The 144,179-nt window shown below is 35.3% G+C and overlaps 1 long non-coding RNA gene across 1 annotated transcript; it reads right to left on the bottom strand.

Annotated features, from left to right (window-relative positions):
* Positions 1-42,910: 42,910 nt before the first annotated feature.
* On the bottom strand, positions 42,911-64,465 carry LOC122228456. The gene is made up of 3 exons (XR_006206603.1): positions 64,054-64,465; positions 56,779-56,863; positions 42,911-43,230 (listed from the first exon to the last, which is right to left on the bottom strand). It is a non-coding gene; the product is annotated as an uncharacterized LOC122228456 (long non-coding RNA).
* Between the last annotated feature and the right edge of the window lie 79,714 nt (positions 64,466-144,179).

Below are 144,179 nucleotides of genomic sequence, written 5' to 3'. Positions count from 1 at the left end.
CACCTTTGCATAATACAGTTCCTCAACCATAGGCAATGACTTTTTTCTGAATAAATAATAGAGACATTGATTTTGTACTTTTTGGTCAACTTAGGGAAAACTATTAGAACAGGATCTGATAAAATGCAAAGGAATCCAACTGGCACCCATGAAATGTAAAGGATGTCAGTGCATGCCTATACTGTTGGGCAGAACTATAGCTAACACTCAAGACTACAAGTACAAAAGGTACAGGTGCCATATTCAAGAGAATATGACAGGAGAAACATTGCAAAGCACTGGCAAGTAGATTAGTAATGTCTGTATTACAGTCATTGTTTTATCCAATGACTTCATTTCATCTGCCAATATACACACATAAATGTTTGAGGCTGCAATTTTCATGTTTTAGGAAAATTTTTGATTTTGTGATTTTTTTTGTAGAAAAAAGAAGATAGTGAGTGATAATGAATAACTACATAATAGAATCTTTTGATTACAACAAATGCTATAGTAATTCAAATAATAACTTACAGTCTTCCACATTTAGCCTATGCATTTATTAAGCAGGATCATTCTTGCAGGAGTAGAGAATAAATCCAGGATTTGAATCCCCCAGAATCTTTTCAAAGTCCTTGAGTTCAGCACTCTTCAGTCATCTCAATCATTTATATCCATATCTATAATCTGTCATCTTTATCTGTATCTATGTCTATAAGGTTGGGTGAAGGAAATAGCATATGGGAAATGTGGTAAAATATGAGATCAGGTATAGCAAAGAATGGTTCAAAATAAGTAGCAAAAAAAGAGAAATTTTTATTTGCAAAAGATACTTAGACATCTAAAACATTGGTCTCCTGGGCACACTTAGACACTCTCAGAGCTCCCCAGGGATACAACACACAGTTAAAACAATACTGATATGATTAACATGTGGTCTTTAAGGTGAATAGCAGCAACAGAGGCAGCAGTCACTGTAAGCATTTATTGTTGCTCCTACGCACTACATATTGTGTTAGGCTCTAAGGAGATACAGATAAATATGAAATATGGTCAATGATATCCCAATGTGGACATACATTGCACAATTGTTCAGGATACTTGTAACAATGGAGATCCATCATTTATAGTGTTATGGTAAGTATGTATAGATTAGGTGATGCTATAGAAAAGTATATAAAGCTTTTTCTTTTACAAAGAGAGCTGGACTCAACTAAAGAACAGTAAGTTGCTTTCCTCATTTGGAAAACACATATAATTAGTGACAATAATAATAAATTTTGGTTTCTACTATGTATTAGGTACTATAATATACTTCTATTAAATCAGTGTGGCAGCTGACTAAGATGGATGTGTGACCTTAGCTGAGACAAGAGGATCTGCTTAGCATAACCTACAGAATCATGACATGTTGGAGAGGTTTGCTGTACAATAAAAGCTTGGCTGAAACACAAAGTAGAGCTCAGAAGACATTTAAGAATATTCCATATTCAGATGATGGAGTCAAGAGTGTCACTGAGATATTAGAGAGGGAAAAGAAAGTGAAGATACAAGAACAAACACTCGAGATTGACCCATACCTAAAAAAGTAGAAAGAAGGAAAGGTGGCAAAATAGGAAAAGGAGTCAGCAGCATCTTTCAAATTCATTCTGGCTTTCTTCAGCATGTTCTATGGAAAGTTCCAAACCCATTTCGTCTTCTGGTAAATCTACCACAATATTTACCTGAGGAATCACCCTTCCCTTAGTATAATTTCATTTGACCTAGGTTCCCAATATTTCAGGCATGGCTAGCCAGTTGAAGACCACATTCCTGTGGACACTGGTTGATTAAGGAATGATCGACAGGCCCACTCATGGCCAGTGGGTCATACACAAAAAGGAACTCTGTTTCTCTTTTCTATTGTACTTGAATCTGACAATGAGTAACTGATCTCTTGTTTGTGGAACTTGAAAATGAAAATAACATGGGGATGAGTATAGCGAAGAAAGAAAGGAAGACCAGCACGGGGCGATATTATTTAAGCCTCTGTCACAGGTCATGACTGAAGCCAGTATTTCCTTTGAACTTTTTAGTCTGTTGAGGGAATAAGTCCTCTTTTTCTTAGGCTCTTTGGGGTTTTGCTGTCCTTTGCTACCAAAAGAATCCTCATATTTTATGAAATTTTTAAAAGTATTTGTTTTACTTTTCCTCTACATTTTATACAAATAAGGAAAAAAAAAACATAATTAAAGGTCAATTGGACCATATGTTTTCTCTATCTCTGATAAACACAGAAATAAATTTTAATCAGTTTTTTTGAATATTTTCTACAATCATTATCAATGGTGACAGTAATAACTAACAACCACTCCCATGCATTAGGCATTCTGACATGCACTTTATGTATATAGACATATAAAAATTTCATGTAATCTTTAAAACCAGCCTGGAAGTTAGCTGTTATTATATTAATTTTGAAGATAAGGAAAATGAAATACAGACAGCTAAGCCAAATTGTCTATTAATAAATCAAATCAAAAACTATATTTCTGTATATAGTACAACTAATCAAGAGAAAAAAATGTCAGGATTTAGTAAATCATATTTTAAACAGAGGTCATCCTTATTATTCAATTATTAAAATATGGAAAACATATTTGAGTATCTTGGTAGCATTTCAAATGTGTTAAAGGCTTTTGAATTATCAGGACTAAGAAATGAAATATATGATATATTCAAAATCAGCCCGATTAAACAAGGTTATGGCTTCTCATGTGTGAAGTATGGACATTATTAGTGATCTTTAAGATGATGTAAAGTATGAATGAGATTCACACACTCTAGTTAACAAAACATGTTATTTTTCTGAATCAGATAATCGTCTAAAAGTAAGCTGTTTCATTTTATTCCTGTTAAAATTGGGTAAGATGCCTGGATAACTGGAAAACCTAAAATGGTGATTACCCATTTCTGACCATAAAATTGCTAGATCTTTATTAACTAGCTGTGGTTTACCACAGAACATTCATCCAACATATCTTTCTGGAGTATATTTATACGGTAAGCATTTTTTGACTGATAGACCATTTAGAAATAGATTGGAGTATTCAATACTTAGTAGAATTTCTACAGAATATTATAAATATTATATTAAATCAGCTATAAAATAAATACATGTATGGTTACAGACTCAATTACTAAGACAATGATTAATTTGTTTTAACCCTTGGATAATTAAATCATGACATAATTACCATTATATAACAGCCAAGGAAATTTCTTATGAATTCCTTTTCCCTAAACCAATATTCTCCTTACCTCACACAAAAGAATTTAAAAACCTGAACCTAAATCATCATTTTAGTTAACTATTATCTTCACAAAACATATTTTGGAAACTTGAAAAGCAATCATAAACAATAGGGGAAGATTGTTTACTAAAACAATACAACACTGTTTAATAAAATTATCAATAACATCCAGGTGACCCAAGGTCAGTAAAATGTGAATCACTCTAAATCTTTTCCCCAGATGCATCTTACACATTCTTAGAATACAAAGATTGTGTTTTGTTTTATTTTATTTTTTGTTCCGTATTTCAGTAATAATGGATCATTTTCTGGCTTTAAGGTTACCATTATTTGTTAAACAATTTCTTTTGGGCATCAATATTTCACAGACTTTTTCGACCTGAAAGTGGGTATTCTGTCATCACAATAAATTACCTACCAGGCACCCTCTCTGGGTGCATGTGCTCATATGAGGCTGGTTTGGTTGGAATAAACAAGCAGAGACCTGTGCCCCTGACAAACTTTGCAATCGAAGTCATTAGCTTACCACTGTTAGGCTCAAGTTAATGCCTTCAGGAAACAAACTTCCATATTTGCAAAATGCAGGGTTCAATATTACTTTACCGAATCTTCACTTTGTCCAATCTATTGGCATTGCTATATATATATGCGTCTTAAAAGAAACCTAGTCACATACTTGTTATCCATAGTGGGAATATTCTTTTGGCCATGAAGAGACAACCCAAAGTGATTTATACTCAAAGGACTGCCCTATAAAAACACTAACAATTTTCAAGACTTTTCTCCTATATATACATATTATTTGCAAGGGTTTGTACCCCCAAAGAATTCGAGTTTCCACTCCACAACCCCATGTTAAGAGATGATTTAAAAATGAAATGTATTAGAGGAATGTAGATCCTTAAACTCTTAGATCTAACAGAATAGTTTTCACAAACTGAATCCTTTAAACAGTGGCTACAAGCTGGATGAAGTTCCCGTTTAAGGCAACCAGGAATATTCAAAAAGGGATAGAAAATAAGTGAGGCAAAATAATACTCTTGTTGCTTTCCAGCTGGCAAGAATTGAAGGGAATAAAGCCATAATATTCTAATGATAGAGAAAGAACAGAAAGAAGCCAAATCATTCAGGAAGAATTGCCATATGGCTAGAGCTGAGAACAAATGTGGGTGTGACTTACACATTAGGCAGTTATGCAGGAGCGGTGCCATCAATAATTGCGGTCCCTACAACTGAGATCTGTAGGTTCCATTCCAAATTCTTCCTCTTTTGAGTTTATCCTTTCAAGAAGTATTTATTATTTTCTTGGAACAGAGTTAATGAGAGTCAAACGAAGTTATTTATATATAAACAATTAAAGTTGGCAACACATACTTTCAGATTGTAATGTGCAGCCAAGTGCACTACATTTTTAACAGCTGTATTTTACCATTTTTTAATCAATCTGTACTCCTAAAATAACAAGTATTCTAGAAGTGCGAAAACTGATTCATTTTGACAAAGTACCCAAACTTAAGCAAATTGAAATACTACCAGTAGCTCTGTAATTAATTAAATTAATTCAGCTTTTAAAATAAATTAACTTTGAAAATAAATCTTTATTAAATCACCTGGGATTTGAAATCCAAATATTGGGTATTGATAAATAAAGATACTTTTATTATAGCTTACCTGATGAAGTTTCTTTTTTTATATATAGCTATATATGTATACATCTAAAGCTGTTTTTCCTTTAAAGTGAAAGAATATTACTACGAGAAAATAAGCTTCTAATTTAATAAAGTTCATAAGCTTCTTGTTTTTCTTTTTAAGGTATTTTTTCAACTTTTTTTTTTAATCCGTTTTTTTTGGGGGGGAAAGGGAGGGAACTTGCACTCATGACCTAGAGATCAAGAATCACATGCCCTACTGACTGAAGCAGCCAGGCACTTTTCTTTTTAAAATAATTGTTGAACTTTTCTCTGTAAAATATTTATTTTTATTTGTTAATGAATGGTGCGGTAAGATATATATACATAGATATATACATATATGAATATTTGTATATGTATATTTATATATTTTATTTATATACATATAAAGTGAGACATAATTCTTGTTGCTTATGAGGGTGATTAAACTTTTTAAATTAAAGATCATGAAGGAAATGTTAGTTTTGGTTTCCTGGGTAAGCTCCCAAACAAAATAAACACTTTCTTCTATGGTTTATTTGTGAAGGCTGGGTGAGGTTAGATAGACAATGCCTTGAGATTCCTGCCATCTCTACTGGTCAGAATACTTTTGCCACATTTTTCCTAAAATAAATGTTGCCCAAGAAGGAAGACTACACATTTTGTAATTCAATAGACCAAAATTCAATGAATGCATAATAATAATGATTATGACAATGGTTGTAGCAGTGGCTAACGTTTATTGAATACTTATTATGTGCCAGGTACTTTTTAAAATGTATTTCATGAAAAAAAATGCATTTAAACCTCGCACAGGTGCTATGACATGGGTACCATTGTTGTGATGATCATATATATGAGGAAACTGAAACAAAGAAAAATTAAGTAACTTTGTCCAGGTAATATGGCTAGTAAGTTTCAATATGTCTAGTAGGCTTCAAAACCTGGAATCTGGTGTCCCTGCTCTTAAGAACTGATAACACTGCTTTCTCCATAGAACTATAATAAATTTGCTAATTAACAAGGCTAGGATAGATATTCTTCCCAATCGGAACATAGTTTGATTTTATAGTAGAATAAACATGTTTAGCGTTTATCGTTATGCATTCAGTCTTAAGATAACTTTTGGTTCAATTCAATATAATTATGACTCAGTTTTAGGAAATAAAAAGACAGATAAAAGGAGCAAATTTGCAGCTCTGAGTACCAGTTTCCAATTTTCGGAAAAAGATCTAGTAGAAAAGAAAACAAAGAAGAAGAAAGCAAGTAGATAAGAATGTTCACATTCCCGTGAAGTACACAGGCTTGGGTTTTTTTAAACTTTCCTGTATTTGGGGGAAACAATGTAAACCAAGAAAAACAAAGCCAAGACTAGTGGGCAAAGAATGTTTTCCTTATGCAGGCTGCACACAGAAGCAAATTTTCACCCCCAAAAATGTGAGTCTTTGGAAGACCCTCCAAGAAGCCATTGAACTTCTGCCAATAAATATCCCTCAACACTCTGGAATAAACAAGAGCATCTGGCACTACTCTGTGTGAGCTGTCACCTTTACTCTGCCTGTTCATAGACTTTCTGGAAAAGAAGGTGATGCTTCCATCTGGTCACAGCAGCAAAGAAAGCAGAAAGCACTGAAGCGCTTCCACTGAGAATCTGAGACTAAATCCTACAAGATTCTGTAATCCGACGGGGGAAAAGAGAGCATTGGATTCTTCTCATAAGGAATAGTCCCCAGTCTAACCCCTAGAAATAAAGTACTTGAGTGGCTACAGAGGGTTATAACAATTTTCTCACTTTCATATAGGATCAGATTATGCAAATTCGTAAATTTTTAAATTTGTGATTTTCTTCTTAGTAGTAATATAAAGACTTTTGAAGTGTTCTGAGGACTGCTAGGTAACCAGTTGTATTGGCTTCTTTCGGACCACTGAAGCTTTAGGATTTTTCTTTTAAAAATTCATTAAAATAAGTTAAAACTAAATAAAATGGATAAATAGATGATGGATACATGAATAAATAAAAAAGAAGGAAAAGGAAGGTTGGCAGAGAATAAAGTAATTTTAACCTTAAAATTAAACTCTACTTTGGCAGTGGGAAGGATATTTAAGAGTAATATTTAAGATTTGAGATCGCTAGCTGTTATTTCTGGGAATGGCATATTGAAAGGGTTTACTTCGTGTGAGGGAATATAATTCCCATCTGGAGTTATGTGTTTGCTGACTCAAAAACCTAACCATGTTTCCTAGAACAATAGCCATATGTTAGGGCTGCTTTTTTTTCCCTTCCATTTCTACCCACTTCCTTTAGACCAAGCATTCTTAAATTTTGGCCTTTGGGCTTTCTGAAATTCTATGCAAAATTTGCATGAGGGTGTGTACACAGTGTGTGTGTGTGTGTGTGTGTGTGTGTGTGTGTGTGTGTGTTCATTTTTCCTCAGGAAGGGTCCAAAACTTTATAAGACACCAAAGATTTTAAAAAAATATTACTTTAGATTCTTTCCAATCACTTGGTTCCTTGACCTGAAATAGAAAATTTCTTTCTTTGCACCACACCTAGAAATACCCTGTACGTGCTTTACTAAAGGCTTAATGAAGAAAAAAGATGTTTATATTAAAGACGGCAATGTTACAGTTATAGACTTAACAAACTCAAGTGTATTTGCTTAAGCTAATTTCAAAGAGCTGTTCCGTGTGTGTGTGTGTGTGTGTGTGTGTGTGTGTGTGTGTGTATGAAGGTACTAGATTTCAGCTGAATTTTTATGATAATAAATTCAACTTTATAAAGGTAATAGGCCTAAGGGAAAACAAGTTGAGATGCCCTGGTAAAACTTTCATGTCATAGTCTCAACATGTCAGTTATATTATCTTCAGCAAAGTATGGAAGTGGGAAAAATAGAAGTAGAGAACTATTCTCTTTCTACTTAATTTTCAAGAGTCATTCCTGTTAGTGCTTTCAAAATCTCAGTGTCAAAAAATTAAGAAAATAATATACCTGACTAGGAGCCAGGGAATCCATTTTATTTTTGCACAAGCGCTGTCACTAACCGGACATATAATCAATCTAGGACATATCACTTAGGTTTCCTAGTTCTCATCTAACATGGAAAAGTGTGAGTGATTTTTGAAAGTTTTTCTAGCTATCTCATTTTATGACTTAATAATAACAGTCATGGTCCCTTAATCATTGTATTTTATAATTTTCAAAAGTCCCTATATTCATTAGCGCATTTGATATTTCTGACCACTTTTTTAAAACAAGGTGGAGAGTTAAAATATTTTTAATGAATAAGTGTGATGCTTAAAGGAGTGAAAAGCAGGACAAAAACCTGAGACTTGAACTTTCTTGCTTCGGGACCTATTCCTTTACATTCTTTTGACTCTCCTTTGACTTTCTAACCCTTTGATTTAAACTATATTATAATAAATAGTAGTTACATACATCCTGCTTGCTTGCATTTATATATGTAAGTCGATAGTTTATTTGCTCTAATGAAAAGGAATAATTTCCTTCTTAAATATCAAATATTTCTTTGGAGTCATTCTTCTTGTTCATGAAATATGTTCTTTGGAATTCACTAAGTGGAAGTCTAGTGTTCATATATTTTGCTTTTGTTTGTCTGAAATTTGTTCATTTCGCCTTTGCTCTTTCTGAAATCTCAATTGTGTATCCAAATACATTTAAAAAATATGTTTTAATAGCTCATATCAAAAACATAGAAACTTTCTACTATTCCAGAAACCTTACTCATGTGTTGTTTGAGTCCTCCAAGGGTAAACTCTATTCTGCTTTTTAAAACTGTAATTGTGATTACTTTTGAAATTTATATATATAGTAGGTACACTTTGTCCTTGATTCCTTTCACTAAACATTATGTCTATGGAATTAATCTATGCATTTCAGTGTAATTGTAATTATCCCCATTCATTGCTATGTAGTAATTTGTTGCATAAATATAAACAATTTTTAGCTTCTGTTGTTGAGGTAATGTAGGTGGTTTCTAGTTTTGGATAATTATAAGTAAATCTACTATGAACATTCATGTACACTTTTTTGTACACTTATTTATATTGGATATATGTTCAGGAGTTGAATTGCTGGGTTATAGTTTACATGTAAGGAATATTTTGGTTGATTCTACCAAAGCATTTCTAAAATATTTCTACCAATTTAAAATTCCACAGGAAATGTAAGCCTTTCAATTGATCTATAGCCTCACCAAAACTTTGAATACTCAGCCTTATTAATTTTAGCTATTCTAGTGGATGAGCAACAGTATTTCATTGTGGATTTAATTTGTTTTTCTCTGATGACTATTTTTCATATGCGTATTGTCTTTTATATTATCTTTTTGAAGTGCCTATCCAATCTTTGTCCATTTAAAAATTGGATTATTGGGGTGCCTGGGTGGCTCAGTCAGTTAAGCCTCTGATTCTTGATTTCAGCTCAGGTCATGATGTCACAGTGGTGAGATCAAGCCTCACACTGGGCATGGAGACTGCTTGCGATTCTGTCTCTTCCTCTCCTTCTGCCAATCTCCCACTCGTGCCTGTCAATCTCATACAAAAAATTGGATTGTTGATATTTTCATTGATTTATAGTAATTCTTTATATACTATGGACATAAGTCCTTTACCATCTGTAAGTATTGCAAATAGTTCTACTTAATATTTGATCTATTACCTTTGTTAAAATATCTTTGGATCATCCTGACATTTATCTTTCAATTTCCTCTTTCTTTCTTTAGTAATTTCCAATAGTTTGTTTAAATTATCAATTGAGAATTCTTGTTATAGTTATATATTTTGTAATTCTAGAGGTTTTTTTCTTCTTTCTTTTTCTTTTTCAAATGTATCTTATGTCTTGGTTTGCTCAGGTTGCCATAACAAAATATCATAGACTAGGTGGCTTAAACAATAGAAATCTATTCCTTTACAGTTCTACAGGCTGGAGAGTCCAAGATGAGCTTCCAGAAGAGTTAATTTTCTGGTAAGAACTCTCTTCCTGGCTGGCAGACGGCCACCTCATTTGTGTCCTCCCATGGCCTTTCCTCTGTGCATTTGATGGAGAACCCTATCTCCAAATACCATTACCATGAGAGTTAGGACTTCAACATATTTCAATTGGGAGGGACACAATTCAATCTGTAGCATCTTGTTAATTTTAAGTTTCTTGTTGTGTGTTCATTTTTGTCAGTTTGTTTTATTTTCTTAAATAATCCATAGATGTTTGTTTTTGTTTTATACATCTGATCATTGCAGTATCTCAAGACCTTTGAATATAAATCTGTCTGTTTCCTACTGACTTTCTATTATAGAGTTGTTTTCTTGTGTGTTTGATGATCTTTGGTTATAAGTTTATATTTCAATAATTTTATGGGAGCACTGGGAGCCTAATTTGAGAATATTTTCCTCTAGTAAGGATCCATGCTTGTTTTCACCATTGAAGAGCTTCCCTTATCTAAGACCATGTCAGCTCACTTTCATTTTTCTAGCTTAATAGAGGAGTGTTAAGGTCAGTACTACAACCTGCAGCTGATATTCGTATGTATCTCCATGAAACTGTGCATTTGAAGTGTGCTTACATTTGTTGTTGCTAATGGAGTAAAAGATTCCAAAATCTCCTTTCTTTTACTTTCTTTGAGCCTAGCAATGCCATAAAGGATCTAGTTTATCTAAAATTAGGTTAATATTTAGTAGAGATGCTTTGGAATATATGTCATCCCATATTATTAGAATGTAAAATTTAGGACTCCCTATATCTTGCAAATTCTAGATGCTGCTCATACTATCTCATAAACCTAAACCCCATGGTTGAAATCAAACCTGAGCAGCTGATAATATTCTGATTCAACTTAGTTCCCTGGGAATCCAAAAATATATATCTGAAACACAACAAATGCATTTGTCCTACTAGCTTTACTTTGAAGGAATATCTTGAAGACAAGGTCAAGACTTGTACTAAAAGAAAAAAGGTTACATCTTCGTAATATTGAAGTTGATCAAAGAAGAGCATTCATACCCAATAGCTATGAGTAAGCAGAGGCAAATGTGCTAATTAAAATCTCTATCTGTTCATTATATATATATTTTTAAAATTGCATAGTTATCCAATCTATGTACAGACATTTTAGAGAAAGTCACAAAAAAAAATCTTTGAGAAACATAGCTTCTTATCTATGGCATATGGCAAACTTTCACACTGTTGGTCATATGGAGATCATCAGTTTTCATGTCAGATTTAGATTCAGGAATGGTTTTAACTTATACAGAATGAAGTACATAGTCTTACAGGGTTGCAAGGATTAAAATCAAATTATTATCTTTCAAAAAACTAAGGCAACAATTTGCTAAGTAGTTATGTAATGACTGGAAGTGGTTAAGTATGTTGAAAAATACTATCTCATATAGTAGTAGGAGGAGGCTTGACCCTATGGTAATTGGCTGAGATTATGGCTACTGTTATGTGGTAGGTTCTTTTTTTAAGGCATGTTTGGTATTTACAATATAATTAATGTTGAATTGTTGCTTCATATTAATTTCTGTATTAAAATTGAAAAGACAATTTAAAGTATAAAGCAAAAATCACACGTATTTTTAAGAAAGTATCTTAACTGAAAATTACAGAATGGGTTTTCCTCTAAAACTTAGAGAAAATCAATATGTTGACTTGGAGAACTTGACTGAAACCAGTCATTTTAGAAAAAAAACAAAATGTGTTAGAATTAAATCTTGTTCAAACTTCCATCTTAAAAATTTTATCTTCTCACTTTGAAATAATTTCTAATTTACAGAAAATTTGTAAGAGTGTTACTGAGAAAGGCTATATACTTTTTATATAGAGTCCCAAGTTTTGAATTTTTGCCTCATTTGCTTTTCATCTTTTCTGTATGCATATATGTTTTTCTAACCATTTCTAACCATTTGAGAGTTTTTCTATACATCAGAACTCTTAACCCCTTAATACTTCAGCATATATTTCCCAAGAAAAGTGTATTCCCTTACATAAGCACAGTACAGTTACCAAATTTGGAAAGTTTTACAGTGATGTAAAACCTTAAATTATCATTATATTCAATTGTCTGTTGACTCACATACACCTATAGTGTACAGAGATTCAGGATTTCTGTTGCTTATCTCTTTAGTTTCCTTTAATATGGAACAGATTATCAGTCTGTCTCTTTTAGGCTTGACATTTTTGAACAATACAGGTTATTTTGTAGACTATTTCTCAGTTTAGGACTGTAGGATTTTTCCTCATGTTTAGATTCAGATTATGCATCCTGAATTATAGTACTTTATAAGTGATAGTGTATTCTTTCCAGGACACCATTCCAAAAAGCAATTAGTATATGTGCCTCATTGGTGATGTTATTGTTTTGTCTTTTTATTTTATTAAGGTATTATTTGCATATAATAACGTTAACGCCTGTGTACATATATTAGGACACATGTACATGTATGATGTGTAATCACATCAGAATCAAGATATAGAACATTTCCATCACCTCAAAAAGTTTCTTTGTGCCTCTTTCTTGCCAGCTTCTCTCCCTTCTCAGGGCCTAACTAGCAACTACTGATTGGCTTTTTATGTCTATAATTAGTATTGGCTATTTGAGGATTGCTAAAAAAATAGAATCATACAGTATATCATGTTCTGTGTCTGGCTTCCTTTACATAACCTGATGGTTTGAGATTCATCCATGATGTTTTATTATCAGTAACACATTGATTTTTAATGCTGAGTAGTATTATACTGTATGAAATAATTTGTTTATCCTTTCAACTATTGATGGATATGTGGCTTGTTTCTATTTCAGGATTTATAAATAAAGCTTGTAGCTTCTATAATCAGCATGTATAAGCCTTTGTATTGGCTTTTATTTTGAATGTCTACCTAGCAGTAGAATGACTGAATCATATGGTTGCTGTATTTTAAATTTTTAAGATATTACCAAGCTGTTTTCCAAAGTGCTCATAAAATCTTATATTCCCATAAATGGATGAAAGTGGCACTCACAACTTATCCTTGCCAATCCTTTGTATTATTAGTATATGTATATTTTTAAAATTTTGTCCATGTTAATTGATGTGTGTTGGTATTTTAATTTGGTTTCAATTTACATTTCCTTGCTGACTAATGATGTTGAGCATCTTTTCATGTGTTTATTGGCCATGCATATATCTAATTCTATGAAGTGTCTGATCAAATACTTTCCTCATTTCATAATTAGGCTATGTGTTTTCTTATTACTGAGTTGTAGGAGTACTTGATATAATCTGGATACAAGGATACAAGTACTTTGTCTAGGTATGTAATTTGCAAATATACTCTCAAGAGTTTTTTTTTTTTCATTTTCATTTTCTTTGAAGTTTATTTTGAAGAGCAGAAGTTTTTAATTTTCAAGAAGCTTAATGAATTATGCTTTTCTTTTTGGGGTTCCATTTGTATCTTAATGAAAAATCTTTGCCCAAAGTCACAAATATTTTCTCCTATTTTTTTCTTACAGATGGTTTTCCTAGAAATATATCAAGTAAATTCCTTTGTTTATTTATTCATTAGTGCCATGTGATTTTAATTATAGAGATTTTATAGTATATTTTAACACCTGGTAGAAATGGGCTTCTCTAATAATTCTTTCTTTGCAGTTTTCCTATTTCTGAATGTTTCTTTTTCCATATGAATTTTATTATAAACTTGTTTAGTTTCATTGATATTTTTATTAGAATTGCATTAAACTTATAATGACTTAGAGAGAACTGACATCTTTATAATGTTGGTATAGTCTAACCAAGAACAGTGGAGGTCTTTCTCCTTTTTCAAGTCAGCTTCTTGTGTCTTCAGGAGTATCTTAGAGCTATCTGTATAAATTTTAAATATTTATTAGGATTATTGTTTATTTTATTTTATTTTATTTTATTTTATTTTATTTTATTTTATTTTATGAGAGCACAAGCAGCAAAGAGGGGTATGAAGGAGAGAGAGAGAGAGAGAGAGAGAGAGAGAGAGAGAGAGAGAATCTTAAGCAGGCTCCACGTTCAGCACAGACCTGACAAAGGGCTTGATCCCACAACACTAGGATCATGACCTGAGATGAAACCAAAAGATGGATGCTCAACTGACTAAGCCATGAAAGTGCCTCTGTTTGTTGTTATTTTAAATGGGATTTCTGTCATCTTTATATATTCTAAGTGGTTATTATTTGAGTATACATATGCTATTGATTTTTGTAGGCTATTTTTTTTGTAAATTCTGCTATTATGCTGAATATTTTACTGTTTGAATTAGTTTTATCATTGGTTCTCTAGTATTTTAGGTATGCCATCATGTCACCTGGAAAGAGTTTCATTTCTTTATTTCCAATTCCTAAGTCTCTTGTTTCTTTTCCTACTTTTAAATCACATTGGTTATTACCTCTATAAAAAATTGATTGGGGCACCTGGGTGGTTCAATCGGTTAAGTGTCCAACTTCAGCTCAGGTCATGATCTGGCAGTTCGTGGGTTTGAGCCCCACATTGGGCTCTGTGCTGACAGCTCAGAGCCTGGAGCCTGCTTCCTATTCTGTGTCTCCCTCTCTCTCTGCCCTTCTCCCACTCACACTGTGTCTTTCTGTCTCTTACAAATGAATAAAATTTTTTAAAATTAAAAAAAAAATTATGAATAGTGGATATAGTACACATCCTTGACTTTTCCTAACCAGAGTGAAAAGATTTCTAGTGTTTCTTATTACATAGAATGGACCATAGACTTTATCACTTAATAAAAAAGTTATGCATTTTTATTTTCTCAAAAGTGTCTAATAACAATGAGTGTTGAATTTTGCTATAAGCATTTTCTATATCTATGAAGATAACCATATAATTTTTCTTTTTACACCTGTTAATACAGTGAATTTATTTTAATAGATTTTCTAATGTTAGGTCATAGTTTCATCAGCGGTAAAGAATCCTAATAAATTATGGCTCTTTTTCTTTCAGTGGTTTTGTAGTCTATTTGCTAACATTTTATTTAGAATGTTTGTACCAATATTCATAAGTTATATTAATTCATAATTTTTGTTCTATTTTTATCAAGATTAGCTGTATGTATTATACTTGCTTCATGAAAAGAATTTGGAATTTTTCCTTCATTTTTAATACTCTGAAATGATTTATATAGTTCTGGGACTATCTACCAAGTCTTAGTTCTGAGTTCAAAAATGTAGTACTTAGAGTCTGACATTCTCTGGGGCTGATTTTTCCCCAGTATTTTCTAAGTATCTCCCTCTCCTCCTTTTTAAAAAATTTTTAATGTTTTATTTTAATTTGAGAGAGAGAAAGAGAGCATGAGCAGAGGAGGAGCAGAAAGAGAGGGAGACACAGAAACTGAAATAGGCTCCAGGTTCTGAGCTGCCAGCACAGAGCCCAATGTAGGGCTCAAACTCATGAACTGTAAGATCATGACCTGAGCTGAAGTTGGACGTTTGACTGACTGAGCCACCCAGGCATCCCTCCCCTCTTCTCTTTTGTGTGGATTATCTAAGTCCCATCTCTTCTGCTACGAACTCAAAGTCTTGTAGTAGCAGCCAGAGTTTTCAGTAGTAACTCTGTTGGAATTTGGGGTTTATCCTCTACTTACAAGTAATTTGAAGTACTTGATATTTCTTGGCCCCTAATAATGATGAATGGTCAGGTGTGGTTTTATTTGCATTTCTTGTTGATCCAAGGTTCTTTATTTTGTCAGATGGGGAATGATTCAAATTCAGTAAACCACCATTATCCTCCAGACATTAAAACAAACAAACAAAAAAGAAAACAAACAACAACAACAAAAACTTAAATAACAGGGATGCCTAGGTGACTCAGTGGGCTGAGTGTTTGACTCTTGATTTCAGCTCTCATGATCCCAGGATTGTGGGATTGAGCCCCACGTCAGGCTCTGTGCTGAGCTGTGAGCCGGCTTAAAATTCTGTCTCTCCATCTGTCCCTGTTCCCTACTCACATGCTGTCTCTCTCTCTCTCAAAATAAAAATAAATTAATTGAATTATTTAAAAATTAATGAATAGATAACTCTATACATACATTCAAAGAAATTTTTTAATTAATTTATTTTTATTTAAATTCAAGTTAGTTAACATACAGTGTAGCCTTGGTTTCAGGAGTGGATCCCAGTGATTCATTTCTTTTTTTTTAATTAATTTTGTTTAATGTTTATTTATTTTTGGCAGAGAGAGAGAGACAGAGCATGAGTGGGGAAAGGGCAGAGAAGAGAGGGAGACACACAATCTGAAGCAGACTCCAGGCTCCGAGCTGTCAGCACAGAGCCCAACGTGGGGCTTGAACTCACAGACTGGGAGATCATAACTTGAGCTGAAGTTGGACACTCAACTGACTTGAGCTACCCGGGCGCCCCACCAGTGATTCATTTCTTACCTGTGACATCCCAGTATTCATTCTTACATATGCTCATCCTAAAAAAAAAAAAAAAAAAAAAAACTCCCCGTTTAATCCTATCACCCATTTAACCCATCCTTCCATTCATCTCCTTTCCAGCAATCCTCAGTTTGTTCTCTGTATTTAAGAGTTGTTATGGTTTGCCTCCCTCTCTGTTTTTATCTTATTTTTCCTTCCCTTTCCTTATATTCATCTGTTGTGTTTCTCAATTTCTATGCATGAGTGAAATCATATAATATCTGTCTTTCTCTGACTGACTTATTTCACTTATCATAATACCCTCTATTTCCATCCACATTGTTGCATATGGCAAGGTTTCATTCTTTTTCATTGTCGAGTAGTATTCCATTGTATATATACCACATCTTCTTTATCCATTCATCAGTCGAAGGACATTTGGGTTTTTTCCATAATTTGGCTATGGTTGATAGGGCTGCTACAAACATTGTAGTGCATGTGCCCCTTCAACTCAGCAATTTTTGTATCCTTTGGATCAATACCTAGTAGTGCAATTGCTGAGTCATAGGGTAGTTGTATTTTTATTTTTTGAGGAAACTCCATACTGTTTTCCAGAGTGGCTGCACCAGTTTGCATTCCCATCAACAATACAAAATGGTTCCCCTTTCTCTGCATCCTTGCCAACATCTATTGTTTTCTGAGTTGTTAATTTTAGTCATTCTCACAGGTATGAGGTAGTATTTCCTGATGATGAGTGATGTTGAGCACCTTTTCAAATGTCTGTTAGATACCTAGATGTCTTCTTTGGAAAAATGTCTGTTCATGTCTTCTGCCCATTTCTTCACTGGGTTATTTGTTTTTTGGGTGTTGAGTTTGGTAATTTTTTATAGATTTTGGGAACTCACCCTTTATCCAATATGTCATTTACAAATATCTTCTCCCATTCTGTTCATTGTCTTTTAGTTTTGTTGCTTGTTTCCCTTGCTGTGCAGAAGTTTTTATCTTGATGAGGTCCCAATAGTTCATTTTTACTTTAATTTCCCCTGCCTCTGGAGACATGTCCAGTAAGAAGCTCCTGTGGCTGAGGTCAAAGATGTTGTTGCCTGTTTGTCCTGTAGGATTTTGATGCTTTACTCTCTCACATTTAGGTCTTTCATCCATTTTGAATTTATTTTTGTGTACGGTGTAAGAAAGTGGTCCAGTTTCATTATTCTGCATGTCACTGCCCAGTTCTCCCAGCACCATTTGCTGAATAAACTGTCTTTGTTCCATTGTATACTCTTTCCTGCTTTGTCGAAGATTAGTTGGCCATATATTTGCAGGTCCATTTCTGGGTTCTCTGTTTTATTCCTTTGATCTATGTGTCGTTTTTTGTGCCAATACCATTCTGTTTTGATTATTACAGCTTTGCAGTATAACTTAAAGTCTGGAATTGTGATACCTCCAGCTTTGGTTTTCTTTTTCAACATTACTTTGGCTATTTAGGGTCTTTTCTGATTCCATACAAATTTTAGGATTGTTTGTTCTAGCTCTGTGAAGAATGTTGGTGTTATTTTTATAAGGATTGTACTGAATGTGTAGATTGCTTTGGGTAGTATCTGGATGTCCACTCTCACCACAGTTGTTCAACATAGTACTGGAAGTCCTAGCCTCAGCAATCAAACAACAAGAAGAAATAGAAGGCATCCAAATGCAAGGAAGAAGTCAAACTTTTACTCTTTGCAGATAACATGATATTGTACATGGAAAACCTGAAAGATTCCACCAAAAAACTACTAGGGTTGATACATGAATTCAGCAAAGTTACAGGATATAAAATCAATGTACGGAAATTAGTTGTATTTCTTTACACCAATAATGAAGTAACAGAAAGAGATATTAAGGAATCAGTCCCATTTATAATTGCACCAAAAATCATAATATACCTAGGAATAAACCTAACCAAAGAGGTAAAAGATCTGTATGCTGAAAACTATAGAAATATTATGAAAGAAAATGAAGAAGGCATAAAGAAATAGGAAAACATTCCATGCTCATGGATGAGAAGAATAAATTTACTGTTTAAAAAGAAGAGTATTTTTAATAATTATAAAATCTGCTTGGAATTTATTAACTCACTAAACTTGTTTAATATGTTGCTTAAAGTTCCCTATACATGATAAATGTAATGGAAAAAAATGGGAAATCTGAGTTTATCAACATGATAATATTATTCTGCTTTTTATTTAAGAACACACTCATGTGTCAGATTTTCAGATTTCATTTTGGCTATCACAGTCATAAATTCTAAAATAAGTTACCCATGTCAATAGTCTTTCATTGCTGTATTTAGATACTTGGCGGGGGCGGGGGGGATCCTGTTGTTTTCAAGTTAAATTTTAATAGAAGATCCTGAATATTTATTCTGATATATATTTAGGAACTGATCAGGCATTCTTCATGCCAATTAAAATATGAATAATTATTGCTTGGGTTTAAGATTTAACTTTCAGGGATAAAATTATAATTTTTATATTATCTTCTTGCTTTTGGAGAAAATATAGTTTTTATAAACATGTTTATTAATATTCAACAAAATGTCTACTATTATGTTACATTTACCATTGCTGATACTAACTGTGATAGAATCAAAATGGTCACAATTTACTGAAATCTACTCTTTTGAGTTGTGGATATATTGGAATATATATTTCAAGGGGGAGCCCTTGAGTTTGGACTGACTTGAACTGAACAATACAATGAGACAAAAGTGGCATTATGTGACTTCTGAGGAATACTTTAAGAAGCCTTGTAGTTTTTACCTTGTCCTTCTAAGATGCTGCTATGCTATATCTTGTAGGACATATGAATGAGTATATCCAGAATCCAACAGCCCTTAATTAGCTTGTCTCTTAACTGCAACTGTATAAGTGATCTAAGAAAGTTCTGCCTAGGAACCACCCCACTAAGCCCAGCCCAAATTGAATACACATGTAAATAAATTGTTGTTTTTGACCACTAAGTTTTGGGGTGATTGAATATGCAGCAATAAAAGACTGATCATTGATATAGTATTGAGAAGAAAATAATAATCATTTTGCTGGTTTTTCCTTAGAAGTGTTTTTTAGTAGCTCTTTAAAAAAATACCTGAAAAAGCCCAATGGAAAATTTCAGCATGTACCAAAGAATGTTGAGGTTAAAGATAAATTTTACATTAGCATAGAATTTTGAAAAGGTCTATAAACTGTATTGGCTAAGTAACTTTAAAAAGGTAAGTTTATTTACTTTCTTATATTAAGGACAACAAATGGTTTATATAGAAAAAAAAATAGCCACACTGGTAACCAAAGATATGTGAATTAATGCATGAAAATATGCTTTTGCTATTACTACAGATTAAACAAAATAATGATAACCTGTATTCACTATAGTACAACTTACAGAGATTCAGTCACTGTCAAAAACTGAGTTTAAAATCAGACAACTTAGTCTTTTACCTAACTAAACAATTAAATTTTATAAATGCATATGCACTCTTTTGATGTATTTAATTGCTCTAAACTTTATGATAGATGAAAGTATGAGTATTTTAACTTGGCGATTGCATCTCACTATTCTTGTACGAATTGAATATAGGCTTGAAAAACACTTCTAGGAATGAATTGACATCAAGAAGTGAAAATCTACATTATTCCAAATAAAAATGGTAAACATCAAAAATGAGAAGGCTATCATAATTCTCTAAGAAAAAGTCTGTTTTGATCCATACTGTTGCTGGACAGATAGTTGCTACACTGTTGGTAGCCCATGTACCAAGTTAAGTGCTTTAATTTCATTAATCTCTCAAAATGGCAAAATGATAACATGGTCAAACCTTAAATATTATAGCACCAAGTAAGAGTGGATAATCCTGTCCATATGCATATTCTTTATTAAAATAAAAAATAAAGAAAAGGAGCATGAGGCCAGATGTACTCATTTTATTTGTTAATGTAATGGTGATAGGAGGATCATTCAATGCTGCTTATCTCCTTCCCAATGTCACATTTCATGTTACCTGAGATTCAGTCGGCCATGACTTTGTTTTCTTATTGAAGAAGATCAAGAACTTCTATTTGATAAAAAGAACTTCAAATGTTCTTCTATGTGGGAAACAATGAGGTTCACTGAAGTTCATTAAAAATATGCTGCAATGCTGAGTGGATGGAATGTTGGTTACTGATGTGGCAGGGATCCAATGACAGGAAGCCTACCTCTGAAGAGCTATGACTCAGTGTTCAAGGACAACTTCAGCAGAGACAAGGGTGATATCTTTCTTTTCTAATTGAACAAGACAGATAATTGATCATCAGAGGTGTTAGAGATGCTGTTATAATCAAAATGAATATCTATATTTGGAAGGAAAGTTTATGCTCAATAGCAGCACTTAAGGGGATAGCATATTATATCCACCCTGATTTTTATATACATCACTATCAAGAAAATGATATTTTTATATTTTCAACCTCATGAGAGCAAACATTTTGGTTGGACTCCTTGAAGTCATGACCATTAGGTTTACATTCAATAGGGTATTATTTTCAAAGCAAACATCCCAGTTGCAGACCATGCAATTTACATGTATACAGAAGCTGTCTCTTAGATCTTCTCTTTCTGTTACTTCCTCCCTGATATAACTCTGATTAAGGAAACAAAGTGCAACATAACTTATTCCTCAACTCTGCTCCCCTGACTTCTAAGATATCTTATCTTTCCTCTCAGGTGATAGGACATATCATCGTAACTTTATATAATGTTTACTTAAAGTATTTGTCTTACTTTTCCTGGACATGTTTCCTACATCAGTTTTAAATGATGCAACTTGAGTATATTGTTACATCCACCACTGAGGAAAGTAGGATTCACAGGTGATGAATAAACAATGGTTAAACACAGAAACTGTCCCCCTAGGCGTATCTTGGTTGCTTCTGTCAACTATCCATTCCCTGAAAAGACCACCAAAACAACGTCTTGATAAAGGAAAATAAAGTAACTAACTTGTAAATAAGATTATTGTGTACCAAACCAAGGAGGATCATTTTGTTGTTAGAGTCTTAATACTGTCTGGAGGTGGGAGGGAACAAAAACAAAATATTTATGAGGTTTTTGGCATTTGATGTAAAGTAGGTCTTTCATCAGGAAGGTCTGTTTGGGATTGGGCAAATTTTGATAATATAGAATTGTGGACACACTGAGCTCAGTGTTTTAAATCAAGTCTTGAGAAGGAAACAGTCATTTGATGAAACCAGTTGAGCTAGCTATTGTTCTAGGTCGTCTTACAAGGTGTGGCTGAGTCCTCCAATGCTCAGATAAATGAACTTTCATAAAGCCCTAGTAAGATTATTTACAATTTCATCTTCCTGGGCAAGAAAATTTTGGAATAGTCAAGTCATGTTATTATTCATAATTAGCTGAGTGACTGCAGATGATTTCTCTTCTCACTTTCAGAGATCAGAAGAAATCAGTTTTTTACAAACTGTAGAGAGAAAAGTTGAAAATCAAGGTACAAGCCTGTCTGAAAGTTATTATGTAAAAATTTATTTCCTCTGGAAGTTTTGGACAAGCCCAGAAAAGGACTTAAATTTAACCTACTACAAAAAAAAATCGCAATCTCAAGGGCAAAGGGAAAGAAACCACTAAGCTGTGAAAACTCTTCAAAGGCCTGTATCATTTGTTCACTAAGCACTCAAGGCTATATAGCATTATTTGTTACTGACTCTGCAGACAAAAAATATATAACAAAACGTTTTCTGAGAAGGAAGCTTGTTCCAAGGTAAGACTGAGTTTAATAACCAACATTGTTCTTGGCCCAAATGTCAAAAGCTTTGTGTTCCTCTTCACTGTAATTGAACTAGCACTGAGACACATGAAAAAGGATAAAACACTTTGGAAACAAATACAGATTTTTGCTTGAATAAAATTTAAAAAAAGAAAACTGTTTTGAAAATCACAACTCATTACAGGGAAACCCCACTATAGATATGACCAACAATAACAGAGACTTCATTTGCACATAGCTTCTCTATCCAAAAAGATTTAATTACTGAGACTATTGCAAATATTTTATAGAAGTAAAGTCTTAATTGTAATATAGTCAGATGAAATAATTAATCCTAAGTATAATATTATAGTACATTTACATGATTCCATTTATACCACTAAGACTCCTCAAGGGGCATATTTAAGAAACAACAGTATCCACATTCTGCTAAACTAATGTTTTGTTGTTGTTTTTGTTAAATGAGGTGTTTTAACTAAGAAGAAATGCTGCAGTGCAATGTAAAGAGAATTTTAGGCTGTCTAGGAAGAAGAAAATAATGAGTTGGATACTCTGGCTGAGAATCGGGGGATGCAGATGGCAGGTACAGAGACTAGAAATGTCAAATAAGTTGTCATAGGCAGCCTGTAAGATGACCGCCAAAGATCTAAGCCTACTAGTATTCACATCCTGTGTAATCACCTCCCTTGATAGTGGGGTCATTTTAGAGCCTGACTTCTAACAGAGAGGCTACAGTAAAGCAAGATATCTCACCAAAGTGAGATATCACTTTAAAGATTAGATTATGGAAGGACTGTGGCTTCCATTTTGAGGGATCCCTCCTCTCTTTCTCCCTAATCCTTTGGTCATAGGGATACCACCTGCCATGTTGTGAAGAGCCCTAAGGAGAGACCAATATGGTTCAGAACTTATACCTCTAAACAGTAGTCAGTGAGAACCTGCCAGCAACTACATGAGTGAGCTCTGAAACAGATCCTTCCCCAGTTCAGCCTTGAGGTGACTGCAACCTTAGCCAATGTCTTGACTACAGCCTTGTGAGAGACCCTGAAACTGAGGCACTCAACTAAGCCATGTCCAGATTCTTGGCCCACAGAAACTATGAAGAAAAAAAATAATTTTCAAGTTAATTAAGGTTTTGGAGTACATTGTTATACTATAAGATGTAACTAATGCATAGGTATTTGATTAAATTTTGCTATATAGCATTTGATGTGAATTCTTTCTTCCACTCTCACAACTCCCAAATTTTACATTAAAAATCCATTCCTCCTTAATTGATTTTGGGGTATGCAATAAACAACTAAGTAATGCCTCCATATTAGTGAGACTTTCAAGAGAGGCTAAGTGCATTTAGAATATACATTTCTAATTGGTTTTTATAAATCCCAAAGAGATCTTTTAGGGACACAAAAAGGACAAAGTAGGTAGCAATGTCATTTTTGAATGAGTTGGCAAGTAAGATATGGTCTTATCTTGTATAAATCTACATCTGACCTTTTACATGCTAAAGTTTAATCAATGCCTTATGAAGGAGCAATTTCACTTACTAAATAAAATGACTCATTGAGGCAGCAGTGATTTTTCTCTTTACATCTTATAAGCAATGGTCCTAGAATGTCACAAACCTAAGGGGAATTATGATCAGCATCCTACATTTTTAAAATACAGTAACTGAGTTGTTATATTAGATAAATAAATTAAAAGCACATATATGGTAACAAATAGAGAATGTTTTGCTCTCTTTCTGAAAATAATTTATAAACAAAAAATAAAATAAAACCTATGGGCTTTTGTTAGAAAAAATTCCACAGTGTAAAACTGTATGGGAGAAAAAGCCAGCCACCCATTCCCAAGAGGTAATGAGTGGAGAGTGAAGATTGTATTTTTTTGGACACGTTCTATGCCGAGAACCATCTATGGCACTCAATAAACATTTGTCAAATGAGTATGGAAGATATTTGCTAGATTTTATTTATTTATTTATTTATTTATTTATTTATTTATTTATTTATTTATTTAAAGTTTATTTATTTCTTTTAGTAATCTCTACACCCAGCACGGGGCTTGAACTCATGACACCAAGATCAAGAGTCACATGCTCTTTCAACTGAGCCAGCCAGGCACCCTTATTTGCTGGATTTTAACTGAGTTTTTATTTGAAAGTGAATGTTGTCTGAAGCTCAAAACCCATAAGAGAAGTAATTTCACATTCTTTTTTTTTTTAATTTATGAAATTTAATTTCACATTCTTAAGAGAGGTTCTGGATGACCTACAGGATGTGAGATAGAGAAATTCTCCATAATTTGTGTCTAGAGGATTTAGGGTACAAAAGAGCAAGAGAACCCCTGCCTTTTGTAGGAAGGCCTGTGTCATTGTCCTCCCATACCCTGGGAAGAGGAGGGGGTTGCTTGTCCCCATCCACCATCTCACCTTCTATACCTCCTCAACACCCAATCTCACCTCCAGCCCAGTAAGGGCTTCAAGAAAACCATGAATAGTGACCAGAGGAGAAACTTATGCTTGCTGAGCCTCCTGGTTGGATGCCTGCTAAGCTTCAGGCTGTGGGACTAGAGCAGGAAAAGTTTACAGAGGTTTTGGTCAAGTTTGAACTGTTTTCCCTGGAGTTTGAGGATCTCTCAAAGAGGACTTCACACAACTCTCACCTGGAAAGCCTAAAGGAAAGAGGTTAAAGGGAGCTGCTTTGATTACAAGAAGGGAAGGTGATGGTCACTGTGGGAAAGAGAGACCCAGGGGCTCAGATCCTGGTAGAGTCAGTGTTCCCACAACATGGAAGAGAACTGAGTTGGAGACATCTTAAAGCACTGTCCTATTGTGATGTCTCTGTGACATTATGTTTACATTCCCTAGTTTAAACTTTAAGTTCATGGCCATCATTTTGTGTTGTTCTGATTTTCTTCAGGATGTCTATGAGGAAGGGCATCTCCAGGTAGCCTGTGCAGAACTAGTCAGTCCAGAGGGACTAGTGTTGCTGGGGCTTGCAGCAGGAGCAGAAGGTCAAGTCTGTGAGGTATTGCGAAGGCAGCTAAGGGAGGCTGTGTAGAGGTCAGAGAGGGGAATGAAGTGCCTTGAGAAATAGACGGAGGTGTGGAAGGTGCAGAAGATGCTCCCCAGCAGAGCACTGAACAAGGTCTTGGTGATGCACCCCACTTCCTACTGCTCCTTCTTACAGGCATCCCACACCAGCCTTCTTTTTAACATACATAGTAGATGGAGTAATCCTGTGGAAACTAAGTCAGAAAATTCCTCTCCTCAAGACCTACCATTGGTTTACCAACTTAATCAAAGTAAAACCTAAAATTTGCAATATAATTCATCCCTCCACTCTTTCTCCTTCTCTGGCCTCATTTTCTACCACACTCAGGCCACAATCTCTGTTCTTTTCACATCTATCCTTCCTTCCCCAATTGCACTATACATTCAATTTCTCGTTAGATAGATGATGATAGGTAGATGATAGATATATAGGTAGGTATGTAGGTAGATAGATAGATAGATAGATAGATAAGAGTTTTTAGCCTCTTAAGACTTATGCCCAAAATGGAACATCTGATTTCACCCACAAACATACTCCTCTTATAGTTGTCCCCTGAACTATGACTGAACATACAAATTTCTACATAAATGTTAACTATTGATTGCTATAATCATTTTTTTCTAGCTTAATGGGAAGGATTTCTGTATTGGTCACTGTTGCATTTCAATGTTTAGTGTAATGTCTGGTATGTTGACTCAAATATTTTTTGAACAAATGAAAATCATTTATTTGATTTTTGTATATGCAAGGTAAAAGGTTAACCTGTGATAAATTAGTAGCTATGCCTTAGGCTAATTTCAATATATTTTGTTTTCTATTTTGAGAATACTTGTATTCATGGTTTTAAATTATGTGCTAGCATATGCATGAGCTACTTTGGGATGAAAAATATTTGTTTTGCTTTGCCATCTTGGGTGTTTGTATTAAAGAGATAGTCATTATAAACAAATTTAAGAAGAAGAAAAAGCAAAACATGACAACTTGGGTGCTGAAACAAAAAGAAAATTAACTTTGGTAAATAAATAGATGGAAGAGAACCTTGAAAAAGATATTTGTAGGATGAAGCCCAGTGGGAAATCTGAAACTGCATTTACAGTAACTTTTTTATCCCAAAGATATAATACACATATTCCAAGTTCATTCCAATTTGCTTCTCAGCAAGGTGATGGTATGATACTATTGTGCATTACCACTGACTGGCTTATATTGTTATGAATTATATTTAGAGTTATCCTGAATAATATTTTTTTTATTTTGGCCCACATATATCCTTGCTATAAATGTCAAGACCTTCTTGACTTTTAGAATGTGATACTACTACAAGAAAATGAAGGTTCATACTACCTCATTAAGGTTGACATTGATGATCTGCCACTCACGCTTGGAAATTCTCAGAGAACAAGGAGATGGTTGAGGTTGGACTGATCCATTCTTTTCCTATCTCTTCATATTTCCCAGAAAGAAGAGTATACATTCTGAGGAATGTTTTTGTGTATCCTAAAGAATAACTAAAAAAAAAACCAACCCACAACAGAGTCTAAATGTTTATTATTCAGTATGGTAGCCCATAGCTACATAAGACTCTTTAAATTTAAATAATTCAAAATTAAACAAAATTTAAAATTCAGTTATTCAGTTATCCTAGCCACATTGCAAGTACTCAGGAACCACATGTAGCAGTGGCTACTGTATTGGACAATGTAGATATAGAATATTTTAATCTCACTGTTCTATTGGACAGTGCTGGTCTAAAACTCTAATCACAATATTCCTAATTTTTGAAGGGTATAGGAGTGTAATGTTGGAAAATACAGACTTTGGATCCAGTGCTTGAATTCTTGAGTTTGAATCCTAAATCCACTACTTTACCAGTTTTGTGACCATTGGGCAAGTAACAATTTTTCTACACCTTAGTCTTCCTGTCTTTTAGATGGTGATGGTAACAATAACCTACCTCATAAGGTAGTTTTTGGAGATTAAATGTGTATTGTATACAAAGTATTTAGCACATAGGAAATGGCTTTTTAAAAATTGAGGTGAAATTCACATAAAATAATCATTTTTAAGTGTACAATTCAATGGCATTTACTATATTCACATTGTTGTGCAACCACGGCCTCTATCTAGTTCAAAACATTTCATTACTCCCAAATAGAACTCTATATCCATTAAGCAGTGACTCCTATTCTCCCTTTCCTCCAGCCTCTGGAAACCACTAATCTGCTTTTTGTCTTTATAGATTTATCTGATGTAGATATTTCATATAAATGGAATCATACGATATGTGACCTTTTCTATCTGATTTATTTCACTTAGTATGGTTTTAAGGTTTATCCACATTGTAGCATGCAGCAGTCTTTATCCTTTTTCGTGCCTAAATAGCATTCCATTGTATGTAAATATCATTTCTTGTTTATCTCTTCATCCCTTAATGGACACTTGGGTCATTTCTACCTTTTGGCTATTGTGAATAGTGCTTCTATGAATGTTCCTGTACAACCATCTGGTTGAGTCTCTGATTTCAATTTTTTTCCATATATATCTAAAAGTAGAATTGCTGGAATGTATGGTAATTCTGTGTTTAACCTTTTGTTTTTTTGTTTTTTTAGTCTTTATCTATTTTTGAGAGAGAGAGACTCAGAGTGCAAAGAGGGGGAGGAACAGAGAGAGAGAGACAGAATCTGGAGCAGGCTCCAGGCTCCAAGCTGTCAGCACAGAGCCAAACGCGGGACTAGAACCCATGAACCATGAGATCACGAACTGAGCTGAAGTCAGCTGCTTAACCACTGAGCCACCCAGGCACTCCTGTGTTTAACTTTCTGAAGAAAAAGTTGTTTTCCAGAAAGCACTTTTAAACTGTTATTATTTTCTCCACAAAAATCTTATTTTTAAATATTTTTTAGGTTCCTTTGTTGAAGCAAATCACAGGAGAATAATCTTCCCTAGATAGGGTCTGTTCCATTATCCTATAGCCTGTTAATTATACCCCTTTCCCTACCATGGGAGGAACCTGGCCATGAGTCCATCTTTATCCATTCACATTAAAGCTTTTCTTTTGCTTTGAGAATCTCCCTCATTTATTTACGTGATCCACCAGTAAGATCCACCAAAGTATGAATGACCAGGACTAAAGCTTGCAGCTTCTTAGATTTCTAAAAACTGTTCAACAATAGCTTACCTTGAATGGAACAAAATTTGCTTTTCACATCTATTACAAAGCCATTTCATCTAGAGCACTGGCTTTATAAGTTCAGAGGGACCTGGGTTTAAATCCCATTTCTACATTTTACAAACAGTTTGACCTTAAACAATCTACTTAACCACATTAAGCATCAATTTTCTCACATATAAAAGGAGACTATCCTTTTGGGGCACCTGGGTGACTCAGTGGTCAGTTAAGTGTCTGGCTCTTGATTTCAGCTCAGGCTGTTATCTCATGGTACTTGGGATCAAGCCCTGCATCAGGCTCTGTGCTGACAGCATGCAGACTACTTAGGATTCTCTCTTTCAATATCTCTTTCTTCCCCTTCCCAACTCGTTCTCTCTCTCACTCTCTTTCTCTCAAAGAAAAGGTAAACATTAAAAATTTTTTTAAAGAGACTATCCTTTAGAAAATTTTTCATTGCAAGCAACACAGATGACTGTCATTTTAAGCAGAAAATTATTATTATTATTTTTTTGGATGAACATTGAGTAGCTTAGGAAATTAAGGGAAAGCCTGGTGACTGAGGCTCAAAAAAAGTAGGAACAATTATTTATCTATTAGGCTAGTAAATATTAGGATCTTGCCCAGGTACTGTGGCTACTGAATCACTCCAAACAAGATTCAAGGCTCTAGGAGAGAAAGTCAAACTGATTTAGCTTGGGTCATGTACCCATGATTTAATTCTGTAAGGATAGAGTCCCTTAATTAACTCCTTCAAGCCTGAACTCACCCAGAGGAAAAGAAATCCTTAAAAGGCAAATGGAGGTACTTCACTTCATAGAAGTAGGAATGGCCCCTGGTTGTTAATAAGAATTAAATGAGATTATACATTTTAAGGCATTTAGAATTGTCAGTACAAAATAATACGCATATATACTTGTCATTACTCCTACTATTACTACTGCTACTATTTACATTTGTTGGATGGTTTATTGATTTGGTAGATGCCCTAGAGTGAGCTCCTTCAATGAGTAAGATTTCAGCCCAGAAATATGATGAAGGATCATAATAATCACATTCTGATGGGTGGGCTCTTAGGATAGATTTTAATGTTTATTTCCTATAAGATACATAAAATTTTAAACACACTTCTTCTATATGCGTGAACTTAGATCTCTTATCTACTGGTTGTCTAGGAAAGGAACTGGGGAAGATACAAGGCAGGGGCTTTCTCTTAAGATCTTTTGCTTCTTTCAAGTGCTGCTTTCTTCTCTAGTAAACATGAACATGATTATTTTAACCCTTACCTTCTCTTGGCAAAATACGTTCTTTCTGCTTGAACATATTTTAACTTTGGCTTGTTCACGATAGAGCCAACCACCTCTGGAGACCTGGATACTGGAACTGGCAACAGGTATATTGGGATCCCACCTAGAGCTCTTGTGTAATGATTGGTTAAGTTGCTGTTGGCCACAGAGATGATTAAAATAACCTCAATTGGAAATGTGTCGCCAAACTTACCTATAAATAGAAACTAGTGGCGGGTTGTAGCAAGTGTAAAAAATCTGAGGAATCCACACTGACATTTTCATCCTGGATGATAGCATCACAGATTAAATCACGATAGTTCAGTTGGTGTTTATTGTTACCTCTAGGACAGATATCTTGGAGATTGTGGAAAGCAGTCACTTCTGCTTATTTTTATTCTTGCATTAACGGCTCTGGAATCCATTAGGACTCATTACTGGATCGGAAGGTTAGTTGCTGAGAAGGGTAAGGCAGCCTAAGGGTTTTAAAAACTCAATTAGATAATTTATACTTGAAGAGAACAACTTAAATTTTCATGTAGTTGCCTCAAGGGAGACATTCCTTGTCAGTTATGGGCTCTATATCATTCATGTCCCAGCCAGGAAAGCAGAAAACATCAGGTATTTGTAAAAGAGATGATTTGATTGATATAAGGATTGGTTATACAAATGTATTTGGAAGTTGTAAAAGTAAAAAGGGTGCAGAGATACTCTAATATTACCTATAGGAAGCAGCTACTACTCCTGGGGTTGTTGGAAGAACAAAAGGGAAGAGATGAAGCTACCAGATTGCTGGAGCCTCAAAGAGCGGCTGCCACAAGGCTGGGGTGTGAACTTCTACAGGACAACATCCAGCTGTAATGTCAAAAGAAACCAGAGGCTACAGCATTCTTCTACTGCTGATGGAAGTGAGAGGACTTGGAAATAGGAAGAGAGCCACCTTGTCCTTTATCCAGCTTTCCAGTTTCCTGTGAAGACCTCTCACTGGCAGAACCTAGGGGAAAGCCAGCCATCAAGAAAGTCTGTTATATACGATTTGGAGAATCTAAATCCTAGCATCTCACAAAAGAGTAGAGACAGACGGACTTGGGGCTAAGAACCAAGTGTTATATAACTAGTACTGATTCTAAGCAATTTGATTTATAGGTATGGTCATACTTGGTTGAACTGAAGGGATAGTTATATATACTTTTTTTAAAGACAAAATTGTTACTATTCCCCAATTATCATGTTCTTGACTTATTACAAATTTAGCTTGTAACATTTACTTTCCCATTGAATTTCATTGGTGCTTTTTATTGTAAATCAAGACAATGTATCTGTGTGGGTCCATTTCTGGAATCTCATCTGTGTCTTTCAAATATTTCTCAATCTTTGTTTAAATATGACAGTTTCCATTACTGCAGCTTTAGGATTGGTCTTGGCATCTCTGTGCCCTTTACATTTTTATATAAATCTTGGAATTGGCTTTTATATTTCTACATTATTAGAGTTGGGGATTACATTTACCCTATTTAGATAGAATTTACATCCAGCAGTTTAAAGACGTTCAGTTCATAAACATGGAATATCTTCCTATTTAAACAGTGTTTTATCTATAGCTTTCAGGAAATTCTTACATATAACTTATTAATATTATTCCTAGATACTTTGTTTTTGATGACATTGTAAAGGTTATTTAATTTTTTTTAATTATCCAATCGTTTGTTACTGGCTTATTGAAATATGATTGACAATGTATCCAGTGAAACTTACTAAATTCGTTGATTAGTTCTTATAGTTTATAGATTCCTTTGTATTTTCTGAATTCACAACCATGATATTTATGTATAATGACAGTTATACTTCTTACTTTTCACTTCAGATTTCTCTGTCTCCCTCTCAGACTCTCTCTGTCTCTGTATTTCTTTTTTTTTCTTTCCTTCTTTTATAATATTCCATGAACTAAGATGTCTAATACAATGTAAAATAAAAATGATGACCACGTTCATTTTTTTCCCTCACTTTAAGGGAAAACTGTTCAATATTTGATTGTTAAGTCTGATGTTACTTGTAGGCTTTTTATAAATATTCTTTATCAAAGCTGAGAATTTAGAAGTTGTTAAATTTTATGAACACTTTCTTTATATCTAAGAAAGTCAATTCTTTTCTTCTTTTATTATGTCACTAAGGTGAATTACATTAATTATTTTTTAATGTTAAACCCAGTTTATAATACTGAAATAAACTCTACTTGGTAATGATGATTTATTTTTTTAATGTACCACTAAATTCTAATTGCCAGTACTTTGATTAATACTTTTGATTAGTACTTTTGTCATCTATGTTCATATGGGACATGGACCTGTAATTTTCTTTTCATGTAATATCCTTGACAGGTCTTGCCATTAGTAATTTACTGGACATATAAAAGGAGGTGGGAAATATTTTCTCTTTCTTTGTGTTCTGGAAGGGTTTGTGGTAGAGTGAAATTAAATTTTTTCTTCTAAAATATTTAGTAGAATTTACCAGTAAATTCATCTGGGTCTGGAGTTTTGTTTGAGAGGGGAATTTTTTCAACTACAGATGAAATATATAAAAACATTTAGCAAACATTGGGCTATTCAGTTTTTTTTTTCATCTTGTGCCAGTTACATTATGTTGCATTTTCCAAGGAATTTGCTCATTTTCAAATTAGTTGTGAAATTTATTGACATAATTTATTTACGATATCATCTTATTATCTTTTTTTGCCTGTAAGTGATGAGATTTTGTCTATCATTTCTGATTTTTCTATTTTTTTTACACTTTTATCTTGATGCCTCTGATAAGGTTTTACCATTTTTTTTAAATCAGTCTACAATAGAACTATTGGCTTTGTTGTCTCTTTCCTATTTCATCTATCTCTGTTCTTATTTTCATTATTTCTGCTGATTTACTTGGATATCTTTGCTTTTATTTTTTCAGTTCTTGTTATTAAAGCTTAAATAATTAATTTTAAAGAGCTTCCTTTCCCTTCTAGTATGTGCATATAAAACTAAAAGAGAATTCCCTTTTCTGCTTTAGCAGCATGCTAAAAACATTATCATGTGTGGACTTTTTGGAGGTTTTTTTTTTCCCCCCACTTAAAATCCTTTCTATTTTCATTGTGATTTCATCTTTGGGAAATGGATTATCCAGACATGTGTTACTTAACTTCCAAACAGATGAGTATTTTCTAATTATCTTTTTTTTTTCATGATTTCCCCTTTAGTTCTTGGTAGTAAGAGAACATACTTCATATAATGTCAATTATTTGAACTTTATTGAGATTTGTTCTGTGACCTGGCATGCTCTTCTGGTGAATGTTTCCAGATAGAGGAGGACTGTTTTTCGGTCAAGGGTATATGAGCCACTGCCCTCCCCAGCCAGAACCTCCAAAAAATAAATAAATAAATAGCTTCTATACTGTAGTTGGTTTACATGGATATCAGTGTGAATTTGTCTAGCCTTGATAGTGGGGCTTTCTAAGTTTTCTATAACTTCCTGAAATTTTAATCTGCTTATTTGTTTAATTTCTAAAGAAAATTTGTTGTAAATTTCCAACTATGATTGTAGACTTATCTATTGCCCTTTTCGGTTCTACTATTATTCTCTATATATTTTGAAACTGTGTTATCAATTATCCACACATTTAAGATTATGTTTTTCTTTTGAATTGACATTTTTATCTCTATATAATGTTGCTCTCTATAACTGGTAAGTAAATTAAATTACCTTGAATTAAGGTAAACTTTGTCTGATATTGATGTGGTCACATCAGCTTTCTTCTGGTTGATTTTTTCATAGTATATCTCTTTCTATATTTTTATTTTTGTCTATCAGTATTCTTGTATTTGTATAAACATCTCTGTTCTAAATAACATGTTGTTATTGTTTTTAACCCAGACTGAACATCTTTATGTTATACTTGAGATATGTATCAATTTTTTATTGCTTCTGTAACAAATTATATCAAAGTTAGAGGCTTAAACAACACAGATTTATAATTCTATAGTTCTGTAGGACTGACAGCCAAAACAGATATCACTGAGCTAAACTCAATATGTCATAAGGTTTGTGTTCCTTTTAGGAAACTCTAGGGGATAAACTATTTTCTTGCCTTTTCCAGATTCTAGAATGTACCTACATCTGTTGTTTCATAGCCTTATTTCTCCATTCTGAGAGTTAACAATATAGCAAATTCTCTTACTTCAATTTCATCATTGCATCTCTTTCTCCGACTCTAGCTGAGAAACGTTCTCCATTTTTAAACGCTCATGTGATTACATTGGTCCAACCCAGATAATCAAAAATAATTTCCACATCTCAAAGTCCATAATCTTAATCATATCTTCAATATCCCCTTGGCAAAGTAAGGTAACATATTCACAGATTCCAGGAACTAGGCATAGACATCTCTGAGGACTATTATTTTGCCTACCACAGAGTATTAATTTACATTTAATGCAATTATTGACATGATGGAGTTTAAGTCAATTATTTTTATAAGTTTCTCTATTCAGTTTATATTTTAGTTGGTTTGAGCCTCTGTACTAAATCTACCATAAATTAAGTGGCTTAAACAACAAACTATTTCTCACAGTTCTGGAGGTAATGAAACCCAAGATCAGAGTGCCAGCACGGTCATGTTCTTCTGAGAACACAGATTCCTGGTGTGCAGATGGCTATCTTTCATTGTATCCTCACATGGCAGAGAACAGAGAAAGATCATCTTTCTGATGTCTCTTCTTATAGAGTCATTAATCCTATTTATGAGGGATTTGTCCTCATGACTTCATTATTGCCCAAAGTCATCACCTCCAAATACCATCACATTGGGGGTTTAGGCTTCAACATGAATTCTGAAAAGACACAAACATTCATTCCACAGAAATTTCCTAATAACTCTTGTGTTCATAATTTCTTATGGTCAGATTGGAAATATTATATTTTTAGAAAATAAATATTTTAATAAATATTTTTATAGTTCTATTTCTTTATAGGTGAGACACATACACTCTTAAATGTCCTCTAATTTTCCTTGAAACTTTTATTTATATTTCAAAATTTGATTAATTTGCTCTTTGTTTGAAGTTTCTCAAAACTTTCTTGCTTTGGATGGACAATGGGTTGTATAACTAACTCTATATGCATTCCAAAGAGGAAGTTATTTAACTGATTTCCTACTTCTACACCAGTTTTTGTTCCTAAGCCATTACATTTAGTGCTGTCTTTATTCCTTCATTCTAAATCTCCTAAAACGTTCTTAAGAATAATCTTGACTCTTCCCAGTGCATGTTTCTACATTTCTCTGAGCAGAACAACAATTTCCTTAAATTTAGCCTTCTGTCTTCAGTTACTCCAATTTCACAATGGCTAGATTAGCCATCTGCTCCACAGTCAACGTAAAATAGCTGCCCAGCAGATAATTGCTAGAGAGTGTGACCTTAGACTCGTTTCTCAGCCATACATTAGGGAAACAGTAGTGTTGGAAGAGTTCTTGAATGTCAGCCACCTACCCATTTCTCTAAATACTGTAAGCTCTCCCCATAGATAAAACAATAGACCTACAGAGAGTTAGACACCTGGGTCACATCATTTTTGACCCTCACAAAACTGCTTTCAGCGAATTCACTTTGTCATGATGCTACTGAGTTACGCTGAAGAATGTTAAAAACAGTCTGTGAACTGTAGTGTTTCCTCCAGAGGTACGCTTGCAGACACTATTTACTGCATTTTGAGCAGTTCTGATGTGAGAAAACAAGAGACAAGAAGTATTTTCCATGAAATTGATAAGAGAAGGTCAAATGTTGCTTCATGTTGTGTCATGAAAATTTAGGAAGATAGGATCTGACAAATTGCATAACTAGAAAATAAGACATAAAGCTTACCAAAGTTTAAGGGGAAAACTTTAACATTTAATGAAAGATAGAAATTGCACCAGCCCTTTGTGAAGACTAAATTATTGATACTTAGAAGAATATAAATGCCCACCTCAAACTTTTCCTGGTTTAATTCTCAAAACTTAATGTATATAATATTTAGATCTTACTCATACTCTAGCTTTGACCTAAACGGGAAGGTGTTTTTCGTTGTTGTTGTTTTTTGGTTTTTGTTTTTTTTGTTTTTCCTTCTCTGTTGTCAATTTGGCCCCTAATATTACCAGCCCCATAAGATGTCTGCTTCACAGAGGGGAAGCTGGGAACTACATTTCCCAGAATCCCCTCTCCATCTGGTTTCTAGTTAAAGGCAGCTAATGAGAGACACTTGAAAGAAATTTGGAAAGTGAAAGTAAGGATAAATCATTAATCTCCAGAGACAGTTGTGGACAGACATGTGGGATGGTGTCAGAAGTAACATTTGAAGTAAACTTCAGGTTAACTCCTTTCTAAGAACTGGTTGCTTAGGTGCTATAAGCTAGGATTGTTGGCAACAGCTTTCCTAGCCTCTGTTCCTTTAGCCCTTACAGTATTTGAGCAATTCTTTACTTTTTCCAATTTTACAACCAAATATAAACCTTTATAATTGGAATACAAAGTAGTTTCTTTTTTCTTGATGGATCCTTGACTGCAAACAACACTTCCCTTTTGTTCAAATGAAGGAGCTTACTGCTGATCTGACTTTTAAAACTCATTTCAGCAGTGGAAAATAACATTAAACAAAAAACAAACAAAATTGCAGTGAAATGCAATTGTGCCCACTTCTGCTCAAATTCTGTTACTGTTGTACTATGTCTGGATGATACCTAAGGATATGCATTTTAGTTATCTTCCCAAGATGCTTCTGATGTGATTGACCTATGATTACCATTTAAGAAAAAAACAATGTAAATCTTTGGGTTCTATTAAAATTCAACTCTTTCCTTAATGTTTTATGCCTTTTCAGTTGTTTATTCCTTCACGTAAATAAGGTGAGTCAAGGATTTTAAACAGGTTGAGAGGAGATTATAAGGAGAGGGCATTCATTATGCCCTGGGAACTTCGTGGGTAGATAAATGAAAAAGCTCAGAATTCCAGAGATTGACTTTTTAACAGTTTTTTTTTTTTTCTCAGATAAACTAAGAGAAAAAGAATTTGGACAACTAGTAGCAAGAAAAATGAAAAAAGTGTAAGAAATAACATATTTCCCTTGGGAACTTTTAGAAGTTTTGAACTAGACTGGAGGAAAGAAGTAAATGCTTCAACCAACTGTCACTTGTCAGTGTCCATTGATTCACTGGAGTTGAGAGAGGACGAAAAGTCAAATTTAGAAAAACCCCTAGGTGAGTTATCTTTTGTCCACAATAATCCTGCATGACAAACAACCACAAAACCTCAGTGACATATGATAATAAACACTTATTTTAGCTCATGCATCAATGGATTGGCTAGGAAATCCTGCTGATTTAGGCTACACTCAACAGATCCTGACTGGCCAGGCTTATTATGCATCTGGATCATCTGGTGGGCTCTCTCAGGGCCAGCTAGTCTAGAATGGTCTCAGCTATCTAGGTTCTATTCTACATGGTTTCTTATCCTCCACCAGACTAGCTGGGGTTTATTGTATTGGTTGAGTTTGGCTGAGGTAGGTGTTTGAGAGATTGGGGGGGGGGAGGGGGGGTTGGAGAGAAAGGGAGGTTGGGAGGGGGAGGCAAGGCATTCTGAAGTCTATGTTCAGAACTAGAACACTTTTACTTCCATCCCCCTCACTTTTTTTTTTTTTTTTTTTTTTTTTTTTTGCCAAATCGTGTTAAAAGGCAAAGAGGCAAAGAAATACTCCTCTTGATAGGAAAGGCTGCAAAGATGTTACAAAGAACATGGATATGAGGAAAAAGAATTAGGACCAGTTTTGTAATCAATATACTGTAGTGCAGATGGGGTTATATTCTAGAAAGGAAGTCCTGTCTAGCCTTTCTCTGCTCTTCATGTTACATTTCCCTGCCAGCAATCTGGAAAAATAATTTTTGCCATGTGTGTCACTATAATTCAATAAAATGATTTTCTTGACCAGTTAATAAAGAGAGGATCCCTCTGAATATTTAGGCAAGAGAAAAAAGCATCACATTTCACACATAGGCTTCAGTGTCAAGTTGACAACAGCTACAAATACCATCTTCCACCAATAATTCACGTTAGCGTCCAACTGCCAGATGATACTTAGACCCCTGAGCTATGTTACATTTTAGAAACAAGCGTAGTAAAGCATTCTTGTCTTCTAAAGAATCAAGAAAGTTTTCAGAAGATCTGGTTTCCTTAATACAGCAAAGGGTTAATAGACCATTGTAGTTTGTAGCTCTCTCAGCTTGAGCTATTTGCTGCTGTTGTTGTTTATAGTATAAATCCAGTCTTTATTCTCTCTAAGGATTTTTCTGTGGTGACATTCCTTCTCCCGAACTTCAGCAGCAAAGGGGTCATGTTAAATTAGCCCACGTTAAATTTTTTAAACATGATACTATTTATTGCTACGTTGTATATATTCAATGTCTATAGCAGCTGAACATTTAAAAACATCACCTTCTACTTCTATCAATGGGAAATCCTCCCACGTAATACAACCTTCTTTTTTGTTCTAGCTTTCATGACATCTTCCCATGTGTGGTATTGCTGACCTGTTCTTTCAATTTGGTATATTAAACGTATTAAGAAAGACATTGATGACCATACAACGAAGCACAGTAATGGCAATTATGTCTCCAGTTCTCCCAGTCTCCAGTTCCCCCACCCTGCCCTATAGCTCTCAATCTGTTTTTCATCCTTCCATTATTGTTTTTCATGACATCAAAAATAATAATAAGAAGAAATAAGCTTCACACAAAGTGACAATGCAATTGATAAATTTTAATAAATGACATCTACGATTGGTGTTTCTGTGCCAGGAGTGCAGAAAAGTCCTAAGATAAAGAAATAGGAAAACTGCTGTCATCCACAGTGACCTCACTAGACTGTTAGGTACCTTCAAATGATGATATTTTATTTAAAAGAAAAATAGAACACATTGATGCTGTCCTTCACTCCACATCCCTAGTCACTTTCATTGAGTATTTGGCATGAGTAACAGAAATACAGAGAGAAGTAGTCACTCATGTGGTCCCACTCCTGCCCTCAGCCAACCTCATCCTCAGAACAGAATAGACAGAGAGGCAACAGTCTGGTTTAGCTTTCATTTAGCTTCATAGTATCTCAAACTAATAAGTACCATAATTCATCAATCCATAGTGGTCCATAAAATAAAGGTGTGCCTTGTAAACAATGGTATGTTAGGTTCATTAAAATACAGTGTTACATCTATCATCTTCTGTTCTGTCTCCAACATTCTCCCAGTGACATTAACTGTGAAGCAATTGTCTCACATCCGATGAAGGAGCTGTTAAGCGAGCTGTGCACTGATTCAGGAAAAATGCATGATGAAAAAAATGATAGAGCAACATTTAAATTACGTATACATAAATAAATTAGCTTCTATTTAAATAGTAGATTGGATTGGACTCTAACATGTGCTTCTTTATAAAGGCTGCATTTGGTGAAGACACAGTTTTGGAACGTTTCTCCGGATTTATATATAAGAGTTTCTGAAACAGCAATTCAGCCTGTCCTGTGCAGTGGTACTGCCTTAGTATTTGAAGGGCTTTAGGGTAAAAGATGAATTATTCTGTGGAGTTCCATAAGCATAACTGAGAAAGATGCACGTTAGCTATGAGTAAACAGATTTTGGATCAATATGAAATGGAACTTTCTAGCTTTCCAGACACGGCAGTATGGAGTGATCTTATGAAATTGTGAGGTCCTTATCTCTGCAGGCATTTGAAGCAGAAGCTGTCTGTGCTTCTGTCAGGGATTATGATGAGCCGATTCCTGCTTGAGTGATAAAAGTAGCACTGGAGGGACTGTCCCGTCCAACCTCAGAATCAAAGATTCTGTGGCATGACAGTAGGGAAAAGGTCATACGTTCCGTATTTAGACAGCAAGTCCTTACTACAAAAGCCATATATTTACTATTATTTGAAGGAAAACAAAAGAACGCCATCAACATTTCTTTTTTGCTATATCTATCACTCTGTTTTATATTCAAATATGGCCCCTTTTCCCCCCTCCTTACACCCAAGGCTAACACTAAAGAGTTAAAAAGTGTTCCACTGAAGATGGGTCTTTAGAAATAGCGTTAGGGTACTCTGTAGAAACCGCTGACTTCACTAAAATAAAAATAAAAGCAAAAACTATAACTCTGGAAATAGGAGCAACTATTGTTCAGAATACTGCCTCAATGTGGTTGGGGAAAAATTTAAAGTGTATATTACTCTGAAAAAAACTAGTAATACCAAAATATAGAAGAGTGTAACTCTAGTGGGTAATAAAATTCTCCCAAATCCTGACATGCGTTTACAGCCTCATTCACAGTTTGCCTATTTCATTTCATTCAATATAACACATGAATTGAGCTCTTATAAATCTTACCTCTCTGGCTTCTGTCCTGTTTGCATTCTTATACTCGCCCTCCGTGCCTCCATGCCCTTAGTGCCTGGTTTCCTATGTTTATCAATTGTTCAACCATGCAAACGTCTAGCATCAGATTCACTCTCTGAAACTTGTCTTATTGAATACCAATTGTTACACATTCAGATTTCAATCTGACATATTCAAGGGGAAATGTGATCCCGCTCAGTGTGGGAGAAAAGCACCTGCCTGAAGACAGCTGACCACACCCACAGATCAAATACCTTTTGTAAGCAGATGCAGAAGAGGGGAGCTAAGTCACAGGGACCAGCCCCAGAGAAGACTGGCATATGCACTCTAATGTGACTGTATTTACAGATTATGCGTAGTTAGTAATCTAAATCCCTGCTAGGGGGTGAAAACTTCTATTCTGTTTTCTGTAGAATGCCCAAAGGGACAAAACACCTATCGTGAAGGGTTTGTTTGTCTTTTTGATAGCATCTATAAAAAATAAAAAACCACGATATACCTATAACAAATTTGTAATATGGATCTCTAGGTCCATTTTTCTTTCTCCTTTTTTTCCTCCTGACTTTTTACTGCTTCTTCAACATCTTGTATTGAATCTGATTGACTAAAAGATTCTTTCTAGGGTATCTAAGCTGCAACTTCCCTGATTTTCCTCAAGGCAACACGGTCCACCATTAAGCAGATGCAAATAACTGAATTCAGCTAAATCCTCTCTATTGTACCCCAGCTACTGGTTCATCCAAAACCTTGCTTCTCTGTCTCAAGAAAGAGTGATCTAGAATCAGAATGGTTTGTTTTTTCAAACTAGGATCACAAATACGTACAGGATAATTTACAAACCTATCCTGAAAATAAAGCATGGGATACCAGGCACTTCTGAGCCTCCGTAGGGAAGTTTTGATGCTTATCTACTGGGTGCCCTCTTTGGGGTCTAGATTAGATGTCCTATCAGGCATTGGTGTGTGTGAGGATGGCGGAGGCCAACCCAGGGGAGGGTAGGCTTCCTGATGGAGGTCCATAAAGGGTAGGCGTGTCTGGCTTATATTAAATTCTGAGTATATGTGCTACAGACCTGGCTCAGGATGGAACTATAGAGGGGGTTTCACTGCACTTACTAGCTCGTGGGGACCTCCCCTGGGAGCAAGCAATGTGGATGTTGACCAAAGGTACAGTCTAGTTGCTTTGGAGCAACAGGTCATTTACCTTTACCTTGAAAGCATTGGGGGGGAGGGGGTGGTGTGTGGCCCAAGTCTGCTGATAGCAGCAGCCAGATCCCAGATTTTTTTTTAAGTTATGCATTTGGGAATCTTTGGAAATGCTGACTAGTTGTCTCATTTCTGTGGGAGTAAGTAATAGTAGCTTGGCAAGTATTAAACACTCTCAGTTAACTTTTTTTTTCTCTCTGTGTCTATATAAAACTTGTTAAAATGTTTTGAATCTTGAAATACTTAAAGTTTTGAGTTTGAGCTTTTAATCTTCTATTGTCCCCCATTGATTTTACCTTAGAAATTGCTACTGGGAAGATCTGAGGTGGACATCTCTGGGGCTTTGACCCATAGCCAGCTGCTTCCTTCTCCAGGGTGTCCAACTGACCTTTCTGGGATTGGGGTTGGCCTCTACTAGGGAAAACGGTGGCCTGATTATTGGGGTGGGCCCTAGACCCCCCACAGCACTTTGGTAATTGGTGCTCTGTGGTGTTGAAAAGCAACTAGTCCATATCTCTGGGCATTCTACATTTGGAGAAGAGCTTGAAAACTTCCTTGGGTGCACATTGGGAAGAGGTTACAGGGGACTGTTAATCACCAGGGCTGTTGGGGAGACATATCAGGAACTTTTTGCTTTTTGCTTCTCATTTTGTGGGCTGCTATCTAGGGCCTGAGGTTGCATAAAGTGCTAGTGTTGGCTTAAGGCCCCACAGGCCTTTTGGCCAGACAAACTGGATTCCCAGGCAGCAATACCATGGAGTAGCTTAGCTAAACTCTGGAAACATGTGTTTCTATAAAGTTTTGGTGTAACACGGTCTTATTCATTTGTTTCCATATTGCCTGTGGATGTTTTTGTGCTACAAAACAGTATCAAGTCGTTGTGAATGGCTTACTAAACCCAAAACATTTACTATGAGGCTCTTTCCAGACAAGGTTTAGCAACTCCTGTTCTAGAAGTAGTGCGTGTGACTCAAACCCCCGAACAGAGTGAGAGACACAAAGCAGCTGCCAGCCAGCAGAGGTGTCTGAGCCAACAGCTGAACAGCCGCTAGCATCCATCCAGCAACAGCGGCCAGTCTGCTTGTCCACATCGTCTACCTATTTGTCTTCCTGTCCATTTTGCACCCTTGATCTGATCTGGTCTGCAGTGCAGCATCGTGTGATGCCCTCTGCAGAGTTCTAAGTTAGCTGGCTTTTAGCTGGATTAAGACAATGAAAAGAACTAGGGAGAGGTTAGACAGAGTAAAGAAGCCTGGATATTACTCTACCTCCTCTCTGCTTCTGGAAGATTTTTGAGCAGTGGCTGTACCTCTTCCATGAATCCAGCTCCTGAAAGACTTTCCTGTGGTTTCAGCTTTCACCTCTTAGCTTCTAGTCATATCACCTCTTCCTTGTGGCTCCAGTTTAGGTGTCTAATAACTTCTTGCTGTTGCTAATCTTAGGGTTGTTCATAATCTCCTGTTGGATTCTCAGCCCTTATATCACCTAAGTAACTATTTCCTTACATTCAATTCTCTTTGTTGTTAATAACTGAAGTGATTTCTACTTACTTGACAAGTGTCAGCAGATGAGGGGAAGCAAAGCAGCTGTGACTAAGCGGCCCCTTTGTGGAGCTCTACAGGATTCAGGCAGCTTCAGGAATCTGGCTCAGCTACCAGGGACAGTGAGTGATAACCAGGCCCAGTGTAAGATACATTTAAGTCACATCTCCAGGGTTCTCAGAAACACTTGTGGAAGAATAACATTCCTGTATGAGCAGGTGGGGAACTTGGTTTCAGTGAGACTCAGGCACACATACTAACGTGGCCTGAGTTATGTTCATGGAGTGGAGAAAACTGGGACGTTGGGGTCACACAAACCCTTCCACTTGAATGTAGTGCTGTTGATTTGTCATTATGCATTAATGCCAGTCAACATCTTCCTTAAAGATCATTAGCAGAGTCACGATTTCTTCTATGAAAAACAAAAGGAGAAACTGAAGGGATTTCAATCTGATGATATTTTCATTGTGTCATTAATGATACACATGAACTTTCAGACTCCAATGTCTATTCCCAGGTCTCTAAGTCTGGAAGAGTCTGGGGAGCCACAGAGGCCATTGTAATTTCAATTCATAGTTTGATACGAACAGTCAGCCCTAGTTAAATGCCATCAATAGCTAATGCAGTTTGGACAGTTTAATTATGTACTTGTCTGAACACTTGTCACACTTCTGGTGACTTCAAGGCAGTGTAGTTGTCTTTGGCATGAAAATTTGCAAAGTGTTTTATAATCATTTTTATTAGTGCTTCCTCACATTAGATCACTAGACAAAAAAAAATGAGATATGAAGAGGTTAAGTAACCTGACCAAGACTAGAATTGACACTGAATTGACAGGAAAAAAATGAGAACTGAAACAATTAGCTAAATGGTTCACATAATATTAAAAGGACATCTTTTATTTTGGGGAGGAAGAGGTGGGAGGAGTTTAAATTACTAACCAAATTATTGGGTAATCACTGAACTCTCAGATCTAAGACTAAAATTCATGGTCTCCAGTCATTGTTAAAACACTTACTGTATTGCTTAGTGCTATGTTTTTTATTAAAATTATGAACACTTTGCATTGTATTTAGATTCAGACGCCTTTATTTTTGAAGTGTAACATATTTCTATCGCCACCTAGTGGACTGATTTGTAATGAACGCAGGCATATGGCTTGGAGAGGAAAAGGTGAGGAACAATCCTCTTCCAGCCATTCATCCCTTATGGACACCTTATCTCTCAGTTGCTTCACCTCTAACGTTGAACCTGAAAATTTTGTCTGAATATAGACTCCCAGAGAAAGAAATTCAGAATCATGTTATTACCAGACATGTCTTGCCTCCTCAAGGAGAGACAGATGAATGAAGTTCCCAGTGGCCAGGAAAACATGAACATATGTTAAAGTCATTAATGGCTGTGTTGCTTCTGTTTAGCAGCAAGGTATAATGACACAACTAATTTGCCTTTTCCTCATTATGAGGTGTTAACAAGGAGAGTAATTATGACAGAGAAGATAGAAATGGTGGTATTCTTTAAATTAGAAGTAAAGGGTAGATCTAATATACAATGCATTGCTTCTGTTGAAAACAATGCAGTTTATAAAAAATCGAGTTGATATTTCCATTATGAGATGATCTACCATGTCCTTAGAGATTAACTGGGATTCTGGTTTTGTGTATTCTTTCCCATTTTTCTGTAACCGCTTTAGGACAGTACTGCTTTTACTTGAATAAGTGGCTTGTATTGGTCTATTTCCATGGGAGACAATTTTTCAGGTCATTTCTGTAGGATATTTTTTAAAATATAATACTCCTCATAAGACAATTTTTCAGGGTCATTTCTGTAGTATATTTTTTGAAATGTAATATTCCTCCTATATCCAAGGTACTGAGAGTTTATGCCTTTGCCTTTAGAGACAATAATGTTCTTGTAACTGACAATCATCTTAAGAAAAAAACAAACTTCTTTCTTCTGAATCAGCCCCTCTAAACCTGTACCATTCTCTTAGGTTGTGACAAGAATGGCTAAAGACATCTTCTGTATCATTTAAACTTTTCTAGCCATTGTGAGAGCCAGTAAAGGATCCAGATCCTCAACATTTACTTTGTGATTGTTAGGTTATTAAAAAATTTTGTCTTAAAAACGAAAGCTATTTTGCTTCATTAAATTACCATTTTACATACATTTTTCTTATACATTTTTCACTCCTTCTCTAATTATTTCTAGTTAATTGGTTAAGCATGTTAAAAAAGTCTAACCTGGAAGTACCTTGTAATTATAAACTATATAAAATATTGGAAAATTAAAATTAGTTTAGACATAAGGCAAAGATTTCATACCCAGCAGTTTTCTTCAGTGTATTAGAATGAAATAAATACCAAAAATATGCATTTGCATTTGGAACTACTGGGTAAGTGAATGACTTTTTAAAAGGATTGAGGTCTGATAATGCATCTACTTACAAAGATATCTACTTAGAGATATATTATTAATTTTAGTTTCACCCACAAAGACATATCTTAGATAATCTCACATTTACTATTCAGAGTGAAAGTAGTTCTTTGGGCAATATACTTTTTAGAAAAAATAACACATGTTTATTACAAAGAATTCCACAGGATGTGAAACATTTAAAAGGATGTTGGAATACCTAAAATGTTATTAACCCCTTTGGGGTTTCCAATAGGCTGTGGAATGTGTATTTGCATGTGTATGCGTGTGAATACACATATTCAATGCTTAAAAAGTTGTAGATATTGCAAATATGTATTTAACTCAATGTTTGATACTATTATTTGACATCTTACTAACTTGCACTCTGGTGATATTATTTTCCCCTTTTTACCTAAAACTTTTCATTTTAGCCTTAATTTTAAACAAAATTCTAGACGTACATAATTTAAAAGGTCAAAAGGTTTTTTGAAAACACTGAAAAAGGTTTCCTTTTCACCAAAAAATAACAATCCCCTCCTGGTTGCTCCTATTTCTCAGTTCCCAGAACACTACCACTTTGATCTCTTATAGACGGTACTTTTGGTATTTATGTCAATGTCTTCAACTACGATGCGGTTGTGGAAGAGGAGGTCTTCAACGAGATGGTCAGGATATGTGGAAAGACCTCCGAGTCTGTGCAAGAGTCTGAGACAGTCCTCGCTGTCTTCACGTCACAGCTGATAAGGCAGTGACACCCTCAGGCAATCAGGAAGCTGATGCCCTACCTTGGATAGGAACCCTAGCAGTTGACCCTTCCGTAGATACAGCAGGTTGGGTGCATAGAAAAGAGTGGCCACCAAATTGTCCAGGTGGCATGACATATTGCCAAGGTTTCTGGATTGCTCCTGAAATACAGTGACTTGGTTAATGCAGTAACAGCATGTCTTGTGTGCTCTAAACAAGGTATGTCCAGGACAACTGCCAAAGGAGTCAGGGGCCATCCGGAGATTCCCAAATGGTGAGGGATTAGTAAGTTGATTATATTGGTCCCCTTCCTGCAAAAGGGGTTTCTAAATATATTCTGGTTTGTGTGGACATTGCATCTGGTTTAACCCAGGCTTCTCCCTATTGCCATACAAACCAAGCTGCCACTATTAAGGGATTAGAGAAGCTGAGTACCAGATACCCTCATTGAAAAGTGAAAGGGGTCACGTTTCAAAGGTCATGATGTGCAAGACTGGGCAAAAGAACATGACGTTGAATAGAGGTTCCATCTCCCCTACAATCCTCAAATAGCATGGGTAGTAAAAAGGAAAAAGGAAATGTTAAAGCAGCAGATTAAATTACTAACAGGTAAAACCACCTTGGCTGGGTAAACTAAAGTATTATCTCAGGCCTTATGACATATGAATAATCAGCCTGGGACTGTTGTCCCATATACTAGGTTGGGGACTCCTTGCTGTGGCACCCAATACTGTAAAGGGATAGAAGTCATAGGAAACAGTCATTGCCCCGACTCACCGTGGATCGACATGCTATGCAGCTGAGAACATACAGCATGCCTGGAAAAGGAGTTATCTACTGGAATTTGCAAGGAGATGCCCCTTGGGGATGGGGGAGCTATTTTGCACCCTTGGATGACAGGAACTACTCAATCTCCTCTGGGACCATTGTCCTACTACATACTGGACCTGTTGAAATATACTACACTTGGAAGGGACTGCACCATTGAAAGAGGGATAGAAGACAGGGGTTCTGGTCTGGCATGTCCCACCCACAGTCCATCTCCTCACACCGGACAGTGTTGCCTGCCTCAGCCAACGTGCACTGTATATAAAACCAGGTCAAGTTCTTAAAGCTGCCAACCTCGCTTTCCTCAAGGCCAGGTGATCATGTTCTGTTTCTCACTGGTGTGATCATTTGGCTGCTATCATTGTTCCCTCCATTGGCCCGGAGGACGTCATAGCACACACAGAAACTCTCACTAAATTCACCCAGCAAGCCTTAAATGGTAACCAACAGACTTGTTTTTACCGAACACTGAAATATCTCTAATGAGTAAAATTGTCCTCCAAAATAGAAAGACCCCTGAAAGAAGGCACCAGTGCCATCATTCAAGCAGAATGCTGTGTTCATGCCTGATAAGTCTGTTAACAACCCGTCTGTATTAAATCTCATAAGGGCACAAGTGAATGCCCTGAGCTTTCTGCCTCCCAGCATAGGGGCTTGGTAAAGCAATGGGTTGGATCATGGCGCTCTTGGTGGAAAAAGTTGTCACTGATTTGGGGAATCACTGTCTTAATCTATGTGTTCTCTTGCCCCTGCCTATACTGTTGCTGTGGCATCGGTCCCCAGTGTAGCCAGATATAACTGCCACAGGAGTGACCTCCATGTTAGTGAAATCCCTTGCTAACTACTCAGGGCACATTTTGGAAGAGGGTGGCATGTAAAATTATGAGAGCTAGTCACAAGGTCTAGAGTGTTGGAGGAGGTCATCAAAAGGATGTGACCACCCGTTGACCTACAAGTTGGACCTGGGTATTTGGAGGCTTCCCATTCCCTTTCCTGTTCTTGAAATGTGTGTTTTGCTTGCCTTTTCTGCTCCCAGAAACTGCCTCAAGGACATAGCCTTGAGATAGTAATGTGGCATTGAGACCATATAGACAGGATATGTTTCTAATGCAGTTAGGGCCTCTATGTAAACTTGTTAAGATTTGGTAGGTCGGTGTAGAGATCTGTCTTGTGGATGCCCAATACAAACAATGCATGTAAATTCCCTTGCTTATTAAACTTGCCACCCACCAGTCTGGAATGGTCTGTCTCTCTCGCCAATGTCTTCCTGCTCTCCATGTACAGGGGGAAGTTTCAGATTACACCTGGGAAACTCCAGAGGTTGTGAACCCACAAACTGATATCCTGCTATGGAAGTGAGAAACCTGTCCTCAACCTAACAGCCTGAACTTTCTTTCCATACTCTATATTCACATTCATAATACCCTAACATTGTCATTTTGTATAGATTATTTTCTAAGCTTACATTATCCTATGTTAATTATAATTACAACTAAGCAATGTGGTAAGAGATGATGACATTTATTTTCCTGAACAATTTTTTTTTTATCTCTCTCCAGGGAAAGATTAGTGATTGTCTTACTTCTTATTAGCTTAGTTTTCTATGATTTTTTTTAATAATCCACCTCAAAGCCTTTAGCAAATTGCCTATATATTCTCCCAAAAGTCCATATGTATCAGGTAGTGTGCTAAGCGCATCTTCCCTAACAATTCTCTCCCAGAACCTTCTGTTCTGCCTCAATCTAGCATCCTGAAATTTCTCTTGACCACCTTCCTGGGTTTGGATCTTGTGCTTTCTCTTACCCTGACTCCTTTGTTGGATTACGCTCCTATTTTTTGTAGTGTGCTCTCAGAAAGAATACAAGGGAGGTAAAATTTTGAGGCTTTGCCTGTCAAAATACTGTTACTGTTCTCTCATGCTTGATTGATAGTTTGGCTGTGTGTATAACTCAAGTTTGGAAATGAATTTTTCTCAGAATATTGAAAGCATTCTTCCACTGCCTTCTAGCTTCCACTGTCCTTAGTGAGAGGTCCAAAGGCATTACAATTCCAGATCTTTTGTATAAACTTATAGGTACTTCTTGTCCTGAATACTATAGATTTATATGACGATAAGCCTTGTTGCATGTCAATTTTATTATATTGGAAGACATTCATGAGCCCTTTCAATCTGAAAAGTTACTTCCTTTGGGGAGAATTTTTTTTAAGTTTATTTATTTACTTTGAGAAAGAGAGAGTGCACACACAAGTGCAGGGGAGGGGCAGAAAGCCCTTTGTGGGGCTCGGTCCTGTGAATTGAACAATGAGACCATGATCTGAGCTGAAATCAGGAGATGGACACTTAACTGACTGAGCCACACAGATGCCCTGCTTCTGGGAGAATTTTCTTAAGTTATTTTATTGCTGTTTCCTTCCCTTATTTTTCTTTCTAAAATTCTTTAATTTTCTTAATGCTTATTTAGTTTCAAGAGAGAGAGAGACAGACAGACAGAGACAGAGCCCAAGTTGGGGAGGGGGGAGAGAGAGAGGGAGACAGAATCCAAAGCAGGCTCCAGGATCTGAGCTGTCTGTCGGTACAGAGCCCAACACAGGGCTTGAACTCATGAACGGCGAGATCATGACCTGAGCCGAAGGACACTTAACTGACTGAATCACCCAGGTGCCCCTTCTTTCTAAAATTCTTATGTTGTGATGTTAAATTTCCTGGGCTGATACTCTAATTTCCTTATATTTCTTCTCTTTTTTCTATCTTTGTCCTTTGGTTCTATTTCAAGATGATTACTTCAGTTTTATCTCCGAAAACCTTTATGTTCTAAGAAGAAATCTTTACTGTATTATTCTGTTCTTATTTTACAGCTGCAAAATATATTCTCATCACGCTGAGAATATTAGTGACAATATTTTTTACCATTTTTTCCTATGCATAGTCTTCATTTTTTTTCCTGTTTTCTATTTTTTCTCTCTATTTTTAACGTTAAATGATTTCCTCAAATATTCAGCAATCAGATGTTGCTTGTTTATGTATAGCACTGGGACTCCAACAATTGATTAGAAGGTCACAAGTAGGGCTTGCAATGTGTGCTTTGCTGTAGGATGACCTGGCTGAGCCTTTTAGCTGAGGAATTTTGATGTCAAGCATAGGCTGGTTGGATTCCCCAGAAAAGAGTCTCCAAATCTCTTGCTGAGAAGATACACTGCACTTTGTGTTTTGGAAATTAAGGGAGAAGGGAGAGCTGGGGAATGCCAGAATCCAGTATATATGCACTTATTTAATCCTCAGTTTCCACCCCCCCCATACCTTTGCTCCCAACTGTGTTGATGTTTTTCAGACAAGGGAAGAGCTGTTTTACTCTTTCCAGAAAATAAAGCTCCAGTCTATTGTCTTAAGGGAGGAGCAATATCCTACTGTGTGGAAAAGTGGACAGGTACCTGGTTCATAAAGTGATCTTTTTTCAATGCAGTCCCTTCATTTCCACTTTTAGAAGTACCTGATATGACAGCCTTCCCACAGAGAGATGAAGCTCATGTCCTCTTTCCTTGAATCTGAGTGGATTTGTGATTTATTTGACCAATAGAGTATGGGAGAACTGAGGCTATGTGATTTCCAAGTCTAGGTCATAAAGGTCCTTCCATTTTGCTGGCCAGAGATACTCACTCTTGTAGTCCTGAACCATCATATAAAAAGCCCACCTGCCTTGAGGCCACTCAAGAGGCCATATGTAGGCATTCCAGTAAAAAACCCAACCTGAATGTGTCTTTGTCTAATCCAGCCCAGTAATTAGGCTGTCACTGAAAAAGCCATCTTAAAAGCAGTTTTCTAGCCCTGGGCTGTTCCAACTTCCAACCATTCAAGCCATCTCAATTTTTGGTCCCAGACATCATGGAACAGAAAACAGCCATCCAAAAGCCTGCTTTCTGAATTCCTCATCCACAGAATGTGTGAGCATGATCAAATGGGTATTGTTTTCTACTACTAAGTTTTGGGGTAGTTTGCTATAGATATAGCAATAGATGCAGTATGGCCAGTATGGCTGATTCATGAGCGATTGAGAATTCTGGTCCAAGCCAGGTTGATTCTTGGATTTCTTCACCACAGACTTAGGATTCTGTTTGCTCAGGTCTGTTAAGTCTTTTGCCACTATGTTTCCGAAGTCTCTTTTCTTGTGCTCCTAGCCTTTGTGGGTACAGGCTTTTAAAAATAAATCTCTTTCCACTCACTTCAGAGGAGTATCTAAAGGATGCATGGTAAATACATACATCTGTGTTTCCATTTCACCCAAAAGTCCACTAGTATTTTTGTTTATAAATATCTAATCTGGCTCCGTTATACTCAGTTTAACTCCTCATATAACACTTACCATGAGGTTTATTATCTGTCCTGTTTGTGGCAGTGAGTGCATTTTAGTGCCAAAGAAACTCCCCACATTACTGGTAGGTGTTGCTGCTGACAATCCTGATACCCTATTTACTACTCTGAATAACCAGGGCTTTCTTTATTTGAACAATGTCTGATACTTAAAGATATATATTATGCCTTATCAAATTAGTTTAATTTTGAAATAACTCACTGGAAATGTATCAGGTAACAATGTTCTCAAGGGGCGTGCCTCCTCATTTGTTCTTTTTCATGAAGAAAACACCACAAGCACTGTATATATTTATCTCATTATAACTTTCTTGCAAAAGAGAATCTTAAAAGCAGTGTATGGATGCCACCATCTCATTTTCTGGAAACTTCCCTGAGACCTTTTACTCTTAAGTAGCACTTCAGCTTGATAACCAAGTTTTCCATCAGTTAAGCCCATTCACAAGATTTAACCTGATATTTCACTTCCTTCTTGCTAGTTAGATTGTGTCTCATATAAGATAGTCTCTTGGTCATGCTTTTGAATCCAGCTCACAATGTATTTCTTATATGGTGGAATAAAAAGAGCTGTGTTTGTCTCAGAAAAGCTGGGTCCATGGACTAGTTCCTTTGAAGGCTTGGCTCATTTCCTCTGCAGAGTGGGATAACTGGTTATCATCTCTGAATTGGGGGATTATCATAGCTCACTTACAAATGAAAACAATAATCCCTTCTTCAATGTGTGTGTGTGTGTGTGTGCGTGTGTGTGTGTGTGTGTGTGTGATTACTGGAAAGTATAAGGTTGTTAAAACAGTTGTACACAGTGTAATGAATTATTTAGTTTTGAACCAAATGTGAGGTGACCAAAAGTAAGTGTCTAGATCAGTATGCTGTGTATAGCAACCTCACATCTGGCTTCATTTCATATTTTCACATTTGTTTTACTTTCTTGCTTCAAAAAATTCATGTAAACATGGTTTATTTTATGTATCCTTGGAAGGATTTTGATTAAAGATGGATGCAAATTTTAAAATATATTAAATTACTTAAACATGTTTAGCCTGCATATTTTGCTTTAAGTTCTGCTAATATTTATGTTTCAAGACCTTAACTAGGCGTATTTAAGAGAATGAATGTATTTTAATGGATATGTATGTATAATGACATGTATTCATCATGGGGTCTCAGAATTATTTCCTAAATGCATCATATGAGCATTATATTCCCAAATTAATTACGACCAATTTAAAGATAGAAAAATTTCATCATATGTTTGCTTTGTCCTTCTTCCAAATCCAACTGGACGATTTCAGGTGGGCGATAAATAACTTCTAAATGCACACAAAATATATTTGGCAAACATTTCCCAGCAAAATACAGGTAGGGAATTGCAAGTAGAGAAAACCATTTATCTTACAGTTCCAACATATGACTTGATGTTACACCAAATCAGTGGTTTTTCCATTTTCCATTATGTGGTTTCTCCAACTTTCTTACCAAAATATATTTTATCTAAATATGTTCCAGAGTTATACACAAATATTTACTCTGGCCTCAAGTGAATCACTTTCTACTGGTCTGCAGTTGCCTGAACATTTGCTTATTCCAAAACAACATTCAACACAACTGCCTGATTCTGTCCATATTTTTTTCCACTGAATCCGAAGCTGCACATTGGCATTGGTCTATAAATTTGACACAAAATGGTAGCTGGCAGAAGTTTGCAAATCAACCGCAAAATGCTATATAAAGGAAGAAGTGATCCTAATATATCAAAATAGTTAACATCTGGCCTTATCAGCCTAATGACGTAAATTGTCTAGATAGCTTTAAAGTGGGCTGCGGTGAATGAGCCATCCATCCAAGTGAGATTTTACAAGCTGGAGATTTTCCTTGGAGCAAATTCACAGAGTCAAGAATTAACAAGAAAGGCTTCCATAATCTTTATTTATGAAGGAGAATAAAACTACAGATCTAAATAATCACAGATGCTTAATATATGATGCACATTAGTTCACCTTCTGGGTGACCAGCCTTAAAAATGTTTTATTCCCCCAAAATGTCTTCTATTTTTCTTGCTCCAGCTTTCAGGATAGAGAGGTTCAATCTCAAAACAAAGGCTGTCTGAGAACACATCTCCAATTACTGTGTATCTTGTGAGTGGCCCAGTCTACCCTTATTCTAGGAATAGAGTTCTAGTATTCACAGACTCTTTTGGCAATAGGTGATACACAGACTCAAAGAAGCATGAACCGCATGGCACAGATCCATTATTAGTACCCTGCTGCAACACTCATCTTCATTGTGCAAGCCTCTAGGCCTAAGTGGATTATAATACAATAATCTAATTCAATTAAAAGTGCATCTGGAGAACAATGTAAATTTACATTTAGTGTTCCTAACTTGTTATGTAGTTTTCGATATTTCGTATCATGTACTATTCATGGCCCTCCTTGTACTCTACCTCTCAATATTTTCCTAACGTTTCTCACGCCAGTCATTGGATTTAAATTTTTAGCCAAAGTGTTTACTGCATGTGAGAAGCATTGAATGTGAAAAAAACAAACCACATATCTACCCTGTTTCACAGATTAGATTTAAGCTTTTTTCCAGAACAATCCTTTTGTGAGATTAATATCTAGTTAGTGAAAGGTATGACTTCTTTCTATCAATATTTAACTGAAAAGAATTTGACTTTACATTCTGTTCCCCAATAATTAACACCCACTTTGATATTGTAGATGAAAGGATTTTGTATTCATTTTGTCGACAGAATGATTTGAGACCAAGGAGGAAATGCTGTTTGACAACCTCTGCATATTCTTCATTCTGGGGAGAAATGCATTCTGCTAGCTGTCCAATCAATTATGTAGACAAAATGAATTTCATCATAATTCTGTCAACAAAATGCTAACTTGGTTAAATTATTCTCTCCACAAAATGAATTAACTTAAAAATCCTTTTGTCCACAAAATAGATTTAAGCATTTAGTGGAGCCTTGTAAATACTATCGTCTGTTAGTTTAGTATGTGTAATGCAAATATGTGGATTGGCTATGTCAGCATTTCTAGTTCTTTAGAGGTTATGGACCTGTGTGTTGTAGCTTCCCTTTTCATTGAAGGTCAAGTGGAGAGCAAAGTCAATTATCCTGAGAATAGCATATGGTAGATAAATGTAGCACTGTCCAAAACTACTATAAGTTAGATCCATTTGAACATCATGCATTTTTAGAAAGTATAATTTAACAAGCTTGCCAGCTAATTAAGTCTTTAATTAGGGCTTCATAGTCAACAAGTCATTTCAGGGATAACTCTTCGTAAAGAAAAGAGACTGCTGGTTCAACTTCTGGACAAGTTACTGCTAAACAAAATAAACTCTTAAACATATTACAATGTATCATGTAAAAAACATTCAGTATCACCTTCTATGATATTGTTGTCCTCTTTGAGCATATAAATATTTTAAAATAAATGCTTTGGTAAATGTATGAGATGTGGAGGGTGCAATGTATTTTTTTAAATAAAAGAAATTATTAGTTGGATTCAGCTTACATTACTTAGTTTTTAAAAGCACTGTTCATCAACGTGATGTCAAGGAACATATGGCACTCATTTAGTTTAAAGCATTAACTTGTTCATGAAAATGTGGAATAGTAGTAAAAGAGTAATATTTTTCCTTTTTATTACTGTATTTAACCAATAATGTAAACTGGCTTGTTGCACCAAACCTAAATCCAATTAGAATACAGAATTTTAAAACTATTAAATATTGTCTTTGATGTCTATATATATTTTATTGGCTTTGGAAATATAGCACTGCCTTGTCTTATTCCAGTAGTTGTCAAATTATTTAATTTGAAAGGTGGTCATCTTTCATATCACATCTTCATAAGATTCTTCTTTTTCTTTAAGTTTATTTATTTTGAGAGATCGCATGCATGTGTGAGTAGGGGAAGGGCAAAGAGAGGGAGAGAGAGGATCCCAAGCAATCTCAGATTAATTAATTATTAATTAATTCAAAACAAACTGATATCTGATACCATAGAGCCAGACACGAGGCTCAATCCCACCAGTGTGAGTTCATGACCTGAACTGAAATCAAGACTCTGACACTTAACCTACTGAGCCACCCAGGCACCCCTGAGATTCTTCTTTTATTTGATTGGAAAAGAATAAGTTAGACAGAAACAAAAAAAGTTTATAGGGAAATTAACAATATAGTTTCTTGCACAAAATATCGTTCATGATTAAGAAGCATAAGGTTTAGGGCCACCTGGGTGGCTCAGTTGGTTAAGTGTCCAACTTCAGCTCAGGTCATGATCATGCTGTTCTTAAGTTCGAGACCCATGTCAGGCTCTGTGCTGACAGCTCAGAGCCTGGAGCCTGCTTCGGATTCTGTGTCTCTCTTTTGTGTGTCTCTCTCTGCCCCTTTCCCACTCATGCTCTTTCTCTCAAAAATAAATAAACATTAAAAAAAAAGAAGCATAAAGTTTAGGAGAGCTGTAATTTGTGACAATATGAAAAAGAAGTGACTTTTGCAAACAATGCTTTCTCAAAATTAGTAAAATCATGCTGTTTTTGAAAGCCAAAAACTGTATGACAATTCTGTGCCACTTGAAAATAACTCCATTGCTATATGCCTAACATGAGAACAGCGACTGGCATTTAGATGATCACAATATTTGTTGAATAATCAAATAAAGTATAAATTTCCCTTCTTTCAAAGCACACACGATTTTATGTAACTTAGTCAAGATATACAATATTTTGCTTTCCCTTTAAAATGTTGATGTCCTGTCATAAATGGCAGCAGTGAATGAAAAAAAAAGTAACACGGAAAAAATGTACTGCTGAACTTGTCTATTTTTGACAGAAGTGGCAAAATTCTCATTGACAGTAATAGAGGCTAGAGTCCTAATGCGATTTGTTCCTGATTGGGTCATATGTGTGTATAGGAATCAAGGCTCTTCAGTTTTCAGCGATATCCTTTTGTGATCTGTTTTGTACAGAAGACACAAACTTTTTTAACTATTGGACTTAAGAGAATGTATTTCAGAGAATACATAATCTAAGTCATACTACGATGGATAACAAAGTTATGGGACATTGACAGAGAAAAATATGTAAGTGGTTTATAGAGTACAGACTACAACAACGGGCCAGTTGAGTCAAATCTTAGGACCAGTACATAAATTCTAGCAAGAAAGAATGAATAGCTAGAAGATCATGGGCAAGGTCTAGATGTACATGGAATAGCATCCCCCTCAAACTTGAATGCTTTGAAACATTGTAACTCAACAATATTGTGATTCTCAAAACCTTTGCTAGAGAGACCTTATCCTCTTTTATTATTTATAGCCACAAGTTAAGAATTAATGAACAGTATAATACAGATCTTCCTCAACTTACGATGGGGTCAAATCCCTACTGAAATCATAGCTTAGCCTAGCCTGCCTTAAAGGTGCACAGAACACTTCCATTAGCCTGCTGTTGGGTAAAATCATCTAACACAAAGCCTCTTTTATAACAAGGTGCTGAATACCTCATGCAATGTATTGAATACTGCACTGAAAGTACAGAATTGTTGGGTGGGTACAGAATGGGTATAAGTGTGTTGGCCATTTACCTTCATGATTGCTGGCTGTCTGGGAGGGGCAGCTTGCTACTTCTGTCCAACATCATGAGAGAGGATCGTACCACATATCGCTAGCCTGGAAAAAGATCAAAATTCAAAATTTGAAATACAGTTCCTAACGAATACATGTGGCTTTTACACCGTAGTAAACTTGAAAAATTGTAAATTGAACCATAGTAAGTCAGGGACTGCCTCTACGTACAAATATAATACTGATTAATTACCTGCAGTGATTAACATATCATTAATATGCAATATATAATCAATGGTACTAATATGACATACATGAATGATATGATATAATGAACGTATAATATATAGCATAATATGTAATATGTTTTAGGTATTATATATAATATATAATATTATATTCTACATATTCTATATATAATTTTATCTATATCCTGAGACAAAGCAGGATATAGGTATGTAATTACGCAAGAACATATGTTTTAGGCATAGATAGACAGATAGATACATAAATAAATAACCAAAAGAAGTCTATGAACCACTAGTGATTAAATACAAATTACATAGTCCATAGGCTGATGCTGATTCAAAACACATAACATAAAAGTGATATTTTATGTTAATTTTATACTATAGATGATCAGCATTGTGAAAATGACTTCCTGAGAAATGACTTCATGACTTTCTGTTTCTTTTTTATTTTATTTTCCTCACTTATATTTTCTGTTTTCTTACAATTGTACATATTGTTTTTTAATTTTAAAAAGCATTTAAAATACCTTTTAATAAACACATCATACTAATATATATATATATTATATACATATATATATATGTAATACATATTTCAATAAGCTACATTAACAATAAATCTTCCAAGCTAAAATCTTATAGTAAATATGAGTTTATGTGAGTATCTTTGTGAATGTGTTGCAGCAAGTACAAACAGGTTGTATGCTTTTGTAGTCCATGGGATACCATGATATCCATTGTATGTAGGAATAATACCAAAATGCTTGTAAATTTTAAGGGCCAAGTATGTTTAATTTGCTGCTATATTATCAGTCCCTAACACAGAGGCTGGATTATAGTGGACAGAATGATAACATCTCAATCTCTATTCCCTCCTACATATATTAGGGACAGTAAAGATCAGCTCCCTTTCACCCTTTTTCAGCCACTTGGTTGCTGCTTCTCCTGGCCTTATGCTTTGTTCCTTTCCCTATCACTCTCAGCTTTACTCTAGCCATCTCTTCATTTCTTTTTGGTCAAGCCTGAAACTCAAGGACTATTGCCCCCCTTTGGTATGACTTGTTACTACTTTGGAAGTGTTCAGCATAAGTGTGATATTGAGAAACTCACACTTTTATCATTTTAGTTTCTTACTTCCTCCCAAATCACCTTCTAGAGCTATTTGGGTAAAGCAAAATTTACCACAAAGCATGGAATTACTGAAGGCAACCACAACATAGGGAAAAACATTCCCAAGTGTAAGCTAAACATGACTGATAGTCCATACAGAATGGAGCAAAGGGCAAAATTAGATTATGCCCCAGCTTTACTCTTCTGTCTTAAGGCCAATAACTTCTTTGTATTTCAAAAGAGAAAAAATAAATGTCTTTGATCCAAAGCTTTTGCCTTTCCTCAGGAATTCTCCTCATCATACGGCTTGGTCTTAATAAAAGATTGTTGTAGATTAGCTCCTTGGAAATCAGACCCACAGTAGAATTTTGCACACAAGATACTTAAGAAGAGACGCCCTTAGAAACCAGCTCCCAGGGGCGCCTGGGTGGCGTAGTCGGTTAAGCGTCCGACTTCAGCCAGGTCACGATCTCGCGGTCCGTGAGTTCGAGCCCCGCGTCAGGCTCTGGGCTGATGGCTCGGAGCCTGGAGCCTGTTTCCGATTCTGTGTCTCCCTCTCTCTCTGCCCCTCCCCCGTTCATGCTCTGTCTCTCTCTGTCCCAGAAATAAATAAAAAACGTTGAAAAAAAAAATTAAAAAAAAAAAAAAAAAAGAAACCAGCTCCCATAGATGAAAGGGAAGGAAGCAGGAAGGGGCAAAGGGAAGAGTGAAAACTGAAAATTGGCCAACTCCACAGGAAGCTATGGAGCTACTATGTCCCTTCAGTGTGGTGCCAAGTGTGGCCAGGACAAACTTAGTACTCACTTATTACTCACTGAAATTAAAATTCCTTGAATGTAGGTTCTGTATTTTATGTATTTTTGGCTTATTAGTAACTAGACCACTAGTTGTCACAAAGAAGTCACTGAGTCAATAAGTATTTGTTATTGAAGGAGAGAATAGCAGATCTTGCATTACCTCACTTCTGGATAAAGAATATCTTCCCAAAAAGAGGATTTATGGGATGAAAATTAGTTGAAGAATATCCAGTGTTCATTAGCTGAAATCCTACTACTGTATAACAGGCTGCAAAATGGTGTAATGTTATAATTTTGCATCCACAGGTCAATTCTATGACAGAACTGAACAACAGGTGTAGAAACTGAGGTTTAAAAGATTAGAAAAAAAGTGATAATATTGCTAATGAAAGGCAGATACAAAGCCAAATGATCTGACATAGTTGTCTTCGTTGTATGAGGCAAGACCTCAGTGGAGCCGCTCACTCAAGATTGTTGAATTGTACTGTTGATTCTTTAGCCAATATAAGAGTCAAATGAAATATTGCATGTGAAAGCAGTTGACTAGTGAAATTTTAGAGTTCTAAAACTCTGAGTTGTCATAATTATTTTTGTTATATTATTATTCTGGGAAGCTTTGCACTTAAGACTTTTATTATTGAAATAGCTTACATAACTAATGTCCTGTTCCCTAGGAAAGGAGAATCTTGATTAGAAAGCTTATTTCTATTATACCTTCTGTCTTCACCAGAAAAAGAAGCAAAAAGTCCTTTTACACCAATGTTCTCTATTTTGTATTATAATTACATCCATTCCAGCAATTGTATCTTTGAAAGGAATAATAGAAAAGAAGCATGCCATGGTAAGCAAAGAAGCGTACTAGTGATAACTTCATGTGAGTAATGTCAGTCTTTTTCTTTGCCAGCATTACACAATAAATAGCATTTTGGAGTTAATATGATAACTTAAGATTGGCTATATTGTATCACTAAACACCATTTCTCATCTACATCTTTTCTTGTATAAGCTGAGAAGCTAATGTTTAGCAGAAGTGAAAGTGAACAATAACAGGAGCAAAATGTTGCATTAATATTTAATGTAATGCTTTTTGAGAGTATAAAGGGAATAAAACCATTCAAATGCAAAGCACTCTGCAAGGATGCTTTCAATTTAAATGTTTTGCTAGGAATACCTTTATTTTGCTGAAGTTTTGCTGGTGAGAAATAAGAACACTAAGTAACTGTAAGCTTAGCTTCTTACATTTCAGTATGACTCTATGATGGTCTCCTCACTTTTCCTATGGTTTTCTAAAATAATAGATCCTAAACCTTTGGATTTCACATATCATTTGTAGGTTTGCAAACTTTTAGTTTTGACAGATAAGAATGCTTTTTAAAGAAGCTGTCATATAATTCCAATCGTAATTTTATTAAAGAAATTTTAACCCAATATTTCTCCAAAAAAGATGATCTTATAACTGAACATGTTTCCTTTTATAAAACACTATTCAAATAATTATCTTTTACTAAAGGACATAATATCTAGGTTTGGCATATAGAATAATTCTTTTTCATCTCAGCTGAAAAAAAAAGATGCACAGATTAACTCTGGATTTGAAACAGGTGTGTTTCTATAACTTAGCCAAGTTCCAATAGTAATTCATGTTATATTTTAATTAAAAAGTTAAATGCCTGAGAGACTTCATTATGCTTAATGTTTCCTAGACTTTACCTAAGTCAGAATATATTCTATGCCCCAAATTTCTTAATTGCATTTTTCAAAAAGTGGATCCTTACTGAAATGTTCAATTTCAATGAGAAACCAATGCTTTATAAAAGAAATCAATTGAACATTTTATAACTTAAGAAAATGAACTATTCTTTTAAGGGATTTGAACCAGAGGGTGCTTTTTAATGGAAAAATCATTTTATCTTTTTCTTGTTATTTACAGAACTGAATGAAAAAAAAGCTGCCTAATTCCCTAAGCTATTATATCACAACATCTGAATTTATGCATATGTTCAGAATGGCTTCACAATCTTGCAGAGAAGGACATTAATGCCAGTGGGAGGTATGATTCACTACTTTAATATATTCTTTTTATGGATTTCAAGACAAATAAAGCATATATGATTTCCAGTAAGCAACTGGGTAAATAACGCTTGAAATAAAATGGTTAATTTTCTCCTGATTCTGATAAACTCATTGCTGGAAACTATGTTCATTCTGAGAAAAATTAAAAAAAAAAAAGAAAAAAGAAAAAATCTGAGAGATGAGCAGAAATAATAAGGATTTTTACAAGAAAAAAATAGATGAAGTAAAACTAAAACACTTGGTCAAACAGTAAGAAAGAAGAGGTTACATTAACAATTACAATTTCTTGACAGACAAATATAGAGGTAAACAAATTACTGGTTAGAGTGCATGGAATCATAAGTGGAAACAGCTACGTTCCAAATGGTTTCTAAAGAAGTTCTGAAAGATGAATTTTCTCTCAGAGACTATGGAACACTGAATCTGACATTTCTACGTTCCAAGAGACTATGATTTCTCATCGTTCATGTAACACCAGCCAGAAAAAAAGAGAAGTCAAAGAAGAAAATCTTTGAGCTTTTCCTATTCAAAGTTCAGAGCTTCAGGGTTTACGCATTTACCTGCAGGTTGTTTGCAAAAGAACTCTGGTTGAGGAGCATACAGAAATCCCTTAGGGCAAGACCTTGTCCTGCTGTCTTTTAGAAATGACTTCAGGACCAGGTCACACTAATTAAGTGTGGTCAGTAGCAGAGCTAACTTGTCCGGGAACGGCTGGGATCCTGACAGCAGACAGCTGAAGGAACACGTCATAAGTCACAAGTATTTAGAAGGGCATCAGGTTGTCAAGCTATAAGGACAGGAAAGTCATTCAAATTTGAGATGAACAGCAAGTAGATAATGGAAGAAACTGTGCTAAATGAGCAGAACATAGAATTATGATTGTGAGGTCCAAGGAGGAGAACTGGTATCAGTAAAAATGAAATTCCTGTAAGGACACCTGATCTTGTTAAGAAAGACCTGGGAAGCAGAGCAGCTGAGACGGTTTTTAGGGGATCAAAGCAGTGAACTGGGAACATAAGTATAGACTGGAAACGGATTGTGGGGGACATAGGAAAGAAAATTGGGACTTAGTCATAGGAGAATAATGAAAAACTCAGAGAGCTAGTCACAACAGATGCAAGAGTGGCTGAAAGAGTCAGGGCTGATTCATAAGCTATTAAAATATTATTCTGAGTTTTCTTACTTGCTGTCCTTCTAACCTAAACTGAGCTCACATCTATGGTAACCATGAACCAGAAAATGAGACTTCAGTGACTCTGTCTTTGAAGATTCTAATCTAAAGGCCTGCAATATTTCTCATCAATCGGGAAAAACAGTCTTCCTTTCAGCTTTCAAGTTTTCTAATAACAAAGTAAATTACACATTAAACAATTCTTCCCAAAGACCTATTGGGGGTGGGAAAACTGGTCATAGGTAGTATGGATAATATTGGTATAGAAAGTATAGTATAAGTTATATTACTTTCTAAAGCTTCTGTACTAGCATGAATTGATATACAGCTGCAACTTACCTGGTAAGTGTACTGTTTATATTGCAAGTATTCCTACCTCTGAAGAAAATCTTAAAGAGAACTGAAATCAATTTAACTCATTTTATTCAATTCACATGTATGTGATTATTATTATGTGTCAGGCATTGCACTAGGGCTTGGAAATATAAGATGAATAAAACAAAATCATAATTCTCAAACAGCTTGATTCTAGTAAAGAAATACACATAAATATACATTCTAAAGCAAATGGTTATGAATCAGTTATAAATGCAGCAATAGGACTATGAACCCAGTAACAAACTCACTAGCAATCACAAAAGTACAGAATGGAAGTGATTAACTCTGTGTGAGGATTATTGGAAGGGTCAACAATGACCTTCATCATTTGACATTTAAAAATTTCCTAATCTCTTAAAAAGGCAAAATTGAGCAAAGTCATAATATCATAGGTTTATTATTTTTTTGACCAAGTGGGGGACAGGGAAACTTGAGAATAGGTTGAACTACTTCGTTAAGTTTTAAAAGTTAAGAATAATTCACTAACATTTCTAGATTATTGCTTTCTAATTCTCTTTCTCCATCCACTTTGGCACCATGAGCCATGATACCATTTCATCCAGAGCAAATGCATAAAAAACCTCATAATTCATTTATAGTGTCTGATCTTAGCCTTCAGCTGTGGAATAAGAAGTTTCAGGAACTAAGTGAGATATTTCATGGACAAAGAAGGCAAAGCAAGAGAGGGGAATCCTAAAATCCCTCCATTCTTGAGACAAAAAGAACCAGTTTGAAATTCTATTTTTCCTTTTTTTAATGAGTACAATTTAAAACTGTATAAACAAATATGATTTAAATTTGTAAGAATTTTTCATTAAAGATTTATAAATCTGACGAGGACCAAGTGCAGTGTTTGGTATATAGTATCTTTTAATAAATATTCATTGAATTAGTTAATGGGTGAATGAGTTGAAGAGAGAATTACACTGGATAACAAAAAAAATGAGATCAAAAGGATTATTTTAATATCCAAACCCATACTAATGGGATTATTTTTGACCTTAGGAAGACCATCAAAGTGGCGTGTGACTACAACACTTTTTTTTTTTTACAGCAAAAGAGATAACCTTATTTAATCCAGGAGGTAGTAGATCTGATTATGCTTATCAAACTGTTCAAATGAAGTAGGCTGAATGATACTCTGACCTGCTGCTGCATTGTTTTGCGACCTTGTTCAAATCACTTAATCCTGATTTCTTCACTGGGGAAATTATCTAGAGTTGACAAGCAGTTTAATATCTGGGTAGTTTGAAATCTCAGTATTTTATGCCCCTCCCCACCCTCCAAAAAAAGTTGTTAGTGTTTAAGAACCTCTGATTAACTCTGTGTGAGTTAATTATGGCTGATAATAATAATGGCTGGCCAGTTTTAATTTATTATTTTTTAGTTGTAAACATGGCTTTGTTTATAAATTCAGGATGACTGTGAAACAACAGAACTGATATTGCCATTTTGGAATTTTCCTCCACAAAAACTTTAACTTTATGTACTCTATTTCAACTCAAAACTACTGACCTTTTGGAGATTCTGATGAAGCTCTAGAGTGAAAAAGAAGTAAAATTAAGTTACTGATTACACACTGGCATTAAAAGGTTATTTACAATTTCTGCAAGTGGACAGTTATAAGGCAGGCATGCGTTCCACTGAAGCCACGGGGTCTGGTGATCAGGCACAGATCCGACTCTCGTCTTGCATTCTGCTGTTGATTGCTATTCTTTGTGTTGTGGCTACAAAATCCCAGAATAGCAGTTACAGGATGAAGATGCCATCAGAGATTATAAAAATGAATTTGACTTTATATAGCATCCTTCATGAGCCTTGTGTTTTAAAAATGGAAAAAAGAACTCATGAAAGATACTTTGAATGACAGAAACAGAAATGAACTCAATTTGCAGAATGGATATAGTCCAGTCCAGTGGCAATGGAAACTTTTCCCACAAGGATAAGTGAAGCATAGGCTACTCTAGAGTCATTTGTACGCATTCAAAGACTTCTGTCTCTATGAACACAGCCTTTGGCTACATTCTAAAACTGCTAATAAGAATGCTGAGATCACTTCTGCTTTATTTTTATGTGGGCAGAGTTCCATGGAATTGTTTAGAAAACACTCTCTTATTGACTTCCTCATTTTCAATCAGTAGATGAAAATAATATTCAAGCTGGGTTTCTAGGACTCACAGCATGAGAACAGGGAGAATAAGACAGGACTCAATCTAACTAATCCCAATGACATTCTTTAGGAGCTAAAATTTAATTGCTCATCATTGAGCCAATTATATTAATACTTTGTTATATTCAACCACAACATATTAATTCTTCAGCAAGCTAGAGAGGGGATTGGAAAGTTACAGGGTAAAGTGGCCTTTCTAGTCCTTGTCCTGTAACCTATCATAGCAGGTATTTTGAGAACAAAGAAAAACATAATTAGATGACCACATGTCTTAAGCTAAAAACATAGTATGACTTACTCATATATATATTCTTCAGGATAAGCTTCCCTAAACACCATTGCCTCTCTAATGAAGTCAGAATGCCTAGTGTAGACTCTCAACTCTGTACTTTCCTTCATGGAGGTTGGAATGATTGTACTATTACATCTGATCAGAGTCTGTCTTGCTACTAAACCATAACTTCCAGATTTTGTTTGCCATTGCATTGCCAGTAGTTAGTACAAAGTACATTCGGTTAACATTCATTGAAATGATGAATAAATTATTTAAGAAACAAGCAGCCTTATCTCCTAAAAACTCACAATTGTCATCAGGATCCTACTTTTAAATATATCTAGTTCAACAAGAAATTACCATCATTTTCAATCCTAGAACTTAACCAAGTTAATTTGAACAAATTCAGTGAACAAAGGTATTTAAGGCTTTAAGAGAGAATTTCTAGTCAGCTCACTATCCTTTCCTTTCAGATCTTTATTGGCAATTCGTGCATACCCAACTCAGAAAGGTCAAGTGCCCAATCCAGCTGCTTTCCAAAAGGACACACTCTGCTTCACTGAGAGACCATATTCAGCTCATTTAAAACATTTCTAGACAGAAGGGGAAGAAGCAGTCAGTATAGCCAGGGGGATTCACCTACAAAAATCTTTCCCTGTAAATAACAAAAATTTTAGGACAGAACTGTGGTAATAATATTTTAAAGATGTAATTATAATTATATGGTGCTTTTCTGCCTAGGGGATCAAGACATTATTACATTTGTCCTCCCAGGTAGCTTTTTAAAAAATTATAAATGGCTCATCACACAAAAGCCAAAGAAAAAAGAACAATAGTAACACGCAAGAGCCACTTTCTTGATTCATGTAGATTATTTATCCTCCCATTAAAGGTTCATCATCCAAAAGATACCAATGGAAAAGCCATACCTACTCTTTCTTAAATAAAAATTATTGGAATCCTCGCCTGTTTATCGGACCAGTGATTTTTCATCATTTTCTTTATTCTTAGTCTTCAGATTCTCTACCAAAAAAAAAATTACACTGACAAAAATCATGTAGGGATTTAAGTAAATGGGTTTTTTTTATTTATGTGTTAAGGAGAGATTGAAATAGAGGGAGAGACAGATAGATGATTGATCGATTGATCAACTGAATGATCTTTTAGGATTCAACTTTGAGAAAACTTCATCCATAATAAAGCTTAGTTAGAGCAACACAAAAAGGACTTCATTTTAATATGGTCCTTCATGGCACAGACATTCAGGAAATGTTATAGGGAGATGAGGGTGTTTCAATTTTCCAATGAAAAAAATTCATTAGGAGCTTAAACTTCTCTTGTAGCATTCACAAAGAGCTCTTTTACCCTGATAAAGCCTCCTAGTCCTGTTTACTTATAATTCATGTCCTGAACCTCCATAAGTTTTCTAGTCTTCAGTGTTCTCTGATTGCTTCACAATAAAGAGATCTTCCATTTCTTCATCTTGTCCTATTGTTCCTCTCTCCCACTTTTGCAACCCTTCTGTACTTTATTCAAAAAGTCAAAATGTTTCAGAAAATTCTACTTACATGCTCATTTGGAACAGGAAGAGCAGGGACATTGGTTAGACCATAATTAGGAACATTTTGACTTATTACTCTCTAGTTGGAAATATTCAGTTTGTTATTCTGATTATAAGCAAAGCCCTTTGACAAGTTTTGAAGGTGAATATATTAGTGTCTGACATGTTTCCTTCATGAATTTCATACCCATTCAGTCTGTCTACTACTGAAATCATCACTGCAGAAAGTATCTTCTTCTTCCACAAATGAAGAAGCAAGCAAAGGTGACCAGAATTAAGAAATTGGCAATGTTAATCTTTGTTTCCATAGTATGTCAATTCAGCTTTTTCCCCCTATTCTTTGGAACTGCTACCAAATACCCCTAACTGGGTTCTTCTTGTGATCCTAATATTTGTCCATCATCAAAATACAGTAGTGCACAAAATCTGTCATTTCTCTTGGATTAAAATGTTCTCAAACATATTAGAAAGATTAATATTTAATTGTGTGACAAAAACAAGAAGATAATCAAGAATGAGATAAAATAAATAAGATCTTTGATTTAATATTGATGAGAAACAGCAGCACTAAGTGACAACCACTGTGTTATGAATTTGATATCCATGACTATGTTGAATACTTACAATAACCATGAGCAATCTCTATAACTATCTGTATTTTGCAGATGAGAAAACTGAAGTAAATTTGCTGAGATTACAGAGCTGGAAAACGATGGTAAATGGTGAAGTTGGATGAAAACCTAGCATTGTGATTTCAAAGCGTGTACTTTTAGTCACTGCTTTACACTAAATGACCCAGAGAAAGCAAGATTCCTTGCTATGTATATAGCTGCTATTTTTTCAGTTAAAAAAAGGCTTTCAGGATATAAAGCTCAGAACGACATTGGTACTAGAGAACAGAAGCCCAAGAGCAGAGAATGGATCCTAGGAAGAGTGCACTGCCTGAAATGGGCTTGTCTTCTAGGTCCAGACTAAATTCGTAGGATACCACTAAATTCAAATAAAAAATCACTGATAGTGGATAATTAGGGATACTGAGACAGGCTGAAAAAAATGGTGATAGAACAACTTTTGTACTTCAAAAACAGAAGTGGAAACGTTTTACAAACTATAGCCTAGTGACCTTGACTTTGATGCTAACTAAGCAAGATTATCTAACACTAATAGAAGGATAGTTTGTGAACAGCAAGGTGAGTAATCAGTAATTAACAGGATGCAACAGAGGTTACATTTATGTCTACTTTTTTTTTAAGCAAACAAATTTTTAGACCTGGAAAAATATGGTAGGGAAAGTATATTTGGAGCTCGGCTGCACATTTGATAGAACATATATCTTTTCACCCATGATGGTGTGATATGAACTATTTGAAGAGAAAATTCAACAGATAAGTATTTGGGTGAAATAGTAATTGTTTGTCAGTTGAAAGAGTGTCCTATGGCTTGTCATATGGCTTTGGACTAAGCACTGCCATAATAAAATTATCTGGGTTATCACTAAGGAGGCTGAATATATATACAACAAATTTAAAGACGAAATAATGCTGAGATGGTTTACAATAGATTGAATGAAAGAAAAGTTTTACAGACTGTACTGATGAAAGAAATCCAATAAAATGAGGATTACAAGAATAAAATGGATCTTAAAATGGAACTCTGCCAGCGTAGAATTATGTTAGTGTGGCTTAGCAATAGAACATGTAGGAAAAAAAGGAAATTCAGGTTTTTGTCCATACTAAGTGCAGTATGAGTAAAGAATAAAGGAGAGCTACAAATATTGATAAGGTGATTAATAAGATGCATTAAAAGAAGTCAAATATCTAGAAAGATTCAGTTAAGAGTTCTACTCTTTTCCGTGTGATTCTAATTTCACCTGGAATATTTAGTTCAACTCAGGGCCCTGCACATTAAGTAGATTTAGATATACTAGGAAGTATTAAGATAGACCAAAGCAGAATGAGACAAATAGAATAAAATTATTTTTAAAAATGTAACAGTGGTTTGCCTAGTTAGGAATAAAGGAGATTTTTAAAGTGTTTATTTATATTTAGAGAGACAGAGAGAGTGAGCAAGCAGGTGAGGGCAGAGAAAGAGGGAAAGAGAGAAGCCCAAGCAGGCTCTGTGCTGTCTGTGCAGAGCCAGACATGGGGCTCAATCCCATTACCACGAGATCATGACCTGAGCCAAAATCAAAAGTCAGACACTTAACTGAGCCAGCCAGGCACCCCAGGAATAAAGGAGATTTAAGATAGAAATATGCAGCTATCTTTGAATACCGTGCTGAAGTCCCATATAAACAAACTAATGCAGAGTTAGGAAACTGTCCTATTTACATGGAAAAAATTTCACAGTCAGTGTAAGTGAGAAAGGAAAATGCTAGAGTGCTTTAAATTCATGTTCATATGACTCTATGCTTTCCACTCTGCAGGTGAACCTATTCTAATTAATAATCAGAACTCTTAAATTTATTTTTAATTTAAATCCAAGTTAGTTAACATATAGTGTAATAATAATTTCAGGAGTAGAATTTAGTGATTCATCACTTACATACAACACCCAGTGCTCATCAAAGCAAGTGTCCTCCCTAATGCCCCTCACCCTTTTAGCAATCCTCCACACCCCACACCCCACCAGCAACTCTCAGTTTGTTCTTTGTATTTAAGAGTCTCTTATGGTTTGTCTCCCACTCTGTTTTTCTTTAAATTTTTTTTAATGTTTATTTATTTTTCAGAGAGACAGAGACAGGATGTGAGTGGGTTAGGGGCAGAGAGAGAGGGAGACACAGAATCCAAAGCAGGCTCCAGCTTCCAAGCTGTCAGCACAGAGCCCAACGCGGGACTCGAACCCACGAGCTGTGAGATCATGACCTGAGCCAAAGTCGGATGCTCACCTGACTGAGCCACCCAGTTTTATCTTATTTTTGCTTTCCTTCCCTTATGTTCATCTGTTTTGTACCTTAAACTCCACAGATGAGTGAAATCATGATACTTGTCTTTCTCTAACTGATTTCACTTAGCATAATACACTCTATTTCCATCTACATTGTTGCAAATGGCAAGATTTAATTCTTTTTAATCATCAAGTAATATTCCAGTGTGTGTGTGTGTGTGTGTGTGTGTGTGTGTGTGTGTGTGTGTGTACCACTTCTTTATCCGTTCATCAGTCGATGGACATTTGGGCTCTTTCCATACTCTGGCTATTGTCAATAGTGCTGCTATAAACTTTGGGGTGCATGTGACCCTTTGAGTGGCTGCACCAGTTTGCATTCCCACCAGGAGGGCAAAAGAGATCTTCTCTCCACATCCTCGCCAACATCTGTTGTTGCCTGAGTTGTTAGGCATAATAATATGTTATGTTGTTATGCCTAAATAATATGACTAACATAATAATGTTAGTCATTCTGACAGGTGTGAGGTGGTATCTATCTCATTGTGGTTTTGATTTGTATTTGCCTGATGCTGAGTGATGTTGAGCACTTTTTCATATGTCTGTTAGCCATCTGGATGCTTTCTCTGGAAAAGTGTCTATTCATGTCTTTTGCCCATTTCTTCCCTGGATTATTCACTTGGGGTTGTGTTGAGTTTGAAAAGTTCTTTGTAGATTTTGAATACTAACTCTTTATCTGATATGTCATTTGCAAATATCTTCTCCCATCCCATCAGTTGCCTTTTAGTTTTTCTGACAGTTTCCTTCACTGTGCAGAAGATTTTTATCTTAATGAGGTCCCAATAGTTCATTTTCGCTTTTGTTTCCCTTGCCTCTGGAGACATGTCAAGCAAGAAGTTGCTGCAGATGAGGTCAGAGGTTGTTGTCTGCTTTCTCCTTTAGGATTTTGGTGGCTTCCTGTCTTAAGTATAGGTCTTTCATCCATTTTGAGTTTATATTTCTGTATGGTGTAAGAAAGTGGTCCAGGTTCATTCTTCTGCATGTCAGTGTCCAGTTTTCCCAGCACCATTTGCTAAAGAGACTGTCTTTTTTCCACTGTATATTCTTTCCTGCTTTGTCAAAGATTGGTTGGCCATATGTTTGTGGGTCCATTTGTGGCTTCTCTATTCTGTGCCATTGATCTATGTGTCTGTTTTTGTGTCAGTACCATTCTGTCTTGATGATTACCTATCCTTGAACCCACCCTCTCCCTTTAGATTTCCCTGGAATAACAAAAGTACCCATCTGTGAACCATAAATCTCTTTATGGCTCCTCCCTCTGCTACAGAAATCCCCAGTTAAGCCTTTGGCAATTGGGGAGGTGGAGGAATGGAAGCTTCAACCTTTCCATTTGCTTCCTGCTTCCCCCAGACTGTGCAGGTCTTGCAGTACAGCCGTAGATGGAGGTTGCAGCCTTGAGAGAGGAATGTGCCATTGAGACCATGTGGATGAACCCATGTAAGACTCCTATAGAAACTTAAAAAATTTTTTAAGTTTATTTATTTCTTTTGAGAGAGAGAGAGAGAGAGGGAGAGCACAGGGGAGGGGCAGAGAGAGAGGGAGAGAGAATCCCAAGCAGTCTCTGTGCTGTCAACATGGAACCCAACACAAGGCTTGAACCTATGATTGTGAAATAAAGACCTGAGCTGAAATCAAGAGTCAGAAGCCTAACCAACTGTACCACCCAGGCACCCCTATATAAACTTTTAAGATTCTGGCAAGCAGGTGTGGCTTATCTTGTGGCTGCATCGGACAAGCCTCATATGTAAGTTTCCTTGCTTATTAAACCTGCCACCTGTCAATCTGGAATGATCTGCCTCTTTCTTCAGTCTCTCCTTGACTTCCTTGTTCAAAGACCAGTGTGCAAACAAACGAAAGTATGTGTTTTTCAAATATGCGTAACTATTTATAATAAGAATACATATATAAAGGCTAAACACTGTGAAGTTAAAGGGTTTGTGGCAAATGAGGGAAGCTTGCATAAAGAGGCAACTTTGAACCCAGTCTTGAAAGAAGTGTAGTAGATTTATAAGAGAGATGTGGCTTTTCAAAATTAAACACAGAAAAAATATAAAACTATGTTTAGAGAATAAAGAAAAAGTAATTGAACACTAGCTATTACTTAATAGTGATGCTATTGAATAGTGAGAGCTATTTAATAGTATTAGTAATAGTAATAATAATAATAATAATAATAATAGCTAAATAAGACATATCCACTAAAGTACAAAGATCAAGCTGAAGAATAATAAAGATGTACATGGCCAAACTTGGGGATCCAGTGTGGGAGAAATTTTTAAGCTCTAACTTAAGAAGATTAAATAAATAATAGGAAATTACTATAGGCTTTTCAAGGGAAAAATATTATATGTAAGTAATATCTAAATAGGATTATACTACTTTAGTATCTTACGTAGAATAATTTGGTTGAAAGTTGATTTAGGAAATGCTCTAAAACATGTCCATATATTTAATTGGTTTGGCACATATTTTTATTGTAGTGTTTTCTTTTCTTTACATAATCACCCACAAATTTAAGGTACAAATTTAATAACTTAATAAATAACCTGGTTACAATCACTAATTTCCAAGAAGAACAATGTCAAAAATGTTTATTTGTTGATCTGGCATTTTTGTCTTCTTGCCTTCTCTGGGACCTCAGGGACCTCAGAGCTAAATTTAATTTTTAGTGATAACAATCATTTGCTTTAGAATTTCTGATATGATTACCTCTGCATATTTATATGGATTTTGATCTTTTGTCTACTTACATAAGAACTACCTTAAATACACAGATATTAAAAATCTTTTAGGAAGATAATCAAATTATAGAATGAATCTTCATCCCCCCACCTCCTTCCCACACACACATTTTGTGAAAGAATAGGGACATTTTACTAGTCATGCACTCCTCCATGCCTTTATCAGCTGCATCTCAGAAACTCAAATTGGGTAAGGTAAGTTAACTTTCAGGCCTTGTCTTAGCATTGCAAGATTAAAGGCAAGGAGGATTTTTTTTATTCCCTGTGTGAACGGTGGGCAGGATGTTAATTCCCCAAACAGGGGAGGGGATGAGGAGCCTCTGATTACCTAGGTCTAGTTTCAGGGTAAACAGACGATCACATTCTCTCAATGACCAACTCCAACAAAGTTCCTAACCATGAAAGTCATGAATGCACCTCTTTTGAACCTTGTTTCCCAGGGGCTTACCCTCCCCGCAACCCCACAGAAGACTTTTCAACAAGTATTCAATGATTAAATGATTACCTTACACTGAAATTGTAGACCTTACATTTTTTCTCCTGGGATTCTTTATTAAGAATACTAAATTAAGTTCCTTAGATAACTAAATACTTTGTTTTTAAAAGAAACAAAAAATGGTTGCAGGTGAATGGAAAAAAGATTACTGATAATAAGACAAATAAAATTAATCCCAGAGTAGGACTGTAGCCAATCAAGCAGTAAATTGTCCTGGCATGAGGGGGCAAAAAAAAAAAAAAAAAGTTGATGAATTAAGTCTGTAAGTGTGTTGAATGGTAATCCCTAAACTAAAACAAAAAGAAAAGTTATCAATATTATTTTAATAATTTTGCTTCTAGAATTTATTTATTCAATACTCAACAGTTATTGAATTCCAACTTGTATTCAAGTATATTTTGCTGCCCTTAATCTCAAGTTTCTCATTTTTTTAAGACATAAGAATCATAACAAGTAATACTTCGGTATGTAATTTAATTTGGGAAGTTTTTATTAAGGGCTTAATAAAATTTTTATTATCAACTAGCCCCATGATAAATATATTGAAAATAGAAAAGAATTAAAGTCCATAATATCAAGAATTTATCATATTTTGGAGGGGTAAGACTTACATAATTATATTAAAACACAAAATATTGACAAAAATGATATAAGGCAAATTTTAGGGAAATTTAGTATCTGTAATATAAAGCAATTGCTTATGAAGGGAAGTTAGCCACATTCATAAGTAGAAGCAAGGTGTCCTAACAATGACAAAACTAGAGTTCTGGGTTTTGTTAAGTTTTAGAAAAGTAGAAAAAGTGAGTATGTTCCATGTGCTAAGCACAAAGATTCGAATGATTATGATGTATCTGGGAAATAGCAAGGAGTCTGGGTTAACAGCAGACGTGGTAGTGATGCGGAGAGGATGGTTCACCTCGTGGGTTAGTAGTAACTAGGGCCAGAATATAAGGGAGAGATCTACGGCTGTACTGCAAGACCTGCACAGTCTGGGGGAAGCAGGAAGCAAATGGAAAGGTTGAAGCTTCCATTCCCCCACCTCCCCAATTGCCAAAGGCTTAACTGGGGATTTCTGTAGCAGAGGAAGTAGCCATAAAGAGATTTATGGTTCACAGATGGATACTTTCGTTATTCCAGGTCAATCTGAAGGGAGAGCGTGAGTTCCAGGGTGGGTGGAATTATCATTTTTCAGGATAGAAAGCAAAACACTAACACAGTGTTTAAGAGATGGCTTTAAAAATAACAACACATTTTAAGTTTCTCTTATTAGGAGTCTGTGTGTGAGCGGGAAAGTTTACGAGTTGTTTTGTCCTTGTGAGGGATGTGCTTGTGTGTGTGCAGATAGAGACAAAAAAGGGAGAGTAGTTTTGGAAACATGGGTACATACTAAGAACAACTCATGAAAAGTTACTTCTCACAGTGCGGTGACGGACCTGACTTATTATCTGGTCAAAGCCTGTTGGTTGCGAGTGTCTCTTCCCAACACCCATTCAGTGATAGCACAGTGGTAAGTTAACACCAGTCACAGTGGGAGGATTTGAACCACGGATATGGATGAGCCCAACAAATCTGGGCTTCCTTATTTGGAAATCAGTTGTTAAACATTTGTCATCATAACACTGTCTCTTGGTACTTTTCTCTTGGACTACGCGGGGGAAGGTCATATACAGTGGATTCCTTTGTGTATTGTAATTCTTCCATTTTCCTTAACATTCTATAATAGTTGATACTTCCAAACAACTTGGAGGCTGTATTATGGATATAAATGAGGAACAGAGCAATGGAGATAAACCCTATTATAACCAATATTAAAACAATGAAGAAAATATTTTTATAGCTATTCATTCTGGTATAGTGTCAGTGTACCTCAATGTTGGCATGATTACATGAACCCTTAGGCAAGAAACAGTCCTTCCCTCACATGCCTCTTCTCCCACCAACTGTCAGCGTCTGCTGTTTGCTTCAGGGTACAGAAGGAAAGAGCACATATGGAAAAAAAAATAATGAAAACATACTTTTTCTGCTCTTTGGAGCACCTGGTCACAAAAACTGAGGTAGTCATTACTGCTGTTCACTCACTATTTCTGTATCTTCACTCTCCCATCTTGTGTTGGGATTGCATTTCCCTGTCCTTTGTGATTAGAAGACAAGGCATTCCCTGTGTGACTAGCTCTGGCCAATGACTTGTAAACAGAAGTGGCATGTATCACTTCCATGCCAGCACACATAATTGTTAACGTGATACTCTCTAGAGATTTCTATCCCAGTGGCAATGTTCAAGATAGTGGATGTTCCATTATCCTGGATCCCTGAAGGGCTATAATGAGTGGAGACCCTCTACAGACCTGCAGTGGATATGGAGTATGAGTAACAAATAAATTTTCATTAGGTCATTGAGATTTCATGATAGTTTGTTATTATCCATGATCTAGCTTCTTCTGATTGGTGCTCTTGCCTGGAGACCTGCTACATACACAAAAATACCAAGTTCAAGTTCTGCTCTCTCTGGGAAGTCCTGTTCAAGGGGAAAATGTTCAATCCATGAAGAAAAAAAAAGCTATTAGTGAAAATAACCTTGTAATACATTTAAGGAATGGCTCCTACTCACTTATGTATGAAACTTTAAAATTAACTTTGAAAGGCACTTGGTATCCTATTGTGGAAAATCTCTCTTCTTAATATTTAAAAAGTTATGAAAAAGTCAAATGTTTTTACAAATAAAATGTAATATATTATTTGACTTTAGAAAGTTAAAGATACAGAAGTAGCTTTGGGATAAACAAAATTAACTATATCATCTCCTTTCCCAAATAAAACTATATAGTAAAGTTTTGGTTTCCATTTCATTCCCAATGCTTTGGCTATTCCATTTCAGAAAGGTAAGTATGAAATTATGTAAAATAAGTGAAGATTTATGAGGAAATTAACAATTCCATTCATAGTAAAAAGGAAGTGGGAGAAATGGTTACTCATCATAGTAGATAAGACATAAATATTTATGATTTTTATGGCAACATATATTTCCTTTCTTGATTTTATAAGATATAATCTTCAGCCACAAATTAGGAAATATCTTGATAAAACACTGGGATTTTTGAAGACATGTAACTTCAATAACTAAATATCAATTTCAATTATATAGAGAGAAACATTTGAACTTGGAAAATTTTCTAAAAGTCAAAATATTTGGTCTTTTGCAGCTCTGCTGAAAACAGATGGACAAGACTGCTCTGACTGTATTTAACAGGAGTTGGGTCTTAGAGATTTCAGCAAGCACAGTACATGTAAAAAAAAGAGAATTGTTTTTTAAGTGTCTTATAAAAACTCAAACCCGTTCAGTGGTCTTTAGTTATGTAGTTTATAGCTGATATTTGAGGCACCACATCAGCTTTTACTTTCAAAAGTTGTCTTGTCAGCCTCAAAAAACATAGCTCAAAAAAAAAAAATCACAGGTTAATAGTTAACAGATCCCCTAGAGTAAAAAAAAAAAAAAAAAAAAAAAAGGAATAAAGCATACACATGAGAAAAATAGTTTAAGGACTCTTGGCTATAACTCTCCCATTTAAGAAAAGATTAACTAAGAAAGTGACCAAATTATTAAATAAAAGCAGCTCCTGCTTCTAGGCCCTTGGCTGTAGGGATTTCCCAGAATTTCAGATATTTGAGTAAAAAAACTACTGTGAATGATATCAAGAGAAATAATTATTTTCTTTAGTTTGAAGAAATTAATGTACTTCATAGAACTATGTGTATGTATGTGTATATATGTGTGTGTATGTATAAATGTATATTGCACCTATAAATGTGGATGATAGAGGATAGACAGGTAGGTAGGCAGATCGACAGATCTATCGATAGATAGATCCTCCAATGACAACTTGATTGTCTACACATAGCAGATGTTTTTAAATTTATTTTTAACTTATTTTTAAAAATGTTTTTAAATGTTTATTCTTGAGAGAGAGAGAGAGAGAGAGAGAGAGAGAGAGAGAGAGAGAGAGAGGGAGGGGCAGAGAGAGAGGGAGACACAGAATCAAAGCAGGCTCCAGGCTCTGAGCTGTCAGCACAAAGCCAGATGCAGGGCTTGAACCCACAAACTATGAGATCATGACCTGAGCTGAAGTCGGATGCTTACCAACTGAGCCACCTAGGTGCCCAGCAGATGATTTTTTTTTAAAGTGTGGATACTTTTATTCTCATTTTATAAAAATGAAATGGGAGGGGCTCCTGGGTGGCTCAGTCGGTTGAGTGTCAGACTCTTAATTTCAGCTCAGGTCATGAACCCAGAGTCATGGAATTGAGCCCTGCACTGGACTCTGTGCTGAGTATGGAATCTGCTTAAGACTCTTTCTCTCACCCTCACCTTTCTCTCATCTCACTCTCTCTATATATATTTAAAAAAAAAAAAAAAAGAAGAAGAAGAAAGAGGTTGCACCTGGGTGGCTCAATTGGCTAAGTGTCTAACTTCGGCTTAGATCATGATGTTGCAGTTTGTGAGTTTGAACCCCACTTTGGACTCTGTGCTGACAGGGAAGAGCCTGCTTGGGATTCTGTATCTCCCTCACTCTCTGCTCCTCCCCTGCTCTCACTCTTTCTCTCTCTTCCTCAAAATAAATAAATGTAAAAAAAAAAAAAAATTAAAATTTTTAAAAATTAAAAAAAAAAGGAAAACAGACAAAGAAATAATATTTGTAAGGTCAAACAATGAAGTAAATGGCCATATGTGGAGCTGAACTAAAATCTGTCTCCAAAGTACAACGGTGTTTGTCAGGGGCTGGAAAGACGGCTTAATGAGAAGTTATTGATTAACAGGTACAGAGTTTCAGTTTCTCAAGATGATGAGTTCTGGAGATGGATATTGGTGATGGTTGCACAACAGTATGAATGCACTTAATGCCACTGAGCTGTACACTTAGAAATGATTAAAATGGTGAATTTTGTGCTCCACATTTCATCACAATTTAAATAAATACGAAAAGAGACATATAACACACAAATTTCTCTTTAATTCCAGTGATTTTCTCTTATATTCTACAGCAAACCATTAACAAATTTGGCTTGCATGTGATTTCCAGGTCATCTAAATAGAAAAGTAAGGGATTGTCTAGTCCACGTCCCCTCATGTACAAGGATGAGGCTCTGTTCTTGTATTTGATGGTACGAACCCAATCTGAATATACACACACTGTGATGAGATACAGCATTAGAGAGCACTGAGTTCCTATCTGCATGCCATCTTTATAAGCCCTTTTTTACTGAGAAATGCATTTTGTATTGAAATTATTGTTAGGTTAATAAAGATGGCAAGTGAAGGGATAGAAGGAGAAAGGCACACATCCCTAACATAACATGACAACATACCCCTGATGCATAGACAATTATGGCTGAAAGGGAATGTTGATATCATTTAGTCCATTCCAAAGGAAATATCTGAGTTCTGGAAACAAATGCATTTAAAGAAATACTTGTATAATTTGCCCATTTCTCATCTCTTGGAGATTAATATTGAAAATTAGATCATCAAATATTTGGGAAAATTCTCTGAACAAAAACAAAAATGCAAAACAGGTAAAACTGGGATTTTTCAAACTTATTTTCTTTTTCTTTTTAAATAAATGTTTGCAGAGTTCCAGGTAACCGAGTTATAAAATGCTTTCTAGTATAATCCTCAGACTTTATAGATGAGACTGATTAAAAGAGATTTTCAGTTATTCAAGGAAAAATATTCAGTTATACTAGAATCTATTTTCCTAAGTTACAATGCATGTCATTTTTAGTAGACAAGATACAACCTTATGTTTTATACCTGATGGCAAGAAAAAAATATAATTTTTAGCAAAATTTAAGGTAAATTCAGAGAATCTGTGATTTTAGTTCAAAAAACATATAATATATATTTTTAAGTTTATTTATTTATTTTGAGAGAGAGAGAGAGAGAGAGAGCTGGCGTGAACAAGGGAGAGGCAGAGAGAGAGGGAGAGAGAGAATCCCAAGCATGCTTCTTGATGTTAGCATACAGCCCAACATGGGGTTCTGTCTCACAAACTGGGAGATCATAGCCTGAGCAGAAATCACATGTATTGGACACTTAACCAACTGAACTACCCAGGCACCCTTAAAAATACATAATACATTATAAGTGTTTGTATAGGATACATATCAATAGTAACTTGGTAATAGTTTTTTCATTGATAAAGATGTCTCTATACACTCAGTTTTATTTTCATTAAAATCATTAATAGAATGATAATTAACAACTCAAGATCTTGAAATCACTAGTCTTTTTATAGAAAGTTCCATTAATTATTATTAATATCACTAATTATTAATATTAGTTATCGAATTATTGATTTCAGTTTTCATTTACATTTAGTGCATGATATACTAGAAAATCATAAAACTAGGCAAGGCACAAGCAAGCTTTCTTTAAGCAAAGACTTTGCAAACTGGGTCAACTCTACCCTCTGTGGGATGCATTCTTATAGAAAAAAATAATAACAACAAATGCATATAGTATAAAAAGTGCAAGCTATTCTTGAATTATACACTGTTGTGTAATACTAAGGCAGTAATTTCTATTGGCAAATTGGTTTGGAGTTTTTCATGCTGTTTTTCTGCCTTTAAAAATATACATAAAAACACATTTTGTACTTATTAATGTCTTATACATACTTTCACATTTTAATGTATTTTATACATATACTTGTTTTATAAATTTTCTGTAATCTATTCTTTAAATTATTTTGAAATAACCATAGATTCACAGAAAGTTGAAACAACCTACTTTTTATTTATTTATTGTTATTATATTTCTGGCTTGAAACAATAGAAATTCATTGTCTCATAGTTCTGGAGTCTAGAAGTCTGAAGTTAAGGTGATGGCAGGGCCTCCTTCTGAAATCCATAAAAAAGAATGTTTTCTTGTCTCTTCTAAATTCCAGTGTTTTCTGGCAACCTTTGGCATTCTTTGGCTTATAGATGCTCATTCTAATCTATGTGTCTGTTGTCAAATGTCTATGTATCTCTTCCCTGTGTGTCTCCATTGCCATGTCATTTCTCCTCTTCTTAAAAGCAAACCAGTCATATTGGATTAGGTGGGTTAGGGTCCACAGCAATACTGCATCTTTTTTTTTCCAATTGGGATACAATTGACATACAAACAATATTACATTAGTTTCAATTACACAACATTGTGATTTGACAAATCTATACATTATGCTATGCTCACCACAAGTGTAGCTACCATCTACCACCATACAATGTTATTATGAGTCAATTGACTATATTTTCTATGCTCTACCTTTCATCCCTGTGACTTATTGTTTCCATAACTAGAAGTCTGTATCTCCCATTCCCCTTCACCCATGTTGCCCATCCCCCTACCTCCTACCACTCTGGCAACCATGTTGCAAATGACAAGTGGCAAGACCTCCTCATTTTTTATGGCTGAGTAATACCCCACTGTGTGTGTGTGTGTGTGTGTGTGTGTGTGTGTGTGTCTGTGTGTGTCTGTGTACACCACATCTTCTTTTATCCATTCATCTAATTACAAACATTTGACTTGTTTCCATATCTTGGCTATTGTAAACAATGCCACAATAAACATTGGGAGCATGTATTTTTTTTTAATTAGAAACAACCTACTTTTTAAACTTAACAATGTGATTAGAGATTTTTCCATAGAGTATACAAAATTGTACCTCCTCCTTACAACAGCTGAATACTGACTAATAGTGTGAATTGCCTATCATGTACTTAATTGTTCTGATGGTTATTTAGATAGTTTTCAGGACTTCATCCAAGAAAGTCCTGAGAAATAGCACCTCTGGTAGATTAAACCATGTATTCATGGGATTGGATACCCTGAGCTGGTGAAGGGGACAGAGCACTTTAGGAACTGGTCGAAGTCCATGAGAATGGAGGGTACAATATCACAAGAGGCAAAGTTGTATAAGATGAGAAGGGAAGTTGAAGCAGGGGACAGATCACTCAGAGCCTTGGAGACCATGGCAACAAATTTAGATCTTATTCTAAGAGCAATGGGAAACCATTCAAGAGTTTTAAGCAGTATTTTGACACAATCTCCAAATAAATCTTGTAATGTTCATTTATTTATTTTGAGAGAGAGAAACAGTATGAGCATGAGCAGGGGAGAGGCAGAGAGAGAAAGAATCCTAAACGTTGACAGCACAGAGCCTGACGTGGGGCTTGAACTCACAAACCATGAGATCATGACCTGAGCCAAAATCAAGAGTCAGATGCTCAACTGACTGAGCCACCCTGGTGCCCCTCCTATACATTTTTTAATACTTATGTATGACTTGAGTGTAGAGAATGGACTGGTGGAGGCATGAGTAAAAGAAGAAACATTAGCTAAGAAACTATTCCTGTGAGCCGACCAATAGATGATGACTTAAACTCAGGTGATGGTAGTAGAGACATGCACAGATCAGACATGTGCTTTGAAGGCACAACTGGTATAGATAGATTAAATGTGGGGGGGGCGAAAAGGGAAAGGTCAAGAATCAATCCTACTTTCTAACATTACTAATGGTGCCACTTATTTGAAATATAGAAACAGTGGGAATAATCAGATTTTGTAGGGTGTGAATGAAATGGATGTGTCTTGTTTTTAGTGTGCAAATTTGGAAATTCCTCTGACGCATTCCACTCAAATTTAGACAAGTACATAAATTTAGAGCTCAGAAAAAGTTTGGGTAAGAAATATAAATCTGAGTCACTAACATGTAAATGATTTTGAAAGTCACAGAAATGAATGAGATCACCTAGCCAGAGGTATCATACAAAAAGAAATTGAAGCCAGGACTGAGCTTAGAGTAATTTTAATATGATTAGTTAAGTAAAGAAGATAGCAAAGGAAACTTAGAAGGTGCAAGGTGATAGGTAGAAAAAATAAGAAAGCATGCTGTCTCTAAAGCAGAAAGAGGGAAGTGTTTCAAGGAGGGAATAGTCATCTGTGTGAATCATTGCTGAAAATCTAGCAGGGTGATGTCAACAAGTATCAAACTGGTAGGTCATTAATCATTTTAACAAGGATGTTAGTTGAGATATGGGTATGAATACCAATATAACAGTAGATTAAGAGAAAGTGAGAAACAAAGAAGTGAAAATTTGTGTGTGTGTGTGTGGGGGGGGGTTATCATTTTTAAGAAATAATCTAGAATTTCACCTGAAAGGAGAATTTTTTTAGGTTGAGAAATGTACTAGAGCATGTGTTCATGATGATAGGAATAGTATAGAGTGTGAAGGCGTAAGGATTGATGTTGTAGGAGAGAGAGAAGTTATCTCAGGAAATAGTCTTTTAGTAAGTGAGAAATAATGACATCAAAATAGGATGCCCATACATTCTGGTTTCCCTGCAGTTGTTCCAGCATCCACTTGCTAAACTATTGTTAATAACACCACCCCACTCCCACTATGCAACTGGAGAAATCAGTTTCCTCTAGTATACAAGGAGAAAATGGGTGTAGAAGCAGATAAGAGCATAGATTTTATGATGAGAAATCATGGGATTCAATGGAGGGAAATCATGTCCCAATCACTGAACATACAACAAAAGCTGAATTTGAACTCTGACACCTAAGGGTCTTTTCTTCATAACATCTGACACTGTGGAAACCTATGGACTCTATGGATTCATATTCTGAAAACCAGTGTAAGCATGCTAAACACAATCCACTAAATTCACTAGTTATAATGACCAGAGATAAACCATCACTCTCTTTACTCTCTGGCCCTGGTGAAGATTCTGAACATTGTGGCAGGAAAAGTCAGATATTTCTAGAAAAATAGATACTCCAATGATTCTGTTGTTTTGTGATCTCCCAGGAGTAGAATCCTCAGTGCTGATTAAACCTATATCCTGAAGCTTCCATAGGTTTTTCCAGCACACTATTTCACAATGGTTCTTACTAGTGAGTGTTCATGTGACCCATGCGAGTTCTTATCAGTATATCTCTACAGATGTATAGACAGTGTAGAGGATACTTTTCCTGTGTTTAGCTTACTTTCTTGGCAAAACTTTCTTATATATGATGTAGGAATATAACTTTATTAATAGCTGCTACTTTAATTTTTGTAATATGTGGTGATACCAGTGCACTAAATAGAGACTTTTCCAATCCATTATAAATAATAAATGTGCTTTATGAGATATAGTATTGGACCACTCCTTGAGGAATTCTGTCTACGAAACATTTCCTCAGCATGGCATCCAAAAGTTCACCAAATTACGACGTCGATACATATGGTTCAGCTCTACAGCATAAGCAGCATTATCTTTCTCAAGCTGTTGTTTCCATTTATGAAAAGTAAATCTCTAAACCACATCTGAGGATTTGGAAAAAGTAGTATTTCAAAATTGCCAAGTCTATATGTTGCCTTAAGGCAGAAAAGAAATGAAAGATAAAACAAGTCACTAGGGTATCTTGATAATATATGGTCCAGTTACCTGTTGCTGTGTCCCAAAGCCATCCCAGCATATAGTAGGTTGGTAGAATAAAATGACAATTCAGTGTCTTGTAGTTCTGGAGATTGACTCAGGTGGTTCTCATTTTTGGCTTCTGATGCAGTGGCTCCCGTACAGCAGCCAAATCTGAAGCTAAGTGAACGCTTGACTGGGCAGCATGACCAACACTGCTCATTTGCATGGTGGGCCAGTTACGAATTTATGGACTCCGTTCCCAAGTCTCCCTTTTTGCCTGCTCTGCAAAATCGGATCTGGATCCTTTAAATATTTTTTGTTTGCCAGCTAGCATTGAAGCTTTGTCAGTGGAAGTCACTGGAGAGACATGGCAGGAGGAAGGGGTTTTGCATCCAGTTTCTGTGAGCTTGCTCACTAGACTTTCACAATGTGTACAGCTCCTCCAACATCTGGCTCTTGCAGTAGATGGTGGTCAGCAGCACCCAGGAGAACTAGCTTTGCCCAGCACAGCTCTTGAGTAGTTTTTTTAGCAGGGCACTTCTGGCAAGTTATTTCCCTGTGAAGTTTTCCCTGACATCCTAGAGGACAGATTTTTTAGCAATTTACAGAAATTCTCTGCCATTCAATTGCTGAACCTTCTCCAACAAAGTCTGGAGATCTCAGGCCAGCGGTGGGGGTGGGGAAGAGAGAGCTAGATCTACTTTTGGTTCTCTATCCCAGCCCTAGTGACAATAATAATAATAATTATATATTTTTATGTATGTATATAATATTCATATATTATTGTGATATATAATATGTGATATATAATAATATGTGATATATAATAGTTATTAGCTATTATTATTATATATCACAATAATATATCTAATGTATTATATGTTGTCTCTGATATATTCTTCTTTGTCTTAACACAAATCAACCTCTAATTACTCTAGTCTTTTGTTATAATTTATAATTCTTTAGGTTAAACTTTCCCCGCTCAAATATTTGTGTGTCTTTCTTTCTTTTTTTTCTCTCTTGATTGAACCCATCCTAATACATATAGCCAGAAATTGAAGCTGTGTTTTACTTAGGGGCTCAGGTGGGGCTACCAAAAATAGCCAGTACATGGTATCATCATATGGTTTAGGCATGGAAACTGAGCTCTAAGAAAGACTGTTCTAGGAGAACCAGGCAGGATATACAGTGTTTCTTATGGCCTATCCCAAGGAGTCCAAGAATATCACTTCAGCATTCTATTTGCCAAGAAAATCACTAAGGTGAGAGTTTTATCACATCACGACAGAGTTTCAAAGGTAAAGAGGCAGCAAAGAATTTATAGTCTTTCATTTGTATCTACCATTCCATATGAGGTTACGTATGGTAGATATTTTTACATGGCACATCAAGTTAATAAATGAGCTCATTCACTTACTATTCCAATTTCATTTTTCCTCTGATTCTTTAATTCATTCAATAATCTTTATCATGTGTCTTCTCCAGGCCCCGTTCCAAAGAGATCTTTCCCAAAGTATGAATGCACTGTGATACCTGATCTACCCTGATTGAGCTTTAAATATTGTTGGGCATGTAAAATTCCTGCATAATTAGACCCCAAAACAATAAAGTGTACCACAAACTGTTAAACTGAATGCAATAAAGTGCCAAATGCATAAAATTGCAGTGAGACCAAGAAAAGATCCCAAGAGTCCTGACTTGCAGCCCAGTGTTTGATTTACCAAAAACAAAACAAAACAAAAATACAGTATCTAATTGAAAATAAAAGGTCTGGTCACTGAAATATTTCAGAATGGGCATCCATCATTTTTGCATGTCACAACCATGTCAAGAAGTCCCGAGAGAAATTTTTTTCTGTGAAAACATTGATTTTCTTTCCTTTGCTAAAAATTGTGTCACCATCTCCATCAACAAATACGAGAAATGTTGTGATTAGAAGCTTCTCTTGTAATCAGCTGGCATCCAAACCTTGTCCATTCTTGGCAGACCATATTTTATTGACTTTATCATTTTTAACTCAAAAGCCTGAAGGGACTAAAAACCACTATACTAGCTACAACAATTTTAGAGATGTAGGAAAAGCAAACTGCAGTGTATACCCAAAGACAAAACTCCAAGCATCAATAGGCATTTTTCAGTAACAAAGCTAGAACTAAAACTGAGGGAGGAAAGCCATTTAGCTTTGCTAAGGCCATTATTTTCTTTACATATATTCTAGAGAGTAATGAAATTCTGAGCAGCGTTGGAGCTCTTCGCTCACACCAGCAATAAAAAGACCAGAAAAAATCCTATCATATGATCTGCGTCTAAGTGAGGAGATAAAAGTAAATTGTAAAATGAGAGCCTCACCTGAGACTCTTGCTAGAAGTAAGACTTCTCTGAATGAAGATCAGGAAATCAGCTTCTACTGAGGAAGTTACCTGAATTACACTTTGGGAATTTGTTCTAGGAAAGAGTTGTAAGGAAGACACCTTAGCATTTAAAGAAGCCCTTGTGAGTCAGAGTGCAGCATGCCAGCAAAGAATGATTAAACTCCTCTGCTACACACTTTTGTGAGGGTGGGTGATGAAGAAAACAATTTCCCAATAAACTAGGATAGCACAGTGAACTCCCCAAGTGTATCCTGAAACCTTGGCCAACCTCAGATTGTTACAAAGACTCGGTGTTTTCTCCATCACTCTTCTTTCGTCTCTACCACTGCCTACCTCCCAAATATCTTAAAATACCAAGTGCGTTTTGAAACATCACAACGGTCATTTATTATGTACTTTCCCCCATCATTAAGGATGGCACGATTCTCAGAAATAAAGCCTGAATTTTGGCTTCAAATAAGCATTCATTCAAATTCTAATTAAATTACTTTGCTGAAACCTATTTGAAACAATTAGTTACCAGAGCCAGTAGTAATCAGAGATTACATACACTGAATTTTCATGCAGGCCAGGATTTTGAATAGATTGTGCAATATAATAAAGAGGAGGCATTGCAAAAAACCCAATTTTCCCCCTTTAAACTGGTATTTATAGTGAATGTGATTTCAAATGTGATCAGATCTCACGTATGTGTGGCGGGGGCTGGAGTGTATGGGTGGAAGAGATTTGGATAGGCAGGAGGAAAAAAAAAGAAGAGAATGAATAAAAAGGCTGTGTGCTATGCTTAAGGGAGAATGTGAGCGGGCATGGTCAGTGGAAAACAATGTTACTGTGATACAGTCATACTTGTCAAGAGGCAGTACCTGGAGCAGAGAAGTGTTTCCAGGCTCCCACTAGAATTTACCCATGGCTTACTCACAGTCTTTTATGTTCCCAATCATAGTGGTTGCAGAACTAAATTGATAACCCATTATTACTTTAATAATGATGATAAAGAAGGTCATCGGTTCATGCCTTCCTTCATGCTTTGGGCTCTCCAGTACTTGTCCAGCTGAGTTTTCTAGCCATATCAGTTAATGTAGACCAAACTGGTTATATAAACATGGAGGAAATCAGAAGCCATTCTTTTAGTAAGAATTTAAATATGCAACTCTTCTCAGCACGAATGAATTTTGAACTAGATATTGAAAGAGTTGAGAAGATAAAAATTTAAGAGGACATTTTCAGAAAGGACATTAAAAATGAGTAGAGATCCAAAACACAGGGCTTTTGTCAAACTATGAAGATAAACTAGCTCACTCATTAAAGACTTTATGATTTTGTTTACAACTATTACCCACCCCTGCCAAATTTACACTCTCCATTAGTAGAATAACCCACCTGGAGTCAACTTGCATCTCAAGTGGCTGGAATATTTAATAACCATATTTGAAAATAGCCCCCCTTCTTGCTCTTGCATAAGCCTCTGCACTCATCTCCCATTGGACCATGTCCTATAGTTCTGAAGCCTCTGAAGGTATCCAGAAAAATGTAAATCTAATCGAGATAAATTCAGGGTCACTTTTTACGGTCTCCAAAGATATCCCATAATGATTAGGTATCATAACATGAAATTTTGTTATCATGGAATTTTCCACCATTGCTAGTCACATTTTAATAAGCATTCTATGTTAGCTAGCTAATCGTACATGTTACCTGTAAGTATTTCTCAAGATAGATAAATGGAGAGAGAGAGGGAGGGAGGGAGGGAAAGAGAGAAACACTCATATACACATTAATTCCTTGACATACTTTCTATGAAATACATATCTATACATCTTCCATCATGTTTGTTGTTACCTGTGTAATATTCGGAGTTTCTTAACAAGTGGTCTTTGCTCCAATAAGTTCTTTTCTTTAAATAAACTTTACTTTTTGAATATAAATATGGCCCTCTGTAATGCATTTTGAGACTTTTTTTCTACATCATTTCTCTGATTCATTCTTTGGTTACAGACATGCTTGGACTTTCTGAGAATTGCACTTTCTGAAAGAAACAACTGCCAACTAATGGCTCCAACAATGGGGATCAAATACAATCTAAATAACATGAAAAAGTCAAAAACAGTGGAAAATTACTGCTGCAAAATTCACAGGTTGCACAATTAGAGGGCCTTCTGTGAACCCTTCCCATATGCAAATGTTTGTTTTAAGTCCAAATATTGTTGAGACAATGATTTGGGGGATCCTGAGACACTCAGTACAGCCATTTTCACTAGCAACCTTATCAAGGAGCCTCACTGCTTTGTCTCCTCGTTCACTGGTTGTGGCTTTTCCTTCATTCAGGCTCATCAGTAGCTAACTCAAAAGTCAGGTGGTTCCACGGTCAATATCATGAAAATGCACCGAGTAAGCAATTAGTAAACAGATTATGTAAATACAACTCCTGAACCAACTGCTGACATTTAAGTACTACAGCTTACCTAGCCTTGGGCTCTTCAATTAATTGCAGCAAACTGAAAGGTAGATTGCTAAATCTTTTGATTTCAGAGTGTATCATGGGTTTACCCAGAGAATCTATTAACTTGTTCATGAAAACATGTGTGTCACTGTCATGTTGACAAAGAAAAAAAGAAAGAAAGAAAGAAAAAAAAGAAAGAAAGAAAGAAGAAAAAAAGAGAAAGTAAAAGAAAAAAGTGAAAAAAAAGTGTCTTTCATTCAAACATTAAAATCAGGGGCTCCCTGTAGACACAGCATAAAAGCAGTAGGCTTTTTAAAGGCAATTTAAAGGTGAACTGTTCTTAAAGCACTTTCTTTGCACACTTCACACAGATTTCAAATTCTGCCACCTCAGGAGTTACTTTTTCTGGGGTTATAGTATTCAGCTGTGACTGTGTGTCACGTGCAAATGGAACATGCAAATCTCTTTCCTTAACACTATTTTTGGTCCACAAATAAGTATAAATCATCCACCAGGAGCCTGCACCTTACCTGTACCATAGGAAAAAAAGACTTTGTTTTACAACATTAGGAGCCCTCACTTTTTCTATTGGAAATCCTAGAAGAGTCTATATTAAGGATGGAAAACATATGCCTTAGCTACCGAAGAAAGACCTATTTCTTAACAAATGATGATTTATCATTTTAGAACAGAAAGCTGCATTAGCAAACCAATGAAAATGGCTAAAAGTGTAACCACTTTGCCTGGCAATTATATATGTGACAGATTCATTTATCTACCTGTATAGAGCCTTAATTTACGCCAGCACTTAACAGCTAATTGTTGAAGTGCACTTTTCTGCAATAATAATGGAATTTTTTTTAGAGTATCCTAAACAGAAAACACTTTTAAATAAACACCAATGCCATTAATTATACCATCAAAACAGCACTGAAAAGTGCCAGAGAAAAGAGATAACAGGAAAAAAGAGGTAAAATGCCATTTGTGTAAAGAAATTAAAACATCAATTATTGAATGAGTAATGATATCATCTTTTTTTTTTTTTTCTGGAATAATAGATAATGAAGTTTACAAACAGTCCTTATAAGAAACTTCTTAAAAATATCTTCATAACAATGGTACCATTTTTACTTGTTTATACTAATTTATAATTAAAACATAACTAAAAATTTTTAAATACAACCAAAACCTTATCAGTATTTGCAATATTCTATATTCTTCTCGTCTTTTCTGTGTGCATTTGTCATACCTTCCTATATATTTTGTTTTTTAAACTGTTACTCAATGAAACTCTCCTATATAAATGGATTAGTGATAAAAAAGCTATTCCATCAATATTAGCAGCTTTTTCATGCTGCTTGCCTAATGAACGTAAAATATGGGGCAGAAATTTTATAAATTCTAAAATTGTTTATGTATCAAGTCCTTAAAAATTATAATCAGAAGAATTTGAATAAGATAAATATTTAGAAGTTTTTCATCATATTTGGAAGCTTCATTATGAATTTTAAACAGCATATTCCCTGGGTTTTTAATGAGTCTCTTGGAGGAAGGGGAGTGATTCTCAAGGTGATAAAGGGATGGTGTGAAAAACCCGGAGCCAGACAACCTTGAACATGAATGCTGACTACAACTTACTTTCTGAGTACCTATAGGCAAATAGCTTTAGCTCTGCAAATGTCAATTTCTTCAAGCCTAAAAAGAAGATAATAATGCTTTCCTCACAGGTTGTGTGTGCGTGTGTGCGCTCACATGCCTGTGTGAAAGACAGACAGACAGAGAGATGAGCTGTGATACTTCAAACCACCCATTACAGTCCCTCATCTCCAGCTGGTGTTCAATACAGGCAATTATCCTGGCCTCCCTCCACTATATCCCTCAGATTTCCTTCCTTTAAGATTATCAAGAATCCAACCAACAAAGAGAGAGTGACTCTTACCAGCTGGGAGTCTTTAAGAGTTACAAAGATTAACAAACAATCATCTTTGTACACAAAGGACCCTCAAATTGTCTGTCTTCTGCTTGTCTACCTTTTTCCCCTCCTTCCTTCGTACCACTTCTGAATGAGTTTTTCTAGGTCTTTCCAGGAACGGCCAATTATCTCCTACTGTTTTGCCAGTCGGTGAGTAAGAAGCGGCCTCACCACTTCCTCAAATACTCCAGGTCCTCTTCTCTTGATCCAGTGTTTTACAAGCACTGGCTAAACACTACCATTCTGTTCTTGCCCTTTGTGAGTCATGCTTCACTCTGATCCCTCCTCCTCTAGGGGCAGATGGATGTACCAGGTGCCCCAAGGATCAGAGATGCATTTTTCTTGCCCAGAGCCATTATATCAAAAGCACAATCCAAAGCCATATCTAAGGAAGACAGGGAGGGAAGCTGTGAATGGTCCACTCGGGGATTTAAAAGAGCGCTAAATTTTCCTGCTATTGAATACACCTCTTCCCCTAAAGCAAGCTTTTAATATGGGGCCCAAGAAAGCAATAGATTTTTAAATCCATAGAGATTGAGTCCTAATTGAGTTTTTTCCTACCATTTCTGATCTATAATATACATATTTACTAAATTGTACTTTAGTTTTTAAATCAGGATATCCAAACTGGTTAGAAGGTTGTTATCTGGAATAAATGCTCATTGTATGGTTTTAATTTTACTATCAGAAGATTGAGCACAAAGAGACAAGAGAGACAGAAGTTAATATTTATTAAATATCTAATTTGTACAAGGCATTAGAAGTCTGGCCTATAGAAATCTTAATTTTACAGATAAAAAAACCTGAGGTTCATAGAGACTTTGGGACATTTCTAAGGACATACAACATAGCAAACTAATAAATAGAAGAATTAGAATTTGAACAATGTGATACTAAAGTATTTTTGACATTGTCTTTGATGTAGGAGAAATCTGCTACTTTGAGAAGTCACATGACTTGGCCTCAACTACCCTAACTAGTTAGGATAAGAGGTAAGATCTGTTCACTTCAGTCTGCTGGTCTCCAACATAGTGCCTACTCCACCATGCCAAAATGCCTGAGACTTTTAATTCAGAGATAATTTAAAAGCCACAATCACCATATCATAAACCCTAATATATCCCTTTATTTTTTTTCTTTTTGGAATTTTCTTTACTCAGGAAAGTTTAGTTTCATTCATTGGCTTACAAAGTATACTTCTAGTATACTTAAATTGCTAATTATAATAACACAACTTATTTAAATTGAAACAAAAGTCAAAAATCAAACCATACAAAAGAGTAAAACTAGATCATTATCTCACTCCATATACAGAAATTAAGTCAAAATGGATCAAGTAACAAAATGTAAGAGCTACAACTATAAAACGCTCAGAAGAAAACATACAGGCAAATGTTCATGATCTGATATTTGGCAATGTCACCATTAAGTACAAAAAGCAAAAAACAAACAGGTAAATTGGATCAAAATTTACAACTGTGTATATCAAAAGGCACTAGCAGAAGAGTAAAATGACAACCCACAGAATGAGTGAAAATCATTTACAAATCACCTATCTGAGAAAATGATTTACAAATGATTTATCTGACCAGCCTATAGTCCAAAATCTAAAAAGAACTCTTATAACTCAACAATACAAGCAATTTAATTTTTAAATGGGCAGGGGACTTGAATGCATATTCCCTCCCCCAAAAACAACGTATAAAATTGCTAACACATGAGAAGATGCTCCATGTCATTTGTCATTCAGGAAATGCAAATCAAAATCGCAATGAGACAGCATGTCACATCCACTAGAATGACTATAAACAAATAAACCAAAGAAGTAAAGACAAGTATTGACAAGGCTTTGGAGAAACAGGAACCTATTTACATTGTCAGTGGGAATGAGAAATGGTATGGCCACTGTAGAAAACAGTTTGATAGTCACCCAATAAGTTAAGCATACAGTTAACCAGACGACCCAGCAATTCCACTCCTAGGTGAAATTTAAAAAAAAAAAAAAAAAAAATTACAAAACTATCTAGAGCACAATAGTCACAATAGTCAGAGGGTGCAAAGGCTAAATGTCCATCGATTGATAAATGTATGAACAAAATCTGGTATATATGTACAATGGAACATTACTCAGGCTCCAAAGGAATACAGGACTAATACATGTTACAACATGGATAAACTTTGGAAACATTATCCTAAGTTAAAGAAGGCACAAAAAGCCACATGTTGTATGATTCCATTTACATGGAATATCTAGAATAAGTAGATGCAAACAAATGGAACACAGATTAGTGATTGCCAGAGGCTAGGGGAGTGAGGGCTGACTGCTTAACGGGTACAGGGTTTCCTTCTGAGCCGGTGGATGTGTTCTGCAAATAGATTGTGGTGATGGTTGCAGAACATTGTGAATATGCTGGACACCACTGAATTGTGAATTTTAGAATAGGTAAAATTATAAACTTTGTGTTTTATATTTTACCACAATTTTAAAACATATACCTTTCTTTATGTAATACATACAGTATGTATATTATGTACACAATCTATGTGCGTACATGTATGATAAAGTAAATCCCATGCTCTATGACAGTACTGATAATTGGATAAGATTATTTTATCATAACAGTTCATTATTTCTCCATTTAATGGATGGCATGCTGTTATTATTGATCTTTCCAGTGTAGCTGATCTAAGGGTCCAGTTATGAGTTATGATGCCCTGTTGATACACTTATTTATACTTAAATACATGATTCACAGCAAATACCAAAGGCAACAGTAGAGTTTCTAAAATTTTCTTAATTGAAAAATTGAAGAATTGAAGAATTGAAAAATTAAGAATTAAGAAATCTCATTTCTTAAATGAAAAAAAATATTAAATGAATACTTATTCCTGAAATTTTATTAACAAAGGCATAAGAATGGTATATTGATAAGTTGAGTACCCACAAACAAAACCTTGCTTTCATCTACTAGTTATCTTATATTTTTCCCCTGGTAGTTTTACTAAATATTATCTGCTAATGTTCCATTAGAAATCAAATATATGCAACATAGTACCCTGTTTTAAAAGATCTGAGTATATTTTATACCATAAAAGCACAGCTTACAACTATAGTTTTATTAACTTAATCTTAAAAAGATATATAGGGAAAATCTATAAACATATTGATTCTGACACTCATCCAGATATTTTTATTACTGGATTAAGAAGAAATAAAAGCATGCACACTTAAAAATATTTTATTTTATTTAGAAATGTTTTTAAGTTTATTTATTTTGATGGGGGGAATGGGAGACACAGAGATTGACAGAGAGAATCCCAAGCAGGCTGTCAGCAGAAAGTCCAACATGGGGCTTGGTTACACAACCTTAAGATCACAACCAGAGCCGATTGATCAAGAGTCAGACACTTAACGGGCTGAGCCATCCAGGCACCCCTTTAAAAGACATTTTAAATATAAAAGTGTATATAGTAAAAAAATAAAATGTACTTCCATAAACATGTACCCATTCACATATAATATTTTTAAACAATCATTATAATAATAAGGAATATATATCATTTATTATGTGCCAAGCACTATTCTAAGCACCTAACATAACTATATCTGATTTAATCTTTATGATAATTCTATGAAGTACTTAATATTATTATTGCTTTATTTACAGGCAGAGTCAAAGAAAAGTCAACACATATAAGTTTCTGAAAATTGTTCTTTTTTGAAACAACTGCATTTCAGTAGAATCCCAATAACTACTTTATTTATAGTATGTTTGGCAGAGGCTTTTGAACAGTATCAGTGATCTCTTTGTCTCAAGTAATACAAATTGTAGTTGGTCAAATGACCATCAAGAATATTAACTACACCCTTGGCCATGTGACTACATCCTGACTAGTAAGATGTAACCGACATATTTTCTTGTAGGTTCTAGATCATTCTTAAGAAATGACAAACTAGGGTACCTGGGTGGCTCAGTTGGTTAAGCCTCCGACTCTTGGGGCTTAGGTCATGATCTCTCAGCTTGTGGGTTCCAGCCCTGCATGGGGCTCTGGGCTGATGGCATAGAGCTTGCTTGGGATTAGGTTTCCCTCTCTCTTAACCCTCCTATGCTTGCTCTCTCTCAAAAATAAATAAATAAACATTAAAGCAATTTATTTTTTTGTTTTTATGTATAGAATTTTTTAATGTTTATTCATCTTTGAGAGAGAGAGAAAGAGAGAAAGAGAGAGAGAGAGAGAAAGCAAGAGCCAGGAAGGGGCAGAGAAAGAGGGAGACACAGAATCTGAAGCAGGCTCCAGGCTCTGTTCTGCTGAACCTATGAATGGTGAGATCATGACCTGAGCTGAAGTCGGACCCTTAACTGACTGAGCCACCCAGGCGTCTCCCCTCCCCAAATTTTTTTTTAAATAAATCACAAGCCCTGGGGCACCTGGGTGGCTCAGTTGGTTGAGCGTCCGACTTCGGCTCAAGTCATGATCTTGGGGTTTGTGAGTTCAAGCCCCACATCGGGCTCACCGCTGCCCGTGCAGACCCTGCTTCAGATTCTCTCTCGCCCTCTATCTTCCCCTCCCCTGCTTGTGAACTTGCAAAAATAAAATTTAAAAAGAGAAAGAAATGATAATCCCTGATCCTTTACCCTTTGTCCTCTTTACACGTTAGTCCATTCTACATATTTCTAAGCTGAATCATGAAGATGAGGGGTCGCACCATATGGATGGTGGGGCAGTGAAATGGATAGAGCTTGTGTCTCTAAGAGTTTCACAAAGTAGAGATGGCATACAAACCCAACATTTATATGAGAGAGGAATTGGAGGTTCCTCGCTGGCTCAGTGAGTAGAGGATGCAACTCCTAATCACAGGGTCTTGAGTTAAAGGCCCATGTTGGGCATAAAGCTTACATATATATATATAATATATACATATATTATATATATATAATTTATATTTTTTATTAAAAAAATTAATGTTTATTTATTTATTTTAAGAGAGAGACAGAGATTGTGAATGAAGGAGAGACAGAGAGAGACACACAGAATCTGAAGCAGGTTCCAGGCTCGAAGCTATCAACACAGAGCCTGATGCGGGATTCCAACCCACAAACCGTGAGATCATGACCTGAGCCAAAATCAGACACTTAACTGACTGAACCACCCAGGACGTCCTATAATTTTATTTTTAAATTTTATTTTTTAAATTTTATTTTTATTTTGTATTCTGATTTTATTTTTGTTTTGTATTCTTACTTCCCCCCCACCGCTGCAGTGACAGTAAATTTTAATTAAACAATATGAATATACCAAACTTTATCCAAACATTCCCCTATTCCTGGATATGTTAAATCCAGTCTTCTTTCTTTCTGCTGGAAAATATGTTGCAGTGAATTTTCTCATTTTTGTACTAATACAATAGTATTCTAGCAGTCTACTATACCATGATCTAGAGTTCAGAACAGATTCTTAGAAGTGGAATTACCAGGGTAAACAATATGCCACTTGAAAAATTTGACAATTCTTTTCTCCTAAAGGTGGTACTTATTCCAATAGTGTATGACATAAATTTACTTCGCAGACATTCTAACACTGCAGATATCTTCTTAAATTTTGTTTTCACTTTTGTTATTCTGACAGATAAGAAATCTGTTTTGTTTCTTATGTTTAAATCTCAAAAAAATAAATTAGAAACAGTCAAGTTACTTGTAAAAATTAACAGATTTCCTATATTTATAAACATTTTCCTTACTCTAATTGCCTATTCATCTCTTTGACTATTTTTATAAGACATTGTGCTTTTTTTGAGATAAAGTTATTACACTTTTTTTTTTACTTATGTAGGAAATTTTTATATGTTTAAACTTTATATATCTCTTACTGTGTTAATGTCTTGAATTTGTATGTATTTTTTTTCCTTATGGCTTTCTGTCAAGCTTAGTAGAAAGAGAATTATAATGTTCTTCTACATTATTTGTCAGTACATTAAATTTATTTTCAAATGTAGACTTCATTGACTTTTTTTTTTTTTTTTTTGGTTTAAGGAGCAAGACAATGATCTATTTTCTCTCTTTACTAGATAGACATGTACTTCAGCACAATTTATTGACCAGCACATTTTTCCGTACATATTTAAAAATCTCACCTTTATCAGAGATATGATTGTACAATGATTTATAACTGTGAACAATGCCATGTTTATAGATCTTTGTAATGCATTTTGATGTAGTAAAAAAAAAAGGTTTCTTCTTCATGAAACTTGTCTTTTCATTCTTTCTTGGCTATTCTTGAATAATAATAAAATTTAAATATATTAATTATATTCCATGACATCTAAATTTTGTACTTTTCTTTATTTAAAAAAAGCACACTCAGAAATATGTCATTACAATCTATTAACTTTTACACATGTGGCATTGAAAACTGAGGGAGCCTGGGTGGCTCATTTGGTTAAGCATCGACTTCCACTCAGGTCATGATTTCATGGCTTGTGGATTGGAACCCTGAATCAGCTGTGTTCTGACAGCTCAGAGCCCGGAGCCTGCTTCGGATTCTGTGTCTCCCTCTCTCTCTGCCCTTCCCCTGCTCGCACTCTGTCTCTCTCTCTCAAAAATAAATAAAACATTAAGAAAAAAATTTAAAAAAAGAAAACTGAAGTAAATGTTCATGCAGTAAGTGGTATGAGTTGCTTGCTTTATAAAACACAAAGTGAAATCAGGCATCCTTGGGTCAGCTACCAGAAAGCCTCTTAAGAACACTCTTCATAGTATATCCAGAGTCTAGAGCTTACTCTTTAGTTTTGAATTATTAATCTCGTAGATTCCTCCCATATGTGTGTGTATTCCATAGATATGCCAAAAAATATATAAACGCAGCCTCGCAATTTACCTCTTTATCTGACCATGGTGGTTCTTACAAGAGGGACCACAGGTCAAATAAAAAAGCTTTGAGTCAGGGTTCTTTTCTGCTCTGACCTCTTTTTTCATTTTCCAGCTCCACTATCCTCCAGAGAGACTAAAGCAGGAGGGAGGATCCTGGGCAACAAATCTGAGAAAAACTTCAACTTTATGTAGACACTCCATTTCAGCTGTGTGTATATCAGCACGATACAGTAATCCTTCCTAATACTCAATAACAGGATAACTTTTTCATAATGTAATGAAAAACAATATCTGGGTTTGATTCCTAATTCTGTCATTCGCCAGTTGAGTGAACTTGGAAATCTTTATCACTCTTTAGAACTTCATTTTCTTACTCTATAAGATGAGAATCATAATGTCACTTTGCGAGGCTGCTATGTGTATTAAATGAAACAATACGGGCCCACTATAGTGCCTGACAGATATCACACTCAACGTTGCACACTGATATTACTGTGCCTTGTACATCTTTCCAATCTTATGTTTCATATATAAGTTTGGACATAGGATCCCAGTGCTAATCTCCAGGAGAAATAAGTTAATAACTTATTAAATAAGAAATTATTTAACTTAGAAATAAGTTATTAACTTATAAATAAGTTAAACCATTTTATTATCACAATAAATAAAATATACATATATATATGGTATAAGTAAAAATTTGAATTTTTAGCAAATATAACTTTGAGTCAAAATTTTGTTAATTTCTAAAGAAAATTTTAAACTCTCAAGTTTTATGAAGTTTTAAACATTTTGAATTCAACACCTAGTATCAAAGAATAAAACAATTATATAAGTGATAATAACTGTATTATACAAAATTTCACAGAAAAGAAGAAAAAATATATATTTTTATTGAGATGGCGGGGCAGAGTGTAGGTAACACGTATTGATTTGGAAACAGCAGGAGATCCTAATTTGAAAAATTTAGCTTCAAATAAAAATGTACAGGTTAAAAATTTTGGAGCAAATGAATCTTTCTGAGATTTGAAAAGATGAACTTAAATGAATTGTTTTTCATTATTCAAAATGACTCTCTTAAGAATTTGAAAAGAAGAAACTGGGATTTCTAATCAAATATATGTATACGGGTGACTAAACAGTAATTCCAATTCCATTGTGCATATGTATAGAAAATACACAATGAATAAATTATAATATTCTAAGCAAGTTTATGGAAACTAAATCAAGTGCCTGATGTAGAGTTCCCAAAATTTCTTAAAAAGAAAAGAATATTGGTGGTACATTCAGACAATGGAACATTATTCAGCACTAAAAAGAAATGAGCTATCTAGCCATGGAAAGACATGAAGGAAACTCAAATGCATGTTGCTACATGAAAGAAGCCCATCTGAAAATGCTACATATACTGTATGATTCTAACTACTAACGTTCTGGAAAAGGCAAAACTACAGAGACAATAAAAAGATCAGTGGTTGGCAGGGGTTAGAGGAAGAAGAGATGAATAAACAGAGCACAGAGGATTTTTTAGGGCAGTGAAAATACTCTGTATGATAATATAATGATGGATATATGTCATTACATATTTGACCAAACCCATGGAATGTGCAACACCAAGAGTGAATCCTAAGGTACACTACGCATTTTGGGTGATTATAATGTATCAGGGTAGGTTCATCCTTGGTAAACAATGTACCATTCTGGTGAGTGCTGTAGATAACAGGAGAGGCTATGTGTGTGGGGGGGGCGTGGGGAGGAGGGGCGAGGGGGAAGGGCAGGAATTATATGGAAATCTCTGTACTTTCTCCTCAGTTTTGTTAAAAATTTGAAGCTGCTCTTAAAAACATTAAGTATTCAAAAATAACAGTAGAAAAATGCTATAAGAATAGATGGGGAAAAATCATATTTATTTCCTAAATATATCAGTGGGAGATTTTTTGTATGTGGGAAGTACAAAGAGCCAGGGTTTTCAGAATTTCACAGAAAAAGAAAAAAAAATCCACAAAACAATAACCTTGAGAGACAGGCATCAAAGCTCGTATTTTTCTTTTAGATATGGCATAATATAAATAATTAGTGTATTCCCAAGGAAATGGGATTTTGTTTCTTCTTATTTGTTTTGTTCAATTTCCTTAGTTGAAGAAAAAGCCTTCAAAAATCTTTTCATTTTAACTACTTACAAAAAAGAATAATCACCTATAATTTTTGCCTCTGTTCTTCTCCATAATAAGGTTAAGTTCAGTTCAAACTACTTATATAAGCAAAGCCAATATTTCATTGTCCAGCTTTGCCCATAAAATCGACCTGGGTAGTGCATTTTGTAATGCATGTCAGAAAAAAAATACTCACATTTCACTGATACCAAGACCAAGTTTGTACTTTCAGTGAGCAAACTTCTTACAAACATCTTCATTTTGCTTTGCAAGCCCTATATTTAGAGTATCTATATTTAAAAGAAGAACGATCCTATTAACATTTTCTTAGTAGATCTTAAATTCCCTTGAATCTTCTCCATCTCTCCCTTCTTCATGATTTTGTTTTATTTTAGGTTGGCATTAGCCATTTTTTAAACTGTGAAATGAACATTAGTGAGGGCTTGCTATCTTAGAAATGTCTTGTTCCTTCTCTTTCCATCCCTCCTCCTTTCCATTGCTGCCAGATGATCTTTCTAAAACTTGCTCAAACTTTCTCATTGCTGTGGAACTTAAAAACTTCTGATTCCTTCACCTCCGCTAGCAACACAACACCACACCACACACAAACACACACACACACCACCTAAAAGAGTAAAAAATTCTTAGCATGGCAGAGAATGCACTTTCAGACACATTTCAGAGACAAGTCTATGCTCCAATCATGTTGATTTGCTCCTTTTTTCCTCAAACACAGCTGAAATTTTCAAATCACTGTGCCTTTCTACATCTTGTTCTGATTTCCTGGAAGTTTCCCTTTTCCCTATGACAATCACTTTTCTATGGAAGTATCACAGACTCCAATAGGCAGTATTGTGTGTCCTTTCCTATCTTCCTTAATTGTATTTGCTCATCTGTCATTACATTGATCATATGCCTTAGAGAGTTTTATATCAAAACATTTGTTGCCTCTCCCTAATGAGATGGTTTCTGAGGGGCTCCCTATTGTAGTAATAACATGTTGGCCATGCTATCTGCCTTATCCTATGGAATGAGAGGGGTGTGGGCACTTGCCACCTCTAAAGCAGAGCTTTGGCAGAAGGCAAATAACTTTCCCTCATTCTGAATTTCCCCAACTGGGAATATGAAACCCAGGCTGAAAAAAAATATAGCTAACTAAACTGTTAGCTTCTCAGAACATAGTCGTTGCTTAACACATTCTTAAAATATTTTAATAATTATATAATGAGAATTTTTTTTTAAGTTTAAAAGAAAACAAAAAGCATAAAAGCCATATAGTCCGCCAATAGTAGAATAATAATTATCTGTAACCACTCATCATTTTCAATGCAAATGTTGTGCTTCTAGTAATTTCCAGTTAGGATATCTCATCAGCTTTTATAGGATTTATAAAAGCACGAACAGGGTGGTACGGATGGTGGATTGAGTCTCTAGTGATTCTATAAAATTGCTATTTTATTGATAAAATATATAACCACAAAAAATATAAAATATATAAAAATGTGATAAAATATAATCACAAAAGAATTGTGATTCTGGAATACTAAAGATTCCTGACACTTTAGTATTATACACGTGAGGTTGTATGGGAAGAGCTATCCTTTGGTAACAACACCATCTAGTATTTACCTTTAACATTAATCAAATTTGTTCACTGAGTGCCAACATTTGCATAAGGTAGAAAATTTAAAACAGTCCCAATTGATCAGCTCTCAAATTCACCGTTCAAAATAACTTTCAGCTCTAAGATCTGGCAGAACCATTCACACAATTACATGTTATTCAACATCTCCCATAGAACATGCATTGTCTACTCTCCTTCAAGCAAAAGAATGATGAAAGGGAAGTATAAGCAGACTTGCTCAGGTTCTATAATAGAATCCATCTTCTGAACCAAGGTCATGCTTGGCAAGAACAATCATTGTCCAGAAAACAATAAAGCCAACTGATGAAAAATGTTCTTGAGTTCCAGCATACAGTGAACTGTAAATCACTATTTATGAAGTATCCACTTTAGCCTGGTATTCTATATGATCACCATAGTCAATAACAAATAAAATAGTTTGGGAAACTAATTTAAGTTTTTAGCACTAAGGGATGTGATTCCTATTTGTTTTAAACAGAAGAGTCACTGACAAAGTTTATATATGTAACTAATCTATAAGATGGATATACATACTTTTGTTTTGTCACATAATAAATTGAAATTTATTTCATGCCTTCAAACAGGTGTTTAGAACTGATTGGAATCTGGATTGAAAGATTACTTTTGGTTAAATTAGCTTTGTTTCCCTTCAAATAGAAAGAGAGTGTTCATTGGTTATAGTAATAAATTTATTGAAAATCTATTAATCTATGCTCCAAATTCAGTAGGGCATATTGGAAATCACACACAAAAAAATCTTCTTTCCATTCTTTCTTTATAGAGGATCAATCAATAAACAGCGTTTTTGTGTATGTTTTTATCTTAACAGTATCATATTATTATATGTATTTACTGGATCTTGGTCTCCCGAGGGCATGAGTTCATCTAGAGAAAATCTATCATCTGTCTATCTATATTCTATCTATCATCTATCTATCTCTATCTTCTTCTCTATCTCTATCTCTCTCCCTCTGTCTCTCATCTTAAAGGACATGGGTAGAAAAATTAGGCTGTCTGAGCGCACTTAGGAACAAATGAATCTAAGACAGTTCTGACTGCTGTAAGAGAACCCTGTTCATGACGTACTCTGAGATTCAGTCTGAGAATGCCACTAGAATAAGTAGAATAAGGTTATTCTAGACAAGAGAACTCGCATGAAATCATTAGCATTCACTCTCTGCCCTCTTGTGGTAGGTATTGCCAGCCACCCAATATGGGATTAAGGTTCTGGATCAATCGGCAATATTGATAATGTGTAATGTTCCTAACATAGTGCTTATTAAAATGAATCGGTATTTGTATTAAAATATTTTTCATTTCCTTTTAATGAGACTTTAATATAATTTTAAATATAACTCCTTTAATTTTGCAATTGTATTGTCAAACTACTAACATACAAGAGCCTGATAGGGAATAAACCAGGGGACCTAATTACAGCCCCCAGATGCTGAAACGTTCTTTCACTTTTCTGTTCACTGTAATCAGATGGTTTTGTTGTGCTTATCTAGCAATACAAAAAATTTGAGAAAATCAGGGTGTTACATAATCGCTGCATTTATCCACATTTATTGGTTGAATTTTGGAATACTTTAATGCTGGAAAATTCTGCTTTGAGGGACAGATTTATTTTTCAGACATTGTGTTTGCTCAAACATTAATTGAATGTCTACATTTCTTTGTATACCACACATATAATTAGCTTAAGGAGGCCTCACACGAGAGCTTTATGAAGCTGCTTATGTGATACGATTAGAGGAGTAATGAGAACTATGTTTTATAGGCTTCTGTCATAAAACACCTTTCCTACTTGCGTGTTGGTGAATGAAATGCCACAACTGCAGATTAATTTTCCAGATGCATCTCCAACATTTCGAGACTGGATTCCTGGGGGCGGCTGGGCAGAATTCAGGTGAAATCACACATGCTCTCTTCCCCTACCTCTTGCTCTCGCTTTCTCCCCTGCTCTTTTGTTGTCATCTTCCTTTGCTTCCCGCCCCACTCCCCAATCACTGTATGCTTCGATTTGCACACACAAGCCTTATGTGAAATGACTCCTCTTTAAAACAGACAGGACAGGTTGGGGGCTGTGAATATTGTTGCCTGTGGCCTTTCTAGCAGCAAGGAAAGTAAAGAAGTTCCCCTTCTCAACTGAGACAAAAAGTAGTTAATGGTGCTTTCAGTGTATTAAATATGGATAAAATAAAATCACACATGAGCAGTTTATGATAAAGTTTGCTAACTCACATCAGATTTGTGACTCAGTTCATTTCTTATCTGCCCTTTTTATTGGCCATCCCATGCTGTTTCCATCCATTTGGTTTCATTTCAGGAGAAACCAGGGTAGGATGGGTGATGCTTTGCTAACAAGCAGCTCCAGAATCTCAGTTTAAAACAGCAATGACTTCTGTCTCTCTACCAGCACATGCCCACTGTGTGGCTGCTAATCACAGTTCCCCAGACTGATGGAGCAGCCTCCTTCCCTATCATTGCCAATGCCAGCATGAGAAAGAGCTGCAGAGGCTCCCTCGACTGCAATTAACTGTTCTCGCCTAGAAGTGGAGTAAACAACTTCTCTTTGACTCATTGGCCACAACCACAAGGGCCCTAGGTGGGGCAGTTTCATCATATGCCTGGGAGGGGAACAATCTAAAAATATTTGGTAAATAATATTAGCAACTACCTTACACATTTCCTCTACCAGTACCTCCCAATCCTGGAAGACAGATGCTATTCTTTGCTGTACCTTTTAGCATACTATATTTCTACTTATTCATTTTTTCTCATTTTCCTAATTTGCCACTGAGTTCTTGCTCTTTCTTCTATTTCCTTTCATTTCCAGTATTCCCTGTTTACAAGAAGCTAGCATTCTGGAGGAGGATAGGGGCATGTGAGTTAGAAAGAACATGCATAGATTTCAATCCAGTGAAAAGACAAATGGAGGGTCTGTATCTCAGGGTGACTGAGTTAAGAAAACTTCCAAGAGTGACATTTGAGTTGAAGTGCAGAGATGAGATATCATTCCATTAACAATGAAAACATGTTTTGGGGTGCCTGGATGGCTCAGTCAGTTAAGCGTCCAACTTCGGCTCAGGTCATGATCTCGCCATTCAGAGTTCGAACCCCCACATTGGGCTTTGTGCTGACAGCTCAGAGCCTAGAGTCTGTTTCAGATTCTGTGTCTCTTTCTCTCTCTCTGTCCCTCCCCTGCTCTCTCTCTCTCTCTTTCTCTCTCAAAAATAAATAAACAATAATAAAATTAAAAAAAAGAATGAAAACACGTTCAACTGCAAAGACACATGATAAATGCAGGAATTTGCTAATTATTCAGCATAGCCGTCTAAAATTCACATTTCCAGAAAGCATCTGATTGGGTCTTTCCTAGATCATGTGCCTATCGCTTAGCTAAAGAGAAAAGACCATCTTGATTGGAAATAACATCAATACTACATACAGTAAAGAGAGTTGGCTGTTACCAAGAAGATGAGATAGATAGATGATAGATAGATAGATAGACAGATAGATAGATATGGATAAATGAGAGAAAGGGAAAGAGAGAGAGAAAGAGAAAAAGGGGAAGAGAAAGAGAGATATAGAGAATTAATTTTTGTCAAGAAAAGAATATATAGTTGTCCACTATCGTAAAGTGGTAACAAAAATGACTAAGCTTTTGTGTGTTACATCAAAGTGTCTGGAGTTCATTCTCAAGGCGATGTAGGACCAATTAAAGCAAACTAAGAATTGAGTGACAGGTTAAGGCTGTAGTGTAGAAAGATCTCTCTTGCTCCCACAGTATTGCAGAGGATAAATTCAGTGGGACTTGAAGTTATTGCTGTAATTTAATTGAGATATGGGGGGGGGGCATAAGGCAAGGCAGTAATAGAAGTAGAGGCAGGGAGGTCAAAGATCTAGGCTGGATAAGTAGAGAACACATAATAAGCAGCATTTAGAGAATAGTAGCACCATGCTAGTACAAAGGAGAAATGCAAGACAACTAAGATTTTGGCATCTTGCAGGTGGGTGGTGCCCTTCGCTATGGTGGGCAGAGGAAAGGAGAGCAGGTTTCCATGGGATGATGGGGGTGGCAATGAGATCAGTCCCTCACAGCCAGTCCTCTCTCCACTATCTTTGCATCCTGAAGGGAAATATCTCAAGCAGCAAAATTATTTTATTTATTAGTAATATCTGACAAAGAAGACATTAACCTGGTTCACACCATTCTTGGGGTGAGTTCCACGTTCCATATTCGATTTGTGTACACACAAATTTGTGAATATACAGTGTCCATGTGCTATAAGATTTAGAAGAGTATTTTCAAAGAAATAACCTTTGGATACAGCTTAAAATCACCAAAATATTGAGTGCTGATATATAAAACAGTGACTGATAAATAAAAAGCATAATTTTCAAAAAGGAAAGAAAAAAATCCTTTCATCTGTATCCCTACCATGAAAGGTTGGGCAGTGTTTCAACCGTCACAACATTCACTAAGAGTACCCGTAGGCACCTCCAGTGTAAAACATTTTTATTCTTTCCTTTAACTAATTTCATAAATTAACATAAATCCCAAGTTAAATGGGCTTCCTAGATTCCATAACCAATTTTCACCTTTCTCTTTGATGGTCACGCTTGGCCACAACACTGTAAAACTGAATAACTCTGCCTATACTGAGAGACAGTGTATGACTTTTCTACATTTTACTATATGTCATGACTGTGTACCTAATCCTCACAGCCACATTAATTCCATTTTAAGGCACTACAGGGTATTCAGAAATAATCATTTTTAACAAATTCAAACATAATAAAATTATATTCACCTTGGATCTAACTTTCAATTGTGATGATCTGAGTTGAATTTAGGAAAAAAAAGTCATCATTCATTAATTTATTCATGAATGTATTAGTTCAGAAAATATTAAGACCTATGTGTAAAACACTGAGCAATAAAAATATTATTCAGATAGTGAAATATAAGGTATATATTTGAGTAATAGAAATATGACATAAAATGTATCCTGGGTGACAACAATTTGAGACAACAATAATAAATCCTGTTGCATCAGTTAGTACCCCAAAAGAGCAAGCCACATTTTGAATTTACTGACAGACACCATGCAATAAAATGTATTTTGGTTTTTGGAGAAAATCTTGACATAAAATGAGAGAATAATTTAATTGTGGTGAGGACTTGGGGAAAAATAAATGTAAAACTTTAGGACATGGTTTACATGACCCCTTCTGACAGACCACAAGCACCAGGTGCCCTGCTTCAGTCAAGAAATGATCAAGATGGCTTAGTCAGGTCGAGCTGGTATGACAAAATACTAGAGGCTGTGCATTTTAGACAACAAATATTTATTTCTCACAGATCTGGAGAATGGGAAATTCAAAATCAAAGTGCCAGCCGATTCATCTCTTGGTGAGGGCCCTCTTCCTGGAATGTGGACAGCCACCTTCTCTCTGTGTGCTCATATTGCCTTTCTTTGATGTGTGTTCAGGAGAAAGTTCTCTGGTCTTTTTTTTTTTTTCTTTTAAGAACGGTGACCCATGGGGAACTTGGGTCTACCCTCATGAACTCATGTAAACATAATCATCTCCCAAAGGCCCTACTTCCAGATATCATCACACTGGGGATGAGGGCTTCAGTGTATGAATCTGAGGGCATGCAAACATTCAATCCATAGTACAAGTCAACTTAATTCCCCATTAGAGAAGATCAAGAATGAAAAGATGACTTAAATGTTTGCATCCAGTCTTAATTGGAATATACAAAAGTCTTTAAGAGGCAAGGGAGCTTTGGTCAAATGAGATATAATATGTCATGTAACTCTACCTGTACAACACAGAACATTTTTAATAAATTCCTATTTTGACATAATTTCAAATGTATAGGAAGACTGCAAGAATAATATAAGAATTCCCATATACACTCCATCCGCCCATGTTCACCAATAATTTAGATGTTGTCCGACTTGCTCTTTCTCCCTCCTGCTATCTGTATCGTTCTATATACCTATATATTCTTTTATATAGATATCTACATATCTACATATTCTTTTTTCTAATCTATTTAGAAAAGTTGGAAATGTTGGGCCCCTTTATTCCTAAGTACTTCATAATGTATTTCTTAAAACTAGGCATTTTCTTGAATACAATGGATAAAAATATTAAATTGCTTTTCTCTTCCCTTGATATTTTTGGAAAATATGTAATATATCTGCATATATCCCATGTAAAGCTTAAAAAATAACAGTTTAAAAGAATTATCTTTTATTTCTAAGTAGGATTTATCTACCATTTAAATTTGCCTACTATTTTAAAGCATATAGGCTATTAATTGGAATTTGGGTGGAAAAAAACTTCTGTGATCAAATAAGTGTAGGATATGGTCAATTATTCTAAATTATGGTGCATAGGTCATATCCAGCTTTCTATCTTATAAATAAAGTCTTAATGAAACACAACCACACTTGTGGTTGTTCAGGTATATTCTATAGCTGCTTTGCACTATAAATGTGGTTAGTAGATGCAACAGAGACTATATGGCCTGCCAAGTTTAAAATATTTACTATATGGACCTTATAGAAAAAAAAAATGTTTTAGCCCCTTGCCTGAATCAAGCAGGGTTTTTTTTTTTTGTATTGTTAGAATTCACAGAACTCTTAATTATGAGTTATAAATTTCAAGAAGATGTGTTTAAATACATATAATTTTCCCCCCAAAAGCCCACAAAAAGTAGATATCCTCTTACTTAACATGAATACAGTTATCAAAAACCTAATATTTAAGATTGATACGATAATATCTAACCCACATTCCACATTTAGTTTTTAATTATCCCAGTAATGTTTTATGCTATTATATTTTCTGCTAAAAAAATCCAATTCAGATGCATACATTGCATTTGACATATTTCTTTAGTTTTCTTTAATCTGGAATATTTCCTATCCTTTTTAAAATATTTATTGACCTTGATATTTTTGTAGGGTACAGTGCTTTTATTTTGGAGATGAGTAGGCATGCATAAAATTAATGTTGTGTCCCTCTTAGTTCACCATATCAGGAGACACATAATATTAATTTTTCTGAATATGACAGTAACTCTGATCATATCATCATATCATATGATATGTTAAAATAATATCTTCCATATTTCTTCCCAACACATTTTTATACATTATTTTTAATACTCACCAAAGTGATTTCCAATGATAAATTGTAGAAGATGATTTCTGATTTCAATTATTTCAGGAGACATTAAATAAAAAACTCAACACGTTTTACTATGTGGCCTTAAACAACATTCTAAAAATTAGACAAGGTATTAAAAAAATAGATGCCTTTGTGATGGTTCAATTCAATTGGACAAGTATTGAGGGCTTCTCTGTGACAGACACTATAGTTGTTTGATAAAAGGTATCTTGAACATAATTTAGTAGGGAGCAAAACATGTTTGTGAATATCTACTCTGCCTCATGTGAGTAGTAAGTGCTTCAGGAGATACACAAGTAAACATGATAAATAATTTTTTTAAATACACTTAATCAAGTTAGGACAAAATCATGTCATTAAAAATATGGGGTTGTAGGAGGAAAATATTCCAAATGTAGTAAAATGCATTAGTGAAAATAATAAACAGATAATAAACATAGATAAAATAAGGTCTTGAACATATTTAGGAAAGAGATATTCCAGTTAGAGAAGCATATGTATTAGATGTTCTTATGGTAAACTTGAAAAAGTAGGTTGAGAAGAGATAGGTAAAGAACGTTGGCTAATAATATTAATCTATACATTTTTGTTAAGCAATGGAGAATCATTGAACGTATTTGACCAGAACAAAGCTGTGATTAATGTTGTATTTAGAGATAGGAATGGGTTTAGAAATCAATTATTAGAGTATGATACAAGCCCAGGTGATACATGATAAGAGTCATTACTATGGTGGTAGCTTTGGGAATAACAATTATCATACCCACTGTGGAGCTAGACAATTGAGGAAGGATGTGTGTATGTAGGTGTAGTAGATACTGTGGTGCTCGTACCCATCCCATTCACATGGCCAGAACACCTAATCATCAGCTGCTGTAAATACTGTCTCCTAAAAGCTCAAAGCTTCCTCATGTCTCTCAGGGTTTGCCTTTCACTGAATGGGACTGAGTGTCCATAGGAAGTTACACACTCCATCTCTGGAAGTGCCTATAGTCATCTACTGTTTGATACTTGAGCATAGAAGTCCAGCTCTTAAGCTCAAGGAAAAATAATTCTATGGTTTAGTTTATACTCCTGAGCCTCACCACATCCATTTACCTAAACTGCATTTTTGCTATACTCCTTTACCTTTCTATTTTTTTTTTCTCATGTCTTTACAGATGTTCCCTGAAGAGCTCTTCCTTGATAAACAACAGCATCAAATCCCTGTCTCAGGCTCTGCTTCTAGAGCCCCGTCTAATAGAGTGGTTGTGTGACACTTTTGTGGGTGAAGAGACTGGAATGCTCAGTAGGAGGCACCAGAATAATATTGTTGTTTTCAATAGAAATGAAAATAAAAGAAAGAGAACTTCGTTCTAAGGCGGGGGGGGGGGGGAGATTTAGTGATGGGCTTTTGAAGATTTAATTTTTTTAACGTTTATTTATTATTGAGAGACAGAGAGACAGCATGAGCATGGGAGGGGCAGAGACAGGGGGAGACACAGAATCTGAAGCAGTCTCCAGGCTCTGAGCTGTCAGAACAGAGCTCGATGTGGGGCTCCAACTCACAAACTACAAGATCATAATCTCAGCTGAAGTCAGACCCTTAACCGACTGAGCCACCCAGGCGCCCCTTGAAGATTTAATAATGATATTTGGGAGGGGTGCCTCGGTGGCTCAGTCAGTTAAGTATCCTGATTTTGGCTCAGGTTATGATCTCATGACTCCTGACATGAATTTGAGTCCCACGCGTTGAGCTCTGTGCTGACAACTCAGAGCCCGGAGCCTGCTTGGGATTCTGTGTCTCCCTCTCTCTCTCTGCCCCTCCCCCACTTGTGATCTGTCTCTGTGTCTCTCAAAAATAAAGAAACATTTTTAAAAATTTAAAGAAATTTAAAATGATACTTGGGAAACAAAGATCTTGTATGGGAGGCTGGATACAAAGAGGTAGTGGATAAAAGAATAATGAGAGAAGAAATGATATCAAGAAAAAGATTACTAAGAAAAAAAAGAGAGTAGGTTTCTGGGTAGAATCTTAGGGATAAAGTACATTTGGGAGATGTCTAGAGGAAAAGAAAACCATGGATGCAGTTCAGAAAATCAGTCTTGGGAAGCCTGGGTGGCTCAGTCGGTTAAGTGGCTCAGGTCATGATCTCATGGTCTGTGAGTTGGACCTCCACCTTAGGTTCTGTGCTGACAGTGGACAGCCTGGAGCCTGCTTTGAGTTCTGTGTCTCCCTCTCTCTCTGCCCTTCCCCCGCTCATTCTCTCTCTCTCTCTCTCTCTCTCTCTTTTTCTCTCAAAAATAAACATTAAAAAAAATCAGTTTCCAAAGAAAATGGGTTTTTCAAAAAGAAACAGCATAATATATTTTAAACCTGAATCAAAAAGGATACAGTCTGAGAAAAGGTGACTCAGGGCAATGAAGACGATAGCAGTTACTTCCTGTGTTAGTAGAGAAAGAAACCAAGGTTGTAAAGATTACATGCACTGTAAAGGTGTAAAACAACCATAGTGATTATTTTTGCCAGAAATTTACTAGGTTACCAGGTCAGAAGACTCTGCTGTTTCTCTAGCATTCCCAGGACAAGAGAACTTGAAGTTAACAGCAAATGAATGGTTTATAGATGAACTGGAAGGCTCATACTGATTTATTCTCTGGGGCATCAGAGAGAACATTTCAGGAAGTCTTTAAGTCCTGAGAGTTTGCCTTTCTGATTTATTTGTACCATCTTAATTCTCAGCATCTACTCTAAATTTGTCTTTGAACAGTTATCAAAAGGAGACACCATAAAATCATGGCTTTCCATTCATTTCCTATATCCTTCATCTATAAGAAATTCAAATAATCTCATCTTCTTTCTTCAAACTCCTTTAATACTCTAATTTAAGACTGACCAAAAAAGGCTCAGTTTAGAGCCTAGAACACAAACTTCAAACATTAAAATATAATCTCCTTAAAATGCTAGTTCATTGTTTAACCAGCATAATTTCAAAAAGGTCAAAGCAGTGAAAGTAACGTGTTAAATTTTACCAGCAACACAAAGGCTTTCATAGAAAAACATGTATGAAAAATGTCCAAAATATTTCCATATGGTACAGAAGTAAATTAATTTGACTAAAAATTATATTTTAAAATGCACATTATCTTTTGTCTTCATCTCTAATATTAAGTTTTACTGTTTCTGTGACCCAAGACTTCCATAGCATTAGTATACACAGCCTTTAAATAATTGTTAAACACATTTCAAACAATCCAAACTTTCAACAAAATCAGTCTTTTGTTCTTTTCAAGAGTTGTAGTAGTAATATAAATAAAATCGCATCCTCATTTTTTGAAGACAGATGGTTCATTAGTAAAGTACACTGGAGTAGCACGACTCATAACAAAACTTTTCCTAGACCAGGGCTTCACTCAACATTTCCACCAAGAAGACGTGATAAAGAAAACATACAATGTGAGTCCAAAGACATAGATTTGTTCACCTTTAAAAACTGATAGCTACAAGTAAAAAAAAAAAAAAAATTCCTCTTTTGCTCTACAAACAAGAGCACTGTTAGTTCTATTCCCTCAGGATCAATACTAATCATGCTATATAACCAACCCAGAGCACTTGGTAACAAGCAGGACATTGTGAATTCAATTCCATTTTTTTGTGTGAGAACGCCACAAGTCAATATGTTCTGAAGACAAATGAAAAAATCTAATTTTTAGGTGAGCTATAATGGGAACACATTTATAATACATCACTCTCAATATTTATACAAAGACATTGCAAGGGTCTAGTTAATGTTAAAGTATTATACTCCCACAGTCGAATATAATTTACCTCTCACTGGTGAGAGTTATCACTCTATCTGGCATGATACTTCAAAACATGTTTCCATGATCTTCATGTGTTGGGGGAATACCTGAGGTTTGACAGGTTAAAGGGCGGCAAGATCTCTGAGTAGAAACAGGGAGGTCATATGTAGTTTAGCAAATGCAGTAAAGAGAACAATAGGGGAGTGGTGGAGTTAGAAGGAAATAAAATGCAACTTAGCAAGACAAACCCAGTGGAGAGCAGAGGGTGAATGCTGAATTGATTTACAAAGAGGCATAGGTCCGCTCCCAATGCACACTTGTGGTATCAGTGGATTCAGTGTTTATTGCTTTCCTTTCCACGTGGAATGTAAGAAGACACACTCGTTAAACTGTATGAGCTTTTAGGAGAATTTCAGCGATATGCTCTCAGCCAGCAAACCGAGGGCAGTGCGACTTGATGCAGAGTTATTTTCCATTCTGTTTGATGTTTAACGGGTACATTTAACATTTTTTAAAAAATATTCCTCTTGGTTGATGGGGGGTGGGAGGGAGGGGAGGGTGGGTGATGGGTATTGAGGAGGGCACCTTTTGGGATGAGCACTGGGTGTTGTATGGAAACCAATTTGACAATAAATTTCATATATTGAAAAAAAAATATTCCTCTTAAACACAAACTGTTCTTAAACTTCTTGTGTTGACCCAATGAGTCTCTCTTCTTCAAGACCATATATAAAAACTAAGAATAAATCATCTCCTGGCCCCATTGTCCTCAGAGAAGGCAATATTTCACAAAGTATTCCTATTTTACTTCCAGACCTGAATGGTCATCACTTCTTCTAATCTCCTCTGGTATCACCACTTAGTCATTTAACAGTTCTTACCTTTATTTTGATTCACTAGGTTTAACTGCTATCAAGTCTCTCCTCTTTAAGTATCTCCTGTATGAGACCCTCTCAAATTGTTAAGACTGACTTTTAGTTTGTTTTGTATTCAAAGACTCTAGTGGATAGTTGGGGGGAGGAGGAATACTATCTGTCTGACTGACTATTCCCTGGTGTGTTTCAGACACTGATTCTGGGTTTTTCTTTAGGAGGTAATCATTTGCTAGGTATATCAGTGTGAGGGGATGTGGAAGGGGATCAGTCTCACTCAGAGGACCTATCAGTTGAAGCAATAATGCAAAGGGTTTTCAGAAGCATCCAGAACAGATCACAACAGTCACGTCCTGCCTGAAGCTGCTCGAGCACCATCCACACTACCTTTAACGTTCACCCTCCAGTGAGCCCTAAAACTTGTCTGGAAATAACAGTATCCTAGAATTTAGAACCAAAGTGAATATAAAGACAAGATATAAGCAGAAACTTCCCTTGGATTTATAAGGAAAGAGAGACAGAGAGAGAGAGAGAGAGAGAACAGAAGAGAAATTGCTTATAAAGAGAAAGATATTACTTAATCTTTTTTAAAGGTTAGCATCATTTGTGGATATTATGAAAAATATGCCAATCTGATTTGCTTTAGAAAATAACGTCATAGCGTTTTATATGCATTAAAAAACCTTTTTTTCTGTATTCAAGAGCTTTAAAGAGGAAATTAGTTTTAATATATATTGCATAAAAACAAATATTAGTCACAGCACAATTCACCAGGTCAATTTTCTGAAACTTCAACTCACTTCGTTTTTCAGAACAACCTCCAAAATTAAGGTTATCAGATCGATTCAATCTGAGTGATGATTTAGGTTAAATTCACATCCCACTCAAATTCTTATCCCCACATGGGTACACTATCACACCAAATGTAAAGTAAAGATAAATTATGTTCATTCTCCTTCATTTACAAGAAAGTAAAGGTATACATTTTATGAAGATTGCCAACAATAAGGAATGAAATAAAAAAAAGCTTTCTGATGTATTCTTATTTACCCAGAAAATAAACTTAATCAGAACACCTGTTCCACAAGCAGGCTATCTAGTTGATATCATATTACAGTACCCAGGACTTCAGTAGCTGCTAGTGGCTATCAGAACTACTAGAGACAGGTACTGTACTTCCTAAAGCAACACAAACCTTGCAGATTATGGTCTTGTTTTCAGAAAGAAGGATAAAAATAAGCTAGTTCATCTTCAAATTTTTCAATATTGTGTCTTCATTATACAATAAAGTTTTTTTTTTCTGTCTTGTAAACCTGTACAAAGCTAACAAATATAAACTGAAACTTTCTTCGGTGGAACTGAAAAGTTCACCAATGACAAACAGTCATGCCTTAACAAGGTGAATGGTGTCTCCTCATATATTTCTGTCTTATGAAAGACACTGCTGATCCTCCTCTTTTTAAAATTGGGTTTTATATCAATACATTAACTTAAAACTTCCTAGGTAAGTGTGGCTGGCCCTCTCTCAGGCTCAGTTCATTCATACAGGGCAAAATTTCTTCATTGCAGTTTTTACCCCCACAGTTCAAGGCCTAACTTTTTTCTTGGTTTACCAAAACGTTTTCTATTTATTCTTGATTTTCATTCTCCAACTCCAGCCCATCCTATATGACCTAAATATGCCCCAGGCTGCCACAAATCTTCTCTGAATACAATCATATCAGAGGAAGCACTGTCCATAGCAGAAATTACTTTACAAGCATCTCGTTTAGCATATACCCCTCTTATCTCTCTGCAACTCTCCTGCACTCCAGAACTCTTCCCCCAATTTTTTTCAGCACCCAACTATATAATTTCTCTGTCTTTCTTCTCTTTGTTCTAGCTCTCTTAGATGTTTATTATGTTAATATCCCCAACTTCTACTTAAGTTCCCTTTCTTTTCTGCATGAGTTTTCCACTGCTGCCATAACGAATTACCATAAACTTCACACCTTTAAATGGCATATATTTATTACCTCATAGTTCTATAGATCAGATGTCTAGGCTGAACTTGGGCAGGTCCTTTGATTAAGGTTTCACAAGGTAGGAACCAAGGTGTCAGCCAATGTTATTCAGGTGGTTGGTAGAATCCAGTTCCTTAAGGTTATAGGGTTGAATTCCTCATTTCTTGCTGGTTTCTGGGTAGAGGTTGTTCTTCCCTTCTGGAGGCCACTAGCATGCCTTGGTCTGGGGCCCACTCTATCCTCAAAGCCAGCAAACACAGACCCTGCTTAAGGAACAAGAGAGGGAAAATCTGTGCACACTGAATTCTTCTCATGCCTTGAATCTCTGACTTTCCCTTCAGCTTCAACCATCTGGCTCTTCAGTTTTGAAGAGTTTATGTAATTGGGGTGCCTGGATGGGTCAGTCACTTAAGCACCTGACTTTGGCTCAGGTCATGATCTCACGTTTCGTGGATTCGAGCCCCGCGTTGGGCTTTGTGCTGACAGCTCAGAGCCTGAAACCTGCTTCGGATTCTGTGTCTCCCTTTCTCTCTGCCCCTCTCCTGCTTACACTCTGTCTTTCTATCTCTCTCAAAAATAAATAATAAACATTAAAAAAAAATTTTTTTAATGAATAGTTTATGAAATTACATTGGACCCACCCTGGTAATCCAGGAAAATCTTCCTATTTTAATCTGTTACCTCTCAAATGATTAGTAACATCTGCAATTACATCTGCAAAGCCCTGTTAGCCATGTAACCCTACAAAACCATGGGTAAATCACAGAAGGCAAAGGTCATGGGAGCCAAAGTCCTGCCTACCACATCCTCATTACCAGAATACCTCACAAAAGAGGATCAAATCAGTGAAGAGAATTATCCCCTTCCTCTTTGTCTCTCCAGTTCTGTTTCTTTCTGCCTATTCTTTCAAATCAATATCACAAAATGCTTGGGGCCAGGACTGCTTCCAGAAGAAGAAAGGGAAGAGGTAATTTGGCAGTGACATGTTTCTCCTTAAACAGTGAAGAGACAAAGAAGGGAATCTTTTTGTAAATACTCACATATTATTTGTTTTTCTTATCATATTAATTATGTCAGAATACTTTTTCATAAAATAATTTCTTTCCAAGTTTTTTAAGTTCATTTATTTATTTTGAGAGAGAGTGTGTGCGTGCCACATGCAAACACACACACTGAATGCAGGAAGGGCAGGGAGAGACAAGGAGGTTAGAATCCCAAGCAGGCTCTGTGCTGTCATCCAGGAGCCCAACATGGGGCTTGATCTCCCGAACCATGAGATCATGACCTGAGCCAAAATCAAGAGTCTGACACTTAACCGATTAAGCCATCCAGGCACCCCCCAACTTCACTATTTTTTAATCATGACAATCACCTATTCATAAAGCTCTGCCTATGAATTAAAATCCAATCCAACTCTTTATCCTCACCACATAATCAAATGACCTTGTTTTCATTGAATGTGCCAGAACTATTTCTGTTATAGTTTAAAATTCTGAAATCAGACAGGATAGTCCCCACTGTAGCAGCATCAGGCAGATGGGATAAGGAATGGAATAAAAATCAGGACAGAAACTCATCACCAGTGAGGAAGAAGTAAAGGTAGCTCTTGTGATTGTATATAAACATGGTAATAAGTCAATAAATGTTTAATAAACAAGAATGGGAAAAATATGTTTATAAATTCTAGCTTGAAATTTCAACAGATAAGAAAAACATCAGGTCTGGGGCACCTGGGTGAATCAGTCAGTTAAGCATCTGACTTCGGCTCAGGTCTTGATCTCAGAATTCATGGGTTTGAGTCCCACATCAGGCTCTATGCTGACAGCTCAGAGCCTGGAGCCTGCTTTGGATTCTGTGTGTGTATGTGTGTGTGTGTGTGTGTGTGTGTGTGTGTGTGTGTGTGTGTGTCTGCCCTTTCCTGGCTCATGGTGTCTCTCTCTCTCTCTCTCTCCTCTCAAAAATAAATATTTTTAAAAATTTAAATATTAAAAAAAGAAAAACATCATGTCTAAAGGACGTGGTAAGGTTACAGCAAGTATTTGGGAGGCCCTGTTAGATAGTGAAATGACCACAGAGGTTTGAGTCAGAGAGAGCTGAGTCTGAGTCTCCAGGCTCACCTTGCTTAAGTTATGTACTTTCTATGAGTCTATTTTCATTTGTACAATGGGAATATCAGCGCATTATCCAGATGTTTATTGCAATAATTCAATTTAAAAAACAATCCAAAACTCTCAATGGCTTACAAGAAGCATACATTCCTCAGCCATAAGTCTGCAGGTCACCAGAGGCAGTTCTCTGGGTTCTACTCAGGACTGCTCTGTGTCTCTCATTCTTGATGCAGTCTTGAAGGGCATCAGTTACTCAGGGTGTTTTCTTAAATTTTTTTTAACGTTTATTTATTTTTGAGACAGAGAGAGACAGAGCATGAATGGGGGAGGGGCAGAGAGAGAGGGAGACACAGAATCAGAAGCATGCTCCAGGCTCTGAGCCATCAGCCCAGAGCCCGACGCGGGGCTCGAACTCATGGACCGTGAGATCGTGACCTGAGCTGAAGTCGGACACTTAACCGACTGAGCCACCCAGGAGCCCCATCAGGGTGTTTTCTTATGATGGAGGACAGAAGCTCTTCAAGAAGGCAGCAGAAGCACATGATGTCTAAGGCCAGAGAAAAGTCACAATGCAAACCCAACATCAACTGAGCCCTGGTGAATTTTTCTAAGAAGTTTTTTCATCATCTCTTCCCACAGAGTTTAAGAGAAAAGGAGAGACTAGTTGCTGAACTATAGTTTAGTCACGATAAACGTTGACCTTGGACGTTTGCCATTTGTAAAGCAAGGTAGTATTAGACTTGCATTGTCAAGTAGGTCGAAGATTGTGGAGAATGTGAGTGAGAAAAAGGTGGACATGGGTGTCCTCTGAAAGATTTACCCTTGGATAGAGTGAGAGGGGTGTGGGTCTAGGACAAGGTCTCCAGGCCCAAGAGGAGATAGGATACCAGGATAGGGCAGTGTTGTCCCCTTGCAACTGGGTTAAATTAGGGAAGATCTCCCACAAATAAGGGATAAGGGAAAGGAGTAAAGGGAATTGGTTGGAACCTTCTCCTCTGAGATTGACTGAGGGTTGGAGCCACAATTCAGAGTTTAGAATCAAAAGAGAGACTGACTTATATGCTCTTGTAGCACCAGGGATACGGGTCTGATTCTCAATGATAAAAACTTGGAAAGCAAGTTCTGGAGAAGCAGTCTAATTTAAAATTGTCCATCAGAGACAAAAGGGGCTGAGCTTCTTGACAAATGTATCATATATGCATTTAACTTAGGGGAATTAAGATATGCACAGTTGGTAAGGAAAGGGGAAAGGAAGAGAAAGGAAGAGGGCGCAGGATGAACAGTTGTTTCCAGCTGTTTCCTTCATGGGTGTAAGATTCTGAATGGAAGGTGCAGGTCATGAGTCTGCTGTTTCCTCAGACTGTCGCAGAGACCAGGTGGTTCTCATAGAGTATTTGCCACACTCAAATCAAGAAGCAGCAAGCTTTGCTAACACTGGGGAAGCATTCTGTTTGTAGAAGATACTGAGAATGTGTACAATATGGCACCTTTGCAAGGGATTTTCAAGGAGGATAATGGGCTGACTTTAGAGACTGAACCTCATATAAAATCAAGTCTAATTGTACAGTTCCTCTGCCAGTCAGGCCAATTATCTTGACTTATTCAACACCTTTGTGACTGTCACTGTAGCTCAGTCTGCTGTGCTCTACTTTTTGACATTCAAGCAAAACAGAAATCCTGCTGGCTCTACCTTCAAAACATATCAAGCTCATCTCTAACTTAGGATGTCTAAGCCCCCATTCTCTTGCCTTGACTACTGCAGTGAATTCTTAAGTAGTCTCCCCAGAATCTTCTTAACACATCAACCAAAGTTTTACATTTCTTGCAATAGCCTTGCGTGATCTAGACCTTAGTTATCTCTTGGGTCTCACCTCCTACACCTTCACATCTACACCCTTGCTCAGTCTACCCCAGACACACTAGTCTTCAGTTGTTCTTTGCGCAAAACAGAAATGCTCTTGTCTTAGGGTCTTTGGCACTCTTTCTGGAGGTTTGTCAACACTGTTAGTAGTTTCAAAAAATATATATGTAATTCTAAAAATTCTATTTTTATACATTAAATTATCCCCTTTTCTTTATCTTATTTTAATTAATTTTATACAATTATTATTTTTCTAACTTTTTATATTGGATGCTTACCTTACTTATCTTCAATTTTTCTTTTCTTATTTATGGATTTTGGGTTATAAATTCTTCATTAGAACTTATTTTGCATTCCACAATTTTGCTAAGAAATATTTTCACTATCATTCAATTTCTAGTATAATTTCCATTCAGTTTTCTTCCTGCAGTCCATCGTGTATTTAGAAGCACTTTTTAAGTATAAAATATAGGATTTTTAAAATACTCTTTTAGTATTTTTAACTTAATGTCATTGTGATAGGAAAGTGTGGCTTGCATTATATTGAGTATTGGAATTTTTTTTAATTTGCTTTGTGCTTAGAATGTTATCAAATTTTATAAATATCCATAAGAGCTTGAAAAGTTTTTGGGTTGCAATGTTCTTTAGATTTCCTTTTTGACTAAGCTTGTTAATCGTGTTGTTCAAATCCATATTCTCATTGATTTTTTTGTCTGCTTGATCAATCAATAAGAGAGGTGTGTTAAATCAATTTTTTTCAGTTCTCCTTTTAATTCCTTCAATTTTACTTGATATGTTTTAAAGCTATGTTGTTAGGTGCATAGAACATTAGGATTGGAATATCATCCTGACAAATTGAATCTCTGTCAAAGCAGAGTAGACCTCTTTATCTCAATTAACACTATTCTGCACCCAATATCTATTTGGTCTGATATTAACACAAAAGCACTGGATTTCTTTTAGTTCTTACTTACTTATTTTATATATGTGTGTGTGTGTGTGTGTGTGTGTGTGTGTGTGTGTGTATACATTTGCCCATATATGCTTGCCTATTATAAATGTTAGTTACTTTCAAGCTTTCTAAGTCTTTAAAATTATTTAATCCTCTTTTAAGAAACATATAGCTAATTGATAAAAAACAAATCTTATCCTTTTCTCTTAGTTCAACACTTTTTATCTTTTAAGTGCAGTGTTTATTTCATTTACTTTATTCCATTAGAGCATAAGCTCCATGGAATCATGAATTTTTGTTGTTTTCTTCATTTCTCCCCAGTGTCTAGGATAGTACTTTGCACAGAGTAATGATTTAATACATTTTCGTTGAATGAATGAGTGAATGAATGGTTATGGTCCATTTGGATTTATTTCTACCCTGCCTCATTTTCATAGAAGGTAATGTTTTGGGGGTTAAGAGTGCGCCCTGGAGTCAGACTACACGGATTCAAATTCCAGCTTGGCACTTAGCAGTTGTCTCTCTGTGCCTCCTCAGTTACTTCATGGGATGAAGGGGGTGGCAACAGCACCCTTCCTCCTAAGGTTGTTGTGAAGATTAAACAATAAAATCCCACGTGAATCATTTGGGAACAGTACAGTGCACATAGTAAGCATCATATAAGTGCTAGCTATCATCCTCTGTCCTCTCAGTAAATTGGAAATCATACCATTTGTACACTTTAAACAATTTTAACTTACTTAACCAAAGTCTACAGTTAATTAATATCAAAGATTTTTGACACTCTTGAAGTCTGTTTACCACCTCCCAAATATATCTCCCGTTTTAATTCAGGAGTATAATTCTAGCTTACTTTCACAAGCCTGATATTAGACATAATTTCCATTGATTTATACTGCTGCTAGTTATTTATATATGTACTTATTTTTATTAATTTTTAAGACAACTGTTCTCTTTCTCTCTTTTCTCTCCCTCTCTCTCCCTCCAGCTTCTTTGAATATCTTCTTATTTTTGGTGTTTTGATTTTTTACTTTTGTTGTGTCTAATTTTAAGTTTCTTTTAAAATTTTATGCTTAGCTTTCATTGCACTTCTTGAAAGTGAAAATTCATGTATTTCATCTGCTCTGGATAATTCTAAGTCATTCTTTCTTTAAATATTGCCCCTCCTCCTCTTTATTCTCTTCTTCTAGAACTCCAATTAAATATATGTTTTACTTTTTCCCCTCAATCTTCCAATTTTTTTGTAGCCACCTTTAGTATGTACCTTCTTTTTGTCTGTATGTGCAACTTCCTTTGATCTTTCTTTAAATTTACTAATACCCTAATTTCTATATCTAGCTATGCTCAACATGTTCATTAACTTAATTAATTCTTTTCCTAGGAATTCTGTTTATTTTTAAATCTTTTATTTTTTTACATTTGCTTTTTGGATCCTTCTTAGCACTTTTAATATTCTCTTTTACTTATGAAATAAAATAACCAAGTACTTTATACTAGAAATAGTCTCCCTAGATATTTTGTTTTCTTATTTCCAGAAATAAACACTGTATCTAGTATGTCCATTATGGCTCCTGGTTTCCCACTCCCTGCCCTTCACTCTGGTGCCTTTCACAGTGCTTGCAACAGCAACAACCCCATCATCCTCTGGCCTATGGATCTGCCAACCTCTGCTTCTCTCTGGGTCCGTGGCTCTGGCCTCTGCATCCAAGTCTCTGTGTCAGAACCATTTCTCTTTTTTCTTGAAGGGCAACAAAAGTCTGCAGCTGAGTAGCTCCACCAGCCTATTTCCTACCTGTGGAATCCTGAGAGTCTGACAACCTTTCCATTTCATCTAGACTCTATTCTTTTCAGTCCAAGCTGACAGTGTTTGTGCTGGTGTAACAATCTCAAAAACTCTGAGTCTCCCATGTATGTCATAAAATCCACACTGTTTGTTTGTTTGTTTGTTTGTTTTTAACTTGAGAGAGAGAGGGAGTGTGTAGAAGCAGGGGTAGGTAGAAGAGGGAGAGAGAGAGAATTTTAAACAGGCTCCACACTTAGAGCATAGCCTGACATGGAGTTTGACGCAGGGCTCAATCTCATGACCCTCTGATCATGACCTGAGTCAAAATCAAGAGTTGACTGCTCAACTGACCTAGCCAACCAAGTGCCTCCAAATCCACACTGTTAGAGAAAAGATTCAACAGATCTTTCCCAGATGACCCCATCTGCATCCCTGGCTTCTGCTGTATGGATAATTGTGTCCATTAGTCACATACCTCATATCTTCAGCAAAAGTTTTTCAGCTACAAACTTGGTTCTATCTCTAGTGAATTTCCAACAGTAAATTTCCTAATTTGGGCATCATTAGCAATCTGAATAGACTGAGAATCTCTTAAGTCATCAAATGCTGGTTCTTTTTTGGGTAACAATTCCTTCTTGAAATTATCTCTTTCCTCTTTCATTTTACTCTAGGGAGGAAGGAGCAACCAGGCTGTACATTCAACACTTTGCTTGAAATGCTCCTCAGCTAAATATCCAAGTTTATTATTTACAAGCTTTGCTTCACACGCAACAGAATATAATTCAGCCAAGCTTTCCGCCATTATACAACAAGGGTTGCCTTTCCTCCAGTTTCTGATACATGTGTCTCATTCCCTTCTGAGACCTTACCATAAGCACCTTTAATGTTCTTATTTCTTAAATTTTTAAATTATTTTTTTGAGAGAGAGTGTGTGTGGAAGGGGGTGAAGGGCAGAGAAAGAGAGAGAAAAAAATCTTAAGCAAGATCCATGCCCAGCATGGGGCCTGACACAGGGCTGAATCTCACGACTGTGAGATCATGACCTTAGCCAAAATCAAAAGTTGGACATTTAACTGACTGAGCCACTGAGGTGCCCCAAATGTTTATATTTCTGCCAACAGCCATTTCAAGAGAATCTAGACTTTTTTTATCACATGCTTTAAATTCTTCCAGCATTTACCAATTGCTCAATTCCAGGGCATTTTCACATTCTTAGGTATTGTTACAACAGCATCCCACTTCTATCAATAAAATATGTATTAGTTTCATAGGGTTACTATAAAATATATCCACAATGTGATGGTGAAACCCAATAGAAATTTATGCTTTCATGGTTCTGGAGCCGGAAGACTGAAATCAGTGTGTTGATAGGACCACACTCCCTTTGAAAGTTCTAGAGGGGAAATCATCTTTGCTTCTTCCAGTTTCTGGTGGCTCCAGGTGTCGTTTGGCTCATGGTGGTATAGTTCCAATCTTTGTCCCCATCTTCACTGACTCTCTCTTGATCTCCCCATATTCTCCCTTTTAGTTTTTTATAAAGACACCTGTCATTGGATTTTGGGCCCACCCTAATTCAGGATGATGTAATCTTGAAATCCTTAATTATATCTACAAAGGCTCTTATTCCAAATATGGTCACATTGTGAAGTTCTAGGTAGACATCTTGGGGGGACCCCATTCAACCCACTGCACATATTTTAAAGTAATACATTTATAAAAATACATTTCAGGTAGATGTAAGCTCACCATTGTTGAAAATATCAAAGACTAACCTGTCTATGACATTTACTTCTTCTTTTTCTCTATAACATAACATTACAATAGAAATATCAAGGATTAAAATTTAATAACAACCAATATATGAAAATTCAGCTCTGAAAATTGAAGCTAACTAAAATAAAACTTGAGGGGACTTATGATTTGTATTTCCTCTCAAATGTTGCAATAACATTTTAATTACATTCCTAGGGGCACAGGTAGAAAAATATCTTAACGATGTGACAAAGCACAGTAAACAGAAATGATTAAGGTCTAAAAATGTGACTATGTGAGGACACTGAAAACAACAAACCCCATGTCACCTAATCATGCTGAGATACAGCACTCTTGAAAATAACTTTTTTTTAACAAGCTGCTACCACTTCAAGGTATTCAAAAGGATTTCACAACCAACTCAAATCACAAGAATTGTCTTTTCCTTGAGATAATGAAAAGTTAATGAAAACTCCCTTTTACTCTACTTCAGTGCCTCTTATGGGAATGGCTATCATAATGACCTTCTACATGATGAACTCTTGAAGCTTTACCTGGCATGTGCATATTAAGGTCTTACATTGTTGATAGACATGGAATCCCTAGTGGGAATTAACTGTGTTGTGGTTGATTCAAGAATACCACAAAAAGTTAAGAAGGCAGAAGAACTTTCCATGAATTGACTGTTTTAATCATCATGAGCAGCTTTAAAACACAGCAAGTGAATCACATGGAAAGTAATGACCGATATTTCTCAATGGTAATAGCTGTCAATTATAATGAACTAAAGACACACATCTAATTTTTACCACTACAATTTAGAGAAGGCTGAAGTCAGGAACAGCCCTAGGGGAATGAGGAGTTTGTCTTTGATAACCAGTATTAGGTGAAAGCCCCCTTTCCTCACCTCATGTCTATTTTTCAGAACCTATTACCCTGACCCAGGCTTTTCATGTTATTTACCAACAATCCAGTTATTAGTAAAATTTATATTCAAATAAATATTCTTCATATTTGATTCTTGTCATTATTCTTTCCTCCTATTTTTGACTTCTCTTATTTCTCCCTGAACTAGAGAAACTACATCAATTCTCATTCCAATGACTAACCTACTTATAAATAAGTAAATCTTTGCTAATTTAATAATTTTATAATAAGAGCAGTGATTATTCTTATCCTGGAGAAGGACAGAAGAGAAGGATTACCATGAGACACAAGGAAACTTTTGGGAAGTGATATATATATATATATACATATATATATATATATATATATATATATATATATATATATGTATATATATATATGATATAGATAGATAGATATAGATATAATCTTGGTTATGGTCATGATTTCACTGGTATAAACATGTCTCCAAACTTAGCAAATTGCACACATTAAGTATGCACAATTTATCATATATCAATTATAGCCCAACAAGATAAAAAATAAATTTATATTCATTAAAATTATCAAAATACAGTAAAATAAAAAATGGATTCCCCAGCCACACTAGTAATTTTCAAGTGTTAAAATGTATTACTAGGATGTACTACATTGGACCAAAAAGAGTGAACTTTATCATCATTACAGAAAGTTTTACTGGACCATGTGGGTTTAAACAGGACATCATCCCTTAGATAATGCATCAGCTTAGCAGGGGACTGTTGGGAAAAACTGTGAATATAACATAGGAAGGTAAGTGAAGATGGGAGAGGGCCAGATAATTGAGTTAGAAGAGAAGTCTAAAGGGAGGTAGGTAAAGAAAAGAGAAGATGACACAGTAAAGATAATGTTTTTTGTCCTTAGTTACATTATATCCTTCCACTTAATTAGGTGCCCTCTAATTTTTGCCAATAATGTTTTATAGTTTTCAATCTAGTAGTCTTGCATATATTTTGTTAGATTTATTACAGGTGCTTTTTGCTTTTCGATGCTATTTAAGCTATATAATTTCACTGAGTTACATTTTCTATTTTAATATGGAAATGAAATTAATTTTCATATTAACTTATTTCCATGATCTTGCTAAGTGTATTTATTAATTATGGCAGTTTTCTGCATATTATTTTGGCTTTTCTCTAGCTTTCTTAGGCACTTTATGGATGGTATGTATTTTCCATCCTTTCCATTTAAACTACTTTATTATTAAAGTGGATTTCTTATAAGTCACATCCATATATTTAATTTACTGATGATTATTCAGCTGGGCAATCCTTTTCGCATTCTGGTTCATAGTTCTTATTTTCACAGGAATGTTGCCAGAAGGAGGTATTCTAAAGAGAAGAAATTATTCTAATATCATTTTTTCGAAATCAGTTTCCTTAAAAATTCTTGTAAGGGAACACTTAAACACGTATTCTTTAAAATTCACAATTGTAAGAAACATAATTTTTTTATATTTTACTATAAAGCATTAAACATATTTTAAATATAAAAATATTTTAAAAGCCCCTTAAGGAGAATATTCTTTGATACTGAGAATATTTCCATCCTGATATCAAACAACAAGAGTTTCTCCAGTGGTTAAAACTTTTAACTCCTATTGATGTCACACTAGTTGATAACATATTTTGAGTTTGTTGTGACTGTTCCTAAAAAAACATATTCGCATATTAAAAGTTATCACAAAAATTAAAAAAATCTGTAACTATGTGTGGTGACAGATGCTAACTAGACTTACTGTGATGATAATTTTGCAATATATGTGAATATAAAATCATTATGTCATAAATCTGAAACTAATATAATGTGTGTCAATTATACCTCAGGAAAACAAAAACTTACACACATGACCATGTATCCACATCAACCCAGGGATTCAGCTTCAAGCATATTTCAGGGCAGTGTCTATAGTCATATTTACAACTCAATGGTCAAACGGTTTTTGAAAGAGAAATCACAAGAGAATTACAGTGTAAATGAAAGCAAATGTACCACAATGGTCTAGACAATTTACTTGTTCCTACTTTTGATAGCCAATTGGGAATGAAGAGAAGAACAAAATGACTTTTTTTAAGAGGATGGGGTTTGTTTTTTTGTTTTACTGGATTGATATATCCATCTTAGAAGAAACTCACATTTTAAATCTTTAATAAATTCTATACTTGAGATTTGCTATCTAACAAAATCTCATATTCTCATAATCACTTTATACAAACTTTCCAAAACTTCCCGCAAACTGCCTGAAAAAAGAGCTTAACAGGTAGGTTGGGACAATTCTGAAAGCTCAAATAGCAGAGGTTTTAGTAGGAACTGACTTCGTGGGAACTTCACTTTATGGAAAATTGGTTTGGCAATAGTGTAGAATGAATAAAAATGAGTTGAGAGCAATGATGAGAAACCAGCTGAGAAGTTATTACAAATACTGAGTTATATCCAGGTGAGATGTAATGACATGTGAACTCTAATGATAGGTATGTAAATGAGACACTAGGGGCAGAGAGAGAGAGAGAGAGAAAGAGGAGAGAGGAGAGATTGTAGAAATAAACCCTGTGTTATTTACAGGATCTGGCAACAAAATGAGGTAAAAGAAAAAATCAAAAGTGATGATTTGATCCTGGGCATTTGGGAATATGACTGTACAATTAATGATAATGGGGAAATCAGAAGGAAGATACCATCTGGAGAAGAAAAAAAAATACTTTTTTCCCCTCATATTTTAAGTATGTCATCCAGGGGTTCAACTGCAGTTGGAATTGTGGAACAGGAAGAGACAGAACCATGCTTATTGGGATTAGCTTGGAAGTCATGAAAGCCCAGTGGGTAGAGATGTAATACAGAGAACAAAAAGAATGGAAACAAATAGCAATGTTTGGAACTTCCATCACTGAGTGGTAGAGATGAAAATAACCTGCAAAGGAGGCAAATAACAGAAGCTCCCATGGAAAAAGAAAATCCCTGTGTCCCAGAATTCCTGAAATAATTTTAAGAAGGAGTGGAACAGCCCTTATTGTCTAGTAACAGCCTAATAGTCTAGTAACAATTACAGCAGAATGAAAAGCTTCCAAAACACATTTCAAAGATTACTAAAAAAAGTGTCTAGAAGTGGAGGTCTGAAAGCACAGATCTCTCTCTCTCTCTGTCTTTAAAATAATTTTGGCTGGAGTTTGAGGAAGTATCAGGTCAAATCAAAGTATTTGGTTTAGCTAAGGTGGGAGTGAATGTATTTGTAAGCACAAAAGAAATAGAATCTTTCAATAAATTGTGCTGGAAAAATTGGACATCCATACATACACACACACACACACACACACACACACACACACACACACGTACCTAGATGCACTCCTCACAAATTTAACTCAAAGTAGATCATAGACCAAAATGTAGAATTATAAAACTCTTAGAAAAAAATATGGGAGAAAATCTGAATGACCTTGAATTTGGTGATAACTTTTTAGATATAACCCTCAAGGCACAATTTATAAAAGAATTAATGGGTAAATAGGACTTCATTAAAATTAAAACTTCTGCTCTTTAAGAAACAGTGTCAAATGAATGAAAAGACAAGTCACCAACCAGAAGAAAATATCAGCAGAAGACTTAGCTGGTAAAGAATTACTATCCAAAATATACAAAGAACTTTTAAAAGGCAATAAGAAAATGAAAAACCTTATTTAAAAAATGGGCATAAGACCAGAACACACAACTCACTAATGAAGATATAGAGATGGCAAATAAATATATAAAAGGTTGCTCAACATCCTATGTCATTAAGGAATTGCAAATTAAAGCAATAATGAGAAACCGCTACATATTTATTAAAATGGCCAAATCCAGAACGCCGATAACACCAAATGATGGCAAAGATGTGGAGCATGAGAAACTCATTCATTGTTGGTGGGAATACAAAATGACCACTTTGGAAACCAGCTTGGCGATTTCTTACAAAACTAAACATACTCTTACTACACAATACAGCATTCGGGCTTCTTGGTGTTTACCAAAAGAAGTTGAAAATTTATGCACACACTGAGAAATTTCATGAGGCGTGTTTACAGTAGCTTTGAAACTTGAAAGCATCCAAGCTATTTTTCAATAGATGAATGGATAAATAAACTGTGGTACATCCAGACAATGGCATATTATTCAGCGCTAAAAGTAAATGAGCTATCAAGCCATGAAATGAAATGTAGGAAACTTAAATATGTATCGTTAAGTGAAAGAAGTCTATCTGAGAAGCTACATAATATATGACTCCAACTATATGATTGTTGGAAAAATCAAAATTTTGGAGACAGTGTAAATTCACAATTGAGTAGCTTCCTGAGTACAATCTGAAACCTGCCCCCATACCTGAAGGGCAGGGAAAGACTGAAGAGGCCTAGCACTCCAGAGTGGCAGGTGGCAAGATTAATAAACCCAGGGAATTTACATAAGGCTTGCCTTAGGCTGCTGCAGAAAGTAGATCCCTGCACCCGCCTGCCAAATCGTAAAAGTTTATATACAGGTGTTAACCGAGTTCAGTCATGTATATTTCCCAGATGGTCCTAACACCACATTACTATCTCAAGGCTATGTCCTTAGGGCAGCTTCTGGGAGCAAAAAAAAGGCAAGTGGAATGCACATTCCAAGGACAAGGTTGGGGAGTAAGGAGCATCTAGTTACTGGGGTCTAGCTCACAGGCCAACCGAAAGTCACATACTTTTGATGGCCTCCCCCAAAAGGCAGTAAAAAGCTCATTGGTTGACAGCAGACATGGGAGGAAAGAGAGATAAATAGATCAGAGTATGAAACTACACGATATGATTGTATAATAATGGGTACATATCATTATACACTTGTCAAAACGTATAGAATGAATAACACAAGAGTGAGCCCTAATGTAAACTATGGGCTTTAGATGATAATGATATGTCAGTATACGTTCATGAATTGTAAAAAAAAAAATGTAGTGTTCTGCTGTGTGATGTTGATGGTGGGGGAAGATATTTGGCAGGGGGATGATCTGTACTTTTTGCTCAATTTTTCTATGAACTTAAAACAGTTCTAAAAATAAAGTCTATTTTTAAAAAGAGGCAAAGAAGACAGAGGCAGGACAGCAGAAAAAAAATGTAGGGAAGAAAGTGAGTAATTGATAAAATGATAAAAAGTGTATTGTGAAAACAGCTAGTATAAAATTTGGCACAAGGTAGATGACAAAAGATAACCCTAAAAATCTAACAGTATCCAGACACTGAACACTGTTATAAATAAAATATTCAGCTATTTTTAGAGGAACTTAAAAAACATGCATGACATAATTCCTCCTAAATTTAGGCACAAACTTCTGAAAGTTTCTGTAACCATACTTGTGTTACAGAATCATTTTAGAATAGATATATATCTTGTCATAAGACAGCAAAAGATTACCAAATCAACTGTATGGCTAATACCATAGAAATGTTAAAATACAAGCAATTTTTAGACATTCAGCCCAAGTAACTCCTTACCTCACCTCAATCCATTTGAGAGACAGAGCATGAGTGGGGGATGGACAGAGAGAGAGGGAGACACAGAATCTGAAGCAGGCTCCAGGTTCTGAGATGTCACAACAGAGCTTGATGCAGGGTTTGAACTCACCAACCGGTGAAATAATGACCCAAGCCAAAGTCAGATGCTTAACTGACTGAGCCATCCAGGTGCCCCTGAAAATTTATGTTATTAAAAAAATATAGGGGCACTTGAGTGTTTCAGTCGGTTAAGCATCTGACTCTTGATTTTGGCTCAGGTCATGATCTCATGGTGCGTGTGATCGAGCCCCATGTGGGGCTTGGTGCAGATATCACAGGGCCTGCTTGGGATTTTCTCTCTCCCTCTCTCTCTGCTTCCCTCCTGCTTGTGCACACATGAGCTTTCTCTCCCTCTCTCAAAACAAGTAAAGAAAAAAAATATATATATATATATATATATCAATACTTTGCTATCTTTTATGACAGTGGTCTGCTTCCCATACCTTTTCCTGTATATGTTCAATCTACATACATATATTCACAGATTGAACATATACAGGAAAAGGTATGGGAAGCAGACAGACCACTGTCATAAAAGATAGCAAAGTATTGAAATTACCCTTTGTTGTATAAGGTTTTAGAGATCCTTATCATAGGATTTAGCAATTTGGGATTAAAAATAAGAATTGCTACAGTGGGTATGTAATATGCACTTGGATTAAAAGTATCAAGTTTGAAATCAATAAGTTAATAAAATCTTCCTAGGATCACCTCCCAGTTACTTCGAAACCATTCAACTGGGATTTAATATTCACTGTACTGTAATTTCAACTATGTTCAAAATGTAGGTAACTGGTGCAATTATTGCAGCTGAGACTTGCACAAAATGTATAGTAAGCAAAATGCTTTCACATATGCTGTCTTATATTCTTAACAAAAGATAATTGTCTTTTGTCCAGTCCATTTTCCTGTCCCATCTTCTTTTTTTCTTAATTTAACACCTGTTCTCTATCTCTCCCCACCCCCTACACACACACACACACACACACACACACACACATATACAGACAGATATATTACACACACTTAGGAAAAATTATTTTCATGGCTATGATTCTAAACTAGCTTCCTTACATGGATTTTCTCCTTGGTTGCTTTGATAACAATTGCATTATTTATAATTGTGATCTATTTGTTTAGATAAGGCAAACAGGAGACCTAGTCTGCTTTCTGGAGGACTGCAGTTTAAAAAATAGAAACAAGATTTTTTTTGTGTGTGTTTATTCATTTCTCTATAAATAATTCAGGCAGACTTTATTTGGTGTGTAGAGTGACCCTAGCACTCTACTTTTTCCCATCTGAGCAAAGAAAGGAGAGTGATGGATTTTGACCCCCAAAATCTCATAATTTAGGTCTATAAAGGCATGGATATCACTATACTGAGCCAAAGCAAACCATTTCTCAATGATATTGTGCTTTTGACAGGTCACCAACTACTTTTTAAGTGGAAACTAAAAGTATGTATATGAAATACTTTTATAAAGCTATGGAGCAATATATGCATAGGCATTTAAAAATATTATAATTCTCTTTAAATTAAGATAAAATAGTCATCATAACAGTGATTTAATGAGAAGTTTCATACAACTGTTGGTTTTTTTTTTTTTTTTTGGTAATGAACAGAATCTATTTTTTACTAATGAACGCGGTTAATGGATACAAAATAGGCATCAAAGTAACAGCATAAACAGTGGCAGCAGAAGCAAAAAAACAAGAATTAATAAAATGTATTATATGTACACATATATAATACATGTATTATATCATTAGAAAAAAGGCAATATGTTGAATTAGCTTTATTAATTTTTCTTTCTTTTTTTGTGATTTATTAGTAAATCATATTACATGTCAACAACGAGGCTACCAAGAAAGATAGAGAAGTGATTGATGGGTGAAAAACTAGACAGATGATTGATATACACATAGACAAATGGATAATGGTAATATATAAAAGTGGTTCCAAGAAAAAAATATATAAAATATGATAGGCAATGTTTCAAAACTTAAATACATATTGGATAGGTTTATTACATTAGTCAGTTCTTGACTTTAATTTATATTATGTGATTTCAGCCTGCAGCCATGATGAAATAACAGGGAATTTATTTATCTTCAACTTCAAAAGACTAAAAACTTAAAAACTGGATCAAATATATGAAACCAAACCTTTCAGACACTGCACAATAGGCAACAAAGGGCGATGGCATCAGAGAAAACTAGAGTCACATAACTGAACGAATTTGCTGCATGCAGAGAATTTCCAGAACACAGAACACCAGGGGGAACCAAAACAGACACCAGTAGTAATTGTTCAGGGTTTGGAGAAGTCAAGACAGCTTAGAATTCACAAGATGGAGCATTGGAGTGGAGAGTTTTGTAAGTAAAGACCTCTACAGATTTTCAGAGTTCCCTTAAAAATTTTGGTTGAATATTCATTATGGCATGCTTCAAAAAAACCAAGAATGGGAAAAAAATTAAAAAGAAACATGCAGAACCGTCCTCAGATGTCACACGTGACTAGGAATACTTTATGCTCTCAATGGTTAGAAAGGAGAAACTTCATAATAGAATTTTTGGTTGACTGCTCAGAATGGTATTGGGTAAAAAATACATAATATATATGTATATATTTTAGTTATATGTATAAGTATATACATACACATATAACCTATATATAATAAAGGGTAAACAGTATATAAGTTGTTTTCAGGTAACTTTATAGTATCTGACAACAAAGCTAAAGTATATTTAAAGGAAGACAAAAAAAATACAGTGCCTATGTCATAAAATTTATGTCTGGCATCCATTCAAATACTAACAAGTATGTAACAAGTAAGAAAATGTACCAATGATGAGTAAGAAAAACAGTTGATGAAAAAAGACTCCAAAATGGCAGAGATGATAAAACTATTAGAAGTAGACTTTACTACAGCTATTATGAAAATATGGCATGTAAAGCATGACCTCATTAAAGAGACATAGAAGGTATAAAAAAGACAAAAAAAAACAGTGAAAATATACAATGCCTAAGTGGAAATATGTGGTATGTGATTAACAGCATATTACATCCTGTAGAAGAAAAGATTATTGAACTAAAGACTTAGCAATAGGCACCTCTGAAATGAAACACAGAAAAAACAATTGAAATGTATAAACTAAGTTGTAAGAAAATTTCATATAAATATATATGGCCTCATATAAATACATATGGAATCACAGGAAGAATGGATCATGGGGAAAGAAAAAGATAAGAATCACAAAACTTTTCAAATTTGATGAACACCACAGTCATAGAAACTATAGGCACAAAGAACTTCAAATAGAGTAAAAACTGCATCAAAATTAAATGACAAAACCATTGATAAAGAAAAAATACTACAAGAAGCCAGAAAGAAAAGACATATGACACAGAAGCATTATAATACAAATTATAACAGACTTCTCATAGGAAACAATGTAGGCTAGAAAACAGTGAAACATCTTTAACATTTTGAAAAAGAAAAACAGTCAACACAAAATTATATGCCAATTGAAAAATATCTTTCAAAAATAAAGGTAAAATAAAACCAGACATTTAAAAGTACCAGAAATTTTCAGACCCAACACACCAGAACATGAAATGTTAAAGGAAATTCTTCAGGCAGAAGGAAAATGATATGGGGGGGAGGGCGGGGGGAGATCTGGATCCAAACAAATAAAAGCAATTAGGAAAATCAATGAAACTAAAAAACTGGTGCTTTGAGAAAATCAATAATATTGATGGACCACTAGCCAGGCTAATCAGAAAAAAAGGAGACAAACACAAATTACCAATATCATGAATGAAAGAGGGGATATTACTACAGTCTAAAGATATTAAAAGATAATAAGAGTAGGTTATAAACAGCTATATGCCATCTGAAACAGGTGAAAACAGGTGAAACAGGTGAAAACAGGTGAAAACATCTGAAAAAAGATGAAATTTACAAATTCCTTAAAGTTTGCCCAAAAAGAAATAAACTGAATGGCAAAGAAATTGAACTTCTTGCTGAAAATCTTCCCAGAAAGTAAATACCAAGAGCAAATGGCTTCATTGGTGAGATCTACCAAACATTTAAAGAGGAGATAACCGTTTAACACAAGGAAATAGAAGAGGATTCTGGAGACTAGCATTACTCTGATGCTTAAATCAGACAAAGACATTACAAGAAAGGAAAACTATAGAACACTATAATTCATGAATACACATGAATTAAAAAATTTTAGTCAATTGAATTCAACACACAATAAAAAAGACAATGCATCATGAATTTCCTGATCCACAGTCCCTTAGCCTGCAAAACTGACCTTGGGAAGAAGGGAACATACTGTCCACTCAAATGTGCTTGCTGAGAAATTTTTCTGTCAAAATAGTTCACGTTTTTGTATATTCTTAAGACCTCAATGTGAACTATTGTTCTTTTTTTCTCATTATTTCAATTAGGAAAACATATATAAAAAATCTTCTGGAATTTTTTTTGCGTGTGTAAGGGTGAGAGGTGTTGACATAAACCGAATACATTTAAGTCGTTGGAATTGCCCATTTATTCTTCTCAAGTATACAAAGTTATTCTATCAAGTAGTCACATCATAAATCTGGTTTTGTAATTCAATGGCAACTTCTGGCCAGAAAGGAGAATTTGAAAGGAAAAAAAATGGCAAAAAACTTAATGGGTATTATATCTGTGAGGGAGTAAAAGAAGGCAGGTACATAACTTTGTTCTTTCTTCTTTTCCATTTTTTCCAGATTTATTGAGATAGTGTTGTCAAATGACATATGTAAATTTAAGGTACTCAACACGATGTTTGATACACATATACAGTGTGAAATTAATTCCACAATTAGGTTAGTTCTCTTCCATTTTTTTATATAACAGCAATGAATTGTGACATAGAGTTGCTGAGAGGAAAAAAAAAAATGTTTCCTGATTCACTGACTTTTCTGTAATCCTACTCGCTGATAAACTTCTCGATATAGTGAACCAGAACACGATATATCAGCTAACACTTTCTCATGGACCCAGTCCTGCAAGACCTCCAGTAGTACACTAGACTAACTCCAGCCGGTGCCTTGTCTCAGCCAGTAACTGCTGACAACGACTTCAGAAAGATACTCTCTTTGGATATTCTGGACCAAATTGCCCCACATTTTGACATTCCACAAAGGATCTCTTTCCAGGTAGTGGCAAATTCACATAAGGCTTGGTATCCCTATTAATTTATATTTTGGCATTATAGGGTTTAAAAAATCTGACATGTGGCAAAAACATATTTTCTGTTCTTAATAAGTGTCAAACTCAATTTTGTGACTTTTAAAAATGTATTCCTCTAACATTTTGAAATTTTAAACAAATCAAAGTAAAGTTTATACATGGAAGAAAAAAGTAATGGAATCTAAGGAAGTATACAAAAACTTCAGTGAATTCACAAGTTCCTCTTTGGATCATAAATATAATAACAGTATGTTTACTAAGTACTACATTTTAGGTACTGGGCTAAACACTTACTTGTAATATTTGACTTAATCTTCAGATAACAACTCACTGATGTTAATGAAATATTATTTTCATTGTGTTTGTAAAAAATTTGAGGTTTAGTGAGGTTGAATTACTTGTCCATGATTGAGCAGCAAATAAGTGATGTTTACAAATCCAGTCTGTCTGACTCCAAAAACATGACTCTTAACCCCTAGTCTGCACTGTCGTGTAAGAAGACACCTACCCAAGTACACCCAACATTAAAAGTGCAACTGCAAATAAGAAAACAAACTGGTATGCCAAAGACACACAAGATGATGAAAGATTGCAATTAAAATGATCTCTGTAAAAGAAAAAAAATGATCTCCACCAATGAACAACTTATCTTTTCCTATCACGTACACACATACAAATAATAAGCATTCAAAGTAAATTATATATAATTGATTTATAAAAATGACATTATGAGTATTGTAAGAATATTGGTGTTCTATTCTTATTACTTGTGTATTATTATTATGCATTATTCACTATCCACTGATTTCTTCTCTATAGACATTTATATTGAATTTACTAAAATGCTACTTAATTTATTCACCCAAAAGTTTAACATCACTTAGGACTTTCAAAGATGCAGTCTAGGCTGCACATATTTTCCAAGGGAAATTTTAAATATTTTAAAATGTCACCTCATGTATGATATTTTTAACAAAACTAAAATCCTACTTGTCCGTGTTTATTTTGTATAGAATGTATTTCTGGAAACTTATGTAGTAACTAGAATATAATGAGTTATAACATAAGTTTACAAATGAATTCTAGCACTTAACATTCTCCATCAGCTCTTCCTTATCTCATTATTTCCCTCAAATATTCACATTTGTTTTGATTATAAGTCATGAACAAAAGAAGCACGAGGACTGTGTCTTGGGGTACTGCAAGTTTAGATGTCTAAAAAGTAAAGAAACATAAAAGGAGAATGTGAAGAAATGACCAGAAGAAGACCACAGAAATTAGGCATCTGGAAGCCAAGTTAAAGAACATGTTTCAAAAGGAAGGCTGATCAAACTACATGAAATGCAACTGACAGATGAAGTTAAATGATAACTGACAATTGGCTGTTGAATTTAGCATCCTAGGCATTGATAACTTTGATAAGAGCTTTTCCAGTAAAGTAGCTGGGATGAAAGTCTGTGTGCAGCAGAGACTTAAAGGAAGAGAATTAGAGTGTATTAACACTAAAAACTCCATGAATGTTGTTGTAACAAGGAGTAGAAAATTGGGATGGTGCTTGGAGAGAAATGTGGCCTCACATAAGGTGACCAACAGACTCTGTTTGCCCAGGACAGTAGGGTTCATGGGACGGGAGAGTTTCAATGCAGTTGATCGATAATGAGATTGTTAATGAGATTAGATATATCAAAGATTGTTTCCACTTTGATGGGAAAGAGATAGTAGAGAGGGAGAAATTGTTGCTGGAGCGATAAACCTGAGAAGGGGGAAGGAGATAAACTTTGGTACACAGTGACCATCAGAGACAGTTAAGACAGAGGCAATATAATCATGGCAGTAGATGCAGACACATTGGTGCAAATGTGGAAGCACCTTTCTGGTGGCTTTTATACTCACGATGACCTGGAAAGCAAGGACATCTGAGGAGAGTAAAAAAAGGGTAAGGCGGTTGAAGGCTGAGGAGACAGGAGAAGGAATGACCTAGTAGTTTAGGAAAATGGAAAAGCCAAATGTAGTATGACCATAGCTCAATATGAAGAGTCTCTTGACAGAGATCATGATTTTAAAGTGAGGCTACTTCATTTGTTTATCATCCAGCCCCTCCACTTAAAAGTAGATACCAGTAGAGAACATATGTGTATGGTGGTTCTTTCTTATTACTATAGCCTTGCTGCCTAAGAGAGTGGCATAGTAGAAAGTCAAATATTTGTGATATATATTTGACAAGTATACACAACTTTTCATTGTATAACTTTAATTTAAAAGTAATCCATCTTCAAAAAATAATCCATCCTCATATGTAATATTCTCACAGACTGTTCATTGAAAAGTATGAAATTTAAAGAATAATAGTCTGATAAATTAAAATCTTCACATACCACTTACATTTTCTCACATATGTGTCCTAGGTTGTTGCTGGGGAATCCTTTGTTTATCTTGTTTTAAATCCAATTATACTAGAAGCAAATTTTGAAATGTTCCTCCAGGTGATTAATTTCACTGGAGGTCATTTTAGTACATCGATTGAAATCAAACTGATTATTTGATAGACATATTGGCACATATAATGAATTTGATTGGAAGAGGGGCATCTTTTGAGATGGAGCAATGGTTTAGTAGTTTTCAACTTTTGCTCCTAGTAGAATCACCTAGGATTATTTAAGGAGATTCCTTAAGGAACTACCAAGGCTTCACCCCATACCAATTAAGTCAGATTTTCTAAGGCTGGGGTTCTGATATCAGTATTTTAAAAGCATTCTAATGTGCAGCTAATGCTAAGAGTTTTCATGATTACTGTCATCATGTTCCCTGATTCAAATGGAAATGGCGTATTTTATGTATTCAACTGGTTGTAGCAGATAGAGTTTAAAACCTAAAATTAATTTACTCCATCTATTGACCACAGGTAACCTATCTTCCCTAAGAAGTCAACTTTTAGTGCACCAATCCCTTAAAATTTGCACCTTTGCTCTGGTTATTACAGAGAAAGCAATGTGATCAAGTGGGTATAGGGTAACAATGTCATTTTGCCTAAAAAGCTGCAACTGTGAGGTTCACCTTTTCCCTAGTCTAAATGATGCTACAAGTGTTTTGGAGCCCAAACTGCAGGGACACGTGTCCCAAATTTCTCTACCTCTGTACTAACATGCTACCTGTAAAAAATGTGCAGTGTTATGTACATGTGTTAAAATCTTCCAGGGGGCCCCTGGGTGCCTCAGTCGGTTAAGCAGCCGACTTCAGCTCAGTTCATGATCTCGCTGTTGGTGAGTTCAGACCCCTGTCAGACTCTGTACTGACAACTCAGAGCCTGGAGCATACTTCAGATTCTGTGTCTCCTTCTGTCTCTGCCCCACCTCTCTTTCTCTCTGTCTCTCTCAAAAATAAATAAATGTTAAAACAAAATCTTCCACCCTGTTTTTGAGAATCTGAGAGTCAGATCTGGTGGGTGCTAACAATCAACATAGACACGGTTAAATTTCTCTTTGGCATGAATGATTTCCTTGCAATGCTGCTTGCAATCTGTGACACAGAGTGGTTGGGTTTGATATAGAAGAAGAATTAAAACTTTATCTTCTTTTTCTTTGGGACAACTTTAAAATGATGTATTTCTGCTTATTAGTTTTTTGAAGGATCAATTCTCCTTGGTAAACTTGAAAGAGCCTCACCAAAGTCTTCTACTTCTGTAGTGTCATATACTCCCCCCAACCCCTAGTAAAAATGAATAAATGAGAACTTGATCATGAATGAAAATGTGAGTGTAAAACAATCTTTATATAGAATTTTATAGAATTTATGGACACCCTCTGATGAAAATCATCTCGAGTTATCAGCCATCATTTTACTGAATTCTAAACCAGTAAGAACCCATCTGCATTTAAGTCCCTGGCACAAAATATTAAGTGGACTTGGTACTTTTTGCATTGACTCCCAGTTTTCTCAGTTGAGAACCTCAGAAAACCAGTTACTACTATTTAATTGAAGTTAACACAGAAGAATAAATCTATTTGCTATCTCAATATTAGAGGTATTTACATAAATAACCAGACATAAGAAAAAGATGTCCATTATTGTCATAAGCAATTAATATTCTCCTGGAATTTTAATTTATTCAATATAAGAATAAGAAAAAGAGGCATGCCTGGGTGGCTCAGTCATTGAGTGTCTGACTTCAGCTCAGGTCATGATCTCATGGTTTTGTGGGTTCAAGCCCCACGTTGGGCTCTGTGCTGACAGCTCAGAGCCTGCAGCCTGCTTCAGATTCTGTGTCTCCTCTCTCTGCCTCTCTCCCACTTGTGCTGTCTCTCTCTGTCTTTCAAAAATAAATAAATGTAAAAAAGTCTTTTTAAAAGAATAAGAAAACGAGGTATAAATATTGGAAACAGAATTTAAACTAAGTTTTTCTGGTATAAGATGGGGTTGCCTGAAAACAGAAAAGACTCTAAAACCTTAGAATACACAAGCAAGTTTGTAAAAGTGGTCCGATATGATTATATTGTATATATATTTTTTCATTCTAGCAGTTTTACTATAACCAAAAAGAACTAGTAAGAGAATGTAATCACAAGAGATACCATTCCACAAAAGCAATACAAATATAAATATTCTAGAAATAAATTTAATAATAAGTGGAGAAACAATGTAAACAGTACCACCCTTCCAAGAAAGATGAAGTAACAGTTGAGTAAAGTCAGAGAACTAGCATAGTCTGCATGGCAATAAAAAGTATTACAAATAAACCCCTAAAACTTATCTATAGATTGGATTCAAATCCAAACAAAATCCTAATCATATTATCGAGATAATATAAAAGTATTTCCAAATATTATCTGGGAAAAATGCATAGAAATAGGCAACACAATTTTTTTCAGAGACTAATGGAGACTTGTCTTACTAAATAAAATAAAATCTTATAAATCATTGACTACTAAACTGTGTGGTATAGGGATAAACATCAGAGCAGTAGGTCAGAATATAGCATGAGAGGACATATATATTTGCAATAGTCAAAGTGATCCTCTTAAAACAGAGCCAGCACATACCACTGCTCTGCTCAGAACCTTCTAATAATGCCTTCCTAAATCCCTCGGAGTAAATGCTGAACTCCTTGTGACATCCGCAAGTGTCCTGCATAACCTGACCCCTTTCCTACCACAATGACCTTCACTCATTGTTCCAGCCCAGCATGCTTCTGCCTTAGGCTTTTGCAGGTACTGTTGCTCGACCATGAATGCTCCTCTCCCAGAAAATCCCATAGCTTCTTCTTTGCTCCAAAGTCATTGCAAGACTCTTGTAAGACAGAGCCCTATATCCACCTCCTTTACTCTGCTTTATTTTTTCTTGGCACTTACCACTGTCTGAAAGGCATATATTTTGTAAATTATGTGTCCCAGCTCACTGAAATGTAAGCTCTATGAGGCAGGAATTTTGTCTTTCTTTCTTACAACTCTACGCCAGCACGTACTATCGTGTCTGGTACATACTAGATACTTAATCCTTATTTGTGAAATAAGTAAATGAATGAATAAATGAATGGACTCCAACAGCTGGTCTACAGCAAAAAGCAATTAGCCACCTATTTTACAACTTAATCCAAACTAAATTCCAGATGAATGAGAATTTTAAATAAAAAAGAATGATGATATTAAAGGAAAGTAATTAATATGCATACCATGTTGGATATGATAAAGTCTTTTGAAGAAGAGATCAAACGTAGAAACAATAAAAAAAACTCATAACTTGGTTGTTTAAAATTTTAACCTGATCCTCAAACCATTATAAGCAAAATATAAGGCAAATCAAATAATAAACCTATAAAGAATTATGAATTAACTGTTGGATTAATATTATAATCATTTAAAAAACTCAAGATTTATAAGAAATAACTGAAAACTAATATAGAAATCACGTATAAAGGGTACTAACAGACCATTCATAAGAAAAAAAAAATTCAATAAATTTATTACAAAGCTTATCTTTAGAGCTAAGGAAAAAGTGTTAATTAAAATAGAAATACCATTTCTAACTACTAAACATTTCAAAAAATCAGAAAACACAGAATTAATAAGAAGCCAGAAAACAAATATATGATGGAAGTGTAAAATCACCTAACATTCCTGATGTCAGTTTCTCCAAGTATTAAAATATCTACATACTTTTAGTCCACCAACACAACATCTGGGAAAGCACTGGATTAGCCCTCCTACCAGTCTCCTAGTGACCCTGATGGATTCTAGGTGAGCCCTGGTGCTAATTCAGCTGTTCCCTAAATATAGAGCTTTATTATGGTAGTATATTATGCCCCACTGAACATTAACAAAAAGTAATCCCCAAAACTGTTAAATAGCTACACACTCCCATCAAAGATCAACTTTGGTTTTATTTTAATTAATTCATGCCTACAACCCCCACTATTGTATGTATTTCTAAATGTTAAAAGTGATCACCTGAGTGATGGAATTAAGGGTGAATTTTATTTATTTTCCCTTTATTTCTATTTTCTACCAAAAATATGTATTTGACTTATAATAAGAATAAAATTAGAAGTTATAAATCCAATTCAAAAATAAGATATGAATACAATACTTGGAACCAAGGAAAGGATCGTTTCAATATGAATCTGCTCATCACATAGACCTCCCTTACTTTTATCTTATATAGCAAGGAAGAATAGAACAGAGGTAATGGAATGAGTTCAGGAATGAAGCCAGTAGGGCTGTACTGTAACAATAGGAAGTAGAAAAGATGATGAGATGTCCATTTAGAAAATATATCAAAATCATTTCATCCACTGTTTGCATATATCCTTGACTGCTTCTGACAAGTGGCCCATTCTTTCTTGATAACGATGATTTTGAGTATCAGTTTTTCTTCTTGCCTTCTGCTAAAATGAATCATTCTGAAACCATTGGTTTTTGTAACAAATGATCCAACAATATAAATATATGTGTCTGCCCACCCCATTTTTATTTACAGTGGGAAACAAGAACTCAGTGTGAGGAGGACTGTAAAGAAACTTTCCTTATTGAGAAAAAATAAATAAATAAAAGCCAGAAACACCAGACCAAGGACCAAAAGAAGGACTTGATAGTGGAAACTTCACATTTGGAAGGAGTGGTCCAGATCACGGTGAAAAGACATAACCCTAGGGGTGCTTGGATGTCTCAGTTGGTTAAGCGTGGGACTTCATCTCAGGTCATGATCTCACAGTTCATGGGTTCGAGCCCCACGTCAGGCTTTGTGCTGACAGCTCAGAGCCTGGAGCCTGCTTCCGATGCTGTCTCTCCTCTCTCTCTGCCCCTCCCCCACTCTCACTCTGTCTCTCTGTCTCTCTCTCAAAAAAAATAAAGAAAGAAAGAAAAGACATAACCCTAAAGTGAGAAGAAAATGCTAAAACAAACAAAAAAAGACACACCATTAAATAATTCAATGTCCGTGACTGTGAATACAAGGGGAAAAAATATTTTAATCTCAATCTGGTTGATTTTTCAGTCTGTTTTGGAGATGTTGAATCATACTTTTTTGTTGTTGTTGTTATCTTTACATCATTTTCCCCCTTCTTATGGCCCGATGTTAAAAGAAATATCACTATTAAATGTCATTAAGAAATGTATGCTTGCTGTAGGCAACTAAAGAGGGAGGAATAGTCAGGCATGTACTGAGTCCTTGGACTGAGCTATTTTTGGAGTTTCCTGCAGTACAGTAGCAGCTTCAGTTTTGCATGATTTCTTCTTCCTTGACCACCAGAATAGCAGAGATCATGTTTTGAGGCTAGCAGGGAAAGAAACATGAGTCTGGCAACTCAAGGAAGAAGACTAAATGAATTTCAAAGTATGTTTTTCTCATCATAAAAGCAATACATGTTCATAGCGGAGCATTGGGAAACATATAATGAAGAAAAGAAATCTACTAGTGATCTCAAAGTCCACAGAAAACTACTATTAACATTTCAGTACAATTTCTATCTTCTTCTCCTATAAGCACAGATATATATATATTATACAATTGAGATATGATCACTATTGCATTACCTAACATTTTCCACTTAATATTTTATATTTTTATATTTTGATTAAATGTTTGACTTAGGTCCTGCCAAATTTATCTAGTACTCCCTTTTAAGGGTGGATCTTGGTTTAATTTTTCTTTCCTTTTTAAATAAAACTGAAAGGGAAATTACAGGAGACCAAAAGACAGAAACCAGTCTAAAGTTTCACTCTCTTCAATGCATATGAAATACCCTGTTGAAGATGGAATTCTTAAATAACTCAAACAGTCTTCAGCTTTGGAACTGTAGGAATTAGTCTGTAGCCCTTAAACAAGATTCTTCAAGGACAACTGGGCCAAAGGCCAAACTTCATTACCTTCTCTACCGAAGAAATTGTGTGTCCTGAGGCATTCAATTATAACTTTCATGTTATCAGGACTTTATAGAAAGTACTACTTTTAACCTAATTTACTTATAAAGACATAAATTTAAAAATTAAGTAAGGGAGACCTCTAATCAGGGGATCATCAGGCAGGTGTTGCTAATTATCCACTGATCTCTCTACTATCCACCTTATCTTTATTGAAAGGTAAAAAGAAACCTAACACTCCTAGCTTTAGAAGAATGAAAAAGCTTAGACTATGAATTAATTCTGCTTCTCATTAAAAAAAAAAAAAAAAAGATTTCATGGTGTTTTTAGGAGACACCCATGACAAATTCCTTGAAAATACAGATTGGCCATCAACATGTGATATTTTGTGATGTGATGATCATAACTTATTTGCCTATTCCTTTATTTAGCTAGGTTCCAAATTTTTGTTACAATTCTGCAATAGGTATACTAATAACTAGAATTTATTTTGTGTTTACTATGTCTTAGGCACTGTAATAAGCACTTTATATCTCACAATTTACATATATTAACTCACTGAGTTAACTCACAACAGTCCTATAAGGTAAGATCTGCTGTTTATCCTCATTTTATAAATGAGAACGCTGAAGCACAGAGTAACTTGCTTAAGGTCACGGTAGTGGTAAGACATACAGCCATGGTTTGTATATAATAATGGTTATGGAAAAATTAAAAGCTTTAATACTATTAGTTTCAAATTGCTCTAGTTTTATGAACTAGTTATTTTCAATGTTTATGCAAGCTTAGGCCTGTATTGTAAAATTTGCTCCAAAATATTGGGTAAAGATGTAAGAAAATATTATAATTTTATTTTATAAAACTACTAGATGTTTCAAGGATAAAGGGAAAAGGAAAATTATGGTTTAATATTCCTTATTATAAACATATAGGCAAAAATACTAAATTTAAGCAAATTGAGTTCAACTCCTTAATCAAAAAAGGTTTATTTGTCAATTTACAAGGATGGTTTAGGTTACTCTTGAAATAAACTAGAGTCATATGCATAATTTATTTGGACAGGATGACACATGAGAGATAACCCTCATCCAGGTTTGTCTGAAATACACTTCTGTTTTCAAGTCTTTCTTAGGAGAATAGAATTGGAAATGTACCCTTT

The sequence above is a fragment of the Panthera leo genome, chromosome C1 (genome assembly GCF_018350215.1).
Source record: "Panthera leo isolate Ple1 chromosome C1, P.leo_Ple1_pat1.1, whole genome shotgun sequence".
Taxonomy (NCBI): domain Eukaryota; kingdom Metazoa; phylum Chordata; class Mammalia; order Carnivora; family Felidae; genus Panthera; species Panthera leo.
The sequence above is the reverse complement of the archived record's forward strand: the minus strand, read 5'-3'. Positions and strand labels throughout refer to the sequence as shown.